This window comes from Cavia porcellus, unplaced genomic scaffold (genome assembly GCF_034190915.1).
Source record: "Cavia porcellus strain 051 isolate PalLab524CR breed Dunkin Hartley unplaced genomic scaffold, mCavPor4.1 scaffold_32, whole genome shotgun sequence".
NCBI classification, from domain to species: Eukaryota; Metazoa; Chordata; class Mammalia; order Rodentia; family Caviidae; genus Cavia; species Cavia porcellus.
The window spans coordinates 20566905-20708604 of NW_026947515.1; the positions used below are offsets into that span (position 1 = coordinate 20566905).

The 141700-nt window shown below is 48.7% G+C and overlaps 3 protein-coding genes and 1 long non-coding RNA gene across 6 annotated transcripts; 3 read left to right on the forward strand and 1 right to left on the reverse strand.

Moving 5' to 3' along the window:
- Window positions 1–2116: 2116 nt before the first annotated feature.
- LOC134474432 (uncharacterized) lies at window positions 2117–7586 on the forward strand. Its single transcript, XR_010045309.1, has 3 exons — window positions 2117–2174; window positions 3928–4016; window positions 6980–7586. It is a non-coding gene; the product is annotated as an uncharacterized LOC134474432 (long non-coding RNA).
- A 24164-nt stretch (window positions 7587–31750) lies between these two features.
- Window positions 31751–116733, forward strand: Pemt (phosphatidylethanolamine N-methyltransferase). 3 transcript variants are annotated; one of them, XM_003465895.5, is made up of 7 exons: window positions 31751–31938; window positions 59509–59616; window positions 96437–96552; window positions 109555–109700; window positions 111942–112053; window positions 116030–116104; window positions 116434–116733. In XM_003465895.5, the coding sequence occupies exons 1-7, from the start codon at window positions 31876–31878 to the stop codon at window positions 116489–116491; spliced, it is 678 nt and encodes a 225-aa protein (XP_003465943.3). In that variant the 5' UTR covers window positions 31751–31875; the 3' UTR covers window positions 116492–116733. The 3 variants fall into 3 exon arrangements, with proteins under 3 accessions (XP_003465943.3, XP_063098597.1, XP_063098596.1); XM_063242527.1 differs by having other exon boundaries at window positions 31771–31790; XM_063242526.1 differs by lacking the exon at window positions 31751–31938 and adding an exon at window positions 51855–51979.
- Window positions 116734–125132: 8399 nt separating this feature from the next.
- On the forward strand, window positions 125133–127096 carry Rasd1 (ras related dexamethasone induced 1). The gene is made up of 2 exons (XM_003465894.5): window positions 125133–125607; window positions 125829–127096. The coding sequence occupies exons 1-2, from the start codon at window positions 125322–125324 to the stop codon at window positions 126383–126385; spliced, it is 843 nt and encodes a 280-aa protein (XP_003465942.1). The 5' UTR covers window positions 125133–125321; the 3' UTR covers window positions 126386–127096.
- A 2222-nt stretch (window positions 127097–129318) lies between these two features.
- On the reverse strand, window positions 129319–141131 carry Med9 (mediator complex subunit 9). The gene is made up of 2 exons (XM_003465893.5): window positions 140816–141131; window positions 129319–130042 (listed from the first exon to the last, which is right to left on the reverse strand). The coding sequence occupies exons 1-2, from the start codon at window positions 141040–141042 to the stop codon at window positions 129826–129828; spliced, it is 444 nt and encodes a 147-aa protein (XP_003465941.1). The 5' UTR covers window positions 141043–141131; the 3' UTR covers window positions 129319–129825.
- Between the last annotated feature and the right edge of the window lie 569 nt (window positions 141132–141700).

Consider the following 141700-nt stretch of genomic DNA (forward strand, 5'->3'; position numbering starts at 1 on the left):
TCTTCCATTCCACCACCTGTTTTTTCTTGGGTGGTACTTAGCATTTCTCTAACTATTCTGCATACTTCTAGCTTCAGCTTCGTTGATAACTTCATTCCTGAATTTGTCTATGAGGCTCTCTATATGGCGCCTTATGTGTATTGGTGCGGTGTCTGCTATTGCCTGTTTCTCAGAATTGGGGGCCGAGGAGCCTTTCTTGTTGCTGCCTCTTCCCATGCTGCCTCTTCTTTTCTGTTCCTTATATATGCAAGCTTATATAAGAGGCCTAGCTTCTCTCCCAGTCAGCCACAGCCTGATCGAATTGCGCCAGTTAGGTGTTCCCGCTCAGCGCTGCGCACCAGGGAGTTACGGACCAGGCAGCCTACGCATCTCCCCTCCCGGCCACCGTCAGGCTCTGGGATCTGGGTTGGGACAGCCTAGCAGGTCCGCCGGCAGCGTCACGCAGGCCAGGCACTTTTCACCAATCCCGCCCGAGAGGGGAATGTGTGGCTGGAGTCGCCACCGCGCCCTGCTCCCACAGGACTGCTCGGGCCCAGAAAGTCCTCTGCTGGAGTCAAACTGTGGTAGAGTGTCAGTTTCTCTCACTCACCTCACCACAAGTCAGTGCACGCCTCCCTGCCGTTCGCAGATTGCCGTTCTCAGAGCTTCTGCGTGTCTCTCTCCTTGCCGAGCCACTGTAGAGGCAGCCAGCCGCCGCGCGGCGGGAAACCCGAATCGCGGCTTACAATGGCGCGGGGTCCAGCCTCCACACCGAGGCTTTTCTGTTCCTGTTTTAGCGCCAGGACTGCATTCCAAGTTGGTTTCTCTCAGCCGAGTTCGTTCCTGAGTCAGCAGAGCATATCTCCACCTGCTTATGTCTCCTTAGTCCGCACCATTCCTGGCTTCTGAGCCAAGTCTTTCAGAGAGCCTCCGGTAGTTGCTGTTATCTGTCCGCCATGTTCTCCCGGAAGTTCAGGGATACAACTTTGGATTTGGCCTCACAGATGTGAAGAATTTCTACTGCATTGATATCACACGATGTCGTGGCTTGGATGAGTGTAGGCTAAATCGGGTGCTGCTAACAGCAGGTTGTAGAACCTTTAAGAGATAGAACCTATGGGAGGCCACTGGGGTGTGTGCTTTATTTATTCCCAATACTTTTTATATTTTATTCTGAGACAAGATCTTACTAATCGTCCCAGTCTGCCCTTGAATTTGTGATCCTCCCGCCTCAGCCTCCTGAAGTAGATGGGATAACAGACATGTGTCACCGTGCCTGTGGGAGGTTGCTGTAGAAGAGGATTGTGGGGCCTCACTACCTATTGGCAAACCAATAGGCTCCCTACACATGGATTTGAACCCCCAAACCATGAGCTAGATAACCTCACTCTCTCTTTCTTTTACCCAGATGGGGTCTCGGCCTGTAATTCATGCTGGCCTTGAATTCACAGCAAGCCTCAACCTCCCTAGTGCTGAGATTATAGGTATGTGCCACCATGCCTAGGCTCTTTCCTCTTTATACATTAACGGACTCAGGCTTTTTATTGTAGTAATGTGATCTGCCCACACAAAAACTTGAAAGACACTTGACAGCATGTTTTCAATAACTAAAGCCAACAAGGACAAACTGTTGCTGAAATAAATAAAGCAAATGGGAAGACATCTGGTGTTCATGGGTTAGGAGGTTTAAGATTGTTAAAACATCAGTATTACCCAAAGAAATCTATACATTCCAGACAAACTGTATCAAAATCTTGGCAGCCTTTTTTTTTTGTAAAGAAGAAAAAGTGAGTCCTCTATTAACGGCATTTTAGGGACCCCAAATAGCCAAAATAATATTTTAAAAAGGATAAAATTGGAGGACTTACATTTTCTGATTGTAAAACTTGCTCAGTACTGAGCATGGTGGTACATGCCTAATAGTCACAGACCTGCTGAGATAAAAGTACTCCACGTTTGGGCCAGCTTTGGTGCACTGTGAGCTCAAGCCCAGTCTAACGTATGTAATGAGTCCAAAAAAATTTGCCACAAATATATAGCAATCAAACAGTGTTGTACTGGCAAAGGACAGACACATGGACCAGTGGAACAGAATTGAGATCCAAAAATAAATCCACATGACTATGGCCAGTGGCTTCTGACCAAAGTGAGAACATTCAGAGAGAAGAATAGTCTCTTCAACAAACTGTGTAAAGGTAAGTTGATATCCACAAGCAGAAGAGGTTGGACCTCACCCCATAAAACCTAGTTAGCTCAAAATGGATCAAGGAACTAAATTTAAGAGCTCAAGTATAAAGAAAAAATATATAGGTGTAAATCTTCATAACTTTGCATTTAGTCATGAATGTTTACAAATGACACCAGAAACATAAACAGCCAAAGGTGTCCCTCCCACACCAATGGTGTGACCGGCCCCCTGCAGAGCACTGGGCCTTGTCTGACCCTGGGCAAAGCAGGCAGGAGGGAGATATGTGGACAGTGGTTCTTTGGGGTAGCTGTTTATTCCTCTTTCTATTTTCTGCATTTTTAAGATATTTCTCTTAGGAAGAACAACAGGTTGGGGATACTTGCTGGTGAGGATGGCTGTGTGGGAAATTTCGAGAGTGGGCCGGGAGTGTGAGTGTGTGTCAATTTGGTGACTTGATTGTGCTGTGGCCTGAGCGGGGAGGCAGGAGAGTTCCATCGCTGGTGAGAGGGGGCACTGTTAAGAAAGTCACCCCTGTCCATCATGGGAAGGGAAGCTCCCTGTGCTGGGCTGGGAGGGGCTGCTCGGGAGTCTCCTCCAGCGACCCTGGACAGGATGGGTCCTTTGCAGAGAATAGCATCCGGGAATCCACAGCCAACCTTTCAGATACCCTGCCACAGTCTGTCATCTGACAGAGGAGAAAACTGAGGCACAGACTCCAGAGACTCAGCACCAGGACCAGCATAACCATCCCTGGCTCAGCGGCTCTTCTGTTCGGATCCTGGCTTCTCCATTCACATTGTGGGGGTCCTAGCCAGGATTCCCCAGCCCCATTCAGTTTTTCCCACTCCCGGCAGCCCTGGTTTACTCTGGACTCCCACCTCCACTGGCCTTGCCTCTAGCAGGAGCCCGAGGCTAGGCAGAAATAAGCATAGACTGTCCGGAACTGGAGGGGTTTTTCTGACCTCACAACTGAGGAGTGTGAGGCCTGGAGACAGCAACCAGCTGACCCAAAGCAACACATGAGCTTCAGTCCTTGGTCTGGATTTCTCACAGTCGCTTCCCCACCTGGGTAGAAGCCGCTGAATGTTCCCTAAGGAGGTGGTGGATCTGGATCTGTGCTCCAGATGGGGGGAATAGTAGAGGTGGGCAGCGGATAAGCCCTTCCTTCCCAATCCCAGGTAGATTTCTCCTTTTTGGCTTGGGGTAGGTTCTGGGAGCCAAGGCTGTCGCTGAGTGTAACTAGAGATTCTGCCTTTGCAGCTCTGCTGGCTCAGGGCCCTGGACACATAAGAAGCTGGGCTGGGGCATAGCTAAGGGACAGAGTGCTTGTCCAGCATGCATCAGGCCCTGGGTTCCATCCTCAGCACAGGAAAAAAAAAAAGTCATAAGCTGGGGTCTTTCAGCTGGGGCTCTGTCCTTCCCCAGCTTTGAGAGCTCCTGGCAGTCCCCATGCCCTTCCATTCCTTAGGAGAAAGCAGAAGCTAAAGATGATTCTGTCCCCTGGTGTGGCATCGGTGAGGGGATCCCCCCCAGGACCCTGACCCAAGGTCAAACTTCAGGCTGGCAATGAAGATCCTTTGAAGTGGTGCTGGAGGGGGGCCCAAGGGCCAGACAGGCACATAGGCTGTGGTGTTCACCGTTGGAACCTTGTTGGCTCTCCAGACCCCTCCTCCACCCAGGGGTACGGGCAGTGTGTCAGTGGGAGGGCATCTGGGCATCCTGAACAAAGCAACATCGTCCAATAGACTCTTCTTCCCCAGGATGAGAGTGAACTGCATGTCATCTGCCAGGTGCTGCCGAATGACTTGGGAGAAGAAGAGACCCAACCCTTGCATGGAAACGGAGGCAGGTACTCTTATACTGCACCTGTGGGGCTTATCCATCTAATGTGTGTCCAGCTTGCTAATGTGTGTCCTTGCTTGCTTGCTTCATTTGTTTAGGAAACAGGGCCTCACTAGCTCAGGCTGCTCTTAAACTCACTAAGTAGCCCTGGCTGGCCTTGAACTCCTCCTGTTCCAGTCTCCTGAGTGCTGGGATAATAGGCATGCATCACCCCTCCCAGTGGATACTTGCTTTAGTAGGAGGGGGAATTAAAACTAATGTGCAAATTTCGGGGGGGGAGTTTTAATTGAAAAGTTAGAGGGAGGATAAGAAAGGACTTCTGCCTGGGTAGCTGGGAGGGGCAGAGTTTGATACGGAGGTTCAGACTGGTGTACCTGCCAAGATGGGAGGCCAGCTTTCAAGGATTAGCAGGTGGGCGGGGGTCCAGTTGATCATACTGTCAGCCCTGGTGTCAGTGTTCTGGAATGGCTGAGGGACGGTTTCTTTTCCAGGAAATGGTTGTCTCTGTCTGTACAGGACAAAAGCTGAAAGCTTCTGAGTATAGCTGAATGTCCCTGTAACCTCTTATCTTGGTGTCTTCAATCTTTTTTTATTGATATTAGGAATCGAACCCAGGGCTTTCACACTGAGTTACAGCCCCATCCCCTCTTTAAATTGTTATTTATTTATTTCACTTGGAAACAGGGTCTTGCTATGTCACTAAGTTGCCCAGGCTGGGCTTGAACTTGCCATCTCCCCACCTCAGCCTCTCTGAGCACTGGGATTGGAGGCATGCAGCATTGAGCCTGGTGGTATCCTCAGTCTTGAAGGGGATGAGATTATGTAACTTCAGGGCTAACCAACTCTGTCTGTCCAGACACTCCCTAAAGGACCAACACATCCCTATGCAAAGCTGAGAAAAGTTTTGACCCAATGTTTACAATAACAAACGAACCGAAGCTGTAGCTCCGTGTTAGGGTACTTGCCAAGAATGTGTAAGGCCCTGGGTCTAATCTCAAGCACTACTAAAAAAGAAAAGAAAAATTAGTTACACTACAGTAACACAGGATACAAAATAAAGGTCAAATTTTGTTTTGCTTTTAGGCAGAAGACCCAAGTGAAGTCATGGTTCAGAGCAAAAGCAACTTTTAAGTCCTTGCTTGTCCCAGAAGAATACACAAATCATGCTTTGAATGAATAGTAGGTAAAGGGCCAGGAATCTGCCGGTCCTCCATCCTTGTGGTGGTCCTTGACTACGTCATGAAAGCACCACTCTCTGTGGGTGGCCTGACCCAGGCCTGTTGGTGGGAGGACCTACAGGAAGTGTCCCGCAGCTCTCTGGTTTTGTGTTTCCAGCTGCTCTCTGTCTGAGATAACCAGGGTTACTTCTTTGCCTCTGTAACCCCACACCCAGGGCCTCCCGTGAGCCCAATGAGCCTGCTGGGGGAGGGCAGCGGGGCACAGGTCTCCACCTCCAAAGTGCCGGCGGAGCTTCTCCGTGTAATGGGAACATATGCATTTCTGCTTTTCTTCTTCCTCCTCCTCCCTCATCTTCCTTTATCCCTTCTCCATCTCCTTCTTCCCCTTCCCCTCCTCCTTCTCTTTCTCCCTCTTTAAATTTTAGGTACTTTTCAAAAGGAGGAGAAGGAGGAGGAAAGTGGAGAAAGAGAAGGAAAAAACCAGTAAAACTTTCCAGTTAAAGATGGCATTTACAGCCGCATTGTGCAACCTGGTTAGGAGTGTGTGTGTGTGTGCGCATGTGTGTGTTTGCGCGTGTGTGTGTTTGCACTTGTGGGAGTGTGTGTGGCACAAGGCTGTGAGCATCTCCTCTTGTCTCCTTACGTGTGGGTATGGGGATTCCAATGAGACTGTCATCCCCAGCACCCAGAATGGCCCAGGGATCCTTCCCCACACCATGGCAGGCCTCCCCGCAGTTTGATAGATTGGTCTCTGGGTCCCCACTTGGCAGAGGAAGAAACTGAGGTGCCGAGAGGGAGGGGACTTGCTCTGGGTCTCCAGTGAGCCTGAGGACAGCGGAGGTCTGAGCAGGATGCGTTTACACAACACAGAAGGAGCCACGTCTGGGGGTGGAGCCTGACCCTCAGTGCACAGCCCACATGGCACAGAGTGGCAGCCCTGGGAGGGTCCATTCACTGGCCTCAGGGCCACATGAGACAGGAGCTGGCCTGGGCTGAGAGGAGGAGGCGCTATGTCGCTATGTGAACTTCTGGCAGCTGGGAGGGTGGCGGCCTTGGGCCTGGGGGACCGTCCACTGCCTCAGAGAATGTGGTGACATAGCTCAGCTCATGGGTGGTATTAATGATGAGCCAGATGACATTTGCCCAGCCAAGCTTTTTCATCTTAGCAAGAAAACAGGACACATGGTGACTCTGGCAGCTACATTTGGATACCAGAGCTCATTTGGTTCAGAGATGGAGAAAGATGTCACGCTTCTCACAAGCATCCTTCCTTTTTCCCTTACAAACACCATAATTCCATAATGGCCCTGAGTACTACTGCACAGGCTGAATCCTGCTGGATGCCAGCGAGGATCCTAATCATGTTGGAGTCTGTGTCAGTGTAATCCTTTTGGGTTGCACAGTGGCTAACTTGTGCAACTGTGCATGGTGGCCCTGAACCCCAGATATATTTCTACTAAGCAGATAAGTGAGTCCATTCCTATACCTTAATTGGGCAGGTGTGCTCACCATCTTGTTGGTATACATCCCACCAGAAGGGGAAATTGACTAGCTCTTCCCACACAAACCCAGCTGGAGGTGGACAGCCCACTCTCTTGATGAGCATGTAAATATCCTCAGCCCAACCCCTCACTTCCCTTCTGGCCACCTGCACTGATATCTAATACACTCAGTCCAGTGGGCCCAGGCTTGGCTTCTGTTAAAACTGTGCATGCTGCTCTGAACTTGGTTCTCAAATTCTTGAGCAGACTTTTGACTTAACCCCAGACATGTCCTCCCTCCCTTCTTCCAGGCTCTACCTCCAAGACCTGATGCCTCCAAGATTATCAACCCCTTCTTCTCTTGACACCCACCTCCTGTTGTTCTGGACCTCTGCGATCCTACACCTGATGGTGGCTTCAGCTTCCTTTGGCATCTCTGCCTCAACCACACTCCGATGTGGACCCTTCTCTCCAAGGCAGCCAGGGGGCCTTTCAGAAATTAAATCAAGCTGGATGTAGTGGTGTGTGCCTACAGTCCAAGTTACCTGGGAGGCTGAGATAGGAGACTAGGGTGGGTAACTTAGCAAGACCTTGTCTCAAAATAAAATCAAAAGGGCTTCCCCTTTGGGCAGGGGAGACTTGGTACAGAGCCGGTGGAAGCTACCAGTGGGGTTTCCCTAATGAGTTAATGAGTGAACGAGAATCAGCAGCTAAATTCCTTATTGGCTTTTCCCCATCATTATTTTTTTAAAACTTCTGTACAACTTCAGGAAGATAAAACCAGAATGAATGTTGTATAATTTACATTCTTTTAAGTTTGTTAGGTCCTAGAACATTGTCTTAGTAAACGTTTCATGGGAGCTCAAGCAGGATTCGTGTTGTGTTGTTGGATAAAGGCACCTAAGGAGTCATGGATATCCAGTTGCTGATATTGTCATTGAGCCCAACTGTGGCATTATTGTCTTCTGTTGTATTTCCTGCAGTCTGGCAGAGGTTCTAGTTCTTGCTCAGGTTCATGAGCATAGACAGTGGACTATGCTGTAGTAAGAACCCAAAGGCAATGCTGCTCTCGGCCATCGGGAGGCGCCTGGTGTCTGTTTTTTCTGCCTGATGGACACTGATGGATCCCTTAGTCCGAGATCCCCTTCCCTGCCGCCCCTAACTTGCTGTAGGACCACCTTGGTATTTGCATGTGGGATATTTCCTGGGCTTCTGCGTTGTGGGACTGGGCAACAGGTTCTCAAAGGCTGTGCTTGTGTCTCTGTCATTGGGAGTTCCCAAGTCTGGTGATCAGACACAGTGGTGACATCTATCTCCAGCTGAGCCGTGGGATGTATTTGGGACTAGGGAGTGGTGGTGGTGATCTGGCCTGGACTCTACCTTCCAGAGGTCAAGGTGAGAACTTCCCCCAACCCTGCGAAGATGTGCTGTATTTTCTCTGGTCAAAGTGAGAAGAAGAGCACTTGGGGTAGGTCAAAAAGACAGAAGGTGGTGCAGGCTTGCAGTCCCTGAGACTCAGTAGGCTAAGTCTGGATGACTGCCAGCCTGGGAAGTTAGTGAGAGAGACCCTGTCTCACAAATAAGCAAGGCAAACACAAAGAAAAAGGAGGTGGGCGGGGCTTGCCTGGGGCAGAGGTTGGTGAGATGCAGTGAATTCAGAGATGAATTCACTTCCACATAAACTTGCAAATAAACTTACAGGTTTTATCCAACTCCAAAAATGCATAATTTGGCAAAAACCAAGTCCTGGTCTCTAGAAGGTTGCTCATGGCTGGGGATATAGCAGAGCGGCACAAGTGTCTGCCTGGCAAGTGCAAGGTCCTGGGTTCAAGTCCTGATACAAAGAAAAAAATATCTTGCACAGGTTGCTCAGTCTATGAAGCAGCAGACTATGCTCAGTGTTTGGGTTGTGCCCCTTGCCTTAAGGTTGGCTCTAAAGGTATTTGGACTTGAATTCGCTATGCAAGATAGAGACCTCCTACATAACCTTAACACTGGGCTCTGTTGGGCTGGGTCAGCATCATGAGGACCTGTCAGAAGGAGGGACATCTGACCTGCACCCTGAGAACCTCTCCTAGGGACATGGGTCTGTTGGCAGTGGAGATGTTTCTTTAGTTTCTCTGAGGAGGTCAGCACAGAACTGGGAATAGCTTGGAAGTAGAAGCCAAGGCTTGATGGTGGAAGCTAGCAAGTGAGGGCTTCTAACACTAGATACTAGAGCCAGGGGTGGTGGGCACACCTCTAATACCATCTGCTCAGCAGGCTGAGGGAGGAGGATTGCAAGTTTGAGACCAGCCTGGGCAATTCAGTGAGAGCCTATCTCGAAAAAAAAAAAAGGAGTGGTGGTATTGGTTATGGTGCAAATGTGTAACTCAGTGGTGGGGCATGTACCTTGCATGTGAGAGGCCCTGGGTTTAATCCCTTGTATTGCAAAAAGAGCAAAAACAAACTAGACAGAGCTAAAAGTATTGTCTTCACTTAACAGGTGAAAAAATCAAGCATTAACATAATCAAGTGTCTTTTGCTCCAGTTATGAGTGGTAGAGGCATAATTTAAACTCCGTTCTGGGTGATTCTCAGGGGGATACTCAGGAGTTAGAAATTGTAATTGACAGTTGGCAGGAGAGATCTGACTCTTCTTAAACAAGCCATGGGCTTATTTGCACATAAATGATTACTGTGGTAAGCTGTAGGGCTGGCTTGGCAGCTCCATGGAATCACTGGGGACCCAGGTTCAGAGACCTAGGCTTCACGGTCCTCAGTTTATCACTCTCATCTTCAGAGTCATCTCATCACCACACCAGCTGCTAAGGTTCAGGAGTCCTGATACCTCATTTAGCTGTCAGTTCCCCACCTCACCCTCCACCCCAGCCCTGTGCTTTCATGGTGCTAGAGATTGTACTCAGTGCCTCTTGGATGCTAGACAAGCATTCTGTCACTGAGACACACCCCAGCCCTAGTTGGCTATCTAAAGAGGGTTTTGTTGGGTATGGGGGTACATGCCTGTTGTCCCAGAACTTGGGAGGCTGAGGCAGGAGGATCATGACTTGGAGGCTAGCTTGGGCAACGTATCGCGTTCCAGGTCGGGTTGAACTATATGATAAGATCCTGCCTCCAAATTAATGACATAAATCAGTTTTTTATTGATCCCATTGACTGCCAGTCTACAGATCATTTGTCAAACTAGGAAACCTGAGAATTATACTCCTTTTATTCAGGAGTTATGTTGCTATGCAAAGACCTGTGCTGGGTGAGTGAGGAAGTAGAGAATTCTATACCTGGGCCCCTTCCATTGCATCCCTAGAGTGAGAGCCATCTCCCACGACTTCTGGACTTCTCCAGGCTGGTGTGTTCCTTGTGACTCAGGGACTCTGCTCTGGACTTTTCTGAGGGGAACACTGGCCTGAGAGCCAGAGTGTGGAGTTTGCCGCAGAATGAGGTCTCAGCTTTGCTACACGAGTGGAGCCTTGTGTGGAAACTGTGGCTGCCAGGGACCCCAGTGACCTGTGCTTTTGGGGTCCGAGTGGCTGACCTGCTGGTGGCTAGAGTGTGGGTGCTGGAGTTGGAGAGACCTAGCTGTGAGACCTGGGTCCACCTTCATGACCCTGGGTAAATGCATAGTTGTACACCGCCCCCATTTAAAATGTGGGTGCACAGAGAAGACCCATTCTTGAGGCCCCTGCCAGGCCCTGGGCTGACCCACTGCATTTTCCAACAAACCTAGGTTAGCGTTACTATTTTTGCTATGTCACAGATGAGGAAACTGAGGACCTAAGCAGTGAGGGAGTGATGAACTTGGGAAATGAACCCGCTTGGACCACAGGGCTTGTGTTCTCTCTAGATACTTCTCTAGGTGTCACCACTGTGAGCCTCAGTGCAGAGCAGCACCGCCCTCCTCAGATGAGCCTGAGGGTTCAGGCCTGGGATAGGTTGCCTTATCTCCGGCTCCTGGAGTCTCTCCTGGGTATCTCATGTGTGACTTAGCATTGCCAGTCCGGGGACACATCCTCTCCTTCTGGATATTTTCAGTTCCATTTTCTTAGAATTCTGAGTTGTGGATGCGAGTGATCATGGTTATTTGTGGTTCATGTAGGAAGTCTGGGGCAGGGAGTGGCTTGTCCCGGTTCTAAGAAGGGAGTAGCTGGGAATGCTGTTTGTCTTCGGAAACGACTGGCCAGTGTCTCTACTGGGAGAGTGACCCAGGGACTCTCTTTCATCTCCTGAGGTCAGAGTCCCACTGTAGTAGAATGGCTTGTATGATGTCTCCTGGGAAAGGCCACTGCCAGGAAAGGCCTCTGTCTATTCTCAGGAAGCCAGCTACCCAAAGGCTTCCTGAGAATAGACAGAGCAACAAGAGGCAGGAAGACAGGCAACAGGCCATGAACTCTGTGGCCATGTTGCCCTCCCAGAGCTTGGGGTGTTGTTAAGGCCAGGCATGGTGGTGCTGGAGAAGATGGGCTGAGATGGGCTTCCTGGTTCTAGAAGCAGGTAGTTTATGTTAGTCTGCTTTGTGTTGCTATAACAAAGTAACAGAGATTAAGTATAATAAAAAGTATAATAAAAATAAAAAGTGTTTTATTTTGAATTAGTTTTGAAAACTGCAAAATTCAAACTCAGCTGGGTGCAATGGCTCACACCTGTAATGCCAGCGCTCAAGAGGCTGGGGCAGGATGGGAAGTGAGTTTGAGGCCAACCTGGGCTATGTGGTGTCTTCAAGGCCAGCTTGAACTTCATAGTGAGATTCTGTCTCAAAAAACAAAATGCAAAAGAAAAAGAAGATTCAAGCTCAAGTGTGATTTTATGCTTGTGAAGGTGTCACTACTCCAAACAAAAAGGCTGGGGGAGAGCTGGGCAATGAGGGGCACCCAAGCTCAGAGATCTCATAAACAGTTCTTTAGGACTGCGGTGGGCTGAGCTCCGTACTGGATATTGGTGATGTCCAGCAAACGGGCCCAGCCCTTCCTTCCTCTCCAGGAGCTTATGCCTACCACAAAACACAACACAGATTATATAGCCAGTATAGGTTTTCTCACAACTCTTAGGATACAAGAAATTCCTTAACTTTTTAACAATCAGATTTTTTAATTTTTAGTTTTGAGACAGGCTCTTGCTTTATCATGCAGGCTGGTTTTGAACTCGCTATGTAATCCAGGCTGGCCTTGAACTTGCCGAGATCCTCTTGCCTCTGCCTCTCAGTGCTGGGGTTACAGGCATGTGCCACTATGCCTGTCTCAACAATCAGATTGATCCCTATACTAGGACCTACTTGCCCAAGTTGGCAAAGGCTCTTAATAAGCAGTGGGGTTGTCTAGGATCAGCCCAGAATCCTAAACTGTGGTCAGCTTTGAAAACTGGAAGGGGACGTTTATGTTCCACTTTGATGTTCCTGCTGAAGCAGACCAATGCTAGTTAAATGAAATTAGCTGCTACCACAAATAAATCCCAAGTGGGTATGAGGCCACCTCCTCCATGAGTACCCTTCAAATCAGGCTCAGTCTCTGTTCCTTGTCCTGCTGCAGGCCCTAATATACCACTGGCCATCCTGTTACAGCTTGCTTCTCTTTAGAGTCCCGTTCCTTGTATCCAGCCCCTTATCCTCTGAAAACTGAATGAATGAATGAGTAAAGGAGTGGATTCATGCAGGGAATCTTGTATGCCAGCCTAATAAGATGGGGTGTCGGTCTTGGCAGTAGGGAGCTATTGCAGGGTTTTGAGCACGGGAGTCATCTGCCGCCAGGTGGAAGATGGTTTGGAAAGGCTGGCAACTGGGAAGACCATGACTGTCCAGATGGGGGCTGATGAGGCCTGACCAAGGCCAGTTTCTGAGAAACAACTGAGGGAGCTGATGACTGATGACTGTCCCGGCAGGGAGGGAGGTGGAGGGCTGGGCATGTGCCCTCCCAGGTGCTTGGTTTGGATGAATAAGACCTGCACTGGGGTGAGGCTGGCTTCAGGACAAGGGCAGGGGGAGGCTGGGGCCAGTGCCTGAGGGACCTTGGCTGAGAGGACTCAGCAGGTGGATGGAGCCCACAGAACGAGGGAGAAGGATGACAAGCAAATGGAAAATGAGGAGTCATTTGTGTGTAGTGACTGGAAGAAGCCACATGTCCTTTTTCTGTCTTTAGAAGCTGGTTGTGGCTCTGTCCACATCCATGCGAGGGGCAACGGCAGGGTTTGGGGAAAAACAGCTCTTGTCAGGAAAAAAAAATTAACTTGGTGAAGGAAAGGCTTTGGGTTTCCTGGAAGTAACTTTGTAGGGGAAGGAGTGGTCTGTTTTCTCTAGGAAAGGGGGCGGGGAGGACTGGGGATGTAAAGCAAAGCTGGGATCTCCTTGGGTGACAAGAGACAACCTCGAGAAGCTGTGAGGTCTCATGTGCCCCCCCCCCCAGTACCAGGGACTGAACTCAGGGCCCCACACTAAGCTTTATTCCCAGCTGTGTTTATTTTTACAGTGAGACATTTCATTCAAAAGAAAAAACCACTATGCCTGACCTGAGAGTCAGTTTTAAAGGACTTGGAGTTTAGTACCCAAAAGAGAAATAACTCGACTGAAAATGGACAAGGTAGCCCAAGATACACAGATGGCTGCGAGCATAAGGAAAGTCCCTCGTGTCATCAGCCACAGGGAAGGCAAATGAGAACCACAGTCAGACATGTTTCATATCTGGGGGGATGGCTGGAATCAAAAAGGCAGGAAATGGTGGAGTCTGATGGCATGACCTATAATCTCAGCATTCTGGGAGGCTGAGGCAGGAGGGTTGCCATAAGGCCAGCCTGGGCTACATAGTGAGATCTGACCTCAAAATAAATAAATTAATTAATTAACAAACAAACAAATAAATAAATAAAGTGGTGCGTGGTGGTGCATACCTATAATCCTACCACTGGGAGCTGAGGCAGGAGGATCACCATGAGTTTGAGGGTAGCCTGGGCTACATAGTGAGTTCGAGACCAGCCTGAACTACAAGATACTGTCTCAAAAAAACCCTCAAAATTAAAAAAAAGCTGGAGCTATAGTTCAGTGCAAAGGCTCTGAGCTAAATTCCAGTACTACAAAGAAAATAATGAAGGGAAGATCCTCAAAATGAGGCTGTTAAGCAGAAGAAGCCATCCATGAAGGCCTTTGTGTTGTGCAAGTCCACTTACACGACATGTTCAGAACAGGCACGTGCACAGTGACAGGGCAGATCAGAGACTGCTTACAGCTGGGATGAGGAGCAGTTGCCAGTGGGAACAGGTGGATGGAGGGTGAATGGAAGTGGTTTTTTTTTTTTTTTTTTTTTTTAGATAAGGTCTCACTATATAACCCTGCCCATGATGGGAGATAATCCAGGGATCCTCACCAGGAATAAACTCCTATCCTGTTTCTGGCAGGATTCAGAGTAAATCGGAGGGTCACAGTTACAAGGTCAGACATTCAGCCTGGAACCAGGAAAACAATGCCACAGAGGCTCATGTTCTGGTGAGAAACCATGATTGACCCCATCATAGCATACAAAAAGGTTCCAACTTTTTTTTTTGGTCTTTTTGAGACAGGGTCTCACTGTGCAGTTTAGACTAGTCTTAGGCTCACTCTGTAGCTCAGGTGGTCTTAAACTTGCAACAATCCTCCTATCTCAGCCTCCCAAATGCTGGGATTACAAGAGTGCACCACCATGCCCAGTTAAAGTTCCAATGTTTGCCTGGAGCGAGGTGCTGGGTCAGGTTATGGAGGCACAGTTAGCTGACACATTCTGGGATTCTCCATATCACATGGAGTGTGTGGTGTTTCCTGTTATTTGAATTGGAGAGCCTCGGAGCTGAGCCAGGAAGGATTGAGTAACAGAGAACCTAGATGTCCCTGGAGTCAGTCCTACAGCCTGACAGGAGAGGGCTCTAAGCAGCATACAGAGCCAGCAGGCCTTGCCTAAGTGGGACTGACCTGCTACAGGACAGAATGAGTCCCATTAACCGATGTTAACAGGTCCAGAGCTGTTTGAGCTAGGGTTCTGGTGTGCAAGAACATATAGTTGGTGAAAACCTTGGAAGTGGGGACCCAAACAGTGGGAATAAAAACCTTTTGGATATATAACAACATCACAGGATCCTTGTCAGTACTGTCCACTTAGATAACCAGCAAGTGGCCTGAGGCCCAGATGGTATCATTGGGGTTATATACATGATATTGAACAGCATATGGGTACCTTTTGTGTAATTTGAGAAAGTTAGAAACTAGATGAGGAGAGGCCTTTTTTGTAGGGAGAGCCCTTCCATATATTAGCCCTCTTCGATTTTTTGTTCTGGGGCAATATACATTGGCATATCTTCAAACACTACAATACTAGTTTTGCAGGTTACCATACATATATCCTAGGATTGCATATGGTGGTTCCTGCCAACCTTGACAAGCATGCTTATTGCAGGTTCAGGAGGTCCATTCCCAACTCAGGTCATCACAGCCTGTGTAATAATCATTGCCCATAGGAAATTCATTTTAAGTAGTTACGGGTACTCAGTCCAACAATTATGAGACAGAAAAGAACAATGGTAACATTTTCTGTAACTCCTCAATCCTTTGGGGACACAGCCCAAAGTCCAACATCAAATATTAAAATTAACAGGAAGAGAAGGACCAGGAACCTAACGGAATAACAGTATATTGGAATTATGACTATTCCAGTGTACGAGGTCCATTTGATCTCAGCTGTGTGTGACTCATGAGCTTCCAGGTGTTGATGACAGCAGGGCTTTGAGTGTGTTGTATCTTCAGGGTAATCTTTCAGGGTGCTGACTTGTGGGGTAGGACGTCCAGCAATCACCAGGATAGGCTGTCTTGATCCCCAGAGTGATGAATCCAGGGGTAGATTTCTGCTGCTTTTATTACAGTAGGAGTGGTCAGAATAATTAGATAGGGACCCTTTTTTAAAACCTTTAATTCAGACCATGTCACCTGGGCTGTGGGTGTGGGGCAGGTGTGTCAGTGGGCATGGGTGATCTCTCTGCTACGTGTTTAGGTATTCAAGAGAAAGTTTTTTCAAATAAGCTGCTCTTGTAAGGTGATACTCTTCAAGTGGTACAGGTCTCTCTGGAGACTGTTTATTAAAGGTGGGAGTCTTTCAAACAAGACTTTAAAAAGGGTATATCCAGTGGGTCCAGATGATGTCCTGACATTCAGGAGACCCACACGTAGGTAATCTACCCATAATGCCTGAGTTTCTTGGTAGTATTTAGTCAGTATTGTCTTTAGGGCTTGGTTCATTTGTTTTATCTTACCAGAACTTTGGGGCCTATAGGAAGTGTAGAGATTCCATTTGATTTTTAGTTTTTTGACCAGCTTCTAGGTCATCCATGCCACAAATGATGGCCCACTGTCACTGCCTATAATCAGGGGCAACCTATATCTTGGAATACTTTTTCTTAATAATATCCTGCATACTTTAGAGGCCTTTCAGCCTTAGGGAATGTTTTTTGCCATCCAGAATGAGTACAAATAAGGACCAATTAAGTATTTGTATCCTCTGCATGACTTAATTTCAGTAAAGTCTACTTGAAGGTCTGTCGATGTCCGCTCCCGGCCGGCAGGAAGGACACACGACAAAGTCTGGTAGTGGACAACCTTTTCTTTTTATTTTTCTTCTCCGTACAGCCTGCCCTGGGTTCTCCCAGCTGAAGCCTCCTCTGGTCCGCTCCCCGCGGCTCCTTTTGTGCTTCAGTCTGCCCCAAAGCCTCTACCGGTCCGCTCTCCGCGGCTCCTTTTGGGCTTTTACTTCTGGGCTTCTACCTGGCTTCTTCTTCCGCCCAGGGGTGGCACCGGTATATATACGGGTACAGTGTCCAATCATGTTAAAGTAAGCAAGGCAAGCTGATTGGCTAACATCATCAGTTGCCAGGCAGACTATATTGTTGAGCGGGTTGTTTACGCGGTAAGCAGGAAACTAACATATTCGATGGGAGGGGTAATCTACCTCAGGCTTTGCTCTTTACCACAGGCCGCACGTCCGCCGCGCAAGGCGAGCTATCACAGACGCGGCTCCCAACAAAGGTCCTTAAAAGGAGAGGGTCCTAAATGCTGAATTCCAGATGGTGGTTGTGGGCCTGTTGAGACCTCAGTCTTCGCACAACCTTGGCATCTTTGGCTAACAACTACACAAATTGATATCAATTTTAGGATATAGTAACAGTGATTCAGAAAACTGGGCCATGGTAGTCTTTCCTCCATGGATGATGTCATAATGACATTTTATCCAGGTGTAAGCCAACTCCTTTGGGATAATCATTAGATTGTTTGGCAAGGCTCAGATACCATTTGGTTCTTGATGGGTTCCTTCTTGTGCCCATTTTATTTTATTTTTTTCACTATAACGGAGAGGACCTTGGTGCAGCTGAGAATAGTTTTTGGGCGGGATCTCATATTGTGTCTCTAAGTTTTGAACCAAATCATTGTCTCCCCATGTTGAGCCTTTAGCAGCCAGTTTGGCAGCTTTATCTGCCATCTGATTTCCAAGGGTGATGGTGTCTTTTACCTTTTACGTCCTTTGTAATCTATGACAGCCACCTTTTTGAGTTTCCATATAACAGTCAAGCTGCAGGATTTTTACCTTTACTTTTAATTTGTTTCCCTTTGGCTGTCAATGCCATGCTCCTTGTATAGCATCCCATGAACAGGAGTGATGACCAAAGTGTATCCTGAGTCTGTATATACATTTACCTTTTTGTCTTTCATCTTGCTGAGGCCCTATATGAATGCCCAAAGTTTGGCTGGCTGAGTGGACAAATTTTGGGAAAGAGGCCCTGCTAGAAGCACTTCTTCAGTGATGACAACAGCATAGCCAGCCCTACATCGTCCATTCTTAACAAAGCTACTTTCATCCATAAACAGGATGTGTCTGTCAAGGGTTTCATCTTGAGATCAGGTTGGCTGGCAAAGAGCTCATCTATCAGCATAAGCAGTCATGGCATGGCTGACCAAGCTCTGTGTGCAGATGGGAATATGGATTCACAGTTTTAACTGCCTGGAAAGTGAGTAGGGGATTTCTGACAAACAGTCCCTGGAACTGAGTGACATGGCTGTTCAAGAGCAACAGCGTCCCCCAACTGTTGAGGAGTTCAAGAACAGCATGTGGCACCTGAACAGCCAGGTTTCATCCCAAACTCAATTTGTCTGTCTCCTTAGCCAAGGGCACACGAGGAGTAAGCAGTTGCAAACAGCCGTCCTTTTGATATTGAGTCCAGAGTCTTAGACAGATAAGCAACTGGCCTTTCCTAGGCTCCCATCAGTTGAGGTAGGACTTCTGAAGCAACATGTTGTCTTTTATCAACAAACAGGTTGATGGGGTGGTCGCATCTGGGATTTCTAGGATCAGAGCTGAGGCTAGAGCCCTATTAATCTGTTTGAAGTCTGAAATTTCTTTTAGAGTCCAATGAATTACCTCCCTTTTTGTTATGAGTTTTTAAGCATATTATAGAGTGGCCATGCCTTTTCAGCAAACCAAAGTTTCCATATTTCATAAAATCTGGCTACTCCAAGGAATTTTCTGTTTCTTTTCACAGTTGGGCCATGGAATGGAACAGATGCTCTTTTTCTCTCTGGAGCTAACGTCCAAAGACCCTGTTCCAAGTCAAATCCTAAATATCTGACTTTATGTTTATAGATTTAAGCATTAACTCCATCAAATTGATAAACAACTAAGTATACATACTTAAATAAAACATTTTTATAAGCTTTCCTGATGTATGTAAACTTTCTAGCTTTGTTATTTTTTTCTCTTTTTATTTCTTTACCAGGACAAGACTTTTATTGTACAGAATCTTCTCAAATCAAAAGTATATACCTTACATTTATAGCTTACTTAATCTTTTTCTTTTTTCAATTATTTTAAACCTTTTACCATAAACTTGGTTGTAGTTGTTTGAATTTTGAAATGTTCTTTTTCTAGATAGTAAACTTGACTGACTGCCAACAGACTTCTAAATAACCTTGAATTAGTGTTTAAATTTTAAAACAATAGGGAAAAGAGCAAGTTAACCTTATAACTGCTATTTTAGAGTTGTAGTGCACAAAAATTTTTTTATGCACACAATTCATCAAAATTTATAATTTGATGGAACACTTTGGCCTGCCATGACTTTGGCTATTTACCTCAGGCAGGAACTGTCCCAGCTTCCAGATATTTGCTGGCAGTTCTGGTAGTTACTTTTATCTTGTTGCTGAGACGAAATACCTGATGCTCAAAATTAAGGAAGGAAAGGTTTATTTAGCTTACAATTTGTGGAGGTTTCAGTCCATATTCAGCTGGCTCAAAGGCAGGTTGGCACGGTGGCCAGAAAAAACAGCAAGAGCAAAAAAGGGAGGAATGAGAAAGAAGACTCTTTCTGTCCCTTATATTGAGTGTAGGCCATCCCCTCTAGGATGGGTATAGCACTCACACCCATAATCCCAGCTTTGGACCATGAATCAATCACAAATTCTAGAAGCCTTTCTCCATGACTGTATGAGGCTTTGGGGGGACATCTAGACACAAGCTATAACAAGTGCCAAGCTCATAAAGCTGAGTAAGAGCTGGCTTTAAGGCTTCTTGAGCCAGGGGAGACCCTGGGCCCTGTCTCATTTTGCATTCTCTTTGAAATGAAAAGATGATTGTTTTTTTGTTTAATTTCCAATCTTGGCAGGCACAGCTGGGCCTAAGTTTCTTGGCCTTGTAGTTTAGCCATTGGATTAGCTGGTTGCTCAGTTGTTTTTTAATTAGCCTGCCTATGGTGCTCTGCCTGCATATACCGGTGCACTAAAATTAAGCAGTTTTTTTATACCTTTGTTCATGGCAGCACAGGACATTTTTAATCAAGAGTAAGTGGCCCTCCCTGGTGGGAACAGAGTGGCAACTGCAGATGAAAGGAGTGGAAGTAATGATTAGCTGGATTAGGTTCTAGTGAACCAGATAGGGTGGGAGGTGGTAAATACCATCTGACCAGGATGGGCATGTAAGGGCAGCTATATAGCAGAAGGTTCTGGTGTGGGGGGTGCTCAGTGACAGAATGCAGGCGGTGACTGACTTGACTCTCCAGAGTATCAGATAAATGGATGGAAGGCTGGCAACAGTACAGGTGGCTGGAACTGGTCCAACTGGCTGGGAGTAGAACCAGGAGTGGGAGGGGAAAGGCTGGCCAACAAAGGATGGCACATTTGCCAAGGAGGAATCCTCAGGAAAAAATGGGCTTTGTTCAGGAAGTTTTAAGAATAGAGCCAGTTTGGTTTCATTTTAACTTTGTAATCACCAGAAAAGGCCTTTATTATTTTTTTAAAGAATTCTTTAGGATATATTCCAGAATTATAAGTTAGATCCCATCTTATATCTGTGTGATGTACATGTTGTGCCCTTAAATGGTGGTACAACATGGCAACACAGGTTAGGGCTCAATCGAGCTCCATAGCTCTAAGTTGTCATGTGTTCTGGGAAACCAAGCAACCCCTCCCCTGGTGCGCGGCTGTGAGCCTGCTGGTGCGAATTAAACATCACATCTCCCCTGATCCCCCACCTTAGCAAGTGGGAGCCAGTGATGTGGACATCCCTTGAGAGGTTGGCCATAGGCAATGTAGCAAATAGGGGGGATTTCCTTCTACCATCTCTTTGAAGGCAAATACTTTTATCCATTTTGCTTTGTTCTAATTAATGATGTTATTTTAGCCTGTTTTGTTTTGTTTAACTTCAATATACATGAAAGTATGGACAACTATTTTGAAGAGAACGAGAGACAGCCATTGGTGACTTCCCTGTTGTCTGGTTTTGAGGACCTAAAATGCCTTCCTGATTCTGTTCAAATCAGTTTTATACTATGTTGTTTTGTATGAATTCTCTGTATGTGAAGACATGGACAACCATTTGGAAGAAAACAAGAAACAATATGATAGTGAAGATCTCAGGTCGTCTAGCTTTGAAATTTATATCTCTTACATTGCTTTCTTATGTCCTATTTTGTTCTATTTTGTTGTGTTTACTACCTTTAAAATAAAAAAAAAAGTCCTCATGTGTGTATGCATATGGGGTTCATGGTGGAACACAGATGGAATGACCTACTTACGTTGTCTGACAAATACACAATCATTTAGTAAGCACTTAGAGGTTAATATATTTTAGCCTCAGGGCTGGGGATTTAGCTGAGCAGCATAAGTACCTGCCTGGAGGTCATGAGTTCAATCCCCAGTACTGCAAAAAAAAATTATATATATTAAAGAATTATATATATATATATATATATATATATATATATATATATATTAGCCTCCAAACACTGAGGTGAAGTCTAACTGAATCCAAAACAGAAACTGATTGTCCTGACAAACACAGGGTGCTAGCACTGGCTTCAAGAATGGAGCAGGTCTTTGTTTCAAGAGGATGGAAAGTGACAGACTGAAATTGGAACAGAAATGGACAGGCTAATTGAGGGGCATCCTGGAGGAATTCCTATCTTATCTGAAGGACCCATACTAGTCATGTTCTGTCTCTTTACAGTGGTCCATTGAGATCAGTGCTGTCTCACAGGGGCTCCTGCTCCTTGACTGCTGATGGGACTCTGAGCACAGGATTGGAGGGCATGCCTTCTAGTCCACAGATCAGAGGGCAAGTCCTTGTTGCTCAGCAGGCCTCCACTGGTGACCCAAATTGGTCATCACAGTGTCTTCCCAGCCAATGCACCAAAAAATGTGGAAACACCAGGACTAAATTGGATGGAAGACATGCAGGCACCATGGAATTGGAAGGCAGCTCTTTATTATGCTAGCAGGTTGGGGAAAATTGAGTTCCAAATCACCAGCCCTGTCTTGGGGTTAAAAAGACACTCATACATGTTTTAAGCAGGAAGTACAAAAGGCTGTTGTACAAAAGCAAGTTGTTTTATAATTGGCTACATAGGCTGGATCATATGTTGTCAGGCAGAACTGTTTTGGGCTGTAGGCAGTTTCTTAAGGTCAGGTGCTTTGGTGAGCAGCGACAGTCAATCATTGTCTTAGACTGAGACAGTCTGTCCTTAAAGCAAGTTAGTGCAAGATGTACTTTCTGGCTGAATTGTGTCTATCTTTTTTTTTTTTTTTTTGTCTTTTTCCTTTTTATCGGTACTGGGGATCGAACTCACGACTGCCTGCTTGCAAGGCAGGCGCTTATGCCGCTGAGCTAAATTCCCAGCCCCTGAATTGTGTCTGTCTTACAAGTTGCATCTGGTGTGGGGGATGACAAGTCTAGCTGAGTTGCCTTTCCCATCCTTGAATATAGTGTCTGGCTATAAGTTTTAAAATTTCCTTTATAGAACAAAATTCCCTCTATAGGATTCCTTTTATTGGGCTTAAAAGCAAGTTCAGGGTTGCCTGAACTACATAGAGACCCTGTTCCAAAACAGACAAAACAAACAACAAAAGATACCCCCCAAAACAATCAAGCAAACAAACAGAACAAAAAAATTCCAAAACCAAAATTGCAGTTTACCAGTTAAGAAGAAATAGACTTCAATGTGTAATACATTTATAATACTGTTAGGTCTCAGATATAAAGTGACCCCATAGAGCACAATGGTATCTTAAGGTTACACATGGTGCATGTTCATCTGATAAGTGGCCACAAGACCATCTGTTTTCATATGGCATCTCTAGGTGTCATGGCCTATACCCAACATATTAGAAAGACCCTCCCTCCTTGTGCTGAGAACTAATTTAGATTGTTATTTGATTAAGGGAATCCTGACCACTTGAAATGAACAAAGTAAGCCCTTAGGGCCTAAGAGAAATATTAATAAGCATATGCAATACATCATGTAAATAATACAGTGATAATCGGATGGGCGTGGTAGTTCATGCCTGTTATTCTAGCACTTTAGAGACTGAGATAACAAGATTGCCACAAGATGGAGGCTAGCCTCAGTGAGTTTGTGGCCAGTGTAAACTACATAGCAAAAACCCTGTCTCCAAAGAAACAAACAAGAAAAGCAACTCCAATGATAATCATCATAGTTCCTTGAATCCCAGGAGTGACATATGCATAAGAAGGCATCCAAATACACTTTGAGGGATGATGTCTTTGTGGCACTTCTCCCCTGAAGGTGTAACTCTCTCTATACCAACTTTACAGTAAATCCTATTTGTATTTCTGCACAGTCACTTAGGTGTCTCGACTGAATTATTTCATTAAGGGCACAAAGAACCAAAGTCTAAGGAGTGATGGGCTGGCTCCTTGAGGTGTCAGGGCCTGGCTTCTTGTGATTGGCCACACAACACTGTAGATGTATTAACAATCACTGAATTCACACTTTAAAACACACAATTTTAAATTCAAAAAATAAAATGGGGCCCTGAGGCCACTGGGGAAGCATTGATGAGCTGCTGGCCTGCACCTGTCTGCCACCCCAGGAACCTCAGGTCAGAGGAACCCCAGTGCTCAGCCCAATCCCCTGCACCACGGGACAGGCAGTCAGTGCAGGAAGCATCCAGGACTCAGCAACTGGCTGATTCGGAGAAACACAGAAAAATGTCAAGACCAAGCAGCGAGGTGCAATCTCAGTCCTCCAGCCCTTCCAGAATAAGTCCAGGACACATAGACACAGAATAAATTAGAAGTCACACGCCTGAAATTTCTGAATGATAGCAACTGAAGTAAAGAAACAACTTAGTGCTTATGCTGTTTGATTAACTTTACATGCCTATGTCTGGTAGTCTGAGCAGTTATTTAGAGGATAACAATGTGCAATACAGTAACTACTTTTGGATTCCTATTGTTTTGTTTTGAAATCCAATACTGTCCTCATTGTTTTGTTTTATTCTCTTTAAAATAAAAAAATTAAATGGTGACTTTTATGTTATAGGAATTTTAACTCAATGTTTTTGGGGGGTGCTGAGTATGAAACCCAGGACATAATACATGTTAAGTAAGAGCTTTACCACAGAGCTACACCCTTGCTCTCAGTAAAAAAAAAAAAAAAAAAAAAAAAAAAAAACCAAACATTTCAAGTATATTCTCTGTGTTTTACACTAAATTTTTCTGTAACCTTAAAAGTGCTCTAATATTTAGGTCTAATACAGCAAAAGAACAGATCAAAACATAAAGTGACCTGGTGGGATCCCTTCCTGGTCAGGAGCTGGGCATTGCCCCTCCCCTTCTTATTCACCACCAGCCTGTGACTCCCTGTCACTCCTTCTGAGAGAGGACTATGCTTCTCCCAGGGTGAGCACAGGCTGCCTGTGAAGGCCTGAAGCAAGGGCATGCTGCCTTTAACCCTTAAGACAGCCCATGGGACTGCAAGGGGTCCTGGCCGTGGGCACCCTTCCTCAGGTCCTCAGCAGGCAGGTGATATAGACTCAGTGAGACGGACTCAGTGTGTCAGCCCCGAGGGACAGAGAGGGCAGAGCTGTGAGTTCAATTCTCAACAGTCCCTGGACAGCAATGCTGAGGCTAGGAACACACATACAACCACTGTCCTGACATCCAGGCACACTCACACACACCGAAACACACACAGACTCACACCCACCCACATGCTACTGGCATTGAAACAAATACATTCAGGCACACACACACACATGTGCTGAAATAGTCACATGCATTCAGACAGACATTGAAAAGCAGATTCACACTGACAAGTGTGGAAAGGCACACACCCTGTAGCACACTCCAAAACACAGACACTTAAGACACAGGTACATATGGAAACTCACATACTCCAAGGAGACACACACATACAGAGACGTGCTGAAAGGTTCACAAGCCAAAGCAGGCCCAGACACCAACGCTCACACCCTGATGCTCAAGGCTGTGCTCAATTGCTACTGTGTTGGTTACATAAATCCTGGGCTGACGGAGGGTGAATCCTATCAAGGGGGAAAGGGGGTAGCTATGAGTGTCCCATGGCCAGTGGTCACTTTGACCTTGCCTCGCCTTCCCATGAAATACTTGGCCAAGTATCCTCTCCAGATGTTTACTGAGGGTGGGTGGGGACAGGCCTGGTATGAGTCAGAGGCCAGGAATCAACTCGAGGACTTGGCAAAGGCACTTGGGGGGCTTCCTCTTAGTTAACTCCTTTCCCATTCATGGGTCGGTTTTCTCTTTTTGTTTTGTTTTTGCTATGCTAGGGACAGAAACCAAGTTTGGAGCATACTAGCCAAGTGCTGTCTACCTTCTGAGCTACACCCTAGCCTTCCTCCCATTCACTGACCTCGGACTGTCAAAATCATTGAGAAAAGTTATGGGCTTCCAACTGGATCCTGAGGGTCACAGTTACTGATAACAGCAGCCATTACAGTGATAGTAGATAAATAATTAACATTTACCAAAATACTTTCCAGGGTAGGCATTGCACCATGAACAACATCATCTTTGATGGGTCTATAAAATCAATACTATAGTGGTATCATTATACACTGGGGAAACAAAGATCTGCTGAAGTGAAATAACCTACCCAAGCTTGCACAGCTAATAAGTGGTCATCCTGGTCCTAGGACCAGGAGCAATTGTATCCGTCAGATGTCACTGCAATGTGGCCATGGAATAAAGACCACAGCCTCAGTGGTTGACAGCAATACGCATTTACATTTGTGCTCAGGATCTGTAGTTTGAGGCGCTCATCTAGTATGGGCTGGGCTGGGTGGCTCTGTGCTTGTTCTGGGTGCAGGCTACAGGGCTGCAGGATATGCATTTCCCATGGCAGGTCACCAAGACGCAGAAGCCACACCACACAAGCACCTCTAAGGCCTCAGCATATGTCTGTCCATTCTCATTCCACTAGCCAAGGCTAGCAAGATGGTCAGTGTGTGCTGCCCACAGAAATAGAGAAAGAATACGGGTGATGAGTATTTTGCTGATCAAGAATCTAATCGCCCAGCCTTAACCCAGAAAACTTGAGACACGGACAGTATGTGGCCGTGTACTCATAGAGACAAGCACGATGGGATGAAGAGTCGGGCTGAGACTGGAATCTTGGCTTCAGTGCGCCTGGCTGCTGCTTAATAATTTTCTCTTCTGTAAAACAGATTGTGGGAAGTTATAAATATGTATCAAATGCTTGGCCTATCTGTCTGTCTTGTCTATCTCTCAGCGTTCAACTGAGTGGCTTGGGGAGATCCTGTCTTGAAATAAAAATAACTTAAAAGGGATGGGAGAAGTAATTATCTTCTTGTTTTCTAAATTAATTCCACAGTCTAAGAGAGTCAACCATGTGACTTTGGTTCTTTGCAATATTAGCTGTGTGCTCCAGGACAGGGTCTGCTTTAGCCAGTGATCCATGTGGACTTGAAACAAAGGTACATTCTGCCCTTGTGGGAGGGAGCTTGAACGCGTTGTTCAAATTGCCTCCAGTGTTACTGGTCTTTCTCTGCCTGTTCTCAGTTAGCAAAATAAAATATTCAAAGTCCACAAAAAAATTGTCATGTTACAAATATCTGCTACTTCTTTGGATTTACTGACACATGCACCTTTTCTGTGTTTTTTACTCCTTCCTTTGCTTGTGTGTATGTGTGTGTGTGTGTATGTGTGTGTGTGTGTGTGTGTGTTTTATCAGTACCAGGGATCGAACTCACGACCCCACACTTGCAAGGCAGGTGCTTATGCTGCTGAGCTAAATCCCCAGCCCCCTGCTTGTGGCTTTCTAAATGGCATCATTTTCCTGCCGCCTGAAGAAACCCTTACAGTCTTTCTCTTTTGGTTGGGGATGCTCTTAGACTTTGTTTGCTTGAAAGTGTCTTTGCTTACATTTTATATTTTAATTAATTAATTAATTAACTTATTTTTGGAGACAGGGTCTTGCTATGTAGTTCAGGCTGACCTGTGATCCTCCTGCATCACCTTCCCAAGTGCTCGGGTCTCAGGCATGCAACACCAAGTTCAGCTCACATTTGATTTTTTTGAGATGGAGTCTTACCATTGCCCAGGCTGGTTCCACACTCTTGGGGCTGTGATCCAACTGTCTCCCTCTCAAGTAGCTGAAACCACAGGCACATAATTTCTTTCTTTTGTTTTTCAGATTTTTGAGACAGGATCTCGTTGTGTAGTCCAAGCTGATCCTGAACTTAGAATGCAGTCCAGATTGGCCTCAAACTTGTGGGAACCCTCCTGTCTCAGCCTCTTGAGGACTGAGATTATAGGCATGTGCCACCATACTGGGGATAACTTTTTTCTTTTTTCCGGTACTACGGGATTGAACCCAGGGGTGCTCTACCACAGAGCTATATCCCTAACCTTTTAAAATTTTGAGATAGGGTTTCACTAAACTGCCAGGGTAGTACTACTAGGCATGTAGGGGCTATGGCTGGCAAGGTAGACACTGTTCTTGCTCTTCGAAACAGAAGGGAAGCATGTTTCCAGCAGAAGTGACAGGAGATACAAAGGACTTGTGGCTGGAAGGAACGGAGCAGAGGCCTGTGAGCAGGATGGTGGCTGGCTCAGACAGCAAAAGGACCTGGAAAGACAGGGTGTGGTGAGGAACTATATTTTGCCTTCATCCTTAGAAGACTAGCCACGTTTCTCAAAAATGGGGCTATAACTTGAACTTGAGGGAGGACGCAATGTAAAGAAGCAGAAAAATGGTAGAAACAAGGTGGGTTTTGAGTGTCAACTAAGGGTTGGCTTGTCACAGGGTCATATGCAGACCTAGGGAGGCAGGACTGAGTTTCCATGTTTTAGCCTGCCACTCACTCTGCTGTGAGGCTGGAGGAGTTCCTGGCATTCAGTCAGTTTCCTCCTCCTCAAAGCCAGAGTAACATCCTTGCCGCCTGGGGCTGCTTTAAGGCTTGAAGAAAACAGACAGCTGGGGCTGGGGATTTAGCTCAGTGGCATAAGCACCTGCCTTGCAAGCAGGAGGTCGTGAGTTCGATCCCCGGTACCAGAAAAAAAAAAAAAAAAAAAAAAAAAAAAAAAGAAAAAAAAAAAAGAAAAAGAAAACAGACAGCCTAGAATCTGTGCAGAGCTCAGGAACTGCAGCCAGTAAGACCTCAAACAAGTTAGTTATTGTTTCATGGCTATGATTTTCTCTTCAACTGAGAATCAGAGAGGACAAGTCATTTTCCCTAGATCATACAGCCAGGAAATGTGGGCAAAGACTTCAACGGCAAGAAGTGGGTTTGAGCCAAGTATGCAGGCACATGTCTATCATCCCAGCACTTGGAAAGCTAAAGCAGGTGGATTGCTATGAGTTTAAGGTCAGCCTGGGCTATACAGTAAGACCCTGTCTCAAAAAAAAAAAAATGGGTTTGATCTCCTGCTTGGGTGGCAGACTCCATTCTGCTCCCCATTCCACAAATAATATTACTGAGGCTCACCAAAGGGACTTGCCCAAGGTCACTCAACTCTTGCTCACTGAGTGCTTGCTTCATGCAAAGCACTAATCCACGTGCCCAGGAGAGAGCTGTGCACACACCACTAAAAATCCCTGCACTCATGAAGCTTACCTTCTTCTGGGGGAGGCTGATGCTACACAAAGCGAATAAACAAACAAACAGATTTGCTACATGGCAATAAGGGTTGTCCAGAGAAATAAAATTGGGAAAGGTGGAGGTGTGAGGGTGTAGGAGGATCAGCATGGTCAACGAGATGAAAGGCGGCACTGAGCAGAATGCTGAGGAGTTGAAGAAAGGAGCTGGGAGGATGTGCAGGGAAGAGCAGGGACAGGGACAGGAGCTGTAGATGCCCTTAGGGAAGTGTGTGCCTAGCTGTTCCAAGAGCTGACCAGAGGCCAGCAGAAATCAGGGCTTTGTGCATGTGATGCTGCAGGCCCATACTGAGGTTCTGTGGGGTTCTTGGGACTGACTGGCACAGTGGGAAATGGGACTCAGGCGACCTCGCTCTGCACCTTGCTGTCAGCATGAAGGGTGTCACTGAAGAGAGGGCTTCTTCCCAAGCCTATGGAAAAAGAGGCCAGGGAGGGAATTCACCTCTGTCCTGCCCAGTGCCCATGCCAGCTCCTGCTGAATCTGCCCACTGGCTCCTGGGCAGGTACACTAGGAGGCATTCAGATACCTATTTCATGGATGGAGAATAGATTCTGAGCAGGAAAAGCTTTATATTTTACCCCAAATCATCCAATCAATGAATGTCGACAGTAACAAAAAACCTATTTTAGTGCCTATTGAGAGCACAGGGAGCTAAACCCATTTCCCGGGGCAGCAAAGGCAAACCAGTAGCGGGAGATGTGCTGCTGAGCAGACTGGGGTGGTTGCTCCCTGAAAAATGGCTTCTTTCTGAAGAGCTATCAAGGGCAGAAAGATAATTCCAAGGGAAGAAAGGAGATCTGTCTGTTAAAACTTAAGGAAAGGGGTTTGGGTAAGTAGGTTTCAGGGATAAACCTTATTCCTAAGAGCTGGGCGTGGTGGCGCATAGGTATAATCACAGCTCTCAGGAGGCTGAGGTAGGAAGATCATCATGTTCCAAGCCAACCTGAACTACATATTGGGACCCTGATTCAAAAATCCATCCATCCATCCATCCATTCATCCATCCGTCCGTCCGTCCGTCCGTCCGTCCGTCCATCCATCCTGTCCAAGAGAGAAAGCCACCTCTGAGGTCATGAGCCTCCTATTACTTGGGGGCATGTAAACAGATGTGTGTTTTCCATTTGCCAGGGAGGCTGGGGTAGAAATAGGCCAGTGAAGGAGGGATTTTTCTGCAAGCCTTCAGAGGGCCCAGTTAGCTGGATGTGGTGCCCTATGCCTCTAATTCCAGCACTCAGGAGGCTGAAGCAGGAGGATTGCTGCTGTTGTGACCTAGTCTTAACCAATGCGCCTCATTTTCTGTTCTGTATGCATCTTACTGCCTCCCCCTCCTCTTTCCCCTTCCTACCTATGCTAAGTTTCAGTTTCCTGAGAAAGCTGTAAAAGCCTTAGGTGTCCGTTTCCTGTAACCCCCTTCCCTACCCCTCATCCGGCTATCTGTAATAAAATGTGCTGTTCTTTAAGAAATGCTTAACTTCAAGGAAATTACAGGAAGTTCTATAAAGCCCAGATGCTACCTAACTGTGTCAGCGATTACAACATTCCTGTGGTTTTCGGCTTTAAAACCCAACCTTTCTAGTTGTAAGGCGCGCAGTCTCCAAATTGGCTTCCAGAGACTCGTCGCCAGGCCTGGCCTAAATAAAGCCTTTGCTCATCAAATTTAATTTCTTGCTTTCTTGGATTTTATTCCGGGGTCGGAGCTATCACAGCTGCAAGGGTGTGTCAGCTTGGACTGCGGAGTAAGTTCAAGACCAGTCAGAACTACTACATGGTGAGATCCTGTCTAGGAGGGGAAAACCCAGAGGGCTCAAGCAAGGACTTCTGCATGAAAATATCTGCGTCAGGTTTTTGATCTGTGTAACTCCAACCACATTTCAAGCTGTAAGTCTGGCTTCCAGGCAAGGTGTTTGCTTTTACTGAGGGAGAGTGTTGGGGGTGGAGTGACATGGATTGCATCAGTCCTGAAGTGACCTCTAAATGGTTACCTTTCTTTATTCCCAGATAAGGCAAAGACACAGAAATTCTTTTTCGAGGCTTCAAACAAACAAGAATTTCCAGGTGGGTCAGGAGGCTGGGGCTTCAGTGGACACGTGGTAGGGGTGAGGGAGATGTCTGTCAGAAGCCCTGCTGCGAAAGGCTCCTCAGAAATGGCTTGCACCCCAACAGGCCAGCTTGAGATCCTGCACAGGACAGTTCCTGATCTTTGTAATTGGCCATTTAGAAAACAAGCCCTTCATCCCTGTGTACTCAGCTCTGTGGGAGGCCATTTTTTTGGGAAGTCTCTAATTTATTGGTATATTTTAGATATACATAATGATCAGATGCATCATAGGGAATTTGTATCTGTACATATCTTAATTGTCCCCCCACCCCACCCCATTCTATTACCTTCCCTTCAACCCCTCTTCCTCTAATTTACAAAAGCTTTGTTTTCCTCACAGTGGAGTTCCACTGTGCCTACCTCACCTAAATGATGCTGGGAGGTTATGACCATTTGTAAAGCAGTCAACTCATAACTGAGTGCACAGTTGCTGCTCAGCAGATGCTCTGTGGGCCAAGTTGCTTGACCCCAAGCAGAATCGGGGATAGAAGTCTTGCTTGGTTTCCTGATGGCTGGGAAACTAAGCAAATCTTGGAATTACTATTTCCCCATGTACACAACACCTGGCTACAAAAGCAGTTCTCTAAGACCTGATAAAGGCACCATTATGTAAAGGACAGTTTAGTTAGCGTATGCATATGTGGCAAGCTAGGGAAAGGGCCGCAGAGAGTTGGGTGATTAGCCACATTAATAAGAATTGTTTTTGTTGTTTTCTGAAACAGAGTCTATGTAGTTTAGGATGGGTTTTAACTCTGTAGTCCGGACTGGTTTCAAATTTGTGGTAATCATCGTCTCAGTCTCCCAAGGTACTGGAATTACAGGCAAAGACTTTGGATCAAGAATAAACTTCCTCAGGCAACGTAGAATGAATGCAGCTCCTCTCTACGAAGTTCCTGAATTTCGAGGACTTCAAAGCGTAAAATTACTTATGCACATTATGTTCTGTGTTTTGTTTCTTATCTTCATTTGGAGACAGGACAGGGATCCTGCGTTGCTCTCCGCAAAATCAGCGCGCAGATTATGTTCAGAAAACATCCGGGAGTGAATGTGGGAATGAATGAAGAAACGAAGGAGTGGAAAGGGAGTCTCTGGTAGAGAATAAATAGCCAAGAGCCCTTGGGGGAAGCGGGGGCGGCGTCTGGAGAAGCAGCTACTGTTCCTGCCTGCACCGCCTCAGGGAAAAAGCGAATCTCAGAGCGGACTGAAGTCCGCCAAAAGTCCCAGTCTGCAGGGGTGGAGTGGGGGGGAGAGCTGCGCAGGAAGTTACTTATTTATACTTACTTACACTAGTCCTACCGCCACCAAGCAAAGACAGAGGCCAGGTCAGTTGGGGGTTCGGGTGTAGGTGCTTGGGATCAGAGACACCACCGCTTGAGGTCTCAAGAACCGGCTGAAGAGTTTACATTTCTCAGCATCTCCCTAGGCTCTGCCACTACCGACCCTGGGGCTTGTAGTTCTCGTGTCACCGAGAAGCCGGGCAAGACGGAGACCGGGAACTACACTTCCCAGAAGGCCAAAGAACCCGGGGGCACCAGGAAAGCGCTCCGGCCGGCAGCGATTCCCCAGCGACTTTGGGGCCTCCTCCAGGGGTGAGTGGCTGCGCGAAGCCCCCGCGTGGTCCCTCCGGCGGCATCCCGCCAGGTGAAAGGAACTGCGGGCCAGGGAGCCGAGGCTATGAATAGCGTTGCTTCGGGGCCCGACTGCTGTAGAGGCCTGGGCAATATCAACTATAAAAAGGTACTGATCGTCCTGGACAGCCGTGGACATCTGAAAGGGACTGGAAGACCCCTGTGTGCTGGTGGCTCTGCTTCCGACACCTAGTGGGCGGGGTCACCCTGTTATCAGGCAACAGGGCGGGGCGACAGATGCGGGGCTGCGGCCGGTGCGCGAGTGTTGGCGAGTGAATAAAACCCTAGGCTGTGCATGTCTGGGGGTGGCGGGTTTTGGGGTCTGTGTGTGCACGTGAGTCTCTGAAATGAGTCCGGAGAATTGTGCGTGTCTCTGGGGAGACATGAATCATATTGTCTCAGAGACTTTTGTCTCCGAGATTCTCTGAGAGTGTGCGAATCTCAGATTTTGCATATGAGTCTCTGGGATTATGTGTATATGGCATTTTGCACGTGAGATTTTGGCATTGTTGAATTTCTAGGATTGTATGGTCAGAGTTACGCTGAGAGTGTATCTGGGAGTATGAGAGTGTGTGATTGAGTGTGTGCACGTGTAAGGAAGCATCATGCTGTGTGGACAGTGAGAGCTGGTGCATGTGTGGGAACCGTCAGGTCCCACGCTCCTATCCTATCTCTGTGGCAGGGCAGAACCCTGGCTCTTCTACTCCTACTCAGGAGGCTACTGCCAACTCCTTTCTCCGGAGTCAGGAGAGTGAAAGATATCGGGTTGGGATGGCAGGATGAACCTGGTGTCAGGCAACACAGTTTGGCCGACAGCCGAGTCATGGGCTGGAGAGTTTACATTTCTCAGCATCTCCCTGGGTTCCCAATTCCTGCATTTTACCTTCTATCAAGGATACCTCTTAGGTTTCTCATGCATTTTTTTTTTTTTTTTTTTTACCCAATCTGTCTCTGTCTCTCCCTCTGAGATAGAGTCTCACTATATAGCCCACTGTGGCCTCAAACTTCTGGTGATCTTCCTACCTCTTAGCCTCCCAAATGCTGGGATTACAGGAATGCACCACCATGCCTAACTGTTAGTCCATCAGCTATGCAGTATCTCTGCTTGAAGTAACCTCCAATCCAGTTCATTTGTTCTCTTTATTCATTTCTCATGATACAGCCATTATTTGCAAGGGGCTTGGTGCTGGACAGTTGAGGGGCTACTAGTGCTGAGCTGACATTTTGTGAAGATGTTGGACTGGGAACAAGAAACTCTGGAGTCAGCTCTGTAATCCCATCCTTGGGAGACTGAGGCAGGAAGATGGCAAGTTGGAGCCCAGCCTGGGAATTTAACAAGAGTGCATCTCTAAATATATAAATATGGCTGGATGTGTAGCTCAGTGAGAAACCTTGAGTTTAATTCCAGTACCAATGGAGGGGAGTGTGTGTGAGGGGGAAGCAGAAGTGCTGATCGATATATAAGAGTAGATTTTAGTAGCTGGTGGGAGGGTTTGTAAGGGAAGTTCCTGAGCTACTCCAGTAGGGAGATTTCCTGGTTGAAGGAAGCAGGTGTATAGGCCTTGAGGGCCTGATGGTGAGCAGAACAATTGGTCAGGGTGGGTGGGTAGCAGAAGGTGGAAGAGGTTAGTTTTCTTATTTTAGTAAACTTTTCCTTGAAGCATAGAATCCATTCAGCTGGATGGCAGATCATATGTATACAGCTCCTATGTTTGCTGTGACCACCTAGCATAAGACAGGTTATTGCCAGCCCCTGGAGCCATCCTGCAGCCCTCTCGTGGGAGGATGTTTTATCCACCTCAGTCCTTAGAATCTTCCAGTACTGATAGGAATTAGCATCTGCAGACCCACAAGTTCAAGGCAATGATTCATGTTTTGTACCCTAGTACATCAAAGATGGGAAGACCCCTGGCTTAGGAGTGGGTGCTTCCCAGAGGGTAGTTGACTCTGAACTCATGAGGAAGAAGCTGTGGAACCTCAAGGCAGAATGTAAGGGTCAGTGTCTCATCACAGACTTCCAGCAATGACAGGGGTTCACTGCCCAGAGGTAGTGGGAGCCAGGCCTGTTATAGACCTGAACCAAGAGGTGCAGCCTGTGGGTGGGAGGGTTACCTGGTTTTGTGTGTGTGTGTGTGTGTGTGTGTGTGAGTGTTCCTGTGTTTCTCCTCCCCCATAGGCCATGCAGCTGGGAAAAACTGGAGCATTTCGAGGACAGGTCAAGATGACCCTTGTTAACTAACTGTCTGTTTTTTCTACCGCTACTCTGTTGATACACTTTAGTATCCTGTTTCCAAAAGGGATTTTTCTTTAACAACAACATCAACATATAACACTATGTATTTTTCTTATGCGGTAGCTCTCCTTCTTGTGTCAAAATCTCTGGGTTTAAGATATATCAATCGTTGGCCTGAGAACCTTTTAAGGTTTTTTTTTTGCCCCATGGGTCCCTTGAGCTGCAGGTTCCTGGTGTTGTCCTATGGAATATCATGTGTCACACCTGTAATGTAAAATGCTGGGTTGGGGGTGTAGCCAGTACTATAGTATTTACATAGTATGTGTGAGGCCTTGAGTTCTGTCCTCAGTATAGTGAGGAAAAAAGGAAAAATAAAACCTGTTTGGTAGCCACAGCACATAAAAAGAAATAGAAAATAGAAAAGAAATGTAAAAAAATAATTTTACCAACATACAGTTGGCTTGTTATATCTGTAGTTTCTCTTATCTGCATAGCTCACCAGCCACAGACTGAAAAAAAATTGAAATCGTACTCAAATGTGAAGACCTTTTCCCGTCCTGATTCTCTAAATAATGCGGTATAATTATTCATATAGCATTATTCACTAGGCATTGTAAGTTGTTGAGAGATGATTTAAAGCAACAGTCCCCAAGCTTTTGATATCAGAGATCAGTTTTGTGGAACAGTTTCTCCATAAATAGGGAATGTGATTTCAGATGATTCAAGCACATTATATTTATTGTGCACTTTTGTTATTATTATTATTGTATTGTAATATATAATGAAATAATCCGTAATGCAGAAGCAGTGGAAGCTCTGAGCTTGTTGCAACTAGATTGTTCTGTCTGGAGGTAATGGGAGACATGACTTGCAAAATGTCTTGCATATGTCCAGGCTACTACACGGTATTGGTTTTGATTGCTGTCACTGCAGAAAGCTGCTTCACAAGATAGGATGTTGGAAATGGAAACAGGATTTTCATTGCTTTTGTAGTAATCTCTGGATGTTCCATCTTGGCTTTAACCCAGAATTTATGGAGATTCAAAGCTGTCTCAAATGTATTATTTTTCTAATTTTTTTGAGGTAAGGCTTCATTGTGTAATTCAAGTCAACCTTGAACTTCTTGTGTAGCTCAAGCTGGCCTCAGATTCATGGCAGTCCTGCCTCAGCCTCCTGAGTGCTGGGATTACAGGCTTGTGGCATCACACCTGTCACAAACATTCTCTCTCTCTCTTTATTTTTTCCTCTTTCTCTTTTTGTTTCTTTCAAGACAGGGTTTTGCTGTGTAGTTCAATTCAGGTTGGGCTTGAACTCACAGTGTAGCCCAGGTTGGCCCAAAATTTGCAGTGATCCTCCTGCCTCAGCCTCATGAGTGCTGGGCTTATAGGTGTGTGCCACAAACGTACTTTTAAGGCCATTATAATTTTCGATCTCTAGCAGTTGATCCTCTTCTAGCAGGACAAAGTCAATTTAACCAGATTTATTCCCAAATGGGTCAAGACCTATTCCTTCACAGTCAGGTCTTCTGTGGTTGGCAAAGGATGCTCAGACTCTTTTGCTAGCTGAGATAGGTAGTCATGTATGAGCCGAGAGAAAAAAGGTCCTGGCTCTCAGTCTCTTTCCAAATCTCTACTTATAGGAAACCAGCCTAAGAGTTTGTCTGTGACCAGGAGATGAATGAGGATGAAAAACAAAAAGACTCAGAATTAATTTAGAAAGAGGGGCTAGGGGCTCTTGTCTCTAGTGGCAGAGTTCTGAGCATTTGGCTCACCTCCCTTATTTAACCAGATATGGGAGCAAGCAATTAAAATAGCACAAGATTCAGCTGTCTCCCTTTATCTAGAGTACATGCTCCGGTAAACAGCTGCATCTCAGCTGTGTTGACTTTTCCCTGGAACTTGCAACGTGCTGCATCCTTTGGTACCACCAAAGTAGCACAACTTGCCTTTCTCCTTTGTGCTTGTAGAGGAGATCAGTTAGGCCTTGGTACTGGTTATCTGGTCTCCTACATCTCCTTTTTGTTTTTGTAATGGCAGCAACTGAATATCAATCACTGCTATTCACCCCTAGGTGAAGTACGTAGCTGTGTCATTCTGTCTTTTGCCTTGAGGTCTCATCTTTAACGACTGTGCCTTTGAAACAGCGGATAAATGGGAATCCTAATAAATCACCTAGACATGGAGCAGGGGGGAAGGGTGACTTCACAAGGGACTTGTGTCTCCTTGAGAGCCTGGAGAGGATCTTGCTTTTTACTTTTATACCGTTTTTATTTTACAGGGCAGTCTCGTATTGGGGAGCTGTTGTCAGGTGTGCTTACAGAAGCAGGAGTGAAGCAGCTGTTAGGGGTGACCAGGGACAGTCAACTCCATATGCTCTTCTGACATTGTGTTATAGCTGTTCCTGTGCACAGCTGGAGTTGTAACCATCAGTTTCCTCAGGGAGCTTAGCTGTATGGTTAACCCATAGTTGCCCAATTTTACCCCAAGTTTTCTCTCTCACCTTCACCCACAGTTGTAATGTATCTGTACTGGCTCCTTTCTAGGGCCTAATTCTGCCTGACTGTCTATAATATTTCTAACTGTCCTCTCTTTGGAGACATAACCCAAACTGCCGTGAGGGGGAAGGGGTGAAGACTGTTCTAGCTACTTCTGGTTGAAGAGGGTCACAGTTGTGATCAGCAGTCAGGGATACTTCCCAGAGGGTCTGTCTAAGGCCTTTGATAGATGCCAGGTACTCTCATCTCCAGTAGGCATATAGCTTTGAGTTTGTATGATATTAATCATAGCAATGAGGTGATTATCTGGTGTTCTAGGCTGACTTTCTGGTGAGAACAGCAGTGTCAAGTGCCTCCACAGGTGTGTCATACTGTGGAGACTCCTCCATGGTCTCATGCTCCTAGAGGGCACCTACACTGTCTGTCCATTTCTTGTAATGACACAAGCAAATCCCCCCATGTCAGCAGGATAATCAGTCTTCTGCAGTCCCTTGTCTCAGGAGACTGCCATAAAAAAGATAAAGTGAGATCAGTCCTGTGGACTTTAGGGGATGGTTAAAGAGCAGTTCTTAAGATCAGTAACTATTATAGGCCAGTCTTGTGGAATTGTTGGGGGAGAGGAAAGTCTGGTCATAGAGCACTCAAGAGTAAATAGATGCATTAATAGCTCTCAGAGCCAGAAGAAGCTTCCGCTTTCCTGATTTCTTTTGGTATAACAGAAACAGGAGTTTTCCAAGGGCTGGTGGAAGGCTCACTATGTGTTGTCTTCAACTGCTCTTCTGTTAATCAGCTTTGCCTTTGGTAGAGGCCACTGATCACCCAAATAGGAACATCAGTTTTCTATTTTAATAAAAGAGTTGTTTTGGGTGGGGAGAAGCCACAATGAAAATTAAAAATTTGTCTCATAGCTGGGATCTTCCCTTTTATTCCTCTGATTCCTCCAAGTTTGGAAGTACCTTGTTGATTTTTCCCTGTCCTTGTTGTGGAGCATATCCCATATTTTGTGTCTTTCTATCAATGGGTGGGATTTATAAAGAGCCCTTCCCAGACTTCATCATGGTTCGGGAAGTTTATATTTGTGATCCCATGGAAACATTATTGGAATTCTAGTGAGTTAATTCCAATCTATCACTTCCAGTGCAACCCACAGTGAGAATAAAAGACACTGAGCCCTATTTATAGTTATGGGGTGCCAAGGCATACTAAGTCCAACCAGGTTTAAGGTTGATTGAAAGAAAGTCCCTGACCCACGGCCCAACCCAGATTTTATTAATTCAGAAGGCAGTGACTTGAGAATGGGTGACTGAGAATGGCAGAAAATCTGTGAGTACTGTGAGCTGGGCTAGGTAGGAGACCTGAAAGCGTTCTGCCCTGGAAAGTCATGGCCTCTTATATTGGGTCTTCATCGAGGTTGACAGCCCTGGAGTGGTGGTTCTTCATCCTGCCAGCTCAACCATGTTTTTTGGGAGTTATGGGGCAAGGAAACAGTGATTGTTGACTAACTTTAAAGATTACACATCAACACCTCAACTGGCCTTATTTACAGCTTAGAGCCAATTGAAGGGAAAAGAAATGGCCTAGCCAGCTTTGCACATTTCAGAACTTGGAGATGGGGCCAGGTTTAGCCAGAATGGAGCTATTGCTGTTTGTTCCAGGAGAGTCATCCAGATGGTTCTCCACAGTTCCTCCTCCTTTGTTTGGAAGAAGATGGATGGAGCAGGATCAGCTGTGGTTGCATGGCTTCTAGCCATCTCTGGGCTGTGAATTCACTATGACACACTTTAATGAGAAGAACTATGAACAAAAGAATGAGCACACTAATTCCAATATAAAACCAAAAGTGAGCCTTGAGATATGCAAATAGTTTAGTTGTTTTATAGTATCAGCAAACTTATCCCATACTTTAATTTGGGCATCAGTGTGACTGTCTGTTGTTACATGGACAACACTGTTCTCTGAAGAGCGTCTATATCCATAGTAATATTTTGATGGATTGCTGCTTGTATACTTTTTTTGTTCATTCCCCAAGGATGTAGACTTTTGTTGTAAGGTAATGGGGTGAGAGAAAAGCAAGTCATATTATGACACTTTAAACTTTGTTGCAATTGCAGACTTTCAATTTGATCTCCCTTCCAACAGAATGTTCACTTGGGTGTTCAACTTTTTATTAATTTCTCTTTGAGTTTTCAATCTCTCATGAGCAGTTCTTGTCCAGTTGTCTACAAAGTGAGCAGTTTGTACTGATTGAATGAGCTAATGCTGCAGAGCCAATAGTTGTGCTGGCTATCAAAAGCACTAGGGAGGTTATTCCTGCTGTAATTAATCCAATCATTCTCTTGGTCCAATTTCTAAATCTTTTAATTAAGGTTTCTACCAAGAGGGAAGTAGGTGAATGATACCAAGGCTTTGTTAGATTGAGTGAAAGCCAAACACTGGGCAGCCCAATGACTGCTGTGGAGTCGTTAGAAAGATGTTCAAGCATGATAATGAGTTAGATAACAATTAGTACACAAGAATGTATTTTTTGCCACTGTATCTTCCCAACAATGTACATGAGAATCATAAACACATGTTTACCTTTATGTACCTATAACCTCTGTCTTGGTTACTTTTCTCTTACTGAAACAAAATATCCAACACCCAAGATTAAGAAAGGAAAGGTTTATTTATTTCACAGTTTGTGGAGGTTTCAGTCCATAATCAGCTGGCTCCAAGGCAGGGTGGTATGGCACAGGGACAATATTTTAAGGCAATAGAAGACAGCAAAGGTAGCAAGAGCAAAAAGTGGGGAAAAGAAACCTCTTTTTCCTCCTTATATGCAACCAGGCCCTGCCCCTCGGGTGAGGCACGGTCTTTGTGCCCTCCTCTTGGACAGGCAGAGGATGTTTACAAAGTAAAGACCCTGGCCCCCTGCTGGATCACTTAAACTTTTAACCTTCTCAAATTGACACAGTGAACAACATCGTAAAGTGGTAATGGCTTGTCCAGTACACCCCAGGTTGTAGAGCTGCTGAGTTCCTTAGTTAAGCTTCTAGACTTCTCAAGTTGACCCAACAACCTCATAATCCTACTTGACTTTTCCTCCATCTTCTGGCAGCCGATACCCAGTCTGAAGCCATCCATCATGAAAAGGTAGGGCTAATTGCTACAAAGTGTATTGTATGGGTCCAGTTTTGTCATTGATAATGATTCTGGGGATATGAGGATTGAGGCCTCTACCTGGCCGTGTAACGTTGGACAAGGCCTCTGAGATTGTGGTATAGTCAAGAGAGACTGAAAAGAAATCTTGTGTCAATCTAGATCTTTTCCCATAAGGAATCTTCTGCATGACCAATCTAAAAAGGAATAATTAAATTTACATATAGCCCATCCATAGTACAGGTCCCTGCAAGACTACCAAGGGCCCAAATCACCTTCCTCAAAATGAGGCATGTGAACTTTTGGAATACAGATGGGAATGTTAGGGTTAGTATCTTTTACAAAGTTGTCATCTGAGGGACTGGAATTTAAGGTTAATAAGGCAAATTGTCCTTTAGACTATTGTACTTTCCAAGTCTGACCCACAGCTGACATGCAAGGCTAGAATATTGCTGTAGATGAGCTACATATAAAAGTGGATATACAAAATAAGAGGCAATGTTAAGCTTAACCTTTTCTTGTAAATGCATTAAAATTTGTGGACCAGGCAGAATAGTATATGTAGGGTTAGTCCTCTCTGTAGAATGGAAAGTCTTTGCGGGCCTGTCCATTCATGTAAAGGGTCTAAGCAAATGTAGACCACATGTAGCCCAGTACTCTTTTCCCTGAACCACAGGAATATATGCTTCTAGAGGACCAAGCATCGCAAGGAAAAGATTTTCAGGTGATTGAACCAAACCCTGGCTGTTAACTAAGTGGTGAGCCTCATGAACTATCTGCTGCAGGCCTTTCCAGGACTGCGGACGATGTGCTGTCACGTTTGTTGCTTGAGGTCTTGGGGAAAGGCTTGATACATATTGCACAGGTGGGTTGGATTCTGGTCACAGAACAGGTCTGATGATCATAATATTGCTCAGTTTTCTATGGAAATACAAGCATGTCCTTGGCCCCAGTTTAAAAGTGATGCTGGCCCATTCCAAACATCTGATTTGAGGTCTTGCCAAGCAGAATTTAGAAAACTTTTTTTTTTAAATTTTTATTTTGAAAGTATACAACAGAACAAGTCAGAATAAAGGCAACTAAGATCGTATAGTGAAATTGGTACAGAACTTCACAGCAGGTTACCGGGATAACAGTAATAGGTATCACATTATATTTTGTTATCTTTATATTAGTTGTTCTTTCAATCCCTTATATCAAAATGAGATGAAATATAGAACACTATAGAACTTATCAAAACAGAATATTGAATACAGCAGTACCATTAATCAGAAAAGAGCAAAACAGTAATAGAAATATTTGCCTTCAAAGAAACGGTAGAAGAAAGTCCCCCTTATTTGCTATGGTCAACCTCCCAGGAGATGCTCAGATTTCTGGTTCCCATTTGCTAATGGGCGGGGGGGTGGTGTGGAGCAGGAGGATAGGGGAAGTGGGATATTTGACTCTAGAGCATATAGCAATAGGTTCACTATTGCTAAGCAGGGAGGCAGAATGGTCATTTGTTTTCACAGCATTCTCAGTTCCAACATGGCGTGGATTTCAGGAGACACTGCTAGTTCTCCCCCTGGAAGGGCTGTAGTGGGCCACATTACTGCCGCTTACCGGGAGGGGAGGTGCTGGCTTGGCTTCCCAGAGTCCTAAGTTCCAGTATGGCCTGGATCTCAGGAGACACTGCTAGTTCTCCCCCTGGAAGGGCTGCAGTGGGCCACACTGCCTCCGCTTACCAGGGAGGGGAGGTGCTGGCTTGGCTTCCCAGAGTCCTAAGTTCGAACAAGGCATGGATCTCAGGAGACTCTGCTAGTTCTCCAAGGGCTGCAGTGGGCCACACCCCGCCACTTACCAGGGAGGGGAGGTGTTGGCTTGGCTTTCCAGAGTCCTAAGTTCGAACATGGCCTGGATCTCTGGGGACACTGCTAGTTCTCACCATGGAAGGGCTGCAGTCTCCAGAATTTAGAAAACTTAAATGTTCACTAATATAAGCAGGACCAATAGCAGGTTTTATTTTTTGTGATACCCCTAAGTTAGCAAAGGCTGATACATAATGCTGTATGACATGTCAACTTTGCTTACCTGAATGATGGGTGGCATGGATCATATGTGAGAAAGTCTCTGTAGAGGCATGAATATACTTAAGCTTGTTAAAAGAAGCTATATGGATAATGTTCATTTGCCATAACTGATTGGTTCTAAGACCTTTGGGATCTTAACTCTGTTAAGGAATAGGCCTAGGAATGAGCTGACAGGCAGGACCCGACATAATGATTTGTCTAGCTTGTTTTCTGGTAATGTCAAAATCCTTTTGCAGAGATTTAGAATTTTGATGAAAAAATTTATGGAATAGTCTCAATTTATTAAAAATGGAAACCAGATTTATGAGAGCATCTGTGTTATAATTACCTAATGACAATAGACTTGGCAGATTAGAATGTGTCTAATATGATCAAGAAAGAATGGAGCAGTTTTACTTAATATAGCTCTTAGCAGTTTTAAAAATAATTGTAATAGTGTATGTTTGAGATAATCCAATTGCAGTTGTTCTTTTACCAATGTTAACAAAATCCTTAACTTTTCCTTCAGGGAAGTACCAGTGGCCTTCATTACAAAGCAATTCCAGATTTATTTTGTTTAATTAAGGGCACAATTTGAAGAATATAGTCCTGCAAGGTTTTACCCAAACCTTTGCTTTCTTGGTATTTCATCTTAGCCATCATCATCCTACTAACTTGTGATACATACCTCTAAGGCACAGAAGTAACTAAGAGAGTATCCCGTTTCTTCCTAAGTGCCAGGTCCCATAGACTGACAGGAATGGGGTGGAATAAAGTGGTGTTACAATGCCTGTCTGTCTATCATACTGACCTAGGGAAGTGGCAGTGTAATCTGAAACAGACTCAGGGGAAGCCTAAGCCTACCGAAGCTGTGGAAGTGAATCTAGTCAATCAGGCAGGTGTCCATGATTGGCTGTGGACTATAGTGACATCAGTTCCCATATTGTCAATCCAGTAAAATATTTCCCATTTAGCTTAATAGTACAAGTAGGTGTATGAGCTGTAATACCTTGGAAGAATAAAGTTCCTTGCTTAAAGGTTCATCTCTATCAGGTTCGCACATGGGGGTAAGGACACGAGTGGAAATCTCCGTGGGAATTAATATTGACTTTTCTCCCTTCAATAAATGAACGTAAGAAGCCGCTGGTAAATCTAACTTTGCACTCTGATTGGTCCAGTAGATTAAGGAAACAAGATAAACAAGATTTGGCTGTGCATCCATCCCAGCAGAGGGACTGCTGCTTCTCTGATTTGGACCGGATATAGTTGGTTTGACAAGGTCCAAATCATTTGAGTATTGACTGATCAGTTTTTTGTTTTTATTGGAACCCTTGGTTTGGTCACATGGTAAGTTTCTCTGCAAGAGTGTGCAGTTTTTATGAACTTTAGATTTACAGTGTTTCTTCAGTGTAAGCCTTTCATGCAACCTGGACACAGATTGGGTTCAGTTTGAGCAGCTGAAGGAGCTGGTGCCTTTAGAGGCAGTGCACAGTGTTGGCTAGTGTGTCTAATGTGTTCTTGCTCACCACAATAAAAATGTTTAATCAGATGGAATTTATTTCAAGGTTTTGGGATACAGTTTGTGCCATGAGTGCAGAAGCTTGGACAGTTGATCTGATATTTTGGCATGCAAAAATGTAAGCAGATAAATCTTTAGTATGAGGCACTGAGGCTAAGACTCCTTTGCACTCATCACTGACATTCTCATATGCTGATTGGCAAATGAGCATTTTAGCTGTAATGTTGTGAGAAATCTGCCTGTTTATTGCCTCTTGTAATTGTGCTACAAACTCAGTGTAAGATTCTGTGGGACCCTGAGGTATCTGAGTAAAGTATTTATTAGGTGTACCTCCCTCTGGGATAGAAATCCATGCATAGTGTAGAAGCTTTTTACACTGCATGGAAAAAAGGGTGGGGCCCTGGCCTGAAATTTTAAGTCAGAATATTGGCCTGTGCCAGATAACATGCCATGCATAATAACTAAGATTTCCATCTTTGCTATCTCAATTACTCTGAGTTTGTTCTGAAATGAGTGTCTGTAAATATAATTCAAAATGTAAGAATTGTGCTATGACAGACACATGCAGGCAAGATGGCTTACATCACCTGGCACCATTTGAAAACCTTGAATTATGTTATCTAGACAACCAAGAGTATAAGGACTCTGGACTCCATTGTCTATTACACTCTGCCTCAGTTCTTTTAAGAGCAAAAAGTTACATGTGTTTATGAGTAGGGTGTTCTGGGTCTGTGTCTTTAGTGAATAGAAAGCATTCTAGCTGTGCACATATTCTCATATGGCTGTACCTAGACTTTTTTTTGCTGGTGGGGGAAGAGGAGGGTTACTGAGCTGACTCTGTGGTATGAGGGAAGGAGAGGCTGTGAGAAACAGATCAGCAGAAGGCTTATCTTCCAAATTGGGTGTGGAGAATGAAGCTGAGTATTTGAGTAAGTTGGAAAAGTTTTGCATTTCTTTATGAATGTTTTGCAAAAGTAAATTTATTTGATTATCTGCACTGTATTTAAAGAAGCTGTCCTCCTTCAGCAGCCCATGTTCAGGCACAATACCATGGTAATCTGATTCTTTTGTTATGGTCACCTTAGGGTCCTTTTTTCATTCAGTTACTATATGCATAGGTATATTGTCATCACAGAGTGCTTTGTAATGGTAACCTTTTGTTGGTCTGATTTTTTTGCTAAGTTATGTTGCAAGGATGAGAAGGCTATCTTCACTAAGTTATATGTGGCTACAGTTTGCAGGTGGATTTTGCTATTCTGGGTTTTAGCTACATAAAAGCTCTCACCTATTTGATCCCAGACTTTGATATTGAGTGTACCACCTTTGAGGAGGGTAGAACATAGTTATCTGATAGAGTAATCTAAAAACTTGCTTAGATGGCACATTAATATCTGTATCATTTAACAGCTGTATAATCAGTAGGCTGAATTCTTTCTCTTCTGCAGATAAAGAATATGCTTGCCCCATTGTTACCCTTGGTGAATAGACTCCTACTTGCTGCCTGCATCTGAGCACTATAATTAGTAAAATGCTCTGTTTACCTTAAAATTTGTCATGTGCGGTCCAGTGGGTTGCCAGCACCTGGATAGTGGTCATCATGCCATGAAGACTGTGCATTCCAGCCATGTTGAGCACCAAATATAGAGAGCCTTTCCTACACCTTGATGCCGTCTGGGAAGTTTATATTTATAACCCCATGGAAGCATCATTGGAATTCTAGTGAGTTAATTCTAATCTGTCACTTCCAGTGCAACCCACAGTGAGAATAAAAGACACTAAGACGTATTTATAGTTACAGGTAACCAAGGAATACTAAATCTGACCAGGATAAAGGTTCAGTGGTACAAAGTCCCTGACCCAGGGTCCAAACGAGATTTTATTAATTCATGAAGAAAGGAGTGGCTTGAGGGTAGGTGACTGAGAATGGCAGAAAATATGTGAGTACTGTGCGCTGGGCTAGGTAGGAAGCCTGAAAGCATCTTTGCAATATGCAGAGAGAAGGATGTGCAGAAAGATTAACCTGCATAACACAGTTGAGGTAGCAGCTAATGTTTTGAGTATGGTGCTTCAGTCTAATATGTAAACTTTTCTGCCCTGGGAAACCATAGCCTCTTATTTTGAGTCTTGATCCCCATTGACAGCCCTGGTGTGGTGGTTCTTCATCCTGCTGGCTCAACCATATTTTCTGAGAGTCACGGGGTGGGAAAACGGTGACTATTGCCTAGCTTCAAAGATTACACATCAGCACCTCAACTAGCCTTGTTTACATTGCTTAGAGGCAATTGAAGGGAAAAGGAAATGGCCTAGCCAGCTTTGTACATATCAATACATGGAGATAGAGCCATGTTTATTCAAAGAAGAGATAACTGCTCTTTGTTTAAGGATAGCCATCATGTGGTCCTCCATAGGACTGCCTTGTTAGTAATTTAAATTGGCCAATTTTTCTGCAGATCTTTGTCCTACAAATTGACCGCAATCCCTGCAATAAATAACTGAAAGACTCCCTTAAAGTTATCAGGTCTACATAGGGCAGAGGTGTAGCACTCTGTATGACCTGCCTGATGAACTCAGACCTCACCAAGGAGGTGGCTGCTGCTCAGGTGGCCACTGAGATGAAGCTGTCATTGAAACATCTGTACCAATTGTGTGTGTGTGTGTGTGTGAGGGGGATGTTAAATTTCCTAGTTTCTTTCCTGATAGCTGTGGTTCTGATAGCCAGTAAATAAATTAGTTGAGTAATATAATGTCCCGGTTCAAAAACCCAGATGTCATGTAACTGAACCACAATCTGAACTATCCCTGAATAATCTGAATCAGTAATCCCAAGGAGTGCGTCAAAACCCTGTGTGTTTAATCTATTTTTCCTAGGAGCGGACGCATGGTAGCTAAGGGAAGAGATCCCCAGATTTCTGTGGGGATTTTAACAGGTTTATCTCCTCCAATCAAGGCCACGTGTTCAGCAACAGGAAGGTCTAATCCTGTATGTTTTGGGGTTCTGGTGATAAGGGACTCAACAGTCTTTTGGAGACCCACTGAGGACTGGGGCTGTTAGCCTGTACTGGCAATGCACCCTTTGTTTTCTGGGCCTGGGCTAGGCTTGCACCCTGTTTTCCCCCAGTGGAGTGACATTTCAGTAATGCTTAGAGTGACACTGATTAGTCCAGTGATTTCCTTTTGACATCTAGGACAGGGGCTTGGTGCTTTCCCCTCGAGGAGAAGGACAATTGCATTCTTTCTTTCATGGCAGTTGAGTGCATAGTTTATAGATATGTCCTGCTTTGCCACAATTAAAATATGGTCTTTTTAAAGAAGCCTGATTTTGTTTGACTAACCAAACATAGCTTGAGCAAATGTAGAGGATTTATGTCCTCCAGTACCCACATCTTGGCATACTTTCATGGACAGTATGAAAAGTCATCTCTTGATTTTGTTGTACTTGTTCAGCTGTTAACTTTTTTTTTTTTTGGTGCCAGGAATCGAACTCACGACCTTGTACTTGTCAGTGCGTATGCTGCTGAGCTAAAGTCCCAGCTCCGTAGCTGCTAACTCTTTGGCATGGAAACTCAAATACTGCATTGCAGAAAGGCAGGACCTAGACGAGCGTTTAACATCTAAAGGAAGCAAGTGAAAAGCTCCTAGAACAGACTGACAAGCCTAATGGGAAAGGTCCTTGAACCCCTTGTTCATGACACTGGATTTTAATTCTTTAAGCAGTTTATCCTCCAAAGGATTATGCTCATGAACATTTCACTGTGGATTAGTAGGGTCAGGGTGATCATTAATTGGAAATGCACATGACTTGAAGGACTCTCTGTGAACGCAGTCTGTTTAACCATTCTTTGATAAGAAAACACTACTTCTGTATTGACTGCAGATGGAAGGGAAGGAGGAAGAAAAGGGGACCATGGCTCTTCACCTACATTAAAAATTTTTTTTTTATTTTAAAGGAAGAAAAAATAAAAATAAAAATAAACAGTTTCAAGACAGGCTAGTAGGACAGTAATAATAATTAATATATTGCATACTATTATCTTTTTTGTTATTAGTAGGGATCAAACTCATGACCATGTGCTTGCCAGGCAGGCACTTGTACTGTTAAACTACATCCCTGACCCATATTGTTATCTTAGAGTAGTTTGAGTACAAGATGAAGGAATGAAATATTGTCCAAATAATGTTAGCTCAAATCTTCCTTTTCAATGAGCTAAGAGAAACTAGCAGTGTAACTATCTTAACTATCTCGTGTACATATATATATATTTTTCTTTTTTCTTCCTTTATTTCCCCTGTTGACCATCCCACTTTCTCTTTTGAATAGTTTCTTCCAATTCACAATATCTGTTGTATATATTGATCTTATTTACTCATTCAGTTTCTCACACTAGTGAGACAATATGATGTTTACACATGTGGGTCAATTTATTTCACTTATGAATATGCTTTGGAATTGTATCCATTTATCTATAAAAGTCTGAAGTTTATTCTTCTTTGTGGCTGAGTAATACTACATTATAAAAAAACCACATCTTTTTTTATCCATTCCTTGGTTGATGGGCATCTGGGTTGTTTCAAGATTTAGCTATAACAAATTGTGCTACTATAAACATGACTTCCACCCTCATTTTTATCTTCTTTCAAGGTGTGGGATGTTTTCCTGCAGTCAGAATTGCATGGACCAACCTCTATATGGAGACAATTTCACGAATATTACAGAGGCCTAGCTGGGAGGATGTTTCAGAACTTCTCCCACTTGATCCCAATGTTCTACATTAAACATGCCAGTCTGAGGAAACCAAAGATTACGTTTGATAACATTTTGTAAGATATAAGAAAGCAACTGGGTACTGACTTGAGTGCCAGACTGGAGCAACAGAATTTCCAATAAACAGTTGTAACATTACTTCAAGAAATTCTGCCCCATTACCCTGCCTGAAAAGGTTTTCTGCACAAACTCCTTGTTTCTTTTTCTTTCTTCCTTTTTTTTTTTTTTTTGCTTTGGCTGACTAGCTCAGCTTCTGTCTGCTGTGGAACGCCCCATTCTGACTTTCTGCACCTTCCACCCCATGGACTTTCCCTGGTCAAGTCCCTGTTTGGGCGCCACTTATAGTAAACCACCCTATGAGTTTGTCTGTGACTTGGGTGGGAGAAAATCAGGATGAAAGACAAAAAGACACAGAATTAATTTGGGAAAAGAGCCCACAGGGCTCTTGACTCTAGTGAACAAAGAGCTGTGAGCATTTGCTTACATTGCCTTTATTTAATCAGACATGGGATCAAGCAATTGGAATAGCACAAGATTCGTTTGTCTCCCGTTACCTATAGTCCATGCTCAGGTAAACAGCTGAATCTCAGCTGTGTTGATGTTTCCCTGGAGCTTGCAACATGCCAGCATGCTGTATGCCTCCAACATAGCACAGCTTGCTGCTTATCTCCTTTGTGTTCAGAGAGAAGACCAATTAGGTCTTTATCCTCATTATCTGGTCTCCTACATCTGCTAATGTTTGAAACATCAAAGATCCTGATGTTCACTCCTCACCCCCGTCATTTCAGTTTACCTTTGAATGTAGCCATTTTATCTGCTCACTCGAACACAATTGTCACTTTCCCCTGAGTTTTTTGAGCGGGTTGAAGATGTCACATGAGTTTGCAAATTCTGCAATTCATTGAAATATGCTACTGGTGGTAACTGGAGCAGCTCTTACAACTCCAAACCTCTGGCCAGTGATCTGCCTTTAGAAAACTATCTCACTTCTGTATGAGAAAAGATGTATTTCTGTGTGCTTGTCTTCTCATATAGCTGCATTGAATAAGTGTGAATTAATGGCATGTACTTTTTGTTATATATATATATATATATATATATATTGCTATGTATTTTAGCTTGGAGGTCCTCCTGCCTGCCACCACACCTGGCTGTCTTTTTTTTTTTTTTTGTCCTCTGCTTGCTTTGGGCTTAATTTACTTTTCTTTCTCTAAGTCCTTAGGGAAAAAACTCATATTACTGATCTGAGACTTTTTCTTTACTAATATAAGCTGTTTTCCTCTCAGCCCAATGTTAGCTGCAGCTTATAGTTTTTGGTAAGCTGCAATTCTTATCTTTACTCATTTGAAAATATCTAAAAATTTCCCTTGAAAGTGCCTGTTGGTCTCATGTGTGTATTTGACAGATGCTTTTTTTGTTGTTGTTATTGGCTTCTTACTTGATTCTGTTGTGGTTTGGGATATCCTTTGTATGTTTTCTATCCTTTTAAGTGTAAGATTGCCTTATGCCGAAGAATGAGGGCTGTGTTGGTGGATGTCTCACAACGCTGGGAGAAGAATATGCAAACTGTTCGCTTCACAGGTGCTCTGTGAATCTCAGGTACAGAGGTTTATAGCCTTGTTCAGATCAGTGGTGTCCTTGCTGATTTTCTGAGTATATTTATTCTATCTGTTACTGAGAGAAGAGGATGGAAGTCCCTAACTAGAATCATTGGTTTGTCTATTTCATCTGTTAATGTGATCCATTTTATTTATAATTTTCCAAATTGATTTTAGGAGATGGGGTCCTGGTGTATTGTCCAGGCTGGCCTCTAAACTCTGGCCTCAAGTGATCATTGTCCCCAGTAAACCTCCCACAGGTATTCCCTGTTTTTTGCTTCATTTATTTGCTTAAGTTTTAGCCTGAGAGGTAGGCAGACCATACCAGGTTGTTGTATGGACTACATAACACAGAGGGAATAGCTTACCACCAGATGGTGACATCAGTTGAGCATTATTGCCTATCAGCCCCCGTGCCAGGTGCTTTTTTGGCATCATCTTGTATAATCCCTGACTGTTCCATGATGGCCACAGTGGTGCCACTGTCATTGCCATTTTAGGAGTAGGAAACCAGTAAGAAGGTTGCCTGCCAGGGTGCCTGTCTCATGACCATTCTGCCTGTCTCATTAGTGTCCTGTGCCAGAGCTTGACACCTAGCTAACCTCCTAGTAAAATTTGATGGCTTACTGATCTCGACATTAGATAAATGAACATTGTAGCCAGGTGTGGTGGCACAGGCCTGTAATCCCAGCACTTGGAAGGCTGAGACAGGAGGATCACTGGATTATCACAAGGTCAATTCAAGGTCAATCTGAACTACACAGTGAGACTTTATTTTTTTAAAAAATGTATTTATGCAGTACCACCAGTTTAGTAGGTTCTGTCTTGGGCTCTAGAAGATGTGTAAGTGGAAATGGAGGCTGAAATTCACAATGCAGCAGGAGGCTGAGCAGCTACCCCTAAGGTGGAGGGATCAGGTCCCACACATGGATCCCACACCGGGTGGCACCCTTCCTGAGGAGAGAGCACATTGTTTTGCACTGGCCCAGGACATGCTTTGTTTGTTTGTTTGAGACAGTGTCTCATTGTATAGCCCAGGATGGCCTCAGACTTCTGATAATCCTACTTTAACCACCTGAGTGCTGGGGTTGCAGGCGTGTGCCACCACACCTGGCTACATCGTGCATTTATCTAATCACACATTACAGCTCAGGACATGTCTGCTGAGTGAAGAATGAGTTACTGAAGACTTCTAGTCTGAAGTCTTCAGACTGGAGGGAGTCAAGGATTTGTGGGACGCGACTCAGCTCGGACAATTTTTTTTTAAATTTTATTTTATTTTGCAGTTCTGAGGTTAGAATCCAGGTCCTTGCACATGCTAAGTAAGCCCTTTACCACTGAGATACACTTATAGACCTAGAACTTTTTATTTGTTTTTAAAATCTAATGTGGTGGTAAGGCCATTTTATTTTATGGTGGTATTATGACTTGTGTTTAGATGTTCCCCCAGAGCTTCACGCAATCATAGGTGGGGCTTTTCAGAGGTGGCTGGATCTAGAGTGTATGATCCTGGAATTGATTCATGGTACAATGCTAGGATCCAGGACACTAGGGTTAAGGATGTGAGTGCTACCTGCCCTAAGTAGCCTGAATAAGATATAAGAGATAGAAAGAGCTGTGATTATCCCTTTTTGCTTTGCTATTTTTTGCCTATCATGAACTGTTTTTCCTCTGTGATCCCTCTCTGAGCTGTCATCCTGCCTTGGAGACAGCCAATTAGGGACTAAAACCTCTACAAACTGTGAGCTAAATAAATTTTTTCCACTTTAACTGTGGTGCTCGGTATTTAGTCTTAGCAATGAGAGAGAAGCCACTAAGACAGGTAGATTAGGGACTCAGAAGAGTGACTGCTCAGGAACTGTGCACAGCAAATCGGTCCCATGGTTTGCAGATGGATGTTGCCTGAGTGGGCAACACCAGACAGCTGTGCAGCCCAGGAAAGGCCAAAGGCTGTGACTCTGGAGGCATATTTTGCATGACAATGTGTCCTGCCTGTGGACCCTTTTCCTGCTCTGGACAGCTTCGTCCTGTTCCTCCTGTCCTTTGATGTGCATGTTAGTGCAGCAATGGTCAGTCCTTCATGTGGGATCGATGTGACTTTGACTCTTTCAGGCCCCTGTTGTTTGTTTGAATGTCACAATGTACCAGGGTGCTGTTGACCTGCTGCAAATCATTCGCTAATAAGAGGACATTGCTCTGAAGAGACTCCAGGTCCCTTGCTGAGGTGATACTGCTATGAGCCTCATCTGAATCCACCCGTGGGGCTGTCGCTGTAGAGCTGTTGCTGAGCCCATTCATCAGTGACCCAGGTGACCTGAGTCATCGCTGGGACTCAGCTGACATTTCCTCCTAACTCTGGTAGGTGGCTCCTGGTCAGCCCTTCACTTTTCTGCAGACAGTGACCTGGGAGAGGAGTCCATTCTTAGAGTTCCTGGGTGGCAGAAAGCCAGGACCTCAGATACTTGGATGTGATTAGGCTGGGAGGGAAAAGGGACTATTTTCAGTCAGGGTGACTGGGAGACCTTAGGGGCAGGGCCCTGGATTCCCTTACCTGCTCACTGTACCACAGGTCTTCAGTTCTTTTCCACACATCCAGTTTCAGGATGGAGGCCTGCCCTTGGGAATGGCTCACAGTGACAATCGAGAAGGGATCTTCTTTTGTCCTGAGTGGGCACTGGGGAGCTGGGAATTGCGCCTGAATTCTACTGAGTTATTAGTCATTCTTCCCTGTTAGGCAGGCTCTTATCCAGGCAACGTAAGTCCTCAAGGTGACCCAGGGTACCAGATGGATTTTTTTTTCTTCCTGCTAGAGGCAAGCTGACCGGGGCATGGGGACCTGGGTGGAGGAGGGACAGTGAACCATGTTCCAGTTTTGATGTTTGGCTCTACTATATTTGGAAGACCTGGGTGGATGTCAGTTACTTCTGGGTTCAGTTATGTTAGATGGTTAACCTGTAGGGTTTTTTTTTTCTTTTTCTTTTTTCTTTTTGGAGACAGGATTTCATTATGCAGTCCAGCCTGGTCTTGAACTCACCATGAAGCCCAGGCTGGCTTTGAACTCAGTGTGATCTTCTGCCTCAGCCTGCTGAGTGCTGAGATTACAGGCTTGTGCCACCACACCTAAGAGTTGGTTAATCTTTGAATGCCTCAGTTTACCTTCTTTATCTCAGCTCCCAGATTCTGAAGTGAAACATATCTTTTTCTTGCTTGCCTCCTTTCTCCTTGGGAATATTCAGGACCCAGAAACACAAGTTTTTATCCTTTTCTACTTGGGCGCGGCCAGGTCCTCCCCTGATCTCTGAGGCTCACATCTTGCTGGGCTTTCTGCTGGGAATCTGGATGACTGGGTTGGCCAAAGCTCCCTCCACCCCCACATCACCAGTAGTGGGTCTGAGGCTGCTCCACGCCGTTGGCTCTCTAATCTTCAGTGTGAGTAGGACTGCAGGACAGTGAGTTTCTTTTATAGTGGCTGAGGATTGCAAGAAATCAAGCAATGTGATGACCTTGGTAACTGGCATTAGGGACACCATTGTCCTGGTCATTTTGGTCTTTGACCTCCATAGAGCAAACCAGGCTGCCTTCCCCAGAGTGCACATTTGGTAGATAACTTTACATTCTCATAAAGACTCCAAGCAAGAGTGCTCTGCTCAGGGCGCATCAGGAAACAGAAACAGCAGGGTGTGGGGGCACAAAGCAGTCTGGAAGATGCTCTGCTCCCCTGTCCTACCAGGTTTCCAGCCTTGCCTTGCTCCCCAGGCCCCGCTGGCCTGAAGACTCCTGGAGCCACGCTAGGACAGTGCCAGGCCTTCAGCCCCGAGGCTCCTACCCTTCTCCCTGTGCCCTTTCCCCTGGCTGGATAGAGTCTGTCCTGCTGTTCATGCTCTGCTCTGTCCTCTTTGCCTTGGATAAATCTGTCCCAGTTCTGTGACTCAGTGTCAGGCCCCACAGACCCCAAGGGGCCAGAGGCCCAGTGCCTAAGGCACAGACTGGCTGTGGGACTGAGGGCAGTCCCGGAGGAGCTGGGCTGGTGGTCCCAGTGCAGCGCGCACTTGTCAGCCTCTTGCCCCTGGCTTGGTAGATGTCTGAGAAGTCGCTGCATGGCCAGCACTGTGTGCCCAGCTGGAGCCTGGCATAATTTACCAGCAGCAGGAACAGGAGTGCCCTGAGCATCCTCTGGGGAAACAGTTGGAACCCTGCAATAAACCCTGGTCAGCTGACTCGCTCAGATTAGTTCTCTGTAAGATGAGGAGGATGCCAACGTCTGTCTTGTGTCTTTCTGCTCAGAAAGACATGACTGCAGCCCACTGCAGACCATCCTCATGGGGAGCAAGTTTCCATTACATTGACATCAGCACCTTAGGAGAGCAGAGGGCTGGAGAGTTCTAGAGGAGAAGCGTGGCAGCTCATGGAGTGCTCCTTTAAGGATGTTCTGGCTACCAATAAATCCTCATCTATAGCGTTTCCCTGTACACTCCTGTGAGAACTGACAGTCTGTCTCTCTGTGTCCCTGTGTCTCTGTCTCTCTCTGTCTCTCTCTCTTTCTCCTTTGTAGTACTCTCCCTTAGAAACAAGCATTGGTCCTTGAGCTGTACTGGTGGTGAATACAGCTACCACTCATTAGCGAACATTTACTCTGTGTTGGTAGGGAAGTGGGTACTGAGGTACAAAGATTAAAAAAAAAAAACTTTCTCAGGGGCTGGGGATTTAGCTCAGTGGCATAAGTGCCTGCCTTGCAAGCAGGCAGTCGTCAGTTCGATCCCTGGTACCGGTAAAAATGAAAAAGACAAAAAAAAAAAAAAAAAAAGAAAAACTTTCTCTAGCCCAAAGAACTGTTACAGAAACAGGACTAATAATCAGATAATCGCAATAGGCATACAATAAGGACACAGTGAGCACCTTAGGCAGGAGTTAGAGGAATACTTCAGCTGGGTTTTAAGGGATGAATAGGAGCTTGCTGGTGAGCTGCAGAGGGACCAAGAACATGACAGGCATGGGTGTTGTAAAAGGGCCTGTGTGAGTGGTTGGGGTGGCGGCTGAAGGACTGCCTGTGGAAGGTCTGCCTGTGAGTGAATGTGACTCACACTGCCAGTGTGTGCTAGGAGTGGTGTACCCTGTGTAGATCAGGAGGGTTCAGGTGAGAGTGGCCAGTGGTGGTGAGGCCCCATCAGGGACCTTTGCTGTTCCTGGGCTTAGAAGACTGGAGCTGGTTGGGTGGCTACTTCCGAGTTGGAAAGACGATCAAGTGCTTGGGTAGGAGAACAAGGCAGGGTGAGGCAGTAGCTGGGGGCTGAGATGGTGCTCAGGAGAAGACGTGGGGACGAGCAAGGGCTTCCCACTGGCCACAGGTATACTTCTATGTTGATGAAGGGACCACACAGAGTCAGGACTTGGTCCTAGGCCAGTGCCTCCCACCCCTCTGCGCCTGTCCGTCTATTCCCGGCCATCAGTGCACAGAGCCTTCCTTGCAATCAGAGGGTGCTTAATGGATGTTATTATCAAATAAGAAAAACTGATGATCCCATTGAAGCCCTGAGTGTGGAAGCTGTGGATCTGCTGAGCTGGCCTCCGTCCACTCCTCCTGCTAAGGCGGGTGTTTCTCAGGAATGGTGTGTCCCGTGGGCCACATGGTGCTTCCCGTCCCTGCCCTCCACTGCTGAGAGGCCTGCGGGAAGCTCTGCTGTGCCAGTATAGGTAATTAGCAGCTCTGGGGATCTGGAGTGCCAGTTGGGTGCCCAGGTGGTGCTCAGCCCTGGACAAAACTCTGCTTCTAATGGTTCACATCTCTGCTACTTCCTGTGTGGGTTCTGTGTGTATTATTGTGCTTGTGGATCTTGGGCTGTGTGTTTCGTGGATGGGGGACTGTGGTCTACTGTATCTGAGTTTCTAATGTTTACCTAGCTCCACCCTTGGCCCCCTAGAGGTGAAGATTTGCTTGAGAAGCGAGGCTAACTAGGCCAGGAGGCCACAGTGGAAGATGGCTTCCTATTGACATCTACTCTCTGGTGACTTTCTAGAATATTCCCACTGCCACTTGGCAGTGTTGTTTGAATGTCAGGGTGAGCTTTACCAGGAAGCAGGCCTTGGTGAAGCAAAAATTGAGGAGGAGGCTGCTGCTAGTTCTCCAGGGCCTGGAGGCCTGGGGTGTATGGGGTACTGGGAATGCAGAGGGGCATTTTGTCCCCAACCCCTCCTGCAAAGCTGGAAAGAATTTATTACATCCTAAAATTAAATAAAGCAAAACGCCCTATCACAGCAGGCCTGGGAAAGGTTATCACAGTGATGGATATAACTCTTGTACCTTTTATTGTGATTTTTACTTTGAATTGTTTGTGAAGGGACATCTGCTATTTCCTTTTTTTAAAAAAATTTTATTTTAAAGAGAATAAAACCAAGCAAAATAAAACAGAATAAAGCCAATCAAAACAAGACAGTGTATGTGACACCAGATTTCAAAACAAGATAATAGGAAATCAACCATGGTTACCATAATGCTTTTTGTTGTCTTCAAAACAGCTGCCCATACCTTGAGACACAGAAAAAAAAAAAATCAAACAAAACAGAAACAGAATAGAACGATTAAAAACAAAACTGAATACAATACAGGACTTCAAAACAAGATAATAGTAAATCCAAAATGGCTGCCATAATATAGCTTGTTATCTTCGAAATAGCTGCCCATGTCATCAGATACAGCAAAATTAAACAAGATAAGACAGAATAAGACCCAACCAAACAAAACAATGAGAATGATGCAGGATTTTGAAACAAGATAATAGGGGGTTAACAAATGGCCACCACCTTCAGAGAAGAGTCCCCCCTTATATACTACATAGCATATTGTTATCCTCTTAGTAGATGATTAGACCACCAGCTTTAGGCCTGCAAAGTCACTGAAACCCAAAGCACTTCAAGCATTAGGTTGTATTTTACCTCCCTAGCCATCATCACGGCCTGTGTGTCTCCAGAGCAGCTTGTCACTTATGGGGACCATGGGGGGACATTGGCTCTTTTGTGTAGCATCTGGCTGAATCCCAGTCAGCCTGTGCATGGCGCTGACTCACAGGAGGTCTTAGCTTCTTGTTGACTTCTCATTCTCCTCCCTTGCAGTCCATGAATGGCACCAACTCATGGGAAAGGGCTGGCGTCTGGCTCTCCCCCAGTCAGCCTGGCCTGGTGCCAATCCGCTATTTTCTTTCTTTCTTTTTTGGTTGTTACTAAGGCTTGAACCCAAGATTTTCACAACATTTTTAAAAGTTTAAAAAAAATTTAAGACAAGGTCGCAATTAGTTGCTAAATTGCCCAGACTGGGCTCAAAATTGAGCTACGGCTGCCAGTGTCTCTGAGAATCCTGGAATTATTGGCCTAAATCAAAGTGCCTGGGTTCAAGTTCTTTCTAAAACAAAAGAAGAAGTTTCAAGAAGAGCACAAGGACCTATCACCCAGTGTGTCAGAGTTGGCTGGGTGTGGTAGTGCACACCTGTAATCCCAGCCTCAGGAGGCTGAGGCAGGAGGATCCCTGCAAGTTTGAGGCCAGCCTGGACAGCATAATGAATTCAAGGCCAACCTGAACTGCATAGCAAGACCCTATCTTAAAAAACAAAAAACAAAACAAAAATTAGAGGTGCCTCATCTTTCTTTTAAATAAAGAAAGCCGTGTTGAAAGTGTCCTGTCAATCTGCCTTCTTGCTCCTAGAGTACAGGGTCTCACTGCGTGGGATTTTGTTCCCAGAAAACTTTTGAAAATGTCTGGAGACGTTTTTTAGGTGTTACACTGGGAAGAAATATTGTCATCCAGTGGGTGAAGACCAGCAGGGCTGCCAGACATCCTGGAATGCACAGCCCCGCAGTGGAACCGACCTGAGTGTCACCAGTGCTGAGGCTGAGAAGCCCTGCTTCAGAGGCAGCAGGACCAGGGTTTTAGTACGTGGCATTTTCATGTGGGGTTTTCTTTTCTTTTTGAGTGCTGGGTATTGAACCTAGGGCCTTATGCATGCTGGGCAAAGAATGTACCACTGAGCCATAGTCTCATGTCTTTTAAAAATTCTTATTTTAGCTAGGCATGGTGGCATAGGCCCGCAATCCTAGTTCTGGGAAAGCCAGATCGGGAGAATCACGGTGAGTTCGAGGTGTGCCTGGGCTACACAGTAAGTTCAAGGCCAGCCTGAACTACATAGTAGACCCTGTCTCAAACCAACCAACCAAAAAAAGCCCCTAACAAAATGTTGCAATGGTTGATATATTGTGTCAACTTGAAAAGTTTAACTAAACCAGTGACTCAGCAGGGGGCCTGGGGCCTCACTTTATAAACATCCTGAGCCTGTGCAGGAGGAGGACACACAGAGATGTGAGTGCTACACCAGCCCTAGAGGATGGTAGCCTGCTTACAACAGAAGGGGAGAAAAGAGGCTGGCTCCCCACGCCCTCCATTTTGCTCTTCCTGCCTTTCCTGTCTTCTGCCGCCTTGAACTGTTGCCCCTCTGCCTTGCCACCCTGCTTTGGAGCCAACTGATTTTGGACTGAAACCTCCACACACTGTGAGCTAAATAAACTTTTCCTTCCTTAATCTTGGGCATCAGATATTTTGTCTCAGCAACAAGAGAACAGTAACCAAGACAAATATATTTTTAAAATTTTGAGACAGACAGCATCTTGTTCAATTGCCCAGACTGGTCTTTTTCTTTTTCTTTTTTTGAGACAAAAATGCAGTTTTTGCTATGCAGTTTAGGCTGGCCTTGAACTCACTTTGTAACCCAAGGCTGACCTCAAACTTGCAGCCATCCTCTTGCCTAAGCCTCCTGAGTGCTGAGATTATAGCATGCACTATCATGCCCGGCCCCAGGCTGGTCTTGGTCTTGGCATCCTCTTGCTTTACCCTCTGAATAGCCAGGCTTATAGACATTGCTACCTCACCAGGGGTTCCCATCTGTTTGGAAGCACATACAGAGAAAGAATATTTAATAGTACATAGGTTTATGTCTCTAAAATTATGTCTGTGCCCTGAATGCTGCAACTTGTTATTTTCAAGAACATTGTAGTGAACATGTATGCTGTTGCATATGGATCTAGCATTTATTTATTTAGTTAGTTTTCTGAGATAGGCTGTTACTATGTATTTCATCATGCCCAGCATGAATCTAGCTTTTTAAACTTCTGTGCCTTCAATACTTTATATATGGGCTATGCTGTGTTTATTTATTCGTCTGTTGATGGCACCCAGATTGTTTTTATATATATGTTACGTATGCTAGGCAAGCCTCTACTTGTGAGCCTTACCTTGGTCCACTTTGGTGTCTGATTGTTTCTGACCATTTTGCTCCAGGCTGGCAGAAGTATGGGTGCATGTACTCATGTGTGGGATCACTGGGCTGTGGAGATCTGGCAACACCCTTTCTCAGGTTTCTAAACCCTGTCCACACCCTCAGCAAACACTCCAGGTGATCCTTTGCTATGTTTTGGTGGGAAAGGGCCTGTTACTATTTTGTGGTTTGCTTTTACCTGATTCTTGGTGAAGCCAAGTATCTCTTCACATGTGTTTTGATGTCCTGAGTTTTCTTTGGGCCTCTGAGATCCTTGTCCTGCAGGGTCCCAGTCACATGGAGTACAAGATGCCCATCTTCAGAGTTGCCGAGCTCCTTGTCCAGTGCCACGCCTGCCGCTGAAGCTGCCAGCCCAGCTGCCCTCCTGACAGGCGTGACACAGCTGACTGAGTTTTGCTTTTTATCTCCATTTTGTGACTACGTGCGTGGTAACCTTGGCTGGATGTGACTGTTCCCAAGTGTCCTGGTGTGTTCCTGGAGGGTACTTTTGTCTCCATGTTTGGGGCCTAGGTCCAGCTTGTCTTTGGGCTGCACTGTGAGGCCTCTGGCTGACACTGGTCCTCTTTGCAGGCAGACTTGAGCGTCATGACCTGGCTGCTGCACTATGTGGACCCCTCAGATCCCAGCTTCGTGGTGGCCATCCTCACTATCGCCTTTGGTCCGTTTTTCTGGAATGTGGTGAGTACTCCTGCACCTGACACACTGCGAGTGAACCAGGCATGGGGGGAATTGCTGCTGTCCAAACGGACGGACAGATGGATTCTCTGTGCTGCCCTGCCCTCCCGCATCCGTCACCATCCTCTTCCTTACCTCCCTACCTCTCTTACTTGTTTCATGGAGGAACACTGAGAATTCCTGCCTCACACCAGCAGGCTGCCCTGGGCTGATGTTGGGTGGTCTAGGCAGTGGGGCTGTCACCAGAGCCTGGAGGAAGGCTGCCGATGGTAAGGACTCCTAGTACCTACGCCCTCTCATGGGAAGCCTTTTTGTTCAGGAGCCAGTTGCCTGGCTTGCGGGGAGCTGTCTTCCCTGTCTGCCCTGTCACACATAAGTCACTTTCTTGAAACCCCCTGGGCTGCTGTGCATTTTTCTTTTTCTGCACTTAGTCTTCTGCAAAGGAGCTTCTGCACTGTTGGGTGGCGGGAAGAGGCCCACAGGGCCTGAAATCCGAGGGCAGACAGGCACCATCTCAGTCTGGACACGAGGGGACATGTGGAGGCCTGAGGGCTTTGTGGTGGGCACTGGGCTTAGGCTGTTGGAGCAGGAGTAGAGAAGGGCCTGGCCATCAGCTCCTGCACAGCCTTTCCCCGAGACGCCCTCTGCTCCCATCAAGATTTCAGAGGAGCTACTTGGGGTCCCTGTGGGAGGTGGTCCTGGCTCTTTGCCAGGGCTCTGTGCTGTACCCCCAGCGATGTAGCCAAGCAGGTAGTTCCGGGGCTCAGAGCACTGGAGCTTGCTGATGCAGAGCCTCAGACACCGGTGATTGCCCTTGAGGCTAATCTGCAGAAGGCCAAGATCTGCGTCGGCAACACACTGTTCCTGTCTGTTTTCATTTAGCATGAGCCCTTAGTCCCAGGGCGGAACGGACAATGTTTTCCTCTGGTTTATGACTCCGGTCTTTTCTCCATCTGGTGAGAGGGGTGGTGGGGCGGGGGCAGGGCAGCTTGCTTCACAGCAGCCGCATCTTGAATGAGCTGTCCTTGGCAAGTATGTGGATCTCCTTATAGAGGTAGGTCCTGGCCAGCGAGCAGACCTCCCCTGCTCCCGACAGGCCCCAGCCAGAGGTAGCCCTGATGTGACCCCATCTTGCCAGCCAGGGTGGGTGCCAGTGGTGCCTGGTGCACTCAGCCTTGCCTCTGTTCCCCTCAACCTCCCTGCACAAGCAGAGCCAACTCCCCAGGTTGGGGACACTGAGGGTGAAGATGCTAATTCCACGCTCAGGCTTTTATAACTGTGAAAGACTATGTATCTATTGTTCTAGGCCACTAAGTTTATGGTACTTTATTATAGTGGCCACAGGAGATGAATGCAGGGTATTAGAAAAGCTGTTGAGCCAGGCATGGTAGTGCATGCCCGTAATCCCAGCACTTGGAAGGCTGAGGCAGGAGGATTGCTGTAAATTCAAACCCAGCCTGAACTACCTAGTGAGACCCTGTCTCAAAAAACCAAGAACCAAAACCAAAAACAACTCCCCCCAAGAATGAAAGGCTATTGATTCCAGCCAACACACTACTAGTCCTAACTAATGGGAGTGTGCATGCCCTTTCCTGGCCACAAGTTGTTCCCTGCAGAGGGCTTCCACAGCTGGCTGGAATCTTCATCCTCTGGCTCCTTGCTGGCCTGGTACCAGGTCTCTCAATCCCGTGGGCTGTGTTGGCCCAAGCACTGTGGCCCTGGGGACACTTTTATCAGACACAGGACCCCTTGATTGTTTCCTGATGGTCCTTCCAACAGTGAATTTTTTCCTACTTCATGTTGAAGCTGCATCATGGCCCATCAAGATGTCCAAAACAGGCTAGGCCTCAGATGTACAGATACAGTAAGATTGGAGGTAGGCGGCTTGCATCTGTTTTTGGCATAAGTGGTTTTTTTTTCTGTTGGCCATAAGTTTATGATTTGCCTCATGTTGAAAAAACTATTCATTGGAACAGCTTGTGGTCATTAGTGAGAAAGAGAGTGAGCTCTTCAAAGACTTTTCAGAATGAGGAAAGGGACATAATGTTGTGGTTCAGTGCTTCTGTAGGGTGGCACAGTAGCATCTAAAGGCAGGAGAAGCCAGGTTGAGGCTTTAGCCCCAGCTCTGTAAAGCACTGGAGAGGAGAAAGTAAAGAGGCCATACCTGTAAAAACACTTACAGAATAGTTATTAAATTTTAAGAGCTACCAATAGTTGATGGGACTTACGTAATTAGACATTGTGCAGGGTGCTTTTCATACAGTATGTCAATGAATCTTAACTGCAAATGCTCTTATTATTCTCCTTGGAAAATGGGGCTTGAAAAGTGTATTAGCCCATTTTGTGTTGCTGTAACAAAGTACTTAAGGTTGGGTGCTTTATATAGTGAAGAAGTTTTTTGGGCTCATGATTTCAGTAGCTTGGAGAGCAACCCAGCAGTCAAGGCCTGGTGGTGGCTTGCACCATAGTGGAGCCTTGGAGGTGGGAGGGATGGTCAGGAGAATCTGGCAGGACTGCAGCACCAGCGACATGGCCAACTCTGTGGCAGGGGCCTGAGTGACTGGTGGGATAATCTGGCCCCTTGGAGAAATGGGACATTGAAAGAGGGGAGGGATGTGGGGGACAGGGACTCAGTTTAGCTTATAGCAGATCAGTGATGTCCGGGAGCATTAGGAGGAGAGGTGGTTGTGTGTGGTTCTGGAAAAGTCCAGGGTGATTGGAACTGGAGAGTGGCCACTCTGGGCTGAGTGTGACTGGGGACCAGGTCTCTGGCTCTGTGCACCCCTCTAGGGCTACTACTGGGAGAAGGGGTTCCACAGCCTTGGGAACTTGGTGTGTCCACTCCCCCCGGAACTCATGGTCCTCTTTCCAGCCCTCTCTAGCTGGACCTTTGGGAGTTTCTCACGGTAGCCCTGCTGTCCCTGACACTGGCCTGCCAAGGTCCCTTCCTTCAGCTCTGGCTCCTCCTCTGCTCCTCTGTACCTCTCTTCTGCTGTCTCACACTCGTGTGTTTGCAGCTATCCAGACCTGCCACACAGCAGGCATTATTGTGCGCATTCTTGGAAAGCCAGTGAACAGTCTGACCTTGCGGGGCATGTATATGTGTGTAAAGGAAATGGGGTAACAGTGGGGGAAGAAAAGCTCAAGATGCTAGAGAAGCCATGAGGAAGGGGCTTCCCCCCATCACCTAGGTCGCCATCTGTGGCCCACAATGCTTTCAGAGTCCCTGGAGCCTGGGCCCCGCCCTGCAGGGAACTTCTGAGCGACGTCTTGCCTAGAACCCCCATGAGGAACGGAGGCTTCTTGATGTGTTCTTTCCAGCTCCACGAAGGAGGCCAGTGTAAGGCTGTGACCCCCTCACCCCTGTGTCTTGGTCTCTGCTCCACAGGCTCCACTTGTCTGTAGGTGACCACGTGACTTCAGACTCTGCCACACGGAGCACAGTGTTACACAACACTCGGTCCCCAAGCTCTGTGTGTGAGGAGGTGTCCCTATTTGCCTGTCCCTTGCTTCTGGCAAGCGTCCTCTGGGTCCCAGCCCTTCCTGAGTGACCTGCCCTTCTGGGCCAGGGATTCCTGAAGAGCCCGCAGCAGCCCTTATCAGGTGTGACTTCCCAGCCCCTTCCATTCCCTGCCCTGCGTGCTGCTGATCAGAGTTGCAGACACTGTCCCAGGTCCTGTAGGTTGCCCAGCAGTGTTGCTGTCCTCTGTCTGCTAGGAGTCTGTAGCACCACTTTCCAGACATCGCCAGGTGTCCCCCACAGGCCATAGTGGACAGGTGGTCTGAGTGCCCATGCATGTCTCCTGCATCCCTAAGCACAGACCCAGGCCCAGTGTCACTGTTAGCTCTTCACCCATCGCTCAGAGCACCCTGAAGTGCCACTGTGTTCCCCCTGGCATAGCTGCACCCTGGGCAGCAGGGGAGGACTCAGCACCATCCTGCCTTGGTGCCCCCAACCAGGGGGGTGCCCAAGTAGTGTGGGTTTCATGAGTATGTATTGGGCTTTTCACCAGCTTTGTGTGCTGCATCTTGTGGCTGAGGTCCATTTCTGTTTGGAACATTTTGGCTCACATTCCTGACTTTGTGGAAGAAAACGACGCTCCTGGGGAGTAGACATGGTGCTGTCTATAGCAGACATAGCCATCGCATCACCAGAGATGAGACAGGCCACTCTGTGTGGCTCTAGCCCCGTCTCCACCCTGGGCCGGAAGCCACGGAGCCAGTGCCAGGGTCCAGTGGTGGCTGTGAGGGCTGCTGTTGTTTTTAAGAGTAAATCGTGTACACACGTTGCTGTCTCTGTTCTCATCAGAGACAGACTGCTTGTAACCCACACGAAAGCTGAGAGAGACATAGTGTGTGTAAACACCATGGCAAACTGTGGTGGTCTGCAGAGGGGGTGGCCCAGCGTGTAATTTCCTCCCATTCCCTCTAAGAGAGGCGTGAAAGGGTTACTGTTATGAATCTAGCTGTGACAACAGGTATTCAGGGGACCAGATGTTTCCTGTAGGTGTGGGATGCTTCAGAATATGCCTGGTGAGGTCACTTCCAGCCCACTCACTGCTCCCGGCTCTGCCGGGTTGGACAGGCCATTCCCCCAGGGTCAGCACAGTCCCTTTCTCTGCAGCCTCCTGTCCCCTCGTCTACAGGGATGTAGTCTGGGGCTGCAGGAGCTTGCCAGGGTGACTCGGCGCCCACTGTCTGGTCCTCACTCCCACACCAGGACAAAACTCCCTGGACTTGGCCCTCGGCAGTGGGTTGGCAGGGGGTGGACCCTGTCTCCGCATCAGGACACCCACCCGCCCTGGCTGGAGTGTTCCTGGTTGTGGCCTGAGGGTCCTGCCTCCTGGAACTCTCAGTCCTAGACAGATAGGACTGGTTGTTGCCCTCTCCTGGAAGACTGGTTTGGGAAGAGGTGGTGGGACGGGGAAGAGGGCAGGGACTTGCTGCTCTGAGCCATAACTGGCAAGCTGGCAGGATGTCCACAATGGGACTCTAGCCCCGCTGGCACCCACAGTCTCCCTTTGGGCGGGCTGCGGAGCCTTCGGAAGGAGCTTCAGGGCATGGACAGTAGGTGGCGCTGTGGGCAAGGGGAGGGATGCCTTCACCCCTGGAGGAGGGAGGAGGTGGCCTCGAAGGGGAGAATTCTGGCAGAGCTGGGTGAAGAGCAGACCCGCGGCACCTCCCATCTGCCCTGCCTCTTCTCCCTCTGCCTGCCTCCCCTGTCCACACTGCTGCTGCCGCCTCAGTTTCTATTTCAGACTGTAACTCACAATCTGCTGCTGCCCTTCTGAGTACCTAAAAGATCCTACCAGATACCTGCGGATACTGCGGGGTCAGCCAGGACCCCTCTCACCTATGCTTGTTTTCTGGGCCTTTCTTTCTCCATCTGTAAAATGAGACCCTTCCCTGAGGTCCTGTCCAGTCTCAATTTACTAATAGCCAGCCTGGGGTGGCCCTGGGGGGACATTACCCTGCCCCCCTGGAACTGGTGCTGGATTAACAAAGTGAGATTGGATATCTGAAGAAAAATAAGAGAATCGGGATTTGGTTGATGGTATAACTCACTGTAGGAGTACAGGAAAGGAGGTATCCAGGTGTTTCAGAGGGGGAATGTGGGATTCAAAGACCAGATGGGCTTTCTCCTCCTCCTTCTCCCCATCCTCTGCTTCATATTTTGTGTGTGTGTGTGTGTGTGTGTGTGTGTGTGTGTGTGTGTGTGTGTGTCTCAGTGGGCAGGGGAATTATAGTGAGCCAGGCTGTCTGAGATCCTTGTTCCCATCTGGTTTAGAACCCTGGTGCTACACATGGCCACACACCCATTGGGCTCCGAGCCCACATTTCCGGCCCAGAAGACATCCTCTCCTGCCAGGCTGGGCCTGCACTACAGAAGTGCTAGCCATTGGCTAGTGTGGCCTGCATGGCAGGAGTGTTTCTCCCTGAGTGCAACTTTCCTGGCCCAACTGTGACCTTGGCTCTGAGGGCATCAGGATCCAGTTAGCCAGTCGCTTGTCCCTTTGGACTGTCACCCAAGTCACTATGGCACTCTCAGCCCTCCCCTGGCCCCCGCTTAGGCTGTGCTCGCAGCTGGATTCCTTCAGAAAAATTGGCGCAGCCCCAGGACTGCTCATTGTCAGAGAGACCCCGCCTCCTCCTCTTGCCCTTTGATGCTGGCTCCAGTGCAAGACATCCTGGGGCCAGTTAGTGTGCTCCTCTGAGCCAGGCAAAAAACACATGTTTATTGCTGGAAACAGCCCTGTCCCCCCCCCCCCACCACCACCCAGGTTCCATCCAGCTCTGAATAGGAAGCCATGCTGGGTACAGCCAGAGCAGGGCTAACTTTAGAATCTTGGTGACTGAACAATGGAGTGGAAAAAGTGTACGAAGTGTCTTAACTGGGTCAGCTCACAGTCTTCTCCAGGATAGCTGAGTGACACAGTCAAAGAAAAAGAAGATTGCTAGAATGTTGGGTGGAATCCCCACTGAGCCGGTGACATGGTCAAAACCTGTCCCCCCCTCCCCGCCCCCGTTCTGGATACTCTTGACATGCACTTGCAGAGAGACCTTAGGAAGCCTTGCTGGGCTGGTGGGGGTCCAGGTGCATCTTTGCTCTGTGATTGTTTTTGGCTCTGACTGTTAGGACTGTGCAGCCATCAAACGCCATACATGTGGGGTCTGTGTCACTGAGGGGCAGTGGACAGGGTGCCTGGCCATGTGGTTTGTAGATGGTCTTTTGGGGTCCTTCCCAAGATATAGGGACAGAAAACAGGCAGACTTTTATTGTTTATTCCTTGTTATGCCCAATAGATTCTGCCATGCTATTTTGACCTTTCTATGTCCTTTTTTTTCTTTTCCTCTGTTATTTTACTGATTTATTATGTATTATTTCTTGCAGTGCAGAGGATGGAACCCAGGGTCTCACATATGCTAGATAAACTGTCTGTCACTGAGTCATATCCCCAGCTTTGACCTGGTTGCCTTCATGTTAGGTGGCTTAAGAGGTTACCTGTGATTAGGCCCCCATCCCACAGAACACATGTCCTGTGATAGCTCCCAGAGCTGTGGCCCCTTGACACTCTACTGTTCTCCTCTTGTGTCTCTGGGCCTTTCTGCCTCCTGCTTCCTGCTTCCCAGAAGAGCTTCCTCCTGCTGCCACATGGCTGCGTCTATCCCTCTGCAGCCAAGTGTCCCTGAGCCTAGACCCTAAGGGACACTGCTAGCTTTCTCTGATGCTCCCCCACCCCTCATCAGCACTGAGCCCTGGCTCTGGGAACCGTTAAGGGCAAATGTATGTTGTATTTTATGCAACCTGAGAGCTCCTGGAACTTAAAGAAAGAGTCCAAGGCACCGCATGAGTGCCTGGGCCTAAGCTGGTGCTTGAAGGGATGGATGGGTAAAGGGCGCTCTGCCTCCTGGCAGGTGAGCCCAAGGTTGTTACTGACCCAATCTTTTTCGCTTGCTTTGTTCTTTTCCTCATTGGGTTCTTTTGCTGTCAGAAGACTCAGACAGAAGCACCTTGATGCAGGAAAAAGGCTTTTATTCTTATGCCTGATCACAAGGGGGAAAGCTGTGAAGTGTAGGAATTCCAGGCTGATCTCCAAATAAAGAGCAAAGGTGTACTGCTTTTATGGCATCTCTAGGGGGTAGGCAGGGGCCTACCGGTACCTTTATCATGACTCACCACGTGACACCTATCTCACTGCTATCGTAAGTCTTAATCTCCAGTGGGAGTGTGTGTGTGTGTATATGCACGTGTGCGTGGTGCTGGGAACTGGACCCAGGGCATTCATGCTGGGCTATACTCCCAGCCCTTTCCTTTTCTCCTATTCTTTTCTTTTTCCCTTTCTCTCTCCCTCTCTCCATCTCTCTCTTTTTCTTTCTTGCAGCCCTCAGCTACTGGGAAGTGAGGGGACCTGAACAGACTGTACACAGAAGCCTGATACATGGACTTCATCTGAGGGCCTTGGAACTGTTGCCCACTCCCCAGACCCAGTCCTGTCACTCTCTGAGATGAACCTCAGAGTCCAGCCAGCTGTCCTGATCCCGAGGTGTGAGGCCAGTAGCCACAGATGCCGAGCCCACTGTGACTTCCTTGCCTGCAAGTGGGGGTTTCTTCAGGGAAGGGGTGAGGGTGCGGAGTTGGTGTGCACGCATTTGGCTGTCTTCTGTCCCTTGTCAGACAGGGTGGATGAGTCTTCACCCCTAGTCTTTGACATTGGGGTCAAGGGATTACTGCTGTGAAGAAAGGGTCAAAATAGCTAATGCGTGAGAACAGGACAGTGCCTTCCCAGGTGCTCTGTAATGACAGAGGCTGCTGTCGTGAATGTCCTTATCAAAGTGCCTTTATTATTGTGACTAGTCCTGCCCCCGTCACCCATGCCACTGCTACAATTTTTATCACACCCTCAGCTGATTCAGGGCCTGTGAGAGGTCAACCTTGGTTTTACAGAAGCAGCCACTGAGGCTCAGAGAGGGTCTTTGACTTGCCAGGGTCACACAGCTCTGAGTGCAGAGCTGAGCCTGGCAGCTGGCTCTTGCCCCTGTGCCGTGCCACCTCCCTGAATGGGGCCCAGGTGTGTCCCATGGGGGAAGGCTGGAAACAGCCTCGAGTGGCAGTATGGCCTGCTCCAAATGGAAGGCAGAAACCCTGCAGCACCTGTCGTCCATTGGTCCTGTTACCCTCTCTCATGGGAGCCACAGGTACTCCATTCTGGCTCCTTGACAGCTTGACTTCTGGGCTTGCATGTGCCCCACCTGTGTCAATATTTTGACTGCACGTGGGACTTCCTGCACGTGGGGTGGCCACCTGAGCTACAGGAAGGGGAAGCCAGTGTCCTCCAGTCCTGGCTACCCTTAGGCATTTGAAGTAGCAATGGTCCCAACCGAACCTCATGGGCTCTGGACACATGTCCTGCCACCCGTGTATGATTTCTGGTCTCTCAGAGTTCTGGTTTTCTCCTGTGTACATTGGTAGAGAGCGGTGCCTGGCAGGCTGCAAGGATAGGAAGGATCATAGTAACAACGGTCTTGGAGTCAGTCAGCAGCTCTGACGCTTGGCTTTTTCCAGGATCACTGTCTGCCTTGCCCTTGGGTGACTCTGCACTCCTGCTGGAACTGGTTGATGGGTGTCCGCCTTATCCCCTGCCTTGTAGGGTGTGCTTAGACAGGGTAGCTGGAACTGCCTGTCTGGGTCCAGTTATGACTGGTTACTCATCTGCAGCCGTTGACCATAGACAAGGGCCCAAACCCCAGCTCTGTGCCTTAGTTTCCTTGTGTGTGAAACCATTTAGCTGTAGGCGTTTCCTGCCCAGGCTGTGGTGAGGTCAGAGATGCCCCATGAGCAGTACCCAGCGTAGCACAGCAGAGCCCAGGCTTGTCAAGGCTGATTGTAAGCTGCTGTTGGCCCACAATGGCCCTGGCCATTGTGCCCAGTAGATGTCTGGCAAGAGGATCTTGCTGATCACTCAAGACACCCTGGGTTCTAGGGGAAAACAGGACTTGATTGTGCAGTGCAGAGAGGCAGGAAATACTGTAGAGGGAGGAAGGACGAAGGAGAGAAGAGGCTGCCAACAGGGTCCTCCCTGACCTTCCAGGTTTTGTCGCTCGTTGTTGCTGCGTCCCCATAGTATACCAGGCTGGCGTGGGATTCTGGGCCTGGGGAGATGGGCAACTGGAGGGCAGTGCATAGGTGAGGATGGGGTGGTGGAGTTGGAGGGCAAGGAGGACAGTGTGGCTGGACACAGCCTTGAAGCTCAGCAGCTTCCCAGCCAGGAGCTACCCAGATGTAGCTGGAGGCTGGTCTGGACTTGCTGACGTGCCTGAGCCATCAGTTGGTTACTGGGGCCTTCCCTCAGGGCCCTGCTTTTGTCTCTGCAGATGTGACTCTGACTTGCCCCTCCTTCCCGGATTCTGTACTTCCTGGGTCTGCCTCTAAAACCCCTGGGCTGTGGCCTCACGTGGAGTAATGTTGGTCCAGCCTCTGCTGCTTATTTGCTGTGTGGCTTTGAGTGAGTTACTTGCCTGCTCTGTGCCCCAGTTGCTTCCCCAGAAAACTTCTACCTTGATTTTTTAGTAATGGAGTCAGATGGTATATGCCAGTGGAAGGACCCAGAATATGGCCCATAGGTGGTGCCCGTAGGGGACAGTCACTCTGCCTTTACCTGCCTCCCTGACACACTCAACCTAGTCCCGGCACCAGCCCAAAGCACACCTTGCCCTGCCCTGCGTATGTTCCTGTGTTGGAGCAGGGTTGAGGGAGGACTCAGAGCCTTTTTCTTGCACACACATCCCCAGTGCTCACCCCAGTTCAGAGCCCCCAAATCCTCCCCCTTCATCAGCCACCAGGATAGCTTCATCGCCACACCATCAGCCTTGGACACCTCCAAGCCAGCAACTGAGCTGTTCCCTGATGAGGGACTGCCATCCCTTTGCACGCCCGATCCCTTTCCCACAAGTGGGGGCCAGCCTCGGAACAGTTGTCTGCGTTCGGGCCCAATTCTGTCCCCCAGGAGCCTTGGTTTCATCCTCTATGAAACAGGATCCGTGGCCCAGGCTTACTCCCGGGCAAGGCCCGTATGAGAAGCCTTGCCTCAGGCTTGCCTCTGTCTCTGCTGCCTCCAGCCTCCCTCGCTTCCCTTCTCTCTTCTTCCAAAGTCTCATTCCTGCCAAGGGTGTACGGAGGGAGGATTTGGGTCGGCTTTGCTGCCCTTGCGGCTGCTGTGGAGTGGGGGCCTGGCCCTGTGAGGACGCTTGGGCTCAGTGTCCTTGTATGTCAGTAGCGAGAGTAACACCTGCCCTGGCAAGGCTGGGTTGGGACAGCAGACAAACCGGTTTTGGCTTTGTGAAGATCTCTCTGGTAGTGTTATAGATGCACTTTGGAAATAGCAAAGGGCCTGCTGACGGACGCCTTTCCAGCTGGATGCACTAAGAAAGGATTCAAGTGCTCCGGGGGTCCTGGTGGGCCGTGAGCACTGGGCACACAGGTTGGGCTGTCTGGAGCGGTGGTTTCTGCTGGGGTGGAGCAGTCTTTGGAGGGGTAGCAGCTGGAAGGACTCTTGTTAGATTGCACATGAAGGACCTGAGGCCAAGATATGGAGGACATTGCCCACCCAGCTGGACTCCAGTCCATTCCACTCCCTTCCCTTGGCTCCTTGGTGTCTCCTCCTGCTCCTCTGATGGTCTTGTAGCAGGAAGCTGCCATGGGTGCTGTGCACTTGGGGCTGTAGCGCCTGGTCTAGCCTGCTGAACACTCTTCTCTGTTGTTGGTGACTGTCCGGGGTGATCCCCAGCTGATTCCTCCCTGACCATCTTCTCATAGGCACCGTTTCTCTTTGGGGCAACCCTCAGGAGGGGCAGGACTGACTTTCAACTTAGCTTGGCATCCTACAGGCCTAGGAGCTGGTATTTCCCCAAAGACTACCCCAGCTCCCCAGGCCCTTGCCTCTGTCAGAAGTAAGCAGTGTGGCCTGCTGATGTCCCTAGCCCTGCACTGTCACCCTCCATCTCCCTGGGCACAGTCCCAATCCAGCCAAGGTTTGCTATGACTTTTCAGATGGGGTTTCGGCATCTCTTATAATGTTGCCCAGGCTAATGTGCAATTTCTAGGCTCAAGTGATCCTCCTGCCTCAGTCTCTGGAGTAGCTGGGTCTACAGGTGTATACCACTATGCATGGCTCTTTGCTTGCTTGCTTTATTTTTTCTTTCTTTCTTTTTTTTTTTTAAACTTAGCAGCTACTTCCTGGGCATTTGTCTCATGGAAAGCATTAGCCTAGTAGGAGCTGTGGGATGTCAGAGATAAACAGGAAGCCGGCTGTGGAGCCCGATGATTGACCCTAATACCACCTGTTTGAGCATCTGGGGCCACCTTGGTCCAAAGCATGCAAGAGCCTCCCAGGGCTGTAGTGCTTCTGAACCAACTCTCTTTCCTGCAAGACTCCATTTGAACACTAGCATCTTCTATCTTGCATTTCCCTTTTGTTCACTGTGTGCATTTTTATAAGCTCCTCATGACCTTTGCATAATGCTGAGTAAGGCTAAGAGACAAAGGCCCACAGAGCACAGTGCAATTGGGCATATGCTCAGACAAAAATGTTACTGGGCCAGGAAGCCAAGGAAGGAGCTTGGCCCTTGGCAGTGTGTCCACTGCGGGAGTTGGAGGTGGCTGCCAAGGATGTGCAGAGTTCAAGAAGAGGCTAGAGTAGAGGCTCAGGGGAAGCTGGGAACTCAGAGAAGTGGAAGAGGGACTCAGGCATCAGAAGCAAGTCGTGCCTCCTCCAGGGCCTTTGGGGATCTGCCCAGGCTGCAGCTTGCCTTCCTGCTCCAGCATCCTGTGCTGCTGTGAAGATGAGAAGCTGCTTTCCTGCTGAACACCACGGTGCCACTGTATGTGCATGTGCATCTGACATCCCCATTAAAGAGCAGAGTGCCTACTCCAGGGCCCTTTCCAGAAAATCAAGGCCTTTTAAACTATCTTCTCAATTCCTGTTGCTTTGAGTGGCTCACTTGGCCTCTGGGGAACGAGGAAGGCACTTTAGAGCCCCTGTGTGTACTCAGTGCCTCATGGGACGTGCTCTTTAACCCCTTGAGGAGGTTCTGACCCCCAGGGGCTCTGGCCGAGGTTGGTGTCAGATGTGCCTGGTACCTGGGCCAGGCCTTCAGGCAGTGTGGGACCCTAGGCAGCACCAAACCCTCAGCACTGCCCAGAGGTTAGGTGCCTAGCTGTGAAGTTTTAGAGAGGTTAAATTGAGCAGAGCCTGGCCCTGCTATTGGGAGCTTGCAGCCTAAGTGGGGGTCTCTACTGCACGAAACTCCCCAATCATTTTCTCTGTCCTGGTGCTGAGGATGGGTGCCAGGCTGCCTCTGCAGGGTGCTGGCACCTGTATGTGTCTTGTCTTCATTCTGTGCATCAGCTGTGGTTTTGCTCATAACTAAGTCCTGGTGCCTCCTATTTTGAGGCCTCAAGAAGTTCTTCTTTAAAGCCACATGGTATGGATACTCTTTTCATTATATTATGGAGTAGCTGAGGGTGGGTAACATTATAAAGAACTGAGATTTAAGTTCACAGTTACGGAGACTCAAGAATATCAGCTTTACCATGGTGAGGGCTCCATGGCGGGTTGTAGAAGATAGAGTGTATGCAGGAATGAGAGTCTGTGTCCGTAGAGCATTCAGACTCTTGTGCTTACTACAATGGCTGTTGTATAAGATCCTCTAATCCCATGCTCCTGTGATGTAAGAAACTCCCATTAGACCCCGTCACTTGACAGCCCATCACCTCTCACGCTAACACCCAAGCCTCTAGCTTGTGAACTCTTGGTGACAAGCCATGTCCAAACCACAGTTCACATCTGTGGAGACTGAGGCCGCTGGCCCTAGCTTCTCCCTGCAGAATGAGCTAAAAGGAAGACAAAAGACCATTCAGCCCACTCCTCAGCTTTCCAATGGGTACTGTTTGACACTCTGCCCAGAGGCCTGTTTCAGAGAATAAGAGGCATTGAAACAAACTTAACTTTGGCCATGAAGGATGAACATTTGTTTTATCAGTGCCTGGAGGTTGGCACGGCTTCTGGGACATTATAAGCATCAGTGCTCAGTGTGGACAGGCTGCTAAAACTGGCTCGTCCTTCAGAGAATCCCAGATCACTCTGAGCTGCACCCGAGCTCCAGGTTAGGTCTCAGAAAGCCCAAAGGAGAGGAGGGGTTTAGATTTGAGAGCTCACCCGTGAAGTTTCCCAGCTGTCCCCAGACATGTACACAGCTCACCACCCTTTTTGGAGATGCAGACCTGGAAGGTGATGGTTCTGGGAAGTCCCCCACCTTTCAAAAGAAGAATCTGAGCTGAGTGTGGTGTGCCTGCCTGTGATCCCAGCACTCTGAGGCAGAAGGACTCAGCCTGGCCAACTTAGTGAGACCGAATGCAGGTTTGTCAGAGGAACAGAATATATTTATAATGTAAAGAATTTATGGAGTAGGCTTACAATGGCTGTGCTGCAGCGTCAGGGGTGGAAGGTGCAAAATGGTCCTGTGCACTGGAGAGCTGGAGGATCCAGTGCGGGTGTGAGCCTGTGTAGAAAAGCCCAAGGGTCTGAGTTGGAAGGCTGAAGAGTCTGCCCTGGAAGCCTGAAGGAGCTGGAAACGAATGTTTAACGACTATGGCAAAGCGCAGAGCTCCTCTGAGAAGCATGAAGGACAACTCCTTTTCTTTCTTATTCCATCCAGGGTACAATTCTATTGGTTGGTGCCACCCAGATCGAGTTTGCAGCTTACATGTCAGTCGTGCAGGCACACCCAGAACTGTGCCAAGCACTTCTTAAACTATTTAAATTGATGTCACAATGAACCGTAACGCCGTGTCTCGAAAGAAAGAAAAAAAGGGTGTAGGTCAGAGTGAAGGCCTTCGGTTTAATCTTTGGTACCACAAAAGAGAAAAAGTAAACAAAATAATTTGTATTCTGATGGAGGACACCTGTCTGAGGTTGTGACAGGTGGGAACCCAGGTATCTGTTGGTGCCAGGGTGCTTTGGTACTTGAGGAGGTCAGCTTGAGGCTGGTGAGAATTGGACTGCTGCTTCCCTAATGCTCTGGGGGTGGGAGAAAGTGGCCATCACTGTCCCTAGCCGGCCTGTGTGTCCCTGAGACTGCCCTGTCTTGCTGAGAGTCCCTTTCCTCCTGGGGACCGGGAGAGGGGAGTGCAGATTGTATAGAACCACATTGCTTTATGTGCTGGGTGACTTTGGGAAGCCCCTTCACGGCTCCTGTTTCTTTCCTGGGAAATGGGCATCATGAGGGTGAAGAAACCAGGGAAACATGGTGGCCACTGGCAAAGATGCCCCTTTGTGAGCATCCATCTAGTCTCAGTCTCTCACTGTGTCCTTTCTGCCTCCTCCAGCTTTATGGTTTATATCTAGGTGGCCCCCCCAAAGCCTCATGTGCTTATAGATGGGGCTTTTGGAATGTGATTGAATTATGGGGGCTTCCAGCTCATTTGTTTGAAGGCAGGGTCTGGTGGGAAAAGGCAGATCACGAACCCAGAGCTAGAAGGATGTATCTCCCTTCCTTGGCTTCCCATTCATCCTCTGTTTCCTGCTCACCATGAGGTGAGCACTACTCCAGCAAACTTTTTTCCACCATGCCTCCCTGCCTTAGAACTGGCCAACTAGGGACTAAAAATGTGAGCCACAATAAATCTCTCCTCCTTTAAGCTGTGACTATCAGATGTTGTGTCTTAACAAGGGGGCAAGTGATTAAGAAACTAGGCAACAGAGATCATCATGGGTAGGTGGAAACCAGGGAGTCCAGGGTTTGCATGTACTCTGCATCTCCGCAGCCAAGACTGGGTAACGTGGAGCACCTCCCAACCCCACTGTTCGGGGCCAAGTGGGAGGGAGCAAGTGACCGACCGGGTCTCCCTTCCTGAGTATAGGGTGCAAGTGTGAGGGCTATTGGAACTCCCACCTTGGCTTATTCTTCTTCCCTGCATCTGATTTTGTGGCCTGGATGGAGGTAGACAGTAACCTTAACTCATTCCTGGCCAAGGCTGCAGAGTCTGCAAAGAACACAGTGTGTGGGGACATCAGAGCCTCCCAACCCTCACTGCCTCCTGGTGTCTTCACACCTCAGTGGAAGTCTATGTGTATGGGGGGTTTCCATGAAGGTCAGGCTGTAACTGTAGCTCCTGGGAGGTGATGGGGAGCTTGGAGGCCAAACCTGGAGACCTCTGGCCCCTCCCCAGGCTCACCACTGCGGGTGGCCTCTAGCCAAGTCTCCTGGCTGGGGCGGGGAGGGGACAGGTGCGGGAGCAGCATGTTCAGAAGACAGTGTCCCTGAGTGTGGATTTGCGCCTCCTCCCCAGGGAGCTTGGGAAGTTAGTGTGAGATCGAGTGGCCTAATTTTAGACCTTGGATCTTCATGTTAAAATGGCAGCAGGATAATTAAAGAGAAGGAAGTGTGGTCTTCTCCCCTTGTTAATTGTGGTCTTCTCCCCTTGTTAATTGTGGGTCAAGCGAGCCTCCGTGGGGAAACATTGCTGGGCAAGGCTGCCTTGGCTGCATTTTGACCCCTAGATGCTTTGTGGCCACCCTGAGCTGGCCTAGGGTCTTGCAGAGGATAAGCCAGGTTCATTTCCAGGAGCTGTGTCCCCATGGGGCAGAGCACAGGGATGTGCGAGTGGGAAAGGGTGGCAGTAGCAATTTGGGGCACTGTTCTTACTGCATCAGAGCGCTTTCTAGCCCTTAGTGAAGCTTTCAATGCCCCAAGGTATTTTTGTTCTGATTTTTTCCTGGTTGAAAGTCTTTCTCAATCACACATGGATTCCCTGTCTTCCTCGATCCAAAGTTCTCGGTGACACAGGATCACCAGGAGCTCCTCAGTTGCCCAGAGCTCCCTCAGAAGCCGCCATCACTGATGCCTTTGTGTCCCAGTGGTGTGGCCCTGACCTGTGCTTCCTGAGGAGTCTGTGTGTCCAGCTTTCCGACCCCTCTGTCACTATCACCCTCACTGCCTTGCATCCAGTTTCGAGCCTCTCTGTGATCAGGTTTGTTAGTTGTGTGTAAAATAAAAGCCTATCAGCCTGAGATAGAAGCATTTGTTCTTCTTCATGCTGTATGTGTGAGTGAGAGCCTGGAGACCTGTGACAACTGAGTGACCATCCTCAGCTTGCTGGGCCCTAGTGATGGATAGTCACTTCCTCACATGCCACGTGCATGACCATCGACCCCCTACTCCTGGGGACAGTTAGTTTATTGTTTTAGTTATCTCCAGAGTAACTTATGTTAAATTTTTAAAGTAGGCAGGTATCACTTGTGTGATAACAATTCCAAAAAATACAACAAGGTTTATAGTAAAAATGTCTCCTTCAAACCCTTCCCATTTCCTGAGGACCTTTGCTGAGGTGTCCTCTGGGTGAGGTATCTCTGTGTATGGAGAGACTCTTGTCTTCCTCTGACCTGTGTGGGAGTTCTGTATCTTTCTTCATACCCAACCCGGGGTGATGATCTAACGTTATAGTAATGAACATTCATTGGTGTTCCCTGAGGGCTAGACCATGCTCTGATGCATCCTCCATCCCAACAGCTCTCAGTGGGTTTTGTGCTTTGTTCCCTTTAAACACCTACAGCTCTACCTGTTTCTTCTTTCATGTCTATGCAATATTTGACCACAAGGGCATCCTACAACTTACACGCCCGTTCTTCCATTTGATTTGCTTCAACTTTATTACTATAAGCAGTGCTCAAATGAAACTCCTGCTACTTATTTTGTCATATGGGCAGATGCATGCAGGGTCTACATCTAGGCCTGGCAGGGCTGTGGAAATGAAGGTGACAGCTGCGAAGAGGGAATGTGTTTGTGGGGGACTAAGAGTCTGTGTCCTGAAGCAGACTCTCCTGATGTGGCTTGAGCACTTAGTTCTTAGACACCGACTGCCACAGGGGACGCAGAGTCTGTCCCAGCTCTGTGTCTACAAAGCCAAAGTGGGGCTCATGTTTAAAATGTGACTTGAGTCCTGGCAGAGAAACGTTGTACAGGATTGTCCCCAGAGGATCTGAGCTGTAGCGGCCCCTGGAACAGGCAAAGATCGTGCTGTTCTGTCTCATTGCTCCGTCTCAGTGACAGAGAACCGTGAACATCGCTGTCCTCTGGGGGGTCACAGGAAATATTCTTCATGCGGGGTGAAGGTGGGGTGGTAATTAGCACGGAACACAGTATTTTTAACCCGGCTATATGTACTCAGTGGGGAGAGAGAGTCCTGTGCCCAGCTGTGCTGTTCTCTTGTTGGCAGACACTGTTTTCAGAACAGTCGCACCTCTGTGCAAAGGGGACTAAGAGGATTGGGTTTCTGTAAGCAGGCTGTCTTTTTTTTTTGCTCCTCTCTGCCATGGAGCAGGGTGTGTGCATCTTGCTGTGCTCAGGCTGCCTGCCTCCCGCCCTGTCTGGGAGGGAACACACAGGCACAGGTGGATGTGCAGGCCCCCATTGGGCCCGGGGATGTAATTCAGCAACACCTTCTTTCTGCTGGCCAGAAAGCCAAGGAACGCTCGGACCTAAAAAATGAAAAGGCCGCGATTTTGCCTCCCAATGGGCAGATCTTCACTGCCACGCTTGTGTGAGGCATAGCCTTAGCGAGCCCGTGGAGACCTATGGAGTTGCCCTGTGCCATCTCTCTACCTTGTCTGGGAATCTCCCAAAGTGAAAGATTGTTTTTAAGAAATTCTGCAGCTCCAAAAAAAAAAAAAAAAAAAAAGAAAAAAAAAAAGGGGGGGGGGGCTGGGGATTTAGCTCAGCGGCATAAGCACCTGCCTTGAAAGCAGGCAGTCATGAGTTCGATCCCTGGTACCGATAAAAATGAAAAAAAGCCAAAAAAAAAAAAAAAAAAAAAAGAAAAAAAAAAAAAAAAGAAATTCTGCAGCTGCTTTGTTCCTGCAGAAGTGGCCTGGAAGGGTCCTGCTACAGGAGCCTGGATCTGGTTAGCATGCTTTTAGATGCATGCTTGGGTTTGGGTACCCTAGGACCTATGTAGCTCCCTGCCTGCTGGTCCCCCAGTCCTGCCTGTTTTCTTCAGGTTGTACCTCCAGAAAGCCTTTGGAAACTCTGGTGCAACTGACCCCTGCCTTGAGGACCCAAGAGAAGCAGATCTCGTGCTGATTGGAGTCTCCATAACCTCCTCCAGCTCCAGCACTGCTCTGAAACTCGAGGCTACATACACTGTTCCCCTTCCCCTGGAGACAGCCAGACTCTGGTAGTGTGGCAGTCATCCTGTCCCGGTGCTCCTGGATTGAGCTAGAGACTGGCCGGGATTCTATACCTGCCTTGAAGTATTCCTATGTAGACTGGGAGTGTCCTGTCCCTTGGAGAAGTGGGGACTGTGAATATCTGAGCTACCTTAGTGAGCAGACTTGGACAGAATGACCCCTGCCATCCATTGAGCAGGGGGCTGCCGATGGGTTCCTTTGCTGAGTTCCGTGTGCTGGTTCTGAACTGACAACACTCCTCATAGTTTTTAATTTCATCCTTTTTCCTAGCTTCTGTACTTCTCCATCCCATACATCTCATTTCCTTTTGTCATGCTATTTGAAACTGTAGTCATGAGTCACATAATGACCTTTTGGTGACACATGTAATGGGGTCCTGTATGATCATCATGGAGCTGAAAGTCCCTATCTGTTGCCTAGTATTTTCATGGTGACTTTTCTGTGTTTGGTACAGTGCTACAGTGCTGTCACCAGGAAGTGTGGGCTCCATGTACAGCTGAGGTGTGACAGGCCACCCTCCAAGGTGTATAAGCTCACTCTGATGTCACCAGGGTGATGCACCGCTCAGAACTTGTGCCCTCTGTTAAATGACATGAGTGAGTTTTCCCAGAATTTGGTTATGGACTGTAGCATGATGCAGATTTTCCCTGGTAACCTGGCTTATGTCGTGGGAAGACATGTCTGAACATTTGTTCATTAGGGAGTTCCTGGTGACCTAGGCACATGGCCTCTTGCTCCTCAGAGCATGAGGTAAGAAACTCACTGGGCAAGGGCTCCAGTCCCCTGGACAGGGGAGGCATGAGGCCATTTGGGAAGCCCACTCAACACAGACTCATTGGTAGGTCTGTGGGAACCACTCAAGGAGGCCAGGCCAAAACAGGACTCTTAGCCATGATGTTGCGGTGCCTTGAAGGCCCTTTTGGGTTCTGCATGATGTCTCCTTCTTATCATACCTCAGGCTGCAGTGACAGTCAACCTCCCTGACTGCCCCCACCTAATTATTCTTCTAAGCACCCCAATCTTGGCTTCCTAAGGTGGGGTCTGTATCCACAGATAGGAGGGCAAGGGCAGCGGCTGTCCCTGGCCTATTGTCCTCAGTTTCTGGGTGCCTGCCATGTGGCGGGCACTCCCTAGCTGCCTGAGGAACAGGTCTAGGTGAAGGACTGCCATGTGGGAGGCCTGTATTCCCATTGGCTTGCAGGTCTGGGAGGGTTTGAAAATGTGATTCTGTACCGTGATAGGTGTAAAGCTGCACGTAGGAGCTGCTCTCATGTGGAATTGCTTCCTGTTGACTTCATTAATCCGCATTAATGGTGACTCTGCTAATAGGGAACATTGGTGGCTCAGGAGGAAATGTGCTTTGCTTGAGAGCTTGCTTGGAACACAGAAACTGGAGGCAGCTTGGCATTTCAAATGATGCAGCCTTAACTTGTGGCAGCTGTATCCTGCAGCTACTTAGATTCATGCAGAGTCCAGCTGTGGTCACTTCTTTCTTTTCTGTCCTACAAAAGGACAGAAAAATCTAAGCGCCAGTGGGCAGGAGCCTGGCTCAGTAGGCAGCAAGTGCAGTGGTCTACAGCTGTGAATACAGTGAGGCTGCATTTGTCAGCATTGGCAGCAATTATTGGGGACACATGGGCAATTAATGACTTGCCTCCAAATATAAGCCACAGGAGCCTCCAAGGACCTACTCTGTCCCCAGGTCCTCCTTTGGCCATGTTTTTGATGAGTGGAAGAGCAGGTCAGCCCCAAGTAGACAGCAGGGCTCCCTAGGGTGGGCATGGGCTGGTAACTATGAATGGGACGCCAGTGGCTGGGCAGGTGGTGGTGTCCACCTTTCTCGGTGTTTCGTGCAGCTGCACAGAGCCCTGCAGGCACCATCTCCTTGTCTTGTAATTTTCTCCCTATGGCCCTGGCAGCTGTAGCAAGTATCAGAAGTGCCGTCATGCTTCATCACACTCGGGCCATGTCACACGAAACTGGGTCCAGTTTGAAGGTTGTTTTTGAAAATTCAGTGGAGAGGCCCTTAGCATCTGTGAGGAGTGGAACCAGGGTTGCTTGGACATTCTCAGGACATGGGGAAGGGATAGCTCCAGCAAGCCAGGGTGGCGTTAGCAGGCAGATCTGTGCCCTGCCTTGCTGGTGCCATGAAGGCAGCTTTATTCATTCCTCATTAGTGATGGCTTTGGTGGCCTTGGGTAACACTATCATCTTGTTTAGGCTGCTGCAACATGCATGTGGCATTGGCTGTGAGCACCTCACTTTTTTGTGTGTGCTGGGAATTGAACTCAGGACCTCATGCGTGCCAGGCAGGAGCTGTGCCACTGAGCTATGTCCCCAGCGAGAGGACCTTGTTTGGGATTCACCCAGCAGTATTTCTGTGAAGAGTTCCAGGGAGGCTGTGGGAAGTCTGACCCCTCCTGTGAGGTCACAGGCTCGAGGAGGTAAGATGGGTACAGAGGAGGCTCCAGAGCGACTGCTGTGCTGTGAGTGAAGGCCAGGCAAGCTATCCTAGAGCTTTGGAGCAGAGAGGGGGACAGAGGCAGACACCTGAGAGAGAGGGAGGAATGATCAAGTGGAGAATGGGTATGTCTCTCAGGCAGAAGGAGGCTCTGTTTTTAACTGATACATTTTGAATGCACAGAAGAGTAGGTAAAACGGACATCTAAGCACTGTCACCAAGATTCCAGAACATCTTGTATTTGCTGATGTCATGGATGCCCGGACTCGTCCCCCTTCAACATTTCACTGTAGCATTTCTAAAACTAAGGACATTTCCTACTTCACACAACTTCATCATTAACAAAAGAGAACATTCTGAGCAAAAGTTTAGAAGCAGGCAAGAGCAGAGTTTGTTCTGGAATGGAATGAATGAATGAGTCATAGATGCGCCAGCCCCTTAGAAGGATGAGAAGAGTCAGGCTAGGCTGGCTGTCAAGAGGCTGTAAATCTGGTAGAGGAAATGAATGCAGGACCCAAGACCAAGAGACAAGTCAGGTTTGCAGTTGCTGTTTGGCATCACCTGGCCAGGGACTGGATGCAAGGAAGTTCTTTTTTCTTCTTTCTTTCTTTTTGTTTTTTGAGACAGTCTCACTATGCAGTTCAAGCTGGCCTTGAACTCACTTTGTAGCCCAGGCTGGCCTTGAACTTGCTGTAATCTTCCTGCCTGAGCCTCCCAACTACTGGGATTATATGCATGTGGTGCAACACCCAGCCGGCAAGGAAGCTCTTTAGGGTGGCCTGACAGCATAGTGCAGTGAAATCAGGCTAGGGGAATGGAACAGACTCCTCTGGGTGAAGTGTACTGCTGACCACTGAGTGCTTGGTTCTTGGTGCACACGGGCAAACCTGGGCACAAGGCAGGCTGGGACACTGCATGGCAAGAGCAGGCAGATCTGCTTGCTCTGTGAGGTGTACATATAAGGTCCTCAGAGTGCTCTAAAACAGCCTAGCTCTGTGGCTGCACTGGGAAGAGAGACTGGCTCCATATCTGAGGTCTCGGCCAGCACTGCCTGACAGGCCACAATGTCTGGACTTGCTCTGGAAAGGTCAGACTTGAAACGATACAGTGGTTTGGATGAATGTCCCCCAAGACTCGTGCATTAAAGTCTTGCTGTGCTGTTGGAAGGTGGTGGAACCTTTAAGAAGTGGGGTCTTCAGGTTACAAGGGTGAGCTTTTGAAGTGGGTAGTGGGACCCTAGTCCCTCCCTCGCCTTCTTTAATTTCTTGGCAGTTTGGTTCAGCCTTATGCTTCTGCTATGATGTGCTGCCACAGGCCCAAAGCAACAGCGCCAACAGAACTTGGCCCTGTGGAAGCTGTGACCTAAAATAAATCTCTTTGTAAGTTGATTATGCCTGATGTTTGTTATCATAATGAGAGACTAATGCAGTGGGTACAGCTTGGCAAGAACACGGGACACAGGCCAGACAGCCCCACAGTGGCTGCCCCTGCAGAAAAAAGGATGCTGAGGGGTAGGAAGTCCTAATCTGAGGTCCTGAGGTCACTTAAGAGCAGGTACAGCCCTGGGAAGTTCACCTCTTGTCACCAGGACACATGCTTGCTCCTTCCTCCCAAAAACCTATCTTTGAGTTGCATGGTAGAAACACTGGTGCCGCCTGGAGTATGGTGGCTAAAATGCCGTGTTTCTGCCTCAGGTTAACGTGTGGATGGTCAGTGGCGGAAGCATCCCTATTTTGCTGTGGTTTAGAAATGTCTTTTCCCTCCAGGAAATATAGGTAGGCAGAGCTGGTTCAAATGAGAGAGGGCTCTCCCTTGCGCTTTACAAATGAGGTTTCTAGAAATATGATCTGTCTGGGGGTGAGGAGGGGCTGGTGGGTACAGCTTGAGGGTCTTGGTGATTAGAAATGAAAGCATGGCTTTCCTTTGTCCCAGCAGTGTAGCTTTGCTCTGTGTCCTTCTATATGAAGTTACTTCTTTATAGGTGATCAGGAGAGTTCTGTGATGTAGTCTACATGACATGCTCTGTATGCACTGGGTGGTCAGCTCTCCAGACCCCTGTCCAGCTGCCCACTATGCTCTTTCCATAAGAGGCATGGAGGCTTCTCCTAGCAAGCTCAGAATGGGAGCTCAGCATTTCCGTTTTTTGAGACAGGGTCTCATTGTCATTGAGGCTGGCCTTAAACTCACTATGGAACCCAGGCATGGCGATCCTCCTCCCTCAGCCTCCCAAGTGCTGGGTTATAGGTCTGCAATACCATGCCTGATGGGAGCTCAATCTTGAAGTTCTCTGGTGGCACAGTTTTACCTTGTCATGAGTAAACAAAAGTTACTAGGATTACATCTTGTAAATCATATGCACAGGCTCAAGCTCAGAGGTGGTTTGGGGCCAAAAAAAAAAAAGTGTGGGGGCTGATTTCTGGCCTATGGGAAGGTTACTGCAGCTGTATGAGCAGAACCTTGGTTCCAGAGCATGTGATGCCTCAGTGACTTCTCTAGAGAGTACCATGTCTGGATATAGTATCTCTCCAGAGCCAGAGGACCTTCTTGGCCTGGGTCTGGTGGGGCCATCTTACTGTGGTTAAGGGACAAATGGTCCTGGTATAGATCTGTCCTTGGGACTTGTGCTGAGTCCCATTTGCAAGATGAGAACATGATCACACAGCAGCCACCTGCCTGAGCAAATCAAAGTAGGGAGTAATGTCAGATAACCAGCGAAGGGCCACAGGAATTCTTTTAGAGGAGTTTCTGGCCCAGGGACAGACTTTTTAGGATTGAGTCAGTCCTGGAGTGCATGTGAGAGGCCCTTGGAGCATGGCAGAGGGCTCAGAGCGTCTCTGCAACCCCTGGGTGCTGCAGACAGCAGGCTCTGATTCAGCAGTCTGGGTGCTTCTCAAGAGTCAGCATCTTAACTCACTCTGCAGTGATGCTGGCCTGGGCAACATAGGGTTTGAGGGTAGGAAGGGGCCAGTCCGGGGAGCAGCAGGAAAGGGTAGAGTTGTGCCCCAGTCTCCTTCCAGTGCCAGGGAACTTGAGACCGGCTTCTCAGGGACTGAAGCACCATGCCTGTCATCTTACATCTACCTTTAGGCCCTGCACCCCAACTGAGGGAGCCCCTGTATTACATACAGGCTTGTGTGCAGGCCATTGACTTCTCAGGAAGACGAGGGTGGTACTCTGAGTCCTGCCACCTCTCACAGCCCTGAGGAAGATCAGACAAACTTGTGTACTAAAAAAGCCCAGAAACCTGGAAGGTGGTCAAATTGCCAGTACCTTTGTCACTTGTTGTTTATGAAGGCCCAAATTATTTTTTTCTCTTCTTCCATGAAAGACAGTCCCACTTAAACACTGGAAGCCTGTGCTTTGGGTCTGTTTGTGTCCTTTCTGTTTGAGGCTCAGTGTGTTCAGCTCATTCTTTCTGGAAGGCAAAGGATTGAGAATCAGCCCAGAGACAGGCCTCTCCTGGCCCAGGGACACCAGGTGGGTTGGTGGAGGTGGCCCTGAGGTGAGGCTGCAGAGGTAACCAAGGAGACCACGGGTGATCTGAGGGTGCCTGGTGCACTCACCTGGGCTTACCCGAGGAGATTCACCGTGCCAGCCAGTGTCCTGCTGGTATCAGCCCACAATCATGGCCTCAGCCCTGTATCTGGATTAACTGCAAGAGAGCTCAATTAGGCAAACTGCTTTCTTCACTTGCCTTAAAGGATAACAAGATTAGCTGTGCCCTTATCAGACTGAGGGGGCTCTACTGGCCCCAGAAGACCTTGGAAGCAGTGCCGGGCAGCCGGTTAACCATGGCCTGTGTGGATGGCCATGGAGCTAGGCCCAGCAACTTGTTCCTCAGAAACTTTCTGCAGTGGCTGACCAAGCTGGCTACCCTAGGTACAGCTGGACTGCCCAGCACTCTGGGCATAGTGCCCTGCCTTGTCTCAAGGAGTTGTGTGTTCTTGGGCTGGTGGCTTTGTTTCTCTGAAGATCAGCATCCTTGCCTGGAAAGTGAATATCACAATATGTACCTCTGAAGGCCTGGAGGCACTCTGGTTGCTGCTGCACGGCCCAGGTCCAGCTGATTCCACACTCAGTGAATGGCTTCCTCTTATTTCTAGGTAGCTGGGCTTGGGGGATGATGCCCCTGCAGATGAAGGCCCACAGCGTCTAAGTCTGCCCATACCCCTGCTGCTACAGCCTGTGGTCCATGGACCTCCTGTGAGCCTCCCATGTGGGAGCTGAGTTTCCCTTACTTGCCTGTGGAGATGGTGGATCTCCATGGCCACATGCCCTCACCCTAGTGAACTGCTTCCCAGGCATGAGTAGCCTCCATCATGGGAACTATGGAATTAGGAGGGCAGGGAGTCTGAGTTGTGGATCAGGAACCTCAGCTGACTCGAGGTGACTTTGCAGAGTTCTGGGAAGTAGAACCCAGCCTAGTGCCACTCCATGCAGAGCAGGGTTGAGCATAACCCTACTGACTTGAGCAGCCATCCTCTGGGTAGGACTGACCAGTCAGGTATACTTATGGCCCAGATTCCCCTGCAGTGGGTCTATACTCCTTCCAGTGGAGCCCTGAGCCCTCAGTGTAAAGATTTATTTTTTATTTTATTTTATTGGTAACGGGGATCAAACTCACGACCTTGCGCTTACAAGGCAAGTGCTTGAGCCTCTGAGCTAAATCCCCAGCTACTGTCAAGATTTATGAGCTCAGCAGGTGCTGACACTAACACCAGCAATTGTGGTTGGAAAGAGGAAAGAGGATACATAAATGCAAGGTACAGGGCTCACCTCTCACCCACTGGAAATTTATAATTGGTGAACGTTTATTGAGTACCTGCTGTATGACATGGGGTGCTCAGAGGATGCTCAAGGAGGCCCATGCAACTTTCCAGTGATGCTTGTTCTGTGTGTCAGCTGAATCCACTCGGGACACCCTCCTGCTATCCCACACCGACTGCTGCCTGACTGGGGAGAGGCAACTGCTGCTGTCCTGCTCACCCAGGAGTCCTCAGGGTTCTTGCCAGCCTTCTGCACCCCCACCACCCCATCTGCCTGGACATTGCCACCGCTGGACAAGTTCTGGCACCTTCCCTTTGCTAGTTGCTTCCAGTCTCTGCTCAGGTTTCCATGAGGCTGTGTCTCCTTAGTACTCAGCCTTGTTTCTTGCTGTTCCATGAGGCACTGCTCATTGTTTCTGGGCCGTCAGCATGTCATAGACCTGGACAGTCACTCCTGTACAGCAGCACAGACACCTCCTGTCTGCCTCCTGGGTCAGTGGGTCAGTGGGACGCAGGGGATGGAGGGTTGGCAGCAGAGGGACATGGTGGACACCGGGTGGATTTCCCCACCCTCAGTGAAAGGCTAGGCCCAGACCCCTGAGCCCAGAATGAGGAGGACAGCTCTCCTGCAGTGTATCCCTTGAGAAGCTCAAACCTTACGGCCACCTGGGCAGACAGCTGAAAACAGGCTCAGCCAATAGCAGGAGAAGTGGGCATGCAGCCCATCTGTGGATGTTTGCCGCGGTTCTATGCAGCACGGCAGAGTAGCCTTCCACCCTACTTGGGGGCATAGCTCTGCCAGATGTGTGGCAGGCACACTATGGAACTCTGTGCAGGCCCTTGAGGTCCAGGCTGTGACTGATGGGACACATTGCCATGCTGCCATGAGACTGCATTTCTGGGGTATCCTCTAAGAGGCAAAGCAAAGAGCCGAGCACAGGCCAGAGGGCCCAGCTGCTCAGGGGGCTTTTTATAGGCACAGACATGTTGCTCTACATTTAAAAGGATACTTTGCGCTTTAAATTTTGCCTCAGTACATCTGACTTACGTCTTTTTAAAGTCTCTCCCTTCCAATATAATCATTTTAGAAAAAACAAACAAAACAAAACCAGAACCTGAGCTGGCTGACGGTAGGCACTCTTAGCATCACGATGCTGATGATGGTGATGAAGGCTGGCTGGCTGTGCCCACCTGTAATGCCCATGGAAACCAGCCTGGAAACTCAGCCCAGCGCTATGGCAGACCTTGTATCCAGACAACCACTCTGCTGGGCACCAACTACTTTGAAGTTTCCTTTCAAGGCAGGCTGAAGTCCATGTCAATATTGACCAAAGAAGGTGGCACTGTATTTGGTTAATAGTTGAAGAGTCACTATTTTGCCAGTAGCTTTGAACAGGTGGATCTTGTTTTATTAACAGAAAAAGAAAAATCTAAAAAAGCTGTGCATAAATCTAGCAGGATAAATATAAGTAGAAAAGCTCACAGATTTAAATGAATCTCAGAGTGAACCTTTTGATAAAGCAGTTAGCTCTCCTTTCCCCTTTATTGCGTTTATTAAGGAAATTAAAAATATATATTTGATTTGCTTCAGTGAGGCCTGAGGCCTCAATAATGTGCAGTCCTGGTTTAGCCTGGCCCGGGGCTCTCTGGGCACATGAGCAGGGAACTGTCTTTTTTAGGGGCTTCATAGTGCATTGACTGAGTGTCTGTGTCTCTAGGCAACTCCTGTCACCCATCTGTTTATAGAAACTAGGTCTGGTGCTCTCCTGCATACAGGACGCAGGAGCCCAGGATAGAAGTGAGGATGGCCTGCCCTTTGGGCCCTAACAGCTAAATTAGCCCCTCCTGTTTTCTGGCCGATCACTGCGTAGCCTTTTTTGCTCAGATCTTCCCTAGAGGTGACAGGTTAGACACAAGAATGAGGTCCCACCCTAGTTATAACACTATGATCATCTTCTATATCAACAAACATCCCCTGAGTCACCTGGAAGGCTGGGTGGCACAAGGACACTTACTGGTCTTATACCCAGTGCCATACCTTACACAGCCCTCACAGGAGACCAAGACCCAGCAAGAGTAAGTGACTCTTCCAAAGCTACCTGATAGGAAGTAGGATGAGGGTATAGACCCAGTGGCCTGTCCTGCCCACCCTGCCCTTTCCAGGGTTAGGTGCCTGGGTCAAGCCTCCTGGATACCTCAGTTTGTCTGTCTTGCCAACCCCAAGCTTTCTTCTTTTTCTCACTCTATCTTATCTTTTTCCTGTTTTCTCTCAAAAGACAAGCATCAAGGCCAGAAGAGGTAGCCATGATGCAGAGTGTGACTGATGGACAGGTGGGAATTCGTGTAGTGACCCTGCCGGTGGCCAGCGTGAGAAAGGCAACTGCAGGCTGCTGGTCCGGTGTGGATTTAGGTCAGAGGTCAGTGCACTGGGTGGAGCTACAGTTTTCTATGACCAAGTGGCTCCTGTCATTTCTGGCTGTAGTCATCCTGTGGAAGCTAGTGGGAAGTTACAGTGGCAGTATCTGCCCTGTTGGGGAATCTCAGCAGCAGGGCAAGAGAGAGGCAAAGGGTCCAGGATCACGCCTGGGATCCTCATCATGGGCTCATGGGGCTCAGCATCAAAGTGGGTCTCTAAGGATGTCATCCCTTCTGTCCAGAGAGGCCTGGACCAACATTTGGGACATAGCACCTTTACGAGCTGGGGCCCAGAGATACTTGGAAGGACACAGGGAAAGAAGCCAGTGCGTGGTCATTACCCTAAACCTTACTACATGCGTATGCCCTGCCTGAGCTGGGAAGCACCTGATGTGGGGCTGACCCGTAGAGTGGGGCCACACATCCCTGGACTGTCTGGGCTTGGCTCCTGGGCCAGCTTTGGGTACATTTTTCAGGAATCAGGAGTGGCCTGTGTTCGTACTCTGGTCAGGGCATATGATAGTTGTTCCAAGCAGGCCACCAGCCACATTGAATTGCATGGACAGTGAGCTATGCCAGCTGGCATGGGAGCTTGCAGCATGGATCCTTGCCTGGTGTATGGCTCTAGGTATGGTAGTCACTCCTGTGGGGCAGTATGGACGAAAGTAAGCCCCAGTGACTTTCCTGTCTGGTCAGGAAAGGACGGCTCTGAGCCATGATCTTCTGATCAAGCCCATGGGAGCCAGCTGGAGGGTGAGGACATGCCTCCTTGAACTTCCCTGTATGGATCTGTTCTTAGCAGGGAATGCAGATGGAGTGAATACTTAATGGAGGTGACAGTGTCCCCAGGTTCCCAGCCAAGTGGGACAGGTTGGTAAGTACCTGGATGTGCTTTGGACCCAAGGCACTAGATTGCCTGGGGAACCCAGGGACAGATGCAAGAGACCTTTGAATTTGGCCTGTGAAGCCAAGGACAGAGGCTTGGGTTCTGGTGAGGGAAAATGATATTAGTGAAATGGGGTCTTAGACTCAGTGGCCATGCCACTCTCCAGCCAGCTGGGTTCTATTACAAGATTTTGAGGACACATGGCACTCCCCAAGTATACCTGTGTGGCATCTCTATGGGTGAAGAGTGGTCAAGATGGTGCTGAGGGGCAATGGCAGGGTGGAAGATACCAGGCTTCTAGGGGTAGAGGGGTGTTGTTGTAAAGCTACTCTGTCAAAGCCCAGGTCTCTGGCTATTTCCATGATGGACCACAACTGGAGTCAGACCCTGGGTTTGAATCCTTTCCTTCGCTGTGTCCTGGGCAAGCCCTTCTGTACAATGATCTATTGTGCCTCTTGGGACTGTCGCATGAACTCAGTGGCAAGGCATATGCATGAATCAGTGTAAGTGCTGTGATGTCTGCATGGTGGTTATTATTGTCCTATCAGTGTTCTCCCCCTCCAGAGAAGGTGACTGTGTTCTAGGGACTGAGGTCAAAGGCAGGGACAGAGTTTAGAGGAACCACTGCCACCTCTGGCTGTAGGGCTGGTTAAGCACTGGACAAAGTGCCCACCAAACCTGAGGGAAGAAAGAGCTCTTCCTGACTCACTGAGGACCCTGACCCTAAAGGAACCTGAAGACATATGCAAGTTCACCCAACTAGTAAACGGTGCAGTCTGAATTGCTTTTTCACATTTTATTATGAAAAATGCATAATATATACAGAAGTTGGATAATATAATGGCTCTTCTACCACTGTGTCTATTATTCAGACTAATCAGTATAGTGGTCAGCTTCCCATAGCTGGAACAAGTATTTGACATCCACAAATTAAGGAGAAGTTTATTTTGGCTCATGGTTTCCGAGAGTTCAGTCCATGGTCAACTGGCTTGAAGGAAGGAACATCATGGCAGAAGCAGGTGGTGGAGTGCTTCATGCTTGGATGGATAAATGGATAGATGGGTGGGTGAATGGATCAGTGGAAGAGTAGATAGGTGGATGGGTAGGTGGACAAGTGGGTAGATAAATGAGTAAATAAATGGGTGATGTGGAGGGATGTGTCTCAGAGTGATGCAGTGATTGGGATGTAGTGATGGCCACACTACTGGAGATTTTAGGAGTGTGAGGGTGCTGTACTGTACCCACAGCAAGCTGTGTTAGTGTCTGGTATGTGTGGACAAGGCCTGCACAACTCCTTGGCAGGCATCTCATGGGACCCTTTCACAGAAGCCTCCAGCACCCCAGTGGCTCACATAAGTGTGGTCTCAGTTCACATAAATGAGGGTGTAAACCACTATTATTCTACCAAATACCTGAGATAATCAACTGACAAAGAGAAATGGTTGGTTTTGCAACTTTCAGCTCCTGGTCTGCTGGCCCCATTGGCTTTGGGTCGATCACATCTTGGCATGAATGTGTGATGGAACAAAATCACTCATCTCATGACAGGGAAGTAGAAGTGGAAAAAATGGCCAGAGTTCCACAATCTCCTCTGAGGGTGCATCTCAAAGATCTGAAGATGTCACACTAGCCCTCGCTTTCTGGAGGTCCACCTTCCCTCCCAGTAGTGCCATGGTGGAGACCAAGTCTTTAACACATGGTTCTTTGTGGATACCAGGTCCAAACTGTCGTAGTGAGTTGAGTCCAAGGGATAGAGAGACTGTTCTTGTCCCATCTGCAAAGGGTGGCCACCAGCTTTGGCCACCAGAGGGAGGACAGAGTGGCAGGCCCACCAGTGTTTCATTATAAAGATGTTTCACCACAAACTGGAAGTCTGGGTTTTAATATGAAAATACAGAATGTTTAATTCTTGGGCTATGTATTTATTTTTGTAGAGCTGGCAATCAAATGCAGGCCTTCAATTTTCTTTGGCAAACTACCACAGAGCGGCATCCCCAGCCACAAATATAGTTTGAATGTATTGAGCTTGACTAAAACACATTTTGAGCTACCTGTTTGACCCTGTTGGAGTCCAAGGATCAAGTGCCTTGGTGCCATCAAGTGCCCAGATAGGTCCCTAGAAACTGCCAGGAAGGAGCAGACCTGCCTCCTCTGAAGCCAGGCTGGCGTTGTCACCTGTGGGGGACTAGAGTGATTCAGATGCTGTCCTTGTTCTTAGAGCTTCGAACCCAGGGAAGAGATGAGGCATTCATCTCACGTGTCCCTTGGGCATGATGCCCACCCGTCCCCTGCTCTGACCCCTGAGAGCGGGATGTGGACTTGTGTTTTGCATTGTTTAGCTAGCTGTGTGTGGGAGGGGCAATTGAATGATCTACATATAGACATTCAGCTGATTGTGGCAGTCACCTTAGGGATGTGTCCCTGGAATTCTACCCATTCCACTTTCCTTCTGCCTCTGTTTTCACTTTTTGCCCTGGAGTAAAGCCTGTGCAAGAGATCTAAAACGTAACAAAGAAAATGGATCAGGGAAGTATGGTTGACTGTGGCAGAGTTAAGCTGGTGACCCCCGGTCAGGGGTGTCCTCTCTTCAAACAAGGCTGCTGGGGCAAACAGAGCTCCAGGGTCCCAGGGAAATATTCTTTTAGGCAAAGAGCAAGTTTTGGTTTTTTTAAAAGAAGTATGAAAAGAAGTTCCATGGGAGAACTGGAATAACTTAGCCTTAATGCTGTGCTATCTTATCTGCCAGTCCAGTTTACCTGGGCATGCTGTATTTGCCAGGTGGTTTGGGAGCAAGATGGATTCTAGAAATCTGGAAGATGAGCAAAACTAGGAGCAGTGACAGCAGAGCCTGGTCATCCTGCCTCCCACCGTGCTGAGGGCACTTGCGTCACCCATGCCCAGCCCCTCGCAGTCACCCTGGCATCGTGCTTGCCAACCTGCTTCCGGCTCCTTAATTGGATGAAGTGTGCAGCTGGCTGCCTGCAGAGGACAGTGGAGCTGTCAGTCAGAGAGGGAAATTACCCTTGGATTCAGGGAGTTGAGCTGGCTGCTGATTATTGATTGCCTTGAAATGACAAGAGTCGAATTACAACTCGGCAGGGGCAGAGCGGCCAGGGATTGTACTATGTTATGGTGCGTGCATTTTAAATGTACCGTTGCTCACTCTTGACAGAGGTCTGCATCTTTGTCACTGTGACCCCAATCAAGACTTGGAATATTTCCATCCTCCACAAATCCTCTCCAGGCCTTCCTGCCCCCTCCCCAACCCCTGCTCCCAAATGCAGATGGACAATGCTGTGTTCTCTGTCCCTCCCAGCAGGTACTCAGTTTCTTTGTTTTTTAGGGCTGGGGATTGAATCCAAGGCCTTCACATGCTCAGTAAATGTTCACTCTGAGTCACGTCCCTAGCCTCTTGGGTTTCTGAAAGGTTGAAGCCATATTCTAGGAAATGGGATGTGAGCAGCTCAGGGATTGCTGACCCTGCCTTCCTCATTCTGCAGATGGGAAATGACCCCAAGAGATAAACTGGTTCCCCTGAGGGTAGAGGGAGCATGATCCCCATACCCGGACTGCACTGTGATATGGGTTTGCTAGGAGGCAGGGTCCCACACCTCAGATACAGGGATGCGGTAGCTTCAGTGTCCTGAAAGTGTTACCTCATCAGCTGGGAGGGAAACACTAGTGGACTCTGAAGGCAAGACATGATCACAAGTTGGTAGAACATGGTGTGTGAGTGTTGGCTCATTTGAAAAGCAAGTGAGCTGATTGGGCCTCAGTGGCTAGCAAGAGCTCTGGGCAGGAGGCCAACAGGTTGGTCTGCCATGCCTCTGTCTGGCTGCAGGGCCCTAGAAGTCACTCCAAGAGCCTCAGTCTCCCCACTTGTGAGTGGAGCTAGTTTGAGACCATGTGAACTAAAGCATAAGCATTGTGAAATTGTAAATGCTGGATTGATGGTTGTTATTTTTATTAGTAATACATTGTCATAGAGAAGTTGTCCTCAAAGTTCTTAAATAGTCACTGACTCTTGCTCCCTTCCTGAGCCCCCTCTGCAGACTTCTACCTGGACACAATCATCACTGCTACTCCAGTCCAGGTTCCAGCTTGATAGCTGCTGTCTCCTTAGGGCTGGCACATCAGACCACTGATGGGCAGAGGCACTTTGGGGAGTGCTCTCTGCAGCTTGGGAGGGTGGCCTTGTCTCCCAGTACTCTCCAGATGAAACCCCACAGGCTACTCTGTCACCACTTCTGATTCAGAGCCAACCTGCCTGGCTGCCTGTGCTGCAGAGGGAGGTACCCTGGCAGGGATTCACTCCCAAATTCATTGAGTTGTAGTGCATTCAGCCCCTTGAGGGCAGGCCTGGCTGTTTATGCATTTTCAGTGCCTCAGCGGTGCTTGGAAATGATGCCAGCACCCATCAGTAGGCACCAGGGCAAGCTTTGTTGATTTGGGTTGAATCTTAAAAGACACAACAGTGTTGCATGTAAAATGAAAAAGCTTTTGTACCTCAAAGTATATTATTATTAAGAAAGCAAAGAGAAAATGCATAGATTATAATTGTAAATCATGCATCTGATAAAAGTTTAATACCTAGAATACAAGTCAACAATAAGATAATAAATCTGGTTTTTAAAATAGGTATAGGACATTTTGCCAAAGATACTTCTCCAAAGAAAGTATATAAATGGCTGTGAGTGTTTTTAAAGATCCTTAACCTCATAAAGTAACAGAGAAAAGCAAATGAAAGCCACGAGTGCCACTTCTTACCTGCTAGGATGGCTATGATTTTACAAAGTGGAAAATAACAAATATTTGAGAGGCTGTGGAGAAACCAGACTCCTTGTCCCTCACTGGTGGGAATGTAAAATGGCACAGCTACTGTGGAAAATCTTTGGCAGTTTCTCAGTAAATTAAAGATAGACTTAGCATAGGACCTAGCAGTTCCATTCCTAGGTATATACTCAAGAGAAATGAAACACACGTGCGCACAAAGCTTGGACATGAATGTTCACAGCAGCATCACTAATGATAGCCAAAAAGTATACACCCAAATGTTCATTAGCAGCTGATTGGGACAAAACACGGCATCTTTATATAATGGAATAATAATCAGGCCCCCCCCAAAGGAATAGGAAGTTCGTATATGGTGTAACATGGATAAATCTTGAAAACATTATGCAAAGTGAAGGAAACCAGATGCAGAAGGCCATGTATTGTATGATTCTGTTTATGAAACATTCCAGAATAACAAATCCCTAGGGACAGCCTGTTGGTGGTTGCCAGGGGCTGGGAATGACTGCTGATGGGGATGGTGTTCTCTTTGGGGTGACAGAAGTATTCTGGAACGAGGTCATGGTAATGATTACACAAGTAAAAATCATTCTGAGTTTCATATAAACTTTTTTTAAAAGTATGGAGGGACCCTGAATGTGTGAAATCTCTGGCCCTTGGCCTGGCGATGCCTGCTGCAGGCGGGGCCTTGTGGACCTCAGCATCCTATACCTCTCCCAGCCCCTCCAGCTCTTCTCCCTTCTGAGTAAGCATGAGCTTCTCACTTGGTCCACAGTCTGCAGAGGCCATCTGCCCAGATAGGTAAAAGGACTATTTACTTTCCAGGAGAACGGTGCCAATAGCTAGTTGAGGGGAAGGGCCAGGAAGGAGTTCCTCCCTTGTCCCCTTTTCTATAAAACCTGACTCACTCTGCCCTTCATGCCACTTCACCCCTCCCAGAGTGGTTAGGAACTCTGAGGACAGACCTAGAGTGGGCTCTGGGACTCATTCAGTGGCAGAGATGAAGTCAGTGGCCTTGGGCAAACACTTCTGTAGAACCCGGAACTGGTGATCACGCCCTGGTTGTTTAACTGCTGGGAAACAGGGCTGGGTACCAGGGAGGAGCGCTGGGAATTGGGACAAATCCCTCTGGCCCTGATGGCCCCAGGACTACACTATCAGTGTCCCCAGGACTCTTGTCTCAGCACTTGCAGAGGCCTTCCTGACCCTTCCTAACTGATGCTCCTCAAATATAAGGGAGCCACATCCTAATAAACCCATTGTAACCACTAACATCATAGTGCAACCTTGCCTGCCTTAAACATGCTCCAAACATTCATATTTGCCCACAGTTGGCCAGAATCATCCAGCAAAGTGTATTTTATCAGGAAGAATTGAATAGCCCATGTAAGGTATTGAATACTAATATTCACAAAAAGCCGACCAGCTCAGTTATTTGTGTTCTCAGGCTGGCCCAGAGCTGTCGTTTGCCACCTAGTATCCAAAGAGAGACATGTACCACATAACTCTGGCCCAGGAAAGGCCAACTTCAAAATTTAAAGTACAGATTCTACTGAAACCATGTTTCTTTTGTACTATCATAAAGTTGAGAATTTTTAAATTGAAGCACACCCTAAGTTGGGGGCCATCTCCATATGCACATACATGTAGATATGAATTCATTTTCAGAGCTTACAAAGGTGACCCGCTCATGTCATCAGAACCCCAGACTGCGTTTGCCGTCTTGCACCCTTCTTGGCCTCCTTCTCCTTCCTTTAACTTGTGCATCCATCTATGCACTGGGCCAGGTGCCCAGTGGGAGCCCCAGGCAGTGTGCAGCCTGGCCAGAACCTGCTGGCAGGGAACCAGAGGCCAGGGAGCTCCTAAAGGGGCCTGAGAGCCACCTGCCACTGCTAGCTGCTGCATATGGAAGTCCCAAACATGAATGGTTGGTAAAAACAAAACACTTCTGTGTCTAAAAGGTACACATTTGGAGGTTTGTTCCTCAGGGAAGGGCTTGGATGGATTCTGGTGGGGGTGACGGGCTTCCCTTCTTTAGTTTTAGCCCTGCGATGGATTCTGTGGGTGTCCCCAATGGTGGCAGGTGCAAGTCTGAACCTGGGCGGTGCTTGTGAAGGTGGCCATGTCCCAGGCCTTCCTTTGGTGACCCTCACTTCCCACTTCTTGTCTGTTGGGGCCCTTTTGGAATTGTGTGAAGGGACCCTTGTGACTTCTGGAATGACTTCTTCATGTGTTGGTCTGGAGCAGAGGTGATGAATCCATGGTGCGTATGCAGAGCCCTCTTTGCGATGATGTCACAAGTTGTATGAGTTGTTTTTTCTAAATTAAAAGCTCAATATTCAGGCTTAATTACAGTGATGGGTTTTGGGTTGCAGTTTGGGCACTTGGCCTCTAAAAGATTTGCCATCGCTGGTTTAGAACTAGCCTCTTCCATGAGCTCGTGGTTATTTGGTTGGCATTTGCTTCCCACAAGCCCTGGTCCATCCAAACTGGATGAGATATGGAAGTTCCTAAGAACCCATGGAGGTAGGGGCTGGGAATATAGCTCGGTGGCATAAGCATCTGCCTGGCAAGTGCAAGGTCCTGAGTTCGATCCCCAGCACCAATTCCTGGGAGTGGAAATAGCTGCTGGAGGCAACGCAGAAGGTGTCCCGTGTGATTTGAAAGCTCGATCCTGGGAACAACAGAGGGTTGCTCCCCTCATCCTGCCCCAACTCTTTGCACACTTAACATCTTGATGTCTTCTCTCTGCTGGGTGCAGGTTGCAAGATGGGAGTATAGAACCCGCAGACTGAGCAGTGTCTTCAGATCCCCATACCTGGCCTGCTACTCTCTGGGTGCCGTCATCCTGCTGCTGAATGTCCTCCGTTCACACTGGTAAGCCCCCAGGCTGGCCTGCTCATGCAGGCTGCTGTCCCTGTGAGAACGCACAGCACTGGCAATGAAGGGCTGTACTGGGTCCATTAGAAAGTAGGGAGCACACTGTGCCTGAATGCACAGGGAACTCTGTTCTCAAACTCTTCTACCGTGGCAAGCCACCTGACCGATCTGTCAGCTTGGGAGTCCTCGTGACCTCAGGAAGGGAACAATGAATGTGGCAGTTCTATCAGGTAAGGAGTTGGTCAAGGAGGAGCAAAGGGGATGATGTCCCTATATTTACATACCCAGAGCCATCTCTAAGGAGTGCCAGGACAGGGGCACATGCCTTGGATGGGAGCTCCCCATAGCCTGGGCCAGACTGTCCAGGCTTGAACCAGTGTCTAAAAATTGCTTCGTCCTTCTGTGGTCTTGGGACATGTTATTTCCCTGCCATCCATGAAGAAGGCCAAAGCAAGTGAGTGGATCTAGCTGATAAAGGTCGGGCCTTGGCCAGGCGGGCCCTCCGTCCCTGCTGTGCAGGGAAGATGGTAGGGTGTCAGACACTGGGGGCGGGGTGGGGATTCACTGTGGTTCTGGCTCTCTCTGGGCCTGAGGCCCATGTCATTGCTCCAGTCTCTCCCCAGTCTCCATTCTGTGAAAGCTACAGACAGCGCATGGGCTGAATGTGGCCCAGAGGAAGAAGTGGCCAGGGGTGGTGCTGCATGCCCATAATCCCAGTATTCTGGGAGGCTGAGTCGGGAGGACGTCAAGTTCAAGCCCAGCTTGGACAACTTAGCAAGACCCTGTTTCAAAATAAAAAATAAAAAGGGCTGGGTTGTGCAGTTTAGTGGAAAGGCTCTGGGTTCAATTTCCAGTGCTGCAAAACAATGATAAAAACATGAGAAAGTGGCTTGGGGAGTCCTGCCTAGATAGTTTGGAACACTCTGGTGGCCCTGTGCACACTCCCAAGGGACTGGACACTGGGGCTGTTTTGCAGGTATACCGTTGGGGAAGCTGCTGGGATTATTGGGTCCTAGCGATGAGGTCTGCATGGGTGGTCTAACCTTCCCCACTCTCCTCAGCCTACTGGGTTCTCCAGGTCCAAGATGCACACAAGAAGTGACCTGCTTGATGCTCAGTGCCCAGTGCCTGGTGGGTAGGAAGCTGGTGGGAGTTGGGGGGTAAGGGTGACGGGTAAGACCCTCCCACTCAGGTTCAATGAGCACTTGGCTCGGGCTTCCTTCCCCACAAGCAGGTCACCCTCTCTGTTATCAGAGTCTGAACTTGCCCTTCTGTGACCACAGCATGTGCTGGGAGAGGAGAAGGGTCAGCCTCACTGCTGGACTTTGGCTTGTGGTCTGTGCCTCTTTGCCCCTCAGCCTGAGGCTGCCTGCCATCTCCAGGCTAGGTGGGCATCTCAAGGGTCTTGGTTCTCAGAGGCAGTGATCTCTTGGCACTCAGCCTGAGCTGGAACATCCCAGAAGCCTCCCTCATCCCAGGACAGGCAAGGACATGGCTCTCAGTTCGCACTTAAGGCCTCCTGGCCATCATAGCCTGCAAACTGACCAGCTACTTGACTGCCTAGTCTAGTGAGCATTCTGACATTTGTCCCATTGAACAGATAAAGAAAATAAGGTATGGTAGGAAGCACTGGTCTGCTCAGGATATCACAGCACTGCGAGGAGAGATCTGACCCTTTTAGGCTGGATGGTCGGGACAGTCCTAGTGGCACCAGGCTAGGCTCATGTGAATAGCAGTCTAAAGGAGAGGGACATGGGCCTCTTCCTAACCCTGCCACCTGGGACACCACCTGTGGACTGTCCCTCCTTATAGAGGATGGGACATTAGGCTGCTTCAGATGAGAACACAGGTCCTCTAGACCCCAAGCAAACCCTACTCATCTGCTGAGAGAGGCTGTGGCTGTGGCTGCTGGCAGGTTGGGCGTCCCTACAGAAGCAGTGATGCTGAGAGATGCACAGAGCTGGAAAGCATGTGAGGCCCATTTCTGGGCTGGGCATGCATCAGGAGGAATGGGCAGAGTCCTATAGCCTCATGGCCCTGAGCCAGACCAGGTGACTATGTAGAAACACTGGCCAAGGCCACAGATTGCAGTCATCACTGTGCTGGGCATGGGCAGACATGCTGGGCTGTCCCTGGGGCCCCATAATCCTAGCAGCTTCCTCAAGGGAACACCTGAGCCCAGTTCATCAATAGAGTCCAAGGCTGGCATGGGGCAAGCCCCGTGGTCCCTGACCTGAGCCCTCTTATTGGCTCTGTGTGTTCTGTCCCTGGAACTTCTCTGTGGCTCAGCTCAACTCTGACTCCCTATCCAGCCTTGTCTTGGGAAGGGAACTTGCTCCGGCTGGAAGCCGAGAAATCATGCTAGGTAGTTTCCAACATCTTCGTGTTCAGTCTGCCGGCACAGGCTGGATCTGCCCTGGGACCCCCTCCCCAGATACCTGTGCCCTACTTTAGCTTTCCTTCCCCTGCCTCTCTGGACTACACTGCTCTCTCATTCGCCCCTGGCCTTCTAGTCCAGGCCTCCACAGTCACAAGAGTGATTGCCATTTGAAGCTGGTTTTTACGTGCCATGTGGCCCCACCCAGCGAGTCAGGCTCCCCTCACTCACCGTGCTGCTACAGTTCTTGGTCACCTCTACCCTGCTGTCACCACAGGGCTCCTGCCCACTCACCTTTGGTCTGTCTTTTCCTCTCTTGTTACCTGCAGAGAGTAGCCTCAACTACGTGCTGTAGAATCTTCGGCCTAAGCCTATCTGCCTATCTGCAGCCACTGTAGGCTCCTGCCCAGCCCCACAGATCCTGGGCATCTTTTCTTACCTACTGAAGGACACTTCTGTTGAGGGACCTTAAGGATCTGAGTTTGTTTTGCTGGTGGGGATGTGACCAGAGCCACACCTAGAGCTGATAATTAAGTTTTTGAGACTAAACGCAGAGTGAATAAACCTGCACTCTGAGTTCAGAAGCTCAGTTCCATCATAGATGACCTTCAACCTCTTGGAGCTCCAACCCTCTCTAAACCCCTAGTTGTGGCTGGGGATGTAGCTCAGTGGCTCAGCACCTGGAAAGCATAAGGCCTGAGTTTGATTCTTAGCAAAAAAAAAAAAAAAAAAAACCCAAAACAACAACAACAAAACCCCGAAAACAAAAACACCACCTTCAGCTGTACAAGTAGACTTGCCTGGCTGCTTGGGCCCTACTTCTCTCTCCCAGGGCCTTTCTTTGACTGTGCTCATAGTGCTGGCCTTCAGCTGGGTCCAGCTGCCTGATGTGGTGGTACACACCTATAATCCCAGCACTTGAGAGGCTGGGGCAAGAGGATCACTGCAAGTTAGAGGCCAACTTTGGCTACATAGTGAGTTCAAGACCAACCTGAACTACATGGCAAGACCTTGTCTCCAAAAATAAAAATATGGGTCCCCCTTATATTCCCATGACACAAGAGCCACAGGAAGAGCCTGGCTGGAACCTACAGACAGGCAAGGCCCAGCCTCAGATAGGCTGTGTTTATCTGGTCTCCATGGCCGCTGTGACCTGAGCCACCCAGCAGAAGACTCTTGTTCCCAGAAGGATCTAAGAGCCCATGACAGTAAGCACCTGGCATGCACATGGTGGTGCTCAGCATGGTCCTTGCTTCCCAGCCTGATTTTGCCCAACGTGATGCATACTTAGCACCAGCAGCCCTTTGGGAATGCTCCCTGGACCAGCTGGGGAGTTGTAGATCCTGTGTCCCTAGAAGAGTAGGCTGTAGGTTAGAAGTACAGAGTACAGCAGCACAGAGCAGCCTGCAGGGCCTCCTGCCTGCGGTGGGGACAGAGTGAGTAGTCCTCTGATGTTCCCAGTGGCACTCTTGGCCACACAGCAGTCTGGTGTTTACACTAGTGCCTGCATGCACTGGTGTGTGTCTGTTCTATGACAGTAGATATTGGTCTCTCTTGGGTGTCCTCACTGCCATGTAGAGCTCCACTGTGTAGTGCTCCAAGGCAAGACACATTTCATTTTCTCTTCCCTAGCCCTGCACAGGCCACTTGAGTTGTTCCCGGCCCACTGCGTGTTCAGTGCCGCTGTCGGCAAGCACTCTCTGGAAGTCCCCAGTGGGACACGCATGTGACCTTGTTCATTCCTGCAAACTGGCAAGAGTCTGTTTCTTTAGTTTCACATACAGCCTTAGTAAATTTTAGATGACCATGGGCTGGGCAGGGTAGAAATAGCTGTGGGTGGAGAGGTCTGAGCTAGGGGTGGGGACTAAATTGGGTAAGTCAAGTGAGATCTGGCCATAGCTGGATATGATGGGAGCTATGGAAGGGTTTGGAGCAGGGAAGTGAATTAATGACCCTACCCTAGTTTTTGATTTGGGAAGGGCTTCCTTGCCTCCCTGAGCCAACCTCACTGGCCCACACTGTCCAGGGGAGAGTTCTCCATTCTAGAAGGAGGTCTTGTTGGGGTGCCGGGGCAAGGAGGTAACATCCTGAGAACTAAGGGATGGGAAGCAGATGCCTGCCCTGGCAAGGGAGTAGCTGGGTGGCCGGCTCTGAGGCTAACCCAGGCAGATATCCTTTGGACCTGCACTGGCTGCTGAAGAGGTTTGGTTGTTTGACTTACAGATAAATGAACCAGCCTCCCCTGGGAGCCATGGCTCCCTGAAAACTCAGCTGTGCAGAGATGTCCTAGCTTTCTCCCCCCCCCCCCAGTCCAGGAAGCCAGCCTCAGTACCTGGGCAGTTGAAGCCCTGGGAACTGCGCTTTGATAGGAGAAATTTGTCCTTTATTTTCCTCCCCACTTACTCGGGCCCTTCTGGAGTAGGCAGGCAGAGGCCAGCACCCCAGGGCTAAGGAAACTCTGCAAGCTACTAAGATTATCATCTCAGGCCACAGGAAGTAACAGATGATTCAGAGTCCTGGATTTCTAAGGTCTTGGCTGCAAATGGGGGTTTAAAGGCTGGCAACTATGGTCTACTTTTGGCCCAAAAACCAAGAATGCTTTTACCTGGGTACATTCTTAAAGTCATAAAAATACACATATATGGATTTTATCAGTGACATTAAATACTTTTATGATGTGTGATGACCATTGCTATTGCTCATCTCCAGAACATTTTTTTATTTTGCTACTCAATACTCCTTGAACACCTAGTTACTCAGGCTCTTGCCCCCGGCCCTGGGCAACTCCATTCTGCTGTTTGTGTGTGAATTTGACTACTCTGTGGTCCTCATATTAGTAGAACCAGGCATTAGTTATCATTTAAGCATTAACGTATTTCACTTAGCATGAGGTCCTTGGGGCTTATCCATGTTGGAGCATGTGTCAGGATTTCTTCCTTTTAAGGCTGAGTAATATTCCGCTGCTTGGATAAACCACACTGTGTACTCATTCACTTGCAAGTCGACCCTTGGGGGGTTTTCCATCTTTTAGCTATTGTGATAATGCTGCTATGGATGTGGGGACACCAGCATCTGTTTGTGACCCTAATTTCAGTTTTTAGAGGTTCTCTTAAGTTACTTTCTCATTGCTGAGAAAAAAATAGTCAACACAAGTTAAAGCAAGAAAGGTTCATGTTAGCACAGAGTGTAGAGGTTTTAGTCCACAGCCAGCCAGCTCCAAGACACGGTGGCATGGCAGAGGAGAAACAATTTGTGGCATGGCAGGCAGGAAACAGTGAGCCTTTCTTCTTTCCCTTTTTATTCCATCCAAGCTATAAGCTGATTGGTCAGCTCCACCCACACCAGGATGAGTCTTCCCTCTTCAGTAAATCCATCATCCACACCCAGAATTATGCTAAACCCATCAGTGGACTAATCTAATAGCGGATACCCATGATCCAGTCACTTTCCAAAAGCCCCGCCTATGAGTGTATGAGATTTAGGGGGTGAGGGGTGTCTAGATATAAGCCGTAACAGAAGTGTATTCCTAGAAGTGGAATTGCTGAGTCATATGGTAGGTAAATCTATGTTTAGTTTTTTCAAGGAACTGTTGGACTGTTTCCCATAGCAACTGCGTCATTTTATGTTAACATTCTATCCACAATTCACCAGCATTTAATGTCTCCCTACCCATGCCAACCCTGTTATTGTCTACCTTTTGTAATAGTGGTCATCCTAATGGGTAGGGAGGTGGCATTTCTGTGGTTTTATGCACACTTCCCCGATGGTTCAGGTGCTCTGAATGTCCCTGTTAGGGCTAAAGAGGTCTCTCCAATTTGGTCAGAGTAGCCTGGGGAAGGGCAGGTCCATCTCTGCCCTTCACATGCTGGTTCATATACTCAATAGGTCACTTCACCTTGCTGAGTTTTTGGTTTCCTGTCTGTGATGGGACTGTGTGTCACATGCTTTGGGACCTCAGGGGTGCATTGAGCTGGGAGAGCCTTCCTGAGGACATGGCATTGGAGCCCAGCACAGGCTGAGCTGTTAGGCCCTGAGGAAGGCTCCTCAGAGGTTCTGGGAAGAATGCATGATAGAGTAGCCAGGTCACCGTGGAGAGGGATCATGGTATACTAAACAAGGCAGGGTGGCCCATGTCTGTAGTGCCAGCTACTGGGATAGCTTGAGCCCAGGAATTTTGGGCCATAGGGCAACATAGGAAGACCACATTTCTTAAAGAAAGAGGAAGGAAGAAAGGAAGGAAGGAAGGAAGGAAGGGAGGAAGGAAGGAAGGAAGGAAGGAAGGAAGGAAGGAAGGAAGAGAAAGAAATGCAGAAAAAAGAGGAAAAAAAGCCTACCATAGTGCAGTGGCCTCTCCACGTGCAGTCCTTAGGGAGCCTGCAAGAGTGGTGGAGGGAGCCTCTGTGCCTGGACCTGGCGTCCTCTCCAGTGTGGATGTTTGCTGATGGCTGGTGGTGGTGGTGGGGGGGGTGGTTGTGGACTGCTTGCCTTGTCCTTGCTTCCTGGCTGGGGTCACCTTCCTCTAGGACCTAAGCCAACACTGTATGTGCCTTGGGGAGCAAGAGGACAGGGCCTCCCAGGCTGTTAGGGGATCCTGATAGGGTTGATGTCAGCATGACCAGCATGGAGCTGTCTGCCTACCCTTGGTCCATGGGCTCAGAAAGGCATCTAGCTTTTGCAGACCATGGTCTTCCGTCCCAGATCTCTCCATCTCAGTGTTGGCCAGGGCTGTGGTATGCACAGCCAGCAGGTCTGTGACTTTCTTCTCTTCAGACCTTTGAAATCAAAAGCAGCAGTGTGCAGGGCCCAGAATCCCTCATCTTCCCTGCCATGCCCCACGCCTCTCCTGCATTACTGACAGGCATCTCTTCATTGCCCACACTGGCAGGTGAGTTCACAAGGGCACAGGCATGACAGCGGGGGGACTGGCGAGAGAATCACCTGGGACCAAGCAGCTGCCCAGAGCCTCCAACCCCAGCATCCAGCGCCCTCCCCTTCAGTGCATACCCACAGGCATGTGTGCTGTGTGTGTCAAAGTACACATAATAAAGTCACCATTTTTAGGTACACCAGTCTGTAACACTTAGTCATTCCCAACATTATACAACACCTGTTGTCTAGTTCGAGAACTTTCTCTTTACCCTGAAGGATAGCCTCGGCCCATGAAGCAAGCATGACCACCCCCACCTGGTTCCTGGCAAATGCTTACCTGCCTTCCATCCCCATGAGTTTGCCTATTTTGGACATTTCGGGTAACTTGTTTTTCCCTTGCTGCTGGGGATCCAGACCTCACACATGCTAGGCAAGCACTGAGCCCTTGATACGGACAATTTAGGTGTGTTTGTTCTCCTCCCATGTCTGGGAAGGCACAGCTTCAGGGGGCAGGAGCTGTGTGCTCAGCGGGCAGAGAGTACACACACACACTTCAATCAAGTCTAGATCCTGGCCAGGGTGTCCATAAGAGGCCTGCCTGGCTACTGTCAGACCAGGGCCTGGCAGTCCTGGCAGGTCCCAAGGGTCCACTGCATCAGCTGGTCTGCCCCGGCTGGTAGTGTGGGAAGACTGGGGAGGATGAGCCAGTGGTTATCTGAAGATGGACAGCACAAAGTCCAGACCTGAGGGGCAATTACTGCAGGCCTGTTTGCTCTGGCTCGGGAAGTTCTGGCTCTGACGGGGAAGTTCTGATGAGGCCCTTTCCCCACCAGCTCCCTGCTCCCCAGCCAGTCTCTGCTGGATCTGGATGGCCTAGAGCTGCTTCTCTCTAATGAGCCTACAGGGCTATTCTGAGAAAGGCCTTGGGGGGAAGGCATGTGGTTAGCCTGTCTGGAGCTGGCCTTGAAGGGTAGCCCTGGCCCTCTGCTATTTTCTACCTGGACAGCTGATAGCCATGGGAGGAGGCTTGCGAGGTGGAGCATCTTCTGTAGCCAGGCTGGTAGGAAGAGCAGCCTCTCACACCACTGGAGGCCCAGAGCCCTGGAGAGGTGATCCAGCCTGAGATTCCCAGACCGACATGTCACCTGTGCCTTACCGGGAGGCTGGAGCCCTCTCTGTTCAAAGCCCTGAGGAAACGGAAGCCTCCACCACCCAGCTCCTCCCTTACCTACCCCAACCTCTCTGTTTCCTTATTTGTAACATGAAGCACAATTTCCTGGTTGTTGGTGGGTTTTGGAGACACTCTGAAAAGGTGGTATAACTTTTTTGTTGTTCTTTTAGTGCTTGTTTATTTTAATTGTGTTTAGGAGAATAAGCCCCTCAAATGCCTACTTCCACAAATGGCTAGAGCTGGCCTTGAAGTTGAGGTGTGAGGAGCCAATTCACCTAAGCAAGGAATGAGGTAGAGACAGGAAATAGGTGGCAGCTTGTGCTACGTGGGGCGCAGATGGCACCATGGAGCCACATTTGAAGTCAGAAGTACGTGCTGTGGGCACTGGTTGGCCATGTGTCCCAGGCTCGTGACACCTCTTACCCTCTTTCTCCCCACCAGGTTTCTGGGATCTCATTGGAGCAGGGGACAGGCAGCTTCAGGTCACACTGGTGACTGAAAGCTTGATCCAAGTTATAAAAATAGAACCTGAGGCACCCAAATGAGTCTCCATCTACCGCCACTCAGTGCAGAATATTTCCAAAGGAAATTGTTCCTCTTACCTCATTGTGCTATGTAGTGCATGGCCGTGGAGCTTTTTGTTCTTCCACTAATTCCCTGAGTGGAATGGACTGTGCTTTCCTGCCTCACTGCATGAGCTGGAACGCTTGTTGCCTAATTGGGCACTGATTCCCGTAAGCCAGCTACTTGTGTCACAAAGTGTTTGTGGCTGGCAGCTCAGGTTAGACCACCAGGGAGAAGCCCCTGTGGACTCTTTGCAGACTCTTGGAACAAATGACCCTCTGTGCACTTTGTGAGGAGACCAACCTCTCCCTGCTGTTCAGAGAAAGCTCTAGCCCTTCTCTGCCAGACAACCCGGGCTAGAACCACAGACCTGGAACTGTCAGTGGGCCCTGAGAGGACTGGCCAATGAGGTCCTACCCACTACCTGGCCCCAAACCTTCCCGTCCTCATTAGGAATGTGCTTCTAAGTAGATCATCTCCTTTCCAAGCTGAGCCAGGAAATGTGCTGAGAGCTTCCGGTCCAGCCATGTCCTCTGTTGGCTGGTGTACACTTCAGATGAATTTTCTGGCAGAGAAAACTGCAGATGGTCCAGTGCAGAGCCTGAAACTGAGGCCTAGCAGCCCTGAGCCAGGACGAGGTCAGTCGTAACCAAGTCTCCCTCCAGAGTGACCCTCTGGCCTCCTGGTTCCTGGGCTGGCCTCAGTGCTCATCCATCATCTACATATCCTGACTGACCTTCTGTCCTGTGCTCCCCACCATGTCCACGCAGAGTCCATTCCAGGTTCCACCATTCTGTCCTCTGCCCCTACCTTAAGGCTGTCAGCCTCAGCTGTCCCATCCTCTTTCTGGAATGGTCTTCCTGTCCCCTTCTCTCAGATCGCTGAGGCCTCCTCTCCTCACTGCAGCCCCCATGCTTCCTCCCTGAGATTCACCCAGTGTGTGCCTTGACTGTCTCCTTTCCTCCCACTGTCAGCAAGCCCCAGAGCTGTGGACTGCTCAGTGTGCGTGCAGTTACCCAGCAGCAGCCTTGTGCAAGGTAGGGAGCATCATATCGCAGAGAGGAAGACTGAGGCTGGGAGCTTGGTTCTGGTGGCAGCCCCATTCTACTCTTCCTCCAGGAGCCTGAAGCTCTTTTGCAGTCACTGGTGACCCTGGAGAACTCATAGCCAATGGCCTAGGCCTCAAGGTGGGTCACTGTCCTGGCTCGTAAGAGTACCCCTCCCCACTCAGCGTACCCCTGCATTCTGTTCCCTGGCATGAGCTCTGCCTTGCCTGGGCTCATTCCTCTCAGCACCCCACACCCCACCCCCAACACTCTGCTTCCTGCACACCGGGAAGTGGGAGAGGTGTCTGGACTGGGAGTACCAAGCTTGATGTCTTCATTGGCTGGGGCTGCCTAGAAGGCCACCTCCTACAACCCAGGGTGCCTATGATGCCTGCCTGGCTCTATGGCAGCATGACCCTGAATCAAAGCCAGCAGCTCCATCCGGAGTGTAGGGTGACCCTGAGCCAGGCAGCAGGGGATGAGGAGGGTGGAGGTGGGTGGAAAGCCAGGGGTGTGGGCCGTGTGACCAGCAGCTGAGTTTGCCCTGACATATATACATCACTGGTGACAGGTCAGCTGCAGGTCTCTGCCACAGTGCTTGTTTACAGGCCTTCTCCTCTCCCCCTGGCCCATTGCTGGCTTGTGCCATGTGCCAAGGGGATAGACAGAGAAGGAGGAACAGCCTGGTTCCACGAACTGAAAATCTAGTTGGAAGGGAGAGTTCTGGGAGGCAGTGTTTAGCAAGCACCACATGAGGATAATGTTACCACAACCTGTTCCCGACTGTTGTCAGGTAGTTCCTTTAGAAACGGCTCACTAATCAAAAGCATTGCGGATCGTTCTTGCCTCAAGGAATTGGATGAGATGAACCAAAAATGGTGCCAAAGTTTGTTCAAAAAGTGAGAGGTAAAAAATAAATATAAAGAAAGAAAGTGAGCGGTAAATCAGTATGGGAGAAATCAACTCTGCAGAGTAAACTTAGGTGGAACAAGACAAATAGAAAATAAAAACAAAAATGAAAGTACACACTGCATCTCTGCTGCATAGGCTATCCGTGGGGAGTCACAAAAGCAGCTTCCCCATGGCATCCGATCTTTTATTGCTGTGCACATCTCGTGGGAGCCTGCAAGAAGCTCCACATGCAAGATCCTGAGAATTGTTTGGCACTGTTTGGGGATCTTGTTTGTAACTGACAGGTCCCGCTCACTTTCTCAGTCTGCCTTATCACCTTCTTTCCTATATCAAGGCCAGTGAGGGGATGAAGGTGATGGAGTCATGCTACTGAAAGAACCTGACAAACGAATATACTCTGATGGATAGACAAATGTGTAGATGGATAGATTGTGAGTGGTGGCTAGATTGATGGTGTATGTGTGAATGCCTTGAAAGGTGGGTGTGTGGACTGGTGGGTAGGTGGATGGATAGGTAGATAGGCTGGCGGGTGGGTGCATGAATAGATGGGTGAATAAATAAGGTGGGTGGATAAGTGGATGGGGAGGTGGGTAGATGGGTGAATGGATGGATGCATGCATGGGTATGAATGGATGGGTGGGTGGGGGGTAGATGAATAGATATGTGGGTGAGCAGATGGATGGATAAATGCATGGGCGAGTGGCTGGCTGGGTGGTAGATGAGTAGATGCGTTGATGGTAAGTGTGGGTGAGTGGGTGGAGGGACAGGTAGGTGGGTGAGTGGACAGGGATGGAGGTAGACCAATGAGGGTGTGAAGAGGGGTGGGAATGGATGTATGGATGAGTAAATGGATGGACAGATGAGTTGAGTGGCTGAGTGGGCTGGTAAGTACCTGGTGTAGAGCAGGAGTTATTGCTCTTTGTGAGCAGCAGGCCTCCACGTCTCCCGCAAGTACCCTGATGGTGCAAAGAAGTGTGTATTTGGTACATACATTGCTTGTCCCCACACAGTGCTTTTCCTTGGGTGTGTCCACCGCCTTTCTCTCAGCCGTGCTCACTCTCATCCACCTGCATTCTGCTTGCTCCAGGCCTTCTAGCAGGAGTCACGGAGAAGTCACACCCCCACTCGCTGATGGGCCCTGTAATCAGCCCTGCTAGTCAGCCTATTACCTCAGAGCAAGGCTTTGGGACTTGCACAAAAGAAGAACTTGGTGGGAATGGGTCAGCTGCTCAGGTGTGACCAGGCCTATTTAGGGGCCACGGGGACCAGGCAACAGTGCAGGCTGCCTCTCTCCCAGCTCTGAATCTGCTGGGATATGGAATACCCAAGTTCGTGTATGGCATACCACAGGTGCCAAGACGTGCTGTGCAACCTGCTCTGCATATGCGCATTCTCTGAGCCTCAATGTCCTCCGGAGTACAAGTTGTTCACTAGACAGGATCAGAATTTGCACACTGGCAGCCCTTGGATTGCACCCAGCCTGCTAATGTATAGTCTCAAATGGTCTACATGACTGGCCTATTCCTAACACGTAGGGTATTCCATAGACATGTCAAGGTTTCTTCTGGCTCTGGCTCTGGCTCTCTCTCTCTCCCTCCCCTTCCTTCCCTCCCTCTCTCTGGCTTTGTCTTTCTGTCTCTTGCCTTTGCCTCTGTTTGTCTTTCTGTATGTCTCTTTCTCTCTTTTGCAGTACTAGGTATTGAACCATTGAATCTAGTGTCTTCGTACTGAGCTACGTCCCAGATCTTATTTTGAGTTAGGGTCTCACTACATTGCCCAGGCTGGGCTTGAGTTTGCAGTCCCCCCGCCCTATCCTCTCAGAGTGCTGGGATTGACAGGTGAGCACCACCATGGATCTTGGCTTCTCTTAAAAACCCAAACTGTGGCGAGTCTGGGTCCCTGCTCCTGGCCCCAGTTCTGTGGCAGTAAGGAATGGACAGTGTCTTCCAGGTTGCCCAGGCTCCAGTGGGCTTTGAGTGTGTGAGCCCTGGGCCCACTGCAGTCTCAGGTGCTTGTCTCTGTGTAGTGACGTATTGTCTCCCCCTGTCCTCTGTCTGCAGCTTCACACAGGCCATGCTAAGCCAGCCCAAGATGGAGGGTCTGGAAAACCCCACTACCTACTGCCTGGGCCTTGCACTCCTGGGTGTGGGCACCATATTTGTGCTTTCCAGCTTCTTCGCACTGGGGTTCACAGGAACCTTCCTAGGTAAGAGGGTCCAGAGAGGACGGGTAGAATGGCCACCACCTACAATCTGTGATATCCCTGGGAGCAAAGGAGACCCAGCCATCTCCATACTCCACTGCAAGGCACATCAAGGGGTGGAGGGACCTTGCCCATGGTGCTGATTCTTCTGGGCTGGCAGCCCAGTGCTGGCCCGGTCAGATGCTGCTGCCTCCCGTGTGACAGCAGCAGCTTCCAGGCCTTGGAAGTTTAGAAGAAAAAGCTACTGAGGGGGACACCAGCCATGGGATTGGAGGGCGAGGGGTGCTTGGGAACAGGGACCAAAGGAAAATGGCAGCCCCATACCCAAAGAGATCCTGTCCCAGTGTACAGACTGCCAAGGCATTAGCACAGCTGCCAAGCCACCTGGCAGGAGCTGGAAAGCCTGGTCCTCTCCTCCCTGCCGTCAGTCAGATACAGAGACTTGGCAAGTCTCCAGGCTGCACTCTTTTCCAAGGCCCACCAGAGCTCCACAGAGACTGGCCAGTTTGCCCAATGTCCCCGTGCGCACAGGGCTTAGGCTCACAGCAGGAGACTCTGTTCTCTGGGCTTGTGTGCTCAGGACTAATAATACCCTGAAGGAGCAAGTGACCTTTGAGTTTGCATCCTGGATCCTTTGTGGTGGGGCCTGCCTAGACCATGGCACCTGCAGCACTGGGGTGTTAGTGTGGGTCATGGCTTCTCGCTCAGGGAGCAGCTGCGGGAAGTCATCCTGCAAGAGGGGCCTGGGAAGAGCAGGGTAAAATCAGGGAGCTGGCAGGCACATCCAGAGGAGGGAGGTCTGCACGTGAGGTGGCAGTGACCCTGGCTGCACAGGGGTATGGCAGGACAGGGTTGGATGTCAGGCGGAAGCCCTGCTGAGGCTTCTTTCCCAGAAAGGTGGGAGTTGTGGAAGGAAGGGGACACGGCAATGAACAGCAGGCACCAGTAGGGCTGGTTGCACCATTTGGTCCTCCTTGCAGAGCTGTGGGACAAGGAGTGACAGGAGGAGACTCCTCTGGGACCTGTGGACAAGGAAAGGCTGGGCCTCCTGGGGAAGGGGACACCGTACTGTCCTCTGGAAGAGCAGAGGGACCAGCCCTGGAGGGCAGGGCTGGGGGTGTGGACACAGAGGGCTGGTGCAGTGTGGATGGTGTGGGGAGAACAACCCTTAGTACCATGGTCGGCCAGGGCTGGATCAGGCCGGTGAGGTCCGTCACAGCCCTGGGATGTCCTTCCAGCGGCCTAGAAGCACCCAAAGAGCCAGGAGGCTCTGGATGTAGGGCAAGGCAGTCACCTCCCTGTGAGTCAGCCCGAAGCAGGCTTCTGTGCCACCTCCCTCCAGGCCCCACTACCCCATTTCCTGCTTCCTTGGAAGAAAGAGCCTCTCTGGGCAGCTCCACAGGCTCTCTGTCCCCAACAATGGGCAATGCATTGCCCATCAGGTCCCTCCCGCCGGTGGCTTCCCATTGTCAGGTTGGCTGCCCTACTTTCCGCCCAGGATGAAGCCACATTGTCCTCGGGCATGATGGGAGGCGAAGGATGTCTGGGGAGAGGAACCCGGAAGGGTACAGCCGCATCCTTTACTGAGCAGCTACACCTGGCCCACTTGCGACACTCGCTGCACAAGGGCTCTGCCTGGCCCTGTGTGTCTTTGATCCCACTGTTGCTTCTTCCTGTTTAGGGCAACTGTGAGGGAAACTTGCTCCTGGGTGGCGGGTGCCTGGGTGGCTGGCTGACTGATGGACCACTGCTGCAGCTGGGAACCAGGCAGCACCAGGGCTGACACCCCAGGGACAGGGGAGGTGGTGGTGGGTAGGCCTGGAGCCACGGCCCAGCAGCCCCCAGCAGAACTGAGCAGCTGGCCAGGGGTGAAGAAGAGGGAGGGATGGGGCATCCTGTTTCTGGAGAAGGAGCCGTGATGCGGCTCCAAAGAAGGTGATATGAGCAGAGGGAGAGGAGCTGTCCCAGGCGAGGGAAGGGCATGTGCACAGCCTTAGAGGCAGGAAAAAGGGAAAGGCCAGGATGGTCTGAGGGCAGAGCCACAAGAACAGAGCAGCTGGTGGAACTTGGCAGCTTGCAGTGGCCCTTTGATCCGGGTGCTGGCTCCCTGCAGGTTGGCAGCCTCCTACAGGTCAGGGACTCTCACACCTGCAGCCCTGCCAAAGCCGATTCCAGGGTCCTCCATCAGTCACAGGTGACCAGGGCAATGGCTGAGTGACCTCCCCTGCCCTGCCTCATCCACAGGTGATTACTTTGGGATCCTCATGGAGGCCAGAGTGACCACGTTCCCCTTCAGCATTGTGGACAACCCCATGTACTGTGGAAGCACAGCCAACTACCTGGGCTGGGCCCTCATGTGAGTACCAGGTTCTATGCCCATCCTGCTGGGTGCCATGAGGGAAGGGATAGCCCAGGGGGCCCTGAGGGGAGGGCTGGGCCAGTGGAAAGATAGTAAGGTTTTTATGGGGACCTTTATTGCCTACAAGTTTCTTATCTGTGGTAACAGAACAACCTCCAGATCAGGGCTTGGCAGGCTTTCTCTTAAAGGGCCAGAGAGTCGAGGCTTGAGTTTCCTAACAGGTTACAGCTACTGGGCTGTCCCCAGTGCAGACACTCAGGGAAGTAGATGGCAAGGTATGGGCCACGTGGCTCCATTTATGGACACTGATACCAGAACTTCATATAGTTTTCATGTGTCATGGAATATTCTTTGGATTCTTGTGGGGGTTTTGTTTTTGTCTTTTTGAGAGTCTCACTGTATAGCACAGGCTGGCCTTGAACTTACTATGTAGCCCATGCCAGCCTCAAATCCACAGGAATCCTCCTGCCTCAGCCTCCTGGGTGCTGGGTTCTTGTTTTTAACTGTTTAAAAATGTAAAAAGCATCTTGATCTGTGGGTTGGAGTTTTGTGAGCCCTGAGCTAGCACAGGGCTGGGAAAGCCCTCAGGGGTCTGCTGATCCCACACACCAGGAATGCAAAGGAGCCTGGCCCATCATAGTGACCACTGAGTGTTCCTGAGGGAAACTGAGCTGAGCACAGGAGGCCAGATGCCCTCCTCTGGCAGCAGCAGGCTGTTGGCTGCCCTGGCCAGGTATAGACATGACAAGGTGTGGGGATATACACCAGGGATCAGAGACCCTGTGACGAAGGAGGCATTGGGAACCATCTGGCTAGAATTACAGATGGTCCCAGAAACCAGAGAGGCCTTAGGACCCTGAAAGATTCGGTCTGTAATGGCGGGATGTCAAGAGAAAGCTATTGGCCTGAATTCCCAGTGCCCCTCCCCTAACTGTGGCCACTACTCTCCACAGCCCTGGGGCCACAGCTGTGGGGTCTGTGTGACAATAAAGTAAGGGGGGCTAAGGGGGCTGGCTGGGACCTGACCCGGCCCCCACCCAGTGTTCTAGCCACATAGTCCCTGACCCTGCAGCCTTAGCTGTGGACTGCCCCCACTGCTCAATCACTCTCGCCTGGGCCAGGCAGTGGATTCACGAGGGGCAGACAGTGAGCCCCCTGCCTTGTTCATTCTACAGAGCATCCACTTGGGACCCCCAGGATGAGCCCAAATTGCAACATCCCTCCTCCACTTAGGCCCTCCCGGCAGCCTCCTGGTTCCCCAATGCGCCCAGCCCTGTGTTGGTACACACGTGCACCAGTCCTTGTCCCATGAGAGTGGGGAGACTGATGTGTATGTGCATGCACACACATGCCCTCTGCCCAGAGTGCTCTCACTTTGCCCCTAATTGGTCCTTCCAACCCAGCCCTCTGGGACCCCTGGTGACTCCTTTGTGCTCCAGGTCCCCTGTGCTAGAGTCGGCAATTGGTGGCTCGTCAGCTGTGCAGGAGCAGAGTTCCCAAGTGTTACCACCAGGGCCTGTCCCCCCTAACAACCTAGTGTGGGGGGTCCCCAACCTGGTGCCCAAGAGTGAAAGTTACCTGGGCTTAGGCTCGCTGGACCAAGGCTCTTGGGAACATGTGACTCTCTGGGAGCTGTGTGTGTGTGTGTGTGTGTGTGTGTGTGTGTGTGTGTGTGTGTGTGCTGGGGGGAGCAGTCATTGGGAGGCCCAGCTATCCGCGGGATAGGACCTTTGATCTGAGGGCTCATTAGAGACGAGCCATTACCTGGCTGCCTGACACTGACCCAGCAGGGCCGCTGACAGCCTTCCACAGCCCATGTGTCTCCTGCCGACTGGGGCCCACAGATGGGGCTTCTCAGTGGCCTCTACTTCCCAGTCCTCTGCAAAGCAGGCACTCTCTGGGATTAGTTTCCTTACTTCGGAGTAGGACCATCACCCCACACTAGGTTGTTAGGGGGACAAGCTGAACCAAGGGTGACAGCAGGTGGAGGTTTTATGGAGATGAAAAGGGGAATCTCAACATGTAAACTCTTGCTTCTCGACCTATCATGTCACAGTCTCCTCCGTGACCCACAGGATCTGGGGCTTCAAGGTCACTGGCCTTGGGGGAAGGGGTCATCATGTGCTTGGCGCTAATGGCTGAAATCTGAGAAGGGCCTGGGAGGGTGCTGTTTGCTCCACAGGTATCTGGCCCTAGGATGATGGGGGCCTTGGGGGTGTGCTGGCTGGGAGCACTTCACAGGGGATTCTGTAACCCTCCCCCAGGGTCTTGGCTCAGGGCAGGAGAAGGCATTTAGGACCATACTAGTCATTGTCTTTTAGGTGCTAGAGATGTGTTTCATTTGGACTACTGGAAGGAGGTAAAGGTCAATTAGTCCAGTCTTTCTCCCATGACAGGTGTGAGGACTGAGGCTGAGGGCTGGCCCAGACCACAGAGCCAGTCTGGGACAGAGCCAGACTTGGTTCCCAGCTTCCCCAGTCACATCACATAGCTCTGGACTTTGTTTTGCTGTTTTCTGTGGATGATGTTTCCAGCAACAGGAGATGGACTGGGATCAGGAGGGCCCTTCTGTGGCATCAGAGTCTCACAGTCAGCTCAGGGGTCAGGGGGCTTTTCCATAGGGATGAGCCAAAAACAGGTGACCCACAGGCTCTGTCTGCAGGTGTGCTGCAGGTGAGGTGGCTGTCCCAGCATCAGTCGAGGGGGGCCCTCTCTGGGGTTCCTTTCTCCAGCTGGATTTCCCTTCAAGGTTGCCGTGTAACCAGGACCACAGCTGAGGGCCAGGATTTTCCTGAGCCCTTGCTGGGGACAAAGTGCCTCTTCAGTGAGGAGGGAGAGGTGACTTCATGGGCACCCGTGGCTATGGCCCCCTTCTCATAGGCCAGGAGACAGACATCAAGAGCCATGTCTGCCAGGATGAAGGGTAACCCCTAGTCTCTAGTTTCTTCCACTGTTCCAAGTTCAAAGCCTCTGAGTGCAGGCATGGTGAGGGCAGGGAGTCTAGAGCCCTTGTGACCTACTTCCCTGGAGAGGTCCACGCTGAGCCTGGAAAGAGTTTAGCTCAGGCCTTGCCCCTCACAGCAGCTGTGTTGATGATGTCTGCCCCTGACCACTGTGGCTCCCATATAGCTTTATGTTTTGAGCAAGGGAGTCCCAGTCCATGGTGGTCCAGTAGGAACAGAGAGCTTGGTGCAGAGCCTGTGGTGGGGACAGCCAAGGGAGCAGAGTCCCCTGGCCCTGGAGCTGGCCCCTACTGCCTACTGTGTCTCCCAGAGACGCCCTCCTCTCTCCTGCTTGCTGCTCTGGACACAACACCCAGCCCTACAGGAGCTGAGGAGTCAGAGGTAACTATAGAAATAGATGGGTGGGCAGTAGCTATTTCTGGAGTCCTGAGGCAGATGTGCTCAGGCTCTTTGTGCTGTCTCTAATGAGCTCTCAGTGCTCATTGGCACAGCAAGGTCACAGGCTGGTCACCAGTAGAGAGCTGTGACAGACACTCTGTCCAGCCCTGGGCCCACAGCACACACTGCCCGGGCTTCCTGTCCTCTGGGTAGGTCTTCCAGGGTGTGCCTGGAGCTCACACAGCCTAGGTGTTATGCAGACCCAGGCGTGACACTGCTGTCACCCTCGCACCCCCAGGCCCCACAGCCAGAGCTTCCCAGGGTAGTGGCTGTGAGTCTTCCCTGTGAGCAGGGACCAGGACTCAGGTGGCAGGACCTCCCTCCCGCCATCCTGAGATCCAGGCTGGGGGCTGAGATGAGGGAGGAGGGAGCAGCCCCGTCCTGGGGGACCCAGAAAGGCAGGTGGGCAGACCAGGAGACACGGACCCTGGTGCTTGCTAGAAAGCTAGACTCGGGAAGGGCGACAGCCTGGCCTGGCCTATTCCATACAGTGGCCCCATCATCTGAATGAGGGCCCACAATGCTGGCGGCAGGAAGGGCTGGATCCCATTGACTTGGGCTTCTCTCTGCAGGCACGCCAGTCCCACGGGCCTGCTGCTGACAGTGGTGGTGGCCTTCGTCTACATGGTGGCCATCCAGTATGAGGAGTGAGTAGGGGCTGTCGTGGGGGACATCTGTGTGACTGCGGAGCTGGCTATGCCTCTCCCTTGAGAGCCTTCCCCAAAAGTCAGATTGCTACTGGCAGGGCCACAGTGGATGGATCATAGGTCAGGAAGCTCAGAGTGGGCGCATCTGAGGCCCACAAGACCTGGCAGATAGGCAGGCAATCCTGGCGCCTCCTGCTCTCTGAAGGCACGAAGCAGCTTTGGGGGATTGTGGGGATTGGGGTCTCATCTACCCTGGGAGGGACAGTCTATATTCAGGGTGGAAGTCACTGCCTCAACCAGGTGCCTAACCTACCCTCCCAACCCCACAGGCCCTTCACTGCAGAGATCTACCGTCAAAAACCTGCCAAGTCCCACCGGAGAAGATGACAGAGCTGCGGTGGCTCTGCAGGGCACCTGGCTGGTCTGGCCTGGCCCAAGGACCCCACCCTGCTCTGGGGAGAGCAGCACCTGGCCACTGTTCCTTACTTGGGCCCGGCATGGGCCATTCCAGTGCCTTGGAAACTACTTCCTTGGGGGTCCTGAATACGCTGTTCTTTGGCCACTGACACCGTTGTGCCCTGATGCTCCAACTGTGCCTACTCACCAATAAAGGCATCCTGACCCCAGCACCTCCTCTGTTCTCTCCATCTTTGTCCTTGTGCTCATGGGGAAGAGAGCTCGGGACTCTGGGAGGACAGAGCCAGAGCAGGGCACGGCTTAGGTGGCAGAACCACTCCCTTCCCCACTTCCTCTTTACCTGGCTCCTTCTCTCTCAAGGTAGGATTCCTTTGAGGGCCACAGGGCCAAGGTGGCCTCCCAGTGCCACGAGGCAGCTCCACTCCAGGCCTCAAAGAAAAGGAGTGCAACAGAAGTCACGTGACACACTGGGCTGTGGCCACAGTTTGACCCCCAGGTAGTTTGACTCTCCTCTTTGAGGAGAGTCCCTCCCCTGTTCCCTCTTGATGGACAGAGTGTGCTGAGACCACTGAGCCAGGCTGTTGCACACCTGAGTCCTCACCGTCCCAGGTGCCCTGCAGGCAGCCCCAGGGTCTTCACCAGTGTCTCAGCCTGAGCCAGGGGCAGCAGCAGCCACTGTTTGCCAGTACCAGAGCCCTCTCTGGCCTCCTTCTCTGCTCCTCAGTGGGCATGTTTGGCGCCAGGAGGTACCCAGAGGGCTTCTGCCCTGAACCCCTCCACACCCTGCAGCCTGCTCCTCCTATTTCCCTGTGAGGCCCAGAACCCTCCGTGGCTTTCTTGATTTGTGGCCCTCACTAGCTCACATTGAGCTGAGCTCCCACTCTCACCACTGTGGGATATCACCCCAAGACATCGCCACTCCCACACTGTTCAGGACACCCTGGCAGCCCCCCCATTGTTCTTGGAATAAAATCTCAGCCTTTACCTATGAATGAGTGGGTGTCAGTGCGGTGGAGGCAGGAATGATGAGAAGCCTTCCTGCCCAGGTGAGCAGCATGACCCGGGCCCTGAAGCCTGCTGAGAGGCTTTGATCCCCAGCCATAGAGTGGGGTTCAGCTCAGTAGAGAGTGACGAGGCTGTTGGCTGGAAGCAAGGTCCACAATGAAAAGGTCCCAAGGGTAAGGAGATCATGTGGTAAGGAGATATCATTCCGTAGTTGCATTTCAAGGCTAATTTTAGCATCCTGATTGAGACATAATTCATATACAAGTTACCTGCTCAGCACAGCTAAAAGCCAATAGGATGGCTTTTAGTTTATCCACAGGATTGTACAACTATCGCCACAGTCATGTGACATTTCCATCACTTCATGTCCCTTAGCTGTCATCCCGCAGATCTCTAGCATTAATTAACCACCACTCTGTTTTCTGTCTCTGGATTTCATATAAATGGAATCACAATACAGTATTTGCGTCTGGTTTTTCACTTGTGTCTGGTTTTTCACTTGGCATAATATCTTTTTCTTTTCAGTACTGGAGACTAAACCCAAGGCCTTGCACATAGTAGGCAAGTGCTCTGTCCCTGAGCTGTACCCACAGCCCAGCATTGTCTTTGAAGATCAGCCATGTCCTATCATGTATCAATCCTTGTTTTAGTGTGTGTGTTGTTGCTGCAACAATATCACAGATTAATTTATAAATAAATGTTTAATTGGCTGATGACCGAACACTGGGAAGTTCAAGGCTGGGTGGTTAGTCAGTACTCTGTTGCTATGACAAAATACCTGAGATAACAAAGGCAAAAGGTTTACTTGGCTTCTGGTCATAGAGGTTCCTGTCCATGATCGGTCCATCAGTCAGTCTTGTTGCTTTGGACCTTTGGCAAGACTGCAGGGCATCTCACCTCATCACCAGGGAACAGAGAGCATAAAGAAGAGGTCAGGATCCAAAGCTTCCCTTCAAGGCAACGCCTTTAATGACCTAAAGACCTCCCACATGGCTTTACTTCTTAAACGCTCCACTACCTCCCATTGTACCATCCTGGGGTCAAGCCTTTCACACGAGCCTCTGGGGTCATTCAACATTCAAACTATAGCAGGTGGCTATATCTGGTGAGAGCTTCTTGCCAGCAAAGACTATGGAATCCCAGGGCGATGCAGAGCATCACGTGGTGAGGAAACATTCTGATTTACATCTTTCTGCCTCTTCTCACAAGGTCACAGTCCCTTTGGTCTGCAGGCCTCATTTAACTATCTTCCAGTGGTTCTCCCTCTGAACACCTAGTCGGATCACGTTTCCACCCCTAATACCTTCCAGGGGGTTAAATTTTACCATGTGTTTTGGGAAGGCAAGTAGTCTTTGCTGGCAAGTTCCTGGTGGCCAGGAAGGAAAGAGGAAACTGATTCCAGTAGCCCCTCCAAAGACATGATCCCAGTGACCCAGTCTCCTCCAACCAAGCCCCATCTCCTAAAGGCTCCATCACCCCTAACGGCACCATGGATTGACACCCAGACCTTCAACACATGGCCTTTGAGGGACACTCTAGATGCAAAGAACAGCAGGAGAAATAGGAAGCTGTGAGGTGGGCATGAGACAGGACCTGTAAGCCTAATCTTCAAGGCAGGAGGACACTCGTAGACTTCTCACTCTTAGCTTTGGTTTTGTGTAACCTGCTTGGAGCTAGGGTATGTCAAATCGAACCACATCAGAGTGCCAGTGCTCGACCATTTCTTGTTTGTTTTGTTTTGGGTTTTGTGAGACAGCGTCTGACTATTTCAGGCTAACCTTGGATTCACTCGACTAGCCTCAAACTCACAGCAGTCCTCCTGCCTCAGCATCCTGAGTGCTGGGATTACAGGTGTGTGCCACCGTGCAATTCTAACTCAGAAAAACAGCGCTATGAACTGTCATATCCAAACCTATGCCTTAAGAAATTGAGAGCCGGGGCTGGGGATTTAGCTCCGCGGCATAAGCGCCTGCCTTGCAAGCAGGCAGTCGTGAGTTCGATTCCCCGGTACCGATAAAAAAAGAAAAAGACAAAAAAAAAAAAAAAACAAACCAGAAATTGAGAGCCTCGGGCAAGCCCCGCTCCAGCACCACCTGTGGTCCTCAGTGTCTGTTGTCCTTGCTGGGCCTGTGTCCTGCAGTGTCACAGTCCACAGGATCCCCCAGCTTGTCGCCTGCAAGCTGCTGCTATGCACAGCCTTCTGTGGGGTGCAGAGCCAGCCACTCCACACAGGAGCCCACAGAAAGACCACCAGGGATCCAACCTCACACTGCCCTTTTTACTTTTGTCTTTACTAAGCTTCAGCCTGAGTGGCATTCTATGGTGGAACTTTTTTTAAAAAAACGTATTGAAGCCCAAAATGCTAGGCTAGAAGTGAGGCGTCTTCAAGGGCAGAGCTGGGACCTTCCGCCAGTGCCACAGCCAACCAGGACAGTGTGAACTCCGAGCAAATACCTCCTTCAGCAGTGACGCAGAGCCTAGGGAAGCTGGTGGCAGGTGGCACCCCAGGGGAGACAGACCAGGCATGGCATGGAGTGCTGTGCCTCTGTCCAGTTCCAGTCATGTGGCTGCTTTTGAACACTGTGCCCTTAATAGGGCCTCTTTCTTTCTGGTGGTTTTTTTTTTTTTGGTCAGAGAGGAGCTGGAGGGGCAGGACAGGGGGGCCAGGGTCTGCCTATGCAGTTCAGGCTGACTTTGAACTCACTGTGTTGTCCAGGCCTGTCTTAAATTTGTACCACCATACCCAGCTACCTCCATTTTTCTAAAAGCATGGTTTGTGAAACTATACATGTATAATTCCAGCACTTTGGGAAGCTGAGGCAAGAGGATCACAAGTCAAGTCCATCCTGGGCAATTTAGCAACTATCTCAAAAGTAAAAATTAAAAAGAACTGGGGGGGGGGTGCTGGGGATTTAGCTCAGTGGCATAAGCACCTGCCTTGCAAGCAGGCAGTTGTGAGTTCAATCCCCGGTACTGATAAAAATGAAAAAGACAAAAAAAAAAAAAAAGAACTGGGATAGCAAAGCATGGTATCACATGCCTATAATCCTAGAACTCAGGAAGCTGAGACAGGAGAATTGCTGCAAGTTCAAGGCCAGCATGGGCTAATAGTAAATTCAAGGCCAGCCTAAACTATGTAGCGAGACCCTGTCTCAAAACAAAAAGGACTAGGGATATAGCTTAGCGTGACAGCTCTGCATTCAGGCCTTCATACCTAATGAATATAAATATATAAACAAATAAAAATAAGAGCACTGTTGTCTTCTCAGCACAAAGGAGTTGCCAGCAAGACATTGTTGAGCAGCACAGGAGCACACACTGGTTTTCTACCCTCAGAGTGGGAATGTGCACTCACCTGTCTGCTGGGAGACTCAGGAGGCTGCAAGTTCATGATGAACGTGGACCCATAAACCTCAGATGGGACCTTTTCCAAGGGAGGGAAACTCACTGCCTTCCAGAACAGGATGTTATTTTTGCAGACACCTCTGTCTGAAAGTTGTTTACACTAAATCAGAGTATAAGCATGCGTTCGGTGTCCCTGGGCCCTAAACAATAGATGGTATGTTTATGCGGAGTCACCGCAACCTTCCTGGTAGGAATGGGACTGATTTAATGGAATGAAGCTGAAATCTTAAATTATATCAGATTAGGGCAGAGCGTTGCTCCACCCCTCACTGTTGAGAGGACAGCACCTGTCATAGGGTTTGAGGGCCACCAGGGCCATGTAGTGTGACTTGCCTAATTTTTCAATACCTGCTTCTCTGTTTGCATACTGCGAAGGTGAGGGGGCTCATTCCCTCTGCCAGGACCTCTGCACATACAGAACAGGCTGAGCAGGGCCACAAAACTGCAGTGTTGGAACCCATGGCTACACAGGCTATGGGAGCTGGCATAGGACTTGCAGCAGAGCTGGGAGCCTTGGATAGAGGTGGCCTCTACTGGGAGGGTTTGCTATGATGGGAACAGAGCTTGTCACTGACAAGGGGCTGCCAGTTTTGATCTCAGCTCAATGGAGGAACCTTGTCAGAGGGGACAGAAAGCCAGCTCTGTTTAGTCTCTTTCTTCTTTTTCAGCAGGTGCCAATGGACCAGGGTCATGTGGTCACCAGGAAGCAGGATGGAGGTGAAGGTCAGGGTCCTCCTGGTACTTGGTCCCATGCTCTGTGTACCTATACCGCTCCCTGGAAGTGTCTGTACACCTCTGTGTGGGCCCTGGCCTGGGACATCACCACTGGCAAAGCCCTAATGGGCCCTCAAACCAGATTTCAAGAACCTTCTGGGATCTCTTTACTGTAAACAAGGCTTTGTGGTCAATATTTCCTGAAGTTGGGGGTGACGGTCTGTTTTCCATCCTGCTCCCCAATTATGCCCAACACTTGACCAAATGCTCAGAGCTCCCTTCCATTCTGAGCAGGAAGACTGTTGTACTGCAAGTAAAATGGCATTTACAGACAGGCTGTTAGCCTCAGAAATGGTTTATAGTGCGTGCCTGTGAAGCCTACAGGAGCAGAAGCATCTGCTGCACAGTAGCATGTATCATAATAATCAGGGGGTGGGTAGGGCTGGAAGCCAGGGAGCATCTGTGTCCCTCCTGTGCGAGTCCAGTTCGGGGCCAGACAGCCTAATGGGATTGTTCTGCTTGTCTTTCAGGCCCCAGCCACAGTGCTCACTCAGATGAGGCAGGGCTTAGTCTCAAGTGATGAAGGCAAACTTTGGAAGAAGGAAAAGAAGACTGCGGTTAACCGCTGGGCAGTCCTGCTGGGAGGCTGGCTCAGCTGGCCTCGGTATGGCTGAGAAGCGCCCTGCCTCCCATGTCTGGTCACTCTGGTTCTTTCTGCTATGGTCTAGACTTTAAAAAATCACTTATTACATTTGTAATAAAAAGAAAAAGATACTCTTTGAAAAGAAAAGAAAAAGGAGGAGGTAGACAAGGGAAACTGAGCCAGTGACTTCACCTGCTCCTGCGAGAGAGGTCCCTGGAGTCACCAGAGGCACTTTGGGCCTTCAGAATGGGAGTGTCGGAGAGTGGAGCTGAAGGAACTTGCTTACTTGGGGGAGGAGCTGTAAAGACCCAGCATCCTGAGGTAGGTGTCATGCCCAGAAGGTACCAGGCATAGTCATGGCTGCCCTGTATCTGCCGCCATCCCTGACCAGTGGGAGGAGTTAGGGAGTGCTATCAGGGCCAGCGTTGAGACTGACTGGGGACCAGGAGGGAGGTTCTGAATCTAGGTTAGGCCCCGGCCACTCCAGATCTCCATGGGAAGAGGTGGGTGGATCCTTGATCCTGTCACCTGCTGACCCTATACTCTCATCAACAGACCCCCACTCCACCCCAGAACTGCAGACCCAGGGGGAAAAGGCTGTGCAGGCCACCATTCCTCCAGTCATGGCCAGAAGTCATCCTGAGAGGAGCCCCAGTCATCTGCTTGATGTTTTTGTGGGAGGCAGACCAAGCAGCCCTCAGTCTGGGAGTAACAAGCCCCTGCTTGCACTCTACTGGCCGTTTCCATAGAGAATGCCCTGCAACACTGTACACAGCAGTGTGCACTTGCTATGAGCTATACTCTTCACCTCATAGGGCAGACGTGTTCACCCCATCATCAGCAGGCAAGAACTAAGCATGGTGGAGGATCCAACCTCAGCCGGCCTGTCAGGTAACTCCTGTGTAAATTCCACTGGGAATCAGGCCTGGGCCTGGGCTGCTGACACATTTTAGGTCTGGCTGCTGTGTTTTTGAGATTTCCAAAGGCCAAAAAGAAACCAGATGCTATGAGAGTAGTGCCAAGCATAGGAAGGAGAACTGGAGTGAAGAGCCAGATGGCCTTAGGGTTCCAGCCCCAACCGCTGTTACTAGCTGTGGGTCCCCAGCAAGTCACTTTCTAGTACTTGAGTTTTGCCATCTGTACAATGGAAAGAATACTAGTTCCTGTCCCCCAAGGATGCCTCAGGGAGGGTGGCATCACTTAGAACAGGCCTGACACAAAAATCAACACTCCTGGGGCTGGGGATTTAGCTCAGCGGCATAAGCACCTGCCTTGCAAGCAGGCAGTCGTGAGTTCGATCCCTGGTACCGATTAAAAAAAACGAAAAAGACCAAAAAAAAAAAAAAAAAAAAAAGAATCAACACTCCTGGGTCCATGAGAGCTCTAGGTGTGGGTGAGTTGTACTCCTTTGCAGAGGCACAGACTACTTCCTGGCTCTGGCTCTGCTGGGAGGGACAGAAGGCAATGCATTGAGAACCCCTCCCTGGGCAAACGAGAGTCCACAGGCAGGCCCCCTCTGTAAACAGCTGGCACCTACACCAGCACCAGAACCCACAGATGGTTGGGTGGCGTCCGCTAATAGCTCCGTGGAATTTTTCTAAACTGAATCCTACCAAAGCAAGACATAGTACAGCCTGGGCTGTTATGGCCAGAATGGTCTTTCCACCCGAGCTGGAGCATTAGTTGCTGACGTGCTATTTCTGGGCCTTTCTGCAGCATTCCACCCACTTCTGGTTACTGATCAACCTTAAGCTGCCCCCTTGCCAGGGAACTCATGGGTCATTTACTACTACTCATTGTTATTGTTATTGTTATGGTCAGGTCATGCCTTCCTAAAGTTCTTGGGCGTTCTCACCCACAATCACAGAACCAGAAACACCATATTCAAGAAGGGGAAACTGAAGACCAAAGAAAGTTATGCTCCCAGCCTCCCTCACCCCCATCCCTCTGTTTTGAGTCCCAGTTCCCTGAACTACAAAATGGGAGTGTTGGCCCACGCGACTGTAAAGCCCTCAAATGCATTGCGGGAGGGGGAGTGGACAACACCCTGAACTCAGATGGGCCAGTCTCTGGCCCGCTGGAGGTTAGACTGGAAAGGAAAAGGGGCCTTCCGTGGGTAAGGATCTCTTTATGTCACAGAACATCTTTGGTTGGGAGAAAGGAGCAGGCTGAGGCCTGAGGTGGAGGGCAGGAGTTGGGGGTCAGGTTCTGCTGGGCCCCAGTTCAGAGCCCAAGACCGGCGCCGCTTGGTTCCCGGGCCCCACCAGCTGCCCCTGCACCCCATTCCAACCTGAGACGCGCCTGCTGCTTCCCGCGCTGCAGGTGGGTCCTCTGCTGCTCCCTGGCGGCCGCAGTGTGCAGCGCGGACCCCACAGCGGAAAGCCAGTAACTGCGTCGCTCGCCAACGCCCCCTGGGAATAAGAACTGGCCGAGGGACCAGAGGAACTGGCTTTGGGGCCTCTCATCTGAGGACTGAAAAGATACGGTACGCCCCAGCGCCCAGCAAACGTTGCTATTGCAGGTTAGTATCTTTATTTTCTGTACATGGGCGGGTGCGTTATGCGGTGGGGGTCTCTGCCAGAAGTTGCAGAGGGTCGGAGGCATAGACAGGACCAGAACCCCAACGCTTGGGCAACAGCCGCGACGTTAGAGCGCAGGATCCGTCCGGCTGTCACCCAGGCTGGACGCGGTTTGCTTCCCAGCCCAAGGGCAGGCGCGCGCAGCAGCTGGCCCAGGTCGCCGCGGGTGGGAGGCGGCGAGGGCGCCCGCGGGGCGTGACGCACCGGGGCTGGGAGGCGGGGCGGCCTCGCGGGCTGCTTATAAGAGCGGCGGCGGGCGGCAGAGGCAGAGCTCGCCGTCTGGCCCTGAGAGCCCAAGGGGAGCGGAGCCGCAGCCGAACCCCAGCCCGAGCAAAACCCGGTCGGAGCAGAGCCCTCTGGCCACCCAGCGCCGCCTCGCCCGTGCCCCCGACTGTCCCCGCGCTTCTCTCGGGTCCCTCTCCTGCCCTCGCGGAGGGTCTGCGCCCCCTGCCCAATGAAACTGGCTGCGATGATCAAGAAGATGTGCCCGAGCGACTCAGAGCTGAGTATTCCGGCCAAGAACTGTTATCGCATGGTCATCCTCGGCTCGTCCAAGGTGGGCAAGACGGCCATCGTTTCGCGCTTCCTCACGGGCCGCTTCGAGGAAGCCTACACGCCCACCATCGAGGACTTCCACCGCAAGTTCTACTCCATCCGCGGCGAGGTCTACCAGCTGGACATTCTCGATACGTCCGGCAACCACCCGTTCCCTGCCATGCGGCGTCTCTCTATCCTCACAGGTAAGTAGGGAGCCCGATCGGGCAGCCAGTAGGGGGGCCGGAGGGGATCATGACTCTATTCGGTTTAGGGGCGTCGGGCAAGGAGTAGCGCAGTCCGTGGGTCTGGGTATTGCGCGCTGAGTTTTGCGCTTTGCGCTTGGAGAGGTCAGCGCGCCTCGCGCGGCTGCAGGAACCCTTTTGGCAGTGCCCTCATCTTTTTCTCCTCTCTGTCCCCTCCACAGGAGATGTTTTCATCCTGGTGTTCAGCCTGGACAACCGCGACTCTTTCGAGGAGGTGCAAAGGCTCAAGCAGCAGATCCTGGACACCAAATCTTGCCTCAAGAACAAAACTAAGGAGAACGTGGACGTTCCCCTGGTCATCTGCGGTAACAAAGGGGACCGAGATTTCTACCGGGAGGTGGAGCAGCGTGAGATCGACCAACTGGTGGGCGACGACCCCCAGCGCTGCGCCTACTTCGAGATCTCAGCCAAAAAGAACAGCAGTCTGGACCAGATGTTTCGCGCGCTCTTCGCCATGGCCAAGCTGCCAAGCGAGATGAGTCCGGACTTACACCGCAAGGTGTCAGTTCAGTACTGCGACGTGCTGCACAAGAAGGCGCTGCGCAACAAGAAGCTGTTGCGGGCGGGCAGCGGCGGCAGCAGTGACCCCGGTGACGCCTTCGGCATCGTGGCGCCCTTCGCGCGCAGGCCCAGCGTGCACAGCGACCTCATGTATATCCGCGAGAAGGCTAGTGGGGGCAGCCAGGCCAAGGACAAGGAGCGCTGCGTCATCAGCTAGAAGCCCTAGCCCCGCCAGAAAGCAACCTGAGGAGGACCAATTTTGTTTAAAAATAAAATCCAACTCCCAGCCAGTCCCCCGTGCGTCCAGGTCCTGGAGAGCGCGCGCGCTGTGGTATTTTCCCTTTCCAGACCAGGTCTGCGCTTTGGGAAGGCGCCACTTGAGAAGGGACAGTCATCTGTTCTGGAAGCAAAGAACCAGCTGAGACTGAGACACTCCCACCTCCGACCCTCCCCCATAGGCGTCCCACCCCCACCACACGGGGGACAGGCTGCTGGCAGAAGGGGAAATCTATATTCTTTTCTGGGGGAGACTTGAGAATGGGAGTGGGGGAGAGGGAGTCAAGTTCATCTGCCACTGTCAGGCGTCAAGTAACCATCCTGTCCCCTCCGCTTGGGATAGGGTCAGGACCAACTGGGCATTATCTTATCTGTGATTCCACGTTGCCAAGAGGCTGGCCAAAGCCTCTGCCCTCCAGAAACTGAGGAGGGAGTGGGTCAAATCATAGCCAAATGACTTGTTTACATTGTGTGTGTGTATGTGTGTGTAAAGTTGCACAAGGAAAAACAAAACACAAAACTTGCACTTTAATAGAAGTTCCAGTGTCAACACGGAAATGAACAAACTCTCTAGGCATTTATACGTGTGAGGTCTTTAAAGTTATTGTTGATGGTTTTTGATATAAAATAAAAATCATTTAAAATGAACAAATTAGGCTTTTTTTTTGTTTTTGCTTTTGGATAGGACTGTTGGGGGAGGGGACCCATTTCTGCGGTGCTGGTCCTCACCTTCTCCAGAATTAGAAAGTAATCTTGTCTTGCTGAAAATAACTTGTGGCTTCATGGCAGAAAGGGCTCCAAAGTAGCTCCAGATGACTGGATTAATACAAATTTGGGGCAGGCCTAGGGTACAGACGGTTAAGCTCAAAACTCAAGATTGTTGGATGTGCTACCCAGGCCCAGCTGTTACACACAAGGAAATGGAACCTAGGGAGAGCAGGCTGGTGCTGGCCCTTTGTCCCCTTGCTCCAGGATCATCACTGCCTGGAGACAGTTAAAAGTCCCATGGCTCTGAGCTCCTTCCAGTTTCCAAAGGGGGTTGCTGCCCCCAGTGGAGTCCAATGGGCCCCTGTGCTTTGCTGATTCACTTTGGGTGGTTAAGGGCACCTATCTGTGACTTGTGACCCAATTCTGCCACCCACTTCAAACCTGTCAAGCCTTTACCACCTGAGAAATACAAAGAAGGCTCCTCTGCATGTGGGGATTAAGTGTAGTGCTTGAAAAGTACTTGGCACAAGAGCCTGCTGTCCAAAAAGCCAAATAATTGGTGGCCTGAAAGGATGCTAAGCCCTGGAGAGACATTGTCAACATTGTCCCCGGCAAAGGATTTCACCTTGTTCTGCAGAGAGTGCTCTCAGCCAGGACTGTCCTCAGACCACCAAAAGTCACCCACCTCTACAATAAGGGGTAGCCCCAAGCAACTCCCAGCCAGATGCTGGGACAAGTCACCATTCCATGTTACACTGGTTACAGGCACTGGGGGGAGGAAGAGAAGGAGCTAGGGTCTTCCAGTTTCATTGGGTCTAAGCAACACTTTCAACCAATCAAGAGACACCCACTTTGACTTCTTCATAAAATCTCATATTCCCTGGGTTTAACCTCCAGCACGGAGAAAACAGACCATGGTGTCTTGAGAGCAGAACATAAGTTCTTTTACTTATATGTTTGCAAAATGTCACAAGTCAAAACTCATGTCAAAACTGGAATGCAGGAGGGTTTCTGTTTCCCTCTGCCTCTTTCCACTCCAGCCTCATAGAAAGACTCGAAGGTCTGGATTTTTTTTTTTTTGAGACAGGGTCTTAGGAGGTAGTCCACGCTGTCCTTGAACTCAGCGGTCCTCCTGTGCTGGGATTATAGGCATGTGCCATGTGCTTCATGTTTTGTGGTATTTAGTCAAAGCCTTAAAACTGCCCCCCCCACTACTGTGAAATTTGAAGAAAATAACTGATTCAGTTAAGTATCGATCTCTAGGTAGAACGGTCTAACAAGTAATTAATTACCCACTTCAACTCAGAGCCTGCTTTTCTGGGCACTGAATGCTGGTACCTTCCCTCACACAGCTGTGGGATCCCAACATGCCACCTATCTGCTGACACCGATCAAGCTGATGCCACTGGACCCTGTGCTACAAACCCCAGCCCTGCTGCTGATGAGGCCATTGGCAGGTGGCTGCTAAGCCCCTGACTGGGTAACATAGTCAGTGAGCCCATTTCTAGATCCAAACACTGTTTAGTGACTTCTCCCTTCCCCTCAGGAGCAGGGGGCATCACCTCAGTATGACAGTCACAGGTAAGGACACGAACACCACCTAGCTGGAACAGATCAGTGGAGCTGGGGGACAGCAAGTGTATATGTAAACACCTAAGAATGAGAAGTTGGCCACAGCTTGCAGGTCAAGTTCACATCGCATCAGCACTGATCCAGAGCTGGCCCAGACACCTGGCTGATAGAGTATCCAACTGCCACTAGAGCCATTATTCTCTGAACAAAAACATCTTGGAAACCCTGTGCAGGGCCGCACATACAATGGCTCCTTGGTGAGCAGGCCAGACAGGAAACAATGCCCTAAGCCAGGGCAATATGGACCGGAGGAAGGTGTGCTTGTGGAAAATCTGACTGGACCCGTGTGGGAAACAGGGGCTTCTCCATCCCCAGGAAACACTGCACTGTGGGGTGCCACCTCCTCTTGGGTCCCATGGTTACAGGAGACAAAGTGAGAGCCAGCTGCAAGGAAGTGGTGAAGGAGGTAGCGCCCCTGCCAGGGCTCTGGGGTGACACCCTACAGAATATAGTTGTTCACTGGCTCAAACACAAAGAGAACTAAACTGTTTTGTGGAGGAAAAGCCACCCACCCTCTGGCCTTTCAAAACAGTGTTCATTTTTCACAACCTTCTTTAATTTTCTTAAATGCATGCCATACAAGTGCAGACCTAACTCAAGCAGTGAGTTCTATGCAAATGCTTCATAAAACTGCTGCTAATGAGAACAGAAGGTGCCCGATACACCATGATGATAAGTGTGGTGGGAGGAGCCAAGGGCAGGAGACAGCAGGAGCTGCTCCTCCCCTACAGTGCCTTTCAGAGGGGCACAGCAGTGGCCCTCCCCAGAGACAGGGTGGCGTCCTCCCCATCCCTTGCCTCAGAAGATTCTTTCCTGTAGCCACTCAAGAGTCAGGATGCACAAGACACACGTACACATACAAGCCAGAGGCCAAGGCCCACACAGCCAAGACCAAATTCAGTTAATGAACCACCACACCAGCCCCACTTGTCTACAGTTCAGAGCTGGGGTTAAATGAGCAGAGCCAGTGAGAGAGTGGGGAGCTGGCAAGGTCGCTGGCTCCCTCCTCCTTTCTCAGGCAGTCCTGGAGGTTGTCTTGCTCTACTCCTTGGGGATCTCAAACATGCAGAGGCTCTTGTATTTCTGCAGAAGTTCGTTCTTAGTCCTGACTTGCTCCCGCAGGTTGTGCAGCTGCTGCTGCTGCTGCTCAGGGCTCAGCTGGATGCCAGGCATGGTGCTGATGAGTCTGCGCATCTCCTGGAATTTGGTTTTGAGGGCATTCAGGTCCTGGTGGACATCAGGGCTGTCTTTGTCCATGCTGTGGGGCAGAGGGTAGTAATTAGCACTTCCAGCTCATACCAATACCCGACTTCACTGCCTCTGCATTCTCCAGTACCTTCCAAAAAGGCTTGTTTGCTGTGTCTGCTCCCTAACTAGCTGTGTACCTCCAAGGAACAGGGACTAGTTTCTCCTTAGTTTTAAAAAGACTTCTTCTGCGGTGCCTGGTGGCACACATTGTAACCCTAGCACTCAGGAGGCTGAGCCAGGAGGATCGCTGTGAGTTTGAGACCAACCTGCACTACATAGTGAAATCTTGTTTCCAAAAACCCCCAAACAAATAAATAAAAATACATACATAAATAAAAACACTCTACCTAGCACACTTGGAATGTCAGGAGTTTGAACACTGTTCTCCAGTGCATTGTCAGTGCCATGAGGGTGGGGCTGTGTCTGCCTGGTCACTGGTGTGTCCCATTTCCTAGTTAATGTGTAGGATAATGCAGACACTTTAGAAATCTTTGTTGAATGAACAAATGCTTGGCAAATAAATTCATACATATGCATTGAGTGAATGAACAAACCATTATTAAGGATCAGCTGACCAATCTCCCAAAAAACTTACAGAAATAAGCTGGGCATGGTGGTCCATGCCTGTAACCCTAGCACTCTGAGGCTGGGAGGCTGAGGCAGAGGATTCCCTTGAGTTAGAGGCTGGTCTGGGCTACATGGTGAGCTTGAGACCAGCCTGTGAGACCTTGTCTCAAAAACCCAAACAGAACAATCTTATGAGAATACTACATTTTATTTAATTTGTGTCATTCTCATGCCAGAAACTTTGCCAGCTAGCATGAAGTAATTTTAAATGAGGTTTTGATGCTTGCTTGAACTGTCTGCACGAACTGTTCATAAATTCCAAATCAGTTGCAAGCTACTGGAAATTTTCAGCATATATAGGCCTCTCCTAGCAGTCATGACAAATCCTTGCCTTCAGGCCAAGTTTATTTTGAAGTGGATCATTCACTTCATCTAACAGCTATTATTAGCAACATACAAATCAATGAGCCCCTGCAACTACCAAATTAAAAGCAAAACAAGAACAAAACCTCTTACCCAAGATCAAAGAAACAGTCCACTGGTTGTGCTTATACATTTTTAAGGAGTTACTAAGTAATTAAGCTTTGGAAAACAAGTAATTGAGACTAAAACTGAAATAGCAATTCACTAAGCTGTTCTAAAAGGAAGGTACTGAAGTGTAAGAGACAAAAGTGTCCATGATCACTAATATTTTTTAATAAACATCCATTCTTACTAGGAAATCTCAACCCAGACGGTGCAAATTCATGTTTATTATTCATCATTTCTCTGCTGACACAGACAGAATATCCATCTTCCCCGGCGATCTGTCAGTGACATCTCACTCCTTGCAAATCAGACAGCCACCAGGGCTTGTTCACTATTTATTAATAGTCCTAAACTCAGAGGCAGGACATGGAGTATCAGTCACTTCTTCCACAAAATGAATGGTGAGCCAAACATTTCCTTACTGTCATTGGATTCCCCTAATTTAGAAACACAATCAATGGTATCCCTTAATTCTGTTGCTAGGGTGGTGTGACTAGAATTCAGCAGAGTCAAAATGGTTTGGAAGAAAGCATCCTTTTGTTTTGTTTTGTTTTGTTTTACAGTGCTGGGGCTGGAACCCAGAGCCTCATACATGCTAGACAAGTGCTCATCTATTGATCTACACTGCCAGCCAGCGAGCATCTTTTTTAAGCTCTTTTAAGTTTCAGCTTGGATCCATAAACCTGGACAGAAACCATTTGGGCTTCTGAAAGTATTCCATTTGGACGGCATGTATGTAACACACTGTTATAAATTAAAGTCCCAGGAAAGTGTTGAGGTTAAAATATAGTTATAACAAAAGTAATCTGCACCACAATGACCCTGGGAAGATGTAATATAAACAAACAAAATACATGTAAAATTAAAATGTGGAAGGAAGTTATTCCAATAGAGTAGTTGAAGGAAACTTAACCAGGCTCAGAAAAAAATTTAATTCTTTAAGACAGAAAGTGGGCTATGTGAGATGTTCATTTCTGAAATAATGAGCTCCTTTCGGCTGCCCATTCTTTACCTGATGAACTTTTGGGAAAGGAGGCTGGGTCTTCAGACAAAAAATAAAGAGGCAGATAAAGGGTTGCTGGGGGAAGGGAAGGAGTTGCGCTGAAAGGGGGCGCCTCTGTGGGTGCTTACCTAGTCTAGCTGGTGGTGGTAAATAGCACAGAAGTTCTGGGGCGAGGAAAACACACTATTGAGGAATTGGCTTGACCCAAGTAGGAACCTGCTAAACCAGAATGACTGTGAAACACCCAAGCCTAAAGAAAAGGAGCAGGCCCAAGTGCTGAGTGAACAAAGCAGAGTACTCTAAGTGGGTCTCCTTTGTGCTTGATGTTAGTCATCATCCTTCCGACTTCAGAAGAAAAAGGGTACTAGGCCAAGAAGCATGAAAATGTACAAACGTGGGCAGAGTTCCAGCGTTTTGGTCCCACATCCTATCCTGTTTCTTTTAGAGTGGACAAAAAGGTTACTACTGAGTGGTACCTGGAGGGAGAATCCTTCTTTTAGCAGGTAACACAGACATCAGCATTCGACTCCTGGGCAAACAGCACAGGCTTAGGTGCGTGATCTAACTGTCACAACCCTATTATCTTCATTCTTTTACTTTGCTTTGTTTAGCATAGGAGCTTCAGCCGACAGCTACAAACTGTCAACAACCAGGCAGTAAGTATGTCCCCTGACAACTTAGGAGGGACAGGAGCCCATGGGGCCCAGTGAACCTGACAGTCACTTTGGCATCCGACTTGGTTTCGCAGACCCTCCTCCAAACTTCCATGTCCCTCCACTGCCCAGCAGACCCCTCCCGGGACTAAGGCCCCTCGCAGCCCCTCAGCCCTCTCCCCTGCATGTAGTGTCTCTTCCCACCAGGCCAACTAGAGTGGCTTTCATCTTCCCAAAATCTTTTTTTTTTTTTTTTTTTTTTTTTTTTTTTTTGTCTTAAAGGATCAGCTAGGAATGTCTTCACACTTCTTTGAGCAGCAGAATCCTTCATCATTCTCCCTGACAAGAATGTGTTACACATGGGGCCTTAGAGCAGATGCAACCAAGGGCACAAAGTCCAAAGCTCCTGTCCAGAGGCCCCTTGGGTGCTACAAAGCTGAATCAGTGAGCAGATGCTAGCTACTTGAGAGAAAAAAGTTTAAAAGTAACAGACACCAACCAAAGTTTAGAGGAGAGGAAGTCTCTTTAATTCCAGGTCCCAGAGATAACTTTTGTTAACATGTGAGGTACACTGTTTCAACTGCTTCAAAATATACTACATACAAATACATGCACATTTTTGTGATTTGCTCTGACAGAAATGTCATCCTCCTGCCTCAGCCTCCTGAGTAGCTGGGATTACACATATGTTCTACAACCTCTAGTTAAGGATATGTAATTTTTTTTATACCAGGCATCAAACTTATGACCTTATGCTTAGCAGGCAAGTGTCTGAGCCACTGAGCTAAATCCCCGGCCCAGGATATATAATTTTTAACAGATACTACCAAAATGTCCTTTGAGATGGGCAGTGATGTACACCTGTAAGTCCAGTTAGTCTGGAGGCTGATGGAGGAGGAGAAGCAGTTGGAAGCCACCTTGAAAAAGCGATTTTGCACGCGCGCGCGCGCACACACACACACACGCCTTTGAAAATCTTTATTAACATATAGTCTGTGTGGCTATGGACACCAGGCTATACCCCACTGTGGAGTGCATGGCCCTTCCTTATCTGGCATCTGCTCTCTGATTCAGCCTTGTAGCACCCAAGGGGCCTCTGGACAGGGGCTTTGGACTTTGTGGCCTTGGTTGCATCTGCTCTAAGGCCGCATGTGTAACACATTCTTGTCAGGGAGGAATCATGAAAGGTTCTGCTGCTCAAAGAAGTGTGAAGATATTCCACTCTACAGACGCTCTGGGCTTACACCCTCTCTGTCGGCCAGCCCTCCTTCCTGCGCCTAGCTCCCTCTTCTCAGCAGGGCCTGAGCCCAGACAGCCCTCACATACCCACCCGCCATCTGCTTCCTTGGCAAATGGCATGCACCACCCACCTCCACGGGCAAGCTCGAAGGCTGGCCTCCCAGACTTGCTCCGGGTGCCACCCACCTCTCCCAGCTCTGACTCCTGCCAAGTCTACCTCCCCAAACCTTTCCAGACCACCCACTGCCACCGCTCTCCTGAACATCCACTTCTTGTCCTCTGAACCCTTCTGCCCCATTCACCTTCAGAAATCCCAGCCTGAGCAAGTTACTACAGTTCTTGACAATTCCAGACGGCCCTCTTATCCAGACAACTCTTGCTGGGAAAATTCAAACCAATGCCACCTACCATTACCTCCAATCTCCCCAGGCTGAGGTGCCCCTCTTCCCAGGACCCTGAATACCATTTTTCCCTGGCGTAGGAACATTTGGGCCACACTGCTGCTGTGGGCTCCACAGGCCTCCTCTACTGCAGCAAGGCCTCAGCTGGCATGAGGCCCACAGATCCATACTGACCTTGTGTGGGCAGGTCAGTGACACAATGACACCCTGTTCCCATGGAGGAGGTCTTGCTGACCTCCTGCAATAGGTGGACGGCTGCAGCAGCCTGGCCAGGCAACAGGGACAGCTTGGTGTGCTCATCTGAGTGCCCTCTGTGGGGTCAAGGATGGCTCCCTGTGCCCACCTAGCAACCTCAATCATTTGAAGAAGTGAAACTTAATTAAAAAGAGATCATAAAAGCACCCACACTGACAGAAGACTCTGAGTGGGTGGGCTGAAAGCAGCAGGCAGCAGGATTCTTTGCTGGAACACTCAGTTCCACACTCAGATTTGCTAGGTTTGAAGGGGAAAAAAGTCATAGCTTTCCCAGGTCTCACAGACCTCTGCATTCTCCCTTTATTATGTTACATTCTTTTATAATTATGGCTTCCATATATAACAAGAAAGGTCATAGAAAGGTGGGATTTGTAATATTTCCCATAGGGGCAAAGTTCTTTTCCCTTTCCTTATTCTTTAAAAATAACAAAACGTATAGTTTGATCAAATTCATGACCTTGTGCTTGCCAGGCAGGCACTTGTGCTACTGAGCTAAATCCCCAGCCCCAAAATGCATAGCTTTAACCGTTCTTGTTTGGCTCCAACTGTGAGCCACCTAGCCAGACTCCGGGAACCAGGCAGGGTCCCAGGTGCGGAAAAGGTTCCGGCTCAGAGGACTCTGAGCGCGGGCAGTGACCTCAGAGCAGGAGGACCACACAGTGCTGCCAGGAGGCTCACGCTGGAAGCACTGCAGCAGAAGCCCTGGAGTGGGTGGTCTAGGCAGGCCGTGGGAGGGGTCTGTTATTCCTGAGAGGAAGGCTAAGTATCTGGGTCCAGTTTGGGAAGAATAGAGAGCCCTTGAGAATTTGAGCAGTGAAAAATTAACCTGATAAGATGCTCAGGATAAATTAGAGGAGAATTTAAAGGCAAAGAGACTGATTTAAAAAGTGGTTATTAGATCCCAAAACAAGGTAATCATCTGGTAGACAAGTGTTGACAATTGGCTTGAAAATAAAGGAGCAGATGAAATGTTTCAGTAGCCAAAAGCACTGTGATCTCTGACTGGACACAAAGGTAAAGACGCCTCAGGAAAATACTGATAGCCATGGGAAGGAGGCAAGACTGGCCTTAAAAGGAAATAAATGTACCGTGAAGATTTCAGGATTAAAACAGTTTGGTTCTGAAGAAGAACGGAATGTCCAGAAGTAGATCAGAAACCATATGGGAACTCAGTGTATGATAAAGGCAGCAACTCAAGCAGGAGCAATAAAAACACTCAACAAATTAAATGGCCACGGGAGAAGTGCTTAAGCAAAAAGCTCCTCACTCTTCACTTTCCAGCAAAATAAATTCTGGAAGCAGAAAGAATTAGAAGTAAAGACTGTAACCAAAGTCCTGGGAAAAGGGGATCAATATAAAGGCTCTTTTGTTTTTTTTAAAGTGGTGCTGAGGGCCAAACCCAGGCCATCACACATGCTAGGCAAGTATCCTGCCACTGAGCTCCGCCCCCAAGTCCAATGTCTTTCTAAATTAGGACTCAAAATCAGAAGTCATTAAAAAAAAGCTTAACAACTCTGACTATATGAAAGTAGATGATTCTGAATGAAAACAAACAAAAACATGACCATGAAGAAAGACCAAAGAAAAACAAGAATTTAGGAATTGTATTTATGATACATTTAGCAAAGACACTATTTCCTTTCTATAAAAAGCTTGCTAAAAAAATGGGCAGTTTATAAGGAAAAGTACAAATGACATAAAGTTGTATATGAAAAGATGTTTTACCCAAGGTAATAAAAGATATAATCAATGTCCTTTCCGACTATGAGATTAACCAAAATTGAAAGGTTAATGGTGATGGCCAGATGTGGTGACACACACCTAGAATCCTAGCAGTTGGGAGGGTGAGGCAGGAAGACCACTGTGAGTTCAAGGCCAGCTTGACCTATACAATGCGACCTTATCTCCCATGATAAAAAGATACAAATACCATGTTACTAGAAGCATAAAATGATGCATTCATTCTAAATCTATAAATAGTGATCAAAATTTTAAGTTCACATATTCTACTGTTAGAGGATCATTTTCCAACTTTTATGCATAGATAATCTTAGAATTCATTCACAACAGGTTTTTTTTTTTTTTTTTTTTTAATGTTTTCAGGGTGGCACATTTATGGGCTTTTTTAGATTAATAGAATTTTTAGGTTAATTGAAGCACCCCAGACTGTACGAATGAATTTTGGAGAAGTTAGCTAAAAGATGAAGCAAAAGATTGTGATTGTTAAACTGTGCAATAGCTATCAAAATAAAAAATGAGGTGCCCTCTGCTCCAGTAATCTCACTGCTGAGGATTTACCTCCTCATAAACTTACCGAAATATAGAAATACTTACCCCAGCACTGCTGAGAACAGCAAAAATTAGAAAAACACCTAAAACCTCATACACAGGTAATCAGTGACATAAATTACATAATCCTTAAAGTGGAATTCTGTGCAGCTGCCTTAATGAGGCAGGTCTTTACTGCTGTATAAGAAGGCGTCCAGAGCAGACTAATCAATGAAAAGGCACAACACAGCATGATCTTAACTTTGGTAAGTTTTTGAAGAGACACACACATATAATTCCTGGAGGGAAATTTCCAAAAGCATTCATAAGCAGTTACACTTTTTTTTCTACTGAATGTGCAACTGTTACATTTCACTAAATAATTTTTGAAGACTAACGATATAACACTGTGAACTTGAAGAGAACAAGAAAGGCTACATTCATGAATTCAGCTTTTAATACCCTATCCATCTCCCCCACAAAGAGCAGCTGCTGGGGAAGTAACAGGAGAGGCAGGGAGGGAGGGACAAGGGCCCTGGAGAGCCCCTGCCAGGACTGGCTTCTTACACCTGCGCATTCCATCAACTCCTCATCCCTCAAAGGACAAAGGGTGCTTTACATCCTGGGATGTGATGCGGTCTCTCTGTATCTTGGCTCCCCCTCCTCTCCCCTCCTGCCCTCCTTTTACCCTGGGTTTATGCTCAGTGCCATCAAAGTGAGTGTCAACTCCATGAGTCAGTGCGACCTCTTGGCTTCATATCCCTACTCATGCCCTTCCTCCCTCTCCTGATTTCAGACTCACCACTGGCATCACCCTCTACAAGCCTCTGGTTCTCCAAGCTTCCCAAGGTCTCCTGTCCCTGGGTGCCCTGTCCTCTCTTTCCTTCCTCATTAGCCTGTAAACTCAAGTATGTACATGCACCAAAGACTTTCAGATGGGGTCCTGGCCTCTTTTCATGGCTTACTCCATCTAGCTGTGTACACTGCTTCCTCTGAGGGACTGTTTCAGCTCCACCAGTCCTGTCCTTACCACGGGTTGTACCCTCAGCTTGCAGGGGCCAGGGCTGCTGCAGCACGTTCTTATACAGGAAAGCACTGAAAGGAAGCTCTCAGTACAAGTGATACATTTCTACTTTCCTAAGAGCAACTGACCCCCCCCCCCCCACACACACACACTCACAAAGGAACTCATCAGGTTCTTGAGCACTGAACGGCTCTTCTTTTTTGGTCTTTTTCTCTGCCAACCTATATTCTCTTGGGCTAGTCAGACACCACAGAGAAGGTACCTCATTCTCTTTGGTACCAGGCTAGAAGCCGGAGTCAGGAAGAAGGATGGGGGCTGCTCACTGTCAGCCTGTGAGCTTCCTCTTAATTTCTACTTTCAGAATGTCTCCTTGCCACCTGTGCAGTGTGGCTGGTGTCTCTCAATCTAGATAGTCTCTGCTTACCCCATCATCTGCCAAGATGGCTATTTGGAGGGAGGGACAGGACTACAGGTCCTGCTTCTGAGATGTTTAAATAATGCATCTGTTCTCAATCCTCCCTTTATCCCATTTCCAGAGGTTCTTGGCATTACCAGGTCCTGAGAACTAAGAGGAGGACATGGTCAAAGGCAGGTGCCTCAGGGCTGGCAGTGACTGACCACTTGCCTATCTGCTTTGGGGCAACCACCTCGTGTCCTATTCTTTTTGGTTTTAGGCTTTAAAAAAATCTTTTCACTGTTCTTTTAGACAAATACATATAATCAACCCACACTCTTTCACGGATATGCTCTTGAGGGTATCTCACAACAATTCTATGATTTTAAGTATTTTTGTTTTTGAAACATAGTCTCATTTAGTTTAGACTGGTCTTGAGTTCACTATGTAAGCCAGGCTGGCATTGACCTTGTGGCATTCCTCCTGCCTCGGCCTCCCAAATGCTGGGGTTATAGGCCTGCACCAACACACATGGCAGGGACTTAACCATTACTGTTCCACTTCACAAAAGAAAAAGAGGCTTGGAGAAGATATGTTACTTGCCAAAGGTCACCTAGCCAATACATAGAGTTATAATTTGGACCTATCATTGAGGCTCACTATGACATAGCAGAGGTAGAAAATCTACAGCCTAGAAGGGCTAAGCATCTTCTGAAAGATAGATAGGGTCTTGCTAAGTCAGTAAGTTGCCTGGGCTGGTCCTAAACTTTGAATTCTCCTACTTCAGGTCCCCAGAGTGTTGTTTGTTCTTGTTAATAGCTGAAAGGAATGACAAGCCTAAGGATTGACATCTATCATATGGACATACAGTCAAGGGCTGAATGACCGTGTTTGGTCAAATGGTAGTCATGTGAGATTTAATGGAGCCAAAAACTTCCTATCACCTAATGATATGACAGACATCATAACCACTGGAGTGAAATTTATCACTCATGGTGCTTTACACACTGCACTCTTAGTTATATACAAGTGTGGCATGTATAATTATGAGTAATGCACAATACTTAATAACTGTTACTGGTTTATGTAATTTTTCCTTGTTCCTTTAGAGTGTACTCCTTCTTATACATTAAAAAGAAGTTTGCTATAATTGTGATCTATTACACCAGGAGCCCCCATGTTTTTAGTGAGTGTCTGTCTCTTTTTCTTTTTTTGCAATTCTAGGGATAGAACCCAGTGCCTTTAAAGCACTAAGCTACATCCCCAGCCCTATTTTATTTTGAGACAGGATCTAAGTTACTAAGCTGTGTAGGTTGCACTCAAATGTCCTATCCTTATGTCTCAGCTTCTCATGGTGCTTGGTACTACACCCAGCTTACAACATCTCTTGACCTAATCGGCAGGCCAAATCCACTAATCTGTATCAACTTAAGTCTGTGAAAACTCTTGGAGGCTGGAACAATGATGTACCTCTCAGAATGCATGGTTGTTAAGTGACAGGACTGTATGTGGAAGTAACATAATAAAAATAACTTAGATATGCATGGGGGCAGAGAGACTTGGCCAAGAAGAGGACAAAAACATCCTCTGACCCTAGGTTAGAACAAAGTTTGTGGCGTACAGGGACCTGCTCATTGGAGGCGACTTTTGTGTCTTTCCTTTAATGTTTGCCGTCATCACTCAATCCTTCTCAAATTTTCTTTTCAGTTATGGCTTAGTAACATATGTGTCTTTTCTCTCCTTCAAACTGACAAGCAGGGTAAAAAGTTAGCCCTTTTTACTGTGTACATCCACAGCATTTGCCACAGGGGCAAGATGACAAGGCCTGTATCTGTTTTTTAAAAAGAAGGAACCAAACGGAGCACAGAGTTAGCATCTTTAATCTAAAAATCCAAAATCTGAAAATTTCACTGCCGACTTAATGCCACAAGTGGAAAATTTCACACTTGGTTCCATGTGACTAGTCGCAGTTAAAACTCGAGTAAATTAAAAATACTGCATGAAATTGCCTTCAGGCTGTTTGTATGAAGACTTGGGTCTCATGCCCAAGATATCTCATTAGGTATATGTAAACATCTCAAAAACAGGAAAAAATCCAAAATCCGAAATATATCCGATTCCAAGCATTTTGGATAACTCATATTAAAGGTAAGAAAATTGTGGCTCTAAGAAGCAAACTTGCTCAATATCGCTATAAGGAAAACTTGAGCAGTTGGGCTGCAAAGCCGGTACATAAACATGAGTTTGAATCAGCAGGCCTCGTTCTTAAGCAAAGTGCAACTTTCAAGAATCAATGAGATTGCTGAAGTCACAGGCTTACTCTGTGTGGCTCACTTTCCCCATCTGTGAAATGGGGGTGCATCCCAGAACACCTAGGACTGTGGCAGTTTAAAACGTGAGGGATGAGAAGCCAGTGAGAGTGTAGTAACGAGTCCTGTCCAAGGCGCTTACCATTTGATAATGTTGTGAACCAAAGGTAAAAAGGAGTAGTTCTCTTCCTCCTTCACGCCGGCCGGCGACTGAGGCCGTGGCGCCGGCGACTGCTGCGGTGGGGGCGCGGCAACTGGTGGCGGCGGCTGAGGAGTGGGCAGCGGCTTGGTCTCGGGCAGCGGTGACTCGGATGGCGGTGGTAACGCATCCTCCGCCTGTCGTCCGGGGACAACCCCAGCGGAGGCCATAGCTGCGGAGCTCTGTCAGCAACTCAATCTGCAGGACCCCCAAGAGTCCGCCGGCCCGCCAGCAGTGTCACCAACATATGACGTCACTACTACGCGCTGTAGTGAGACCGGAGTGGTACTGAGCATGCGCACTTGGCCGGGAGCCGCAAAGGGCGCTGACGGAGGGAGTGGGGGGGGTTGTTGCTAGGCAACAGGCTTTGGGGTGGATGCGAGGTGGCCTGAATTAGGTTGTGTGTTAAGATAGCTAACTTATTAAATAGTCAAAAATAGAAGTAACAGTCTTCTTACTCCTATTTATATGACGAAGAGGGTTCAAAAACAACAAACAGGAAGCGTTGAGGTAATAAGCTTTCCATACTCAGCTCTCAGGTCTTGGCAGGACCCAATCACAGAGCAGGAAGGGTGGGTGACATTTAGGGAGTGCCTGTGCTAGGCCTGAGCTGTGTGGGCACAGAGAGTTTAGGGACGAGGGCCTATACTCCTACACCGGCTAAGCCATAGTGCAAGACCCTGGGCTGAGGCCAGAGGACACAGAGGCAAATAAATTGTGCTCTCAAAGTTCCACATGCTGACAGAGAAACTAATAATTTAACTCAACAAACATTGGTCAGCTGGATGTGTGTAAGGAAGTTCAATACAAAGCAGAGGGGACTCACAC

What these genes read in the sequence shown, in the direction of transcription:
- Rasd1 (XM_003465894.5), top strand. Translation starts at nt 125,322, where the DNA reads ATGAAACTGGCTGCGATGATCAAGAAGATGTGCCCGAGCGACTCAGAG. An exon ending in GCGTCTCTCTATCCTCACAG is followed by an intron (nt 125,608 to 125,828) that starts GTAAGTAGGGAG and finishes TCCCCTCCACAG; the next exon opens with GAGATGTTTTCATCCTGGTG.
- Med9 (XM_003465893.5), bottom strand. Translation starts at nt 141,042, where the DNA reads ATGGCCTCCGCTGGGGTTGTCCCCGGACGACAGGCGGAGGATGCGTTA. An exon ending in GTTCACAACATTATCAAATG is followed by an intron (nt 130,043 to 140,815) that starts GTAAGCGCCTTG and finishes TCTGCCCCACAG; the next exon opens with CATGGACAAAGACAGCCCTG.
- Pemt (XM_003465895.5), top strand. Translation starts at nt 31,876, where the DNA reads ATGAATAGCGTTGCTTCGGGGCCCGACTGCTGTAGAGGCCTGGGCAAT. An exon ending in GCAATATCAACTATAAAAAG is followed by an intron (nt 31,939 to 59,508) that starts GTACTGATCGTC and finishes TCCTCTTTGCAG; the next exon opens with GCAGACTTGAGCGTCATGAC. An exon ending in TACCTGGGCTGGGCCCTCAT is followed by an intron (nt 112,054 to 116,029) that starts GTGAGTACCAGG and finishes TTCTCTCTGCAG; the next exon opens with GCACGCCAGTCCCACGGGCC.